The 121,896-nt window shown below is 32.9% G+C and overlaps 13 protein-coding genes and 1 pseudogene across 28 annotated transcripts; 5 read left to right on the top strand and 9 right to left on the bottom strand.

Annotated features, from left to right (window-relative positions):
* Positions 1–216: 216 nt before the first annotated feature.
* LOC114181296 (sodium transporter HKT1-like) lies at positions 217–2,606 on the bottom strand. Its single transcript, XM_028067715.1, has 3 exons — positions 1,417–2,606; positions 717–926; positions 217–628 (listed from the first exon to the last, which is right to left on the bottom strand). The coding sequence occupies exons 1-3, from the start codon at positions 2,538–2,540 to the stop codon at positions 430–432; spliced, it is 1,533 nt and encodes a 510-aa protein (XP_027923516.1). The 5' UTR covers positions 2,541–2,606; the 3' UTR covers positions 217–429.
* A 6,666-nt stretch (positions 2,607–9,272) lies between these two features.
* Positions 9,273–10,672, bottom strand: LOC114181346. Its single transcript, XM_028067771.1, has 2 exons — positions 10,399–10,672; positions 9,273–9,601 (listed from the first exon to the last, which is right to left on the bottom strand). Exons 1-2 carry the CDS (start codon positions 10,564–10,566, stop codon positions 9,554–9,556), a joined length of 216 nt encoding a protein of 71 aa, XP_027923572.1. The 5' UTR covers positions 10,567–10,672; the 3' UTR covers positions 9,273–9,553.
* A 526-nt stretch (positions 10,673–11,198) lies between these two features.
* LOC114182242 (methyl-CpG-binding domain-containing protein 2-like) lies at positions 11,199–14,684 on the top strand. 7 transcript variants are annotated; one of them, XM_028069060.1, is made up of 8 exons: positions 11,263–11,425; positions 11,642–11,727; positions 11,802–11,824; positions 11,934–12,103; positions 12,739–13,319; positions 13,487–13,540; positions 13,681–13,838; positions 14,145–14,684. In XM_028069060.1, exons 5-8 carry the CDS (start codon positions 12,748–12,750, stop codon positions 14,309–14,311), a joined length of 951 nt encoding a protein of 316 aa, XP_027924861.1. In that variant the 5' UTR covers positions 11,263–11,425; positions 11,642–11,727; positions 11,802–11,824; positions 11,934–12,103; positions 12,739–12,747; the 3' UTR covers positions 14,312–14,684. The 7 variants fall into 7 exon arrangements, with proteins under 7 accessions (XP_027924858.1, XP_027924859.1, XP_027924857.1 ...); XM_028069059.1 differs by having other exon boundaries at positions 11,802–12,103; XM_028069062.1 differs by lacking the exon at positions 11,263–11,425 and having other exon boundaries at positions 11,596–11,727.
* An 11,637-nt stretch (positions 14,685–26,321) lies between these two features.
* LOC114181650 (auxin response factor 19-like) lies at positions 26,322–32,384 on the top strand. The gene is made up of 14 exons (XM_028068157.1): positions 26,322–26,690; positions 26,808–26,917; positions 27,000–27,098; positions 27,171–27,227; positions 27,314–27,469; positions 27,546–27,630; positions 27,720–27,810; positions 27,946–28,110; positions 28,280–28,402; positions 28,721–28,796; positions 28,927–29,065; positions 29,282–31,140; positions 31,267–31,457; positions 31,669–32,384. Exons 1-14 carry the CDS (start codon positions 26,618–26,620, stop codon positions 31,802–31,804), a joined length of 3,360 nt encoding a protein of 1,119 aa, XP_027923958.1. The 5' UTR covers positions 26,322–26,617; the 3' UTR covers positions 31,805–32,384.
* A 1,304-nt stretch (positions 32,385–33,688) lies between these two features.
* LOC114182643 (FCS-Like Zinc finger 1-like) lies at positions 33,689–34,624 on the bottom strand. The gene is made up of 2 exons (XM_028069554.1): positions 34,258–34,624; positions 33,689–34,162 (listed from the first exon to the last, which is right to left on the bottom strand). Exons 1-2 carry the CDS (start codon positions 34,533–34,535, stop codon positions 34,042–34,044), a joined length of 399 nt encoding a protein of 132 aa, XP_027925355.1. The 5' UTR covers positions 34,536–34,624; the 3' UTR covers positions 33,689–34,041.
* Positions 34,625–35,224: 600 nt separating this feature from the next.
* LOC114181997 lies at positions 35,225–38,637 on the bottom strand (annotated as a pseudogene).
* A 1,554-nt stretch (positions 38,638–40,191) lies between these two features.
* Positions 40,192–43,012, bottom strand: LOC114182707 (pollen receptor-like kinase 1). The gene is made up of 3 exons (XM_028069637.1): positions 42,281–43,012; positions 41,544–42,161; positions 40,192–41,387 (listed from the first exon to the last, which is right to left on the bottom strand). The coding sequence occupies exons 1-3, from the start codon at positions 42,936–42,938 to the stop codon at positions 40,720–40,722; spliced, it is 1,944 nt and encodes a 647-aa protein (XP_027925438.1). The 5' UTR covers positions 42,939–43,012; the 3' UTR covers positions 40,192–40,719.
* A 1,878-nt stretch (positions 43,013–44,890) lies between these two features.
* On the top strand, positions 44,891–53,887 carry LOC114182173 (WD repeat-containing protein 36). Of its 2 annotated transcripts, none has more exons than XM_028068970.1 (18): positions 44,891–45,169; positions 45,312–45,339; positions 45,413–45,513; positions 45,778–45,981; positions 46,057–46,300; positions 46,904–47,079; positions 47,671–47,753; positions 48,178–48,250; positions 49,022–49,087; positions 49,867–49,909; positions 50,579–50,718; positions 50,966–51,178; positions 51,306–51,390; positions 51,550–51,844; positions 52,211–52,469; positions 52,778–52,997; positions 53,122–53,342; positions 53,446–53,887. In XM_028068970.1, the coding sequence occupies exons 1-18, from the start codon at positions 45,044–45,046 to the stop codon at positions 53,593–53,595; spliced, it is 2,727 nt and encodes a 908-aa protein (XP_027924771.1). In that variant the 5' UTR covers positions 44,891–45,043; the 3' UTR covers positions 53,596–53,887. The 2 variants fall into 2 exon arrangements, with proteins under 2 accessions (XP_027924771.1, XP_027924772.1); XM_028068971.1 differs by having other exon boundaries at positions 44,939–45,169; positions 45,421–45,513.
* Positions 53,888–54,648: 761 nt separating this feature from the next.
* On the bottom strand, positions 54,649–60,468 carry LOC114181303 (cycloartenol synthase-like). Its single transcript, XM_028067725.1, has 17 exons — positions 60,242–60,468; positions 59,983–60,174; positions 59,825–59,914; positions 59,535–59,729; positions 59,206–59,457; positions 58,827–59,015; positions 57,577–57,690; positions 57,329–57,451; positions 56,808–56,930; positions 56,521–56,619; positions 56,303–56,359; positions 56,184–56,230; positions 55,945–56,088; positions 55,597–55,774; positions 55,329–55,409; positions 55,144–55,227; positions 54,649–54,994 (listed from the first exon to the last, which is right to left on the bottom strand). Exons 1-17 carry the CDS (start codon positions 60,443–60,445, stop codon positions 54,875–54,877), a joined length of 2,292 nt encoding a protein of 763 aa, XP_027923526.1. The 5' UTR covers positions 60,446–60,468; the 3' UTR covers positions 54,649–54,874.
* A 3,038-nt stretch (positions 60,469–63,506) lies between these two features.
* On the top strand, positions 63,507–72,611 carry LOC114182005 (cycloartenol synthase-like). Of its 2 annotated transcripts, XM_028068742.1 has the most exons (19): positions 63,507–63,826; positions 63,939–64,144; positions 64,357–64,542; positions 64,740–64,829; positions 64,908–65,102; positions 65,178–65,262; positions 66,354–66,520; positions 67,172–67,360; positions 67,667–67,780; positions 68,023–68,145; positions 68,219–68,341; positions 68,416–68,514; positions 69,138–69,194; positions 69,741–69,787; positions 69,900–70,043; positions 70,224–70,401; positions 71,256–71,336; positions 72,041–72,124; positions 72,396–72,611. In XM_028068742.1, exons 2-19 carry the CDS (start codon positions 63,947–63,949, stop codon positions 72,507–72,509), a joined length of 2,274 nt encoding a protein of 757 aa, XP_027924543.1. In that variant the 5' UTR covers positions 63,507–63,826; positions 63,939–63,946; the 3' UTR covers positions 72,510–72,611. The 2 variants fall into 2 exon arrangements, with proteins under 2 accessions (XP_027924543.1, XP_027924544.1); XM_028068743.1 differs by lacking the exon at positions 63,507–63,826 and having other exon boundaries at positions 63,942–64,140.
* Positions 72,612–78,730: 6,119 nt separating this feature from the next.
* On the top strand, positions 78,731–83,947 carry LOC114180339 (TORTIFOLIA1-like protein 2). The gene is made up of 6 exons (XM_028066635.1): positions 78,731–79,722; positions 80,106–80,300; positions 80,382–80,484; positions 80,708–81,354; positions 81,656–82,357; positions 83,522–83,947. Exons 1-6 carry the CDS (start codon positions 79,099–79,101, stop codon positions 83,705–83,707), a joined length of 2,457 nt encoding a protein of 818 aa, XP_027922436.1. The 5' UTR covers positions 78,731–79,098; the 3' UTR covers positions 83,708–83,947.
* A 3,140-nt stretch (positions 83,948–87,087) lies between these two features.
* LOC114181519 (lupeol synthase-like) lies at positions 87,088–91,408 on the bottom strand. Its single transcript, XM_028067992.1, is given in 14 exon segments — positions 87,088–87,407; positions 87,488–87,571; positions 87,670–87,750; positions 87,831–88,152; positions 88,234–88,280; positions 88,358–88,513; positions 88,625–88,747; positions 88,833–88,952; positions 89,353–89,466; positions 89,541–89,729; positions 89,803–89,969; positions 90,054–90,317; positions 90,320–90,602; positions 91,183–91,408. Coding segments are annotated over 14 exon segments (2,256 nt in total). The 5' UTR covers positions 91,378–91,408; the 3' UTR covers positions 87,088–87,296.
* A 14,620-nt stretch (positions 91,409–106,028) lies between these two features.
* Positions 106,029–109,809, bottom strand: LOC114182160 (serine/threonine-protein kinase STY13-like). 4 transcript variants are annotated; one of them, XM_028068947.1, is made up of 3 exons: positions 109,598–109,809; positions 108,323–109,303; positions 106,029–106,658 (listed from the first exon to the last, which is right to left on the bottom strand). In XM_028068947.1, the coding sequence occupies exons 2-3, from the start codon at positions 109,234–109,236 to the stop codon at positions 106,319–106,321; spliced, it is 1,254 nt and encodes a 417-aa protein (XP_027924748.1). In that variant the 5' UTR covers positions 109,237–109,303; positions 109,598–109,809; the 3' UTR covers positions 106,029–106,318. The 4 variants fall into 4 exon arrangements, with proteins under 4 accessions (XP_027924748.1, XP_027924749.1, XP_027924751.1 ...); XM_028068948.1 differs by having other exon boundaries at positions 108,323–109,317; positions 109,598–109,799; XM_028068950.1 differs by having other exon boundaries at positions 109,402–109,787.
* A 1,094-nt stretch (positions 109,810–110,903) lies between these two features.
* Positions 110,904–119,998, bottom strand: LOC114182573 (chloroplast envelope membrane protein). Of its 5 annotated transcripts, none has more exons than XM_028069466.1 (8): positions 119,202–119,998; positions 118,743–118,828; positions 116,774–116,947; positions 116,252–116,366; positions 113,219–113,316; positions 111,911–112,046; positions 111,527–111,600; positions 110,904–111,153 (listed from the first exon to the last, which is right to left on the bottom strand). In XM_028069466.1, exons 1-7 carry the CDS (start codon positions 119,835–119,837, stop codon positions 111,532–111,534), a joined length of 1,314 nt encoding a protein of 437 aa, XP_027925267.1. In that variant the 5' UTR covers positions 119,838–119,998; the 3' UTR covers positions 110,904–111,153; positions 111,527–111,531. The 5 variants fall into 5 exon arrangements, with proteins under 5 accessions (XP_027925267.1, XP_027925263.1, XP_027925264.1 ...); XM_028069462.1 differs by having other exon boundaries at positions 111,047–111,358; XM_028069463.1 differs by lacking the exon at positions 110,904–111,153 and adding an exon at positions 111,160–111,397.
* Positions 119,999–121,896: the final 1,898 nt, after the last annotated feature.

Raw genomic sequence — 121,896 nt, 5'->3', positions numbered from 1 at the left:
TTGATCTCATTGATTGTTATATGAAGAGAAACACATATGATTTTTTTTGTCCTGGTGCAGTAGGCACGTTTTCTCTCTAATAATATTCTGTGTGCCTCAACTCATTTTCTCTCTACAACCCAAAATATTTCTACTCTTTTTTTTTATTTTTTTTATCTATTATTGTTAATAGAACGAAAAAAAAAGGTAGAATCTCCCTGTTAATTAAGATGAAGAAAAATTATAAAGGTCCATATGCATTTATAGTCGAAATTAAATATTGATGGTGGAAATGACATTTTGAGACCACATAACAATTTTTCATCTTCCAGTGTGCTTTGGGATGGAAGAAGTTGTAACTATATTTTAGTATAGCCATATACATGTAGTGTAGCTTCTTGCGAACAAACTTGGTTTTAATATGCTGTTAACATGCTTGCAGTGTAGTGGTTAAGAGAGGTGCCACGCTTTGCCACCTTTCATGTTGAATTTCTTGAGCCTCCCAAAGAACATGACCAAGATAAGGATGAACTTTCCTTTGTTACTCCATCTTCCAGAAAACCCTACCCATGAATCTCTGCACGTACCATCGTCTTTCAATCGCCTGGCGCAGCTGTATCCCGTTGAGAACCCTACGTTCCCATAAGCACTGCATACACATTTACTACTTCTCATTCATTTCTCACAAAATGATCGATTCAAAGTGAGATATTCCAGAAAGAGAGAAAATTTAAAACCTGATGACTTCGAGGGTGATGTTGAGCACGTTAAAGTTGAGTGGATCCTCTTTCAAGCTTCTGCTCTCAGTGATGCAAACCAGAATAACGAAAATGGCCAAATAAGAGACTTGAGAAAACACAACACACTCCACTGCGCTTTTTCGTTTTCTCTTACCATCATTTTTCTCCTCTCTTACAGGTAAAAATGAAGTGTACGGCGGAAGGTACCTGTTAGATCCATCGATATACAATTATATCAGAGACAAGTCTCCACCGAAAGTTTGGTTGAGGGCATCTTTATATCAGAAATTACATGTGGCTAGCAGTTAAAGGATGTGGCATAATTGGTGAGATTTTAGTCAAAGAAAGCATCGAATTTTTGGTGGCTTAATATTAAAAAAATAGCATTATCTCCTATATACTTATCCTGAGTAGAGTATTTAAACAATGAATTATTCGTCTGAATAATACTATTAAAAAATTCCTTACTCTTTAGACAAGGAATATAAATAGTTGACAGTAACATGCCTCTACGACTATTGATGTGAAATAATTTTTTCATTAAAACATGCCAAAAGACCCGTTTGTTACAGAAAAGAATCACTTTGTAAAGTAATTATTTCAAAGAAAAGTTTGGTTTGCCTGTATTTAGGTTTTGAAAAAATAATATTTTTCCTTGACGCGATGATCTTAATTAGTAGAGAGGTTAGTAACTTACATCATCACAATGAAGAGTACTAATATGGCTGAAGAGATGGAGGAGAGATCAAAAACAGATTCACCAGCGTGTCTGGCGTTTGAAACTTGAAACAACGACGCTACCACTTTCTCGTACAAATTCATACCCTCCATGATTGTGGAATTCCATTCCACCGACCAGAACATCACATACTGTATAACGTTCAAACCAAACACAGTACCAACCAGGAGGCAACAACGATAAACAGAAAGCAAATGTCTGTAGCCCAGGTTGTTGGGATTCTTCCGCAACTGTGAAAATTCCTCTTTTCCGGTAACTTTTTCCAAAACCATCAGCACAAGTGTGAGACACGGTGGATAAAGGGTGTTACCTAGAAACACATGTGGGAGAATAAGGAGGAGAAGCCCAGAATTGTTCTTGAAAACCATCATGTTCTCGTTGGTGGGGACAAAGCCACAACTGGCAAAAGTAGAAACGACGGTAAACAAAGAAAATGTTACAACGTTAATGCCTTTTTTTTGCAGTACTTGTTTTGCACTCGTTACCACAGTCATATACAAAGACACCAAACTAAAGCCAACAAACTGAACCACCACAAGGTAACCTAACACAACGTAAGTCAGATAACGAAGACAGTTATACTTAAGTCTAACGGATACAACATTATCAGACAGTGTCTGTGTCTGGTTTTGTGATTGTGAGTAAGGAACAGAAACTAGACCAAGCTCAATGTGAGTGGCATGGGTCGGGGACTCATCTGAGGGTGAAGAAGGATTGATGCTGAGTAATTTGTTGTGGATGAGTTTATTCCTAGCAAGTAGAAGATCGAGCACGGAAGTGAAAACTTCCCCGCCAAGAAACATGAGGAGGGTGAGGAGAATAAGTTGAGAATCGGAGAAAAGCTCCATTTCTAGGGCTACCATGCTAGAAGTTGTGGAAGCAGAAACTGAGGTGTAGAAGAGGTCCAAGTCATTAGGGTTAGAAGGGGTCCTTGGTTTTGAAACCTTGAGACCGAGAAAACCTACGACAGAAAGAACGAGGAAATAGAAAAGGTGAAAGAAGAAAGGGTGGAAATGGAAGGGTAGAAAACGAAGGGTGCGTGGGAAAAGAGTAGAAAGAAACAAGATCAGTTTGTTGTTCATGATTGTACTTTCTGAAAGTACAACAAAGTACGCTGAATATCTTAGTTTGGTGTGGATATTATCATCAACATGGAAGCCATTATATAGCAAGAGAATTGAGAGCATGTTAAGGTTGTGCAAATGAAGAAGAAAGAAGAACATGCTTAGTCATTCGATTACAATAATGTTTGAGACACGATCCAACGTCATATTCATACAAAAAGGAGTGGGTGGCGCCGGTACTTAGGTATAAAAAACAACACTGATTGCTCCTATTAAAATCGATGTTTATTGACTTCTCCCAATCATCACTCCCTAAAATACAACTTAGTTCATTGCCACAATTATATTATTTAACAACTGTTGAAATACACTGATTATTAGTATTATAATTCATATAGAATCCAGTATACCATTGGTTAGTAATTAATTTTGTGCACAAATTCTGCATTCATTCGAATGCAAATTTTATATTGATTATAGTAATAATAACTATAATATAATGTGCTCAAATATTGAAAGGTCCTTTTTTTCTTGGCCTTCACTGTTGTTGTGTGAGCCTCTCTTATATTATAATACTATAATAGGATGAGATGTTATAGTGGGAAGACAACGGTGGAGATTTGATTATACACATATTTCATTATACTATTCTTGAACTAAAGTACATACTTCTCCTTTGTGTCTCATATCTCTCTCCCATAATGAATATATCCATTCCTATCCTAAATATTAATTATATATTTTTTTTATATTAAATAAAAACTACAACAAAGAAAGTATGATATTGTCAAGAATTCAATACTAGAAGTATTCACACTTCATTTTCTTTAGTGACAAATTTTAAGGAAGAAAATGTAATTACATAAATATTAAAATAAAGCACTAATTACAATTGTATAGGTCTCAAATAAATATAGAAAAAGCTAAACAATTACACAATTGAAATTTCGTGAAAATTAATGTTTAGAGGTGAAATGCCTTCAAAATTTGAGAATATTGAATGACTTAGTTAGGGGAGAGAATAAAAAATTGTATAGAAAAAAAATAAGATTTTGTTCAAATTATGCAAACCTTTTATGTTATCTAATATATGATGATTGATACTCAAAATTGATAGTGATACATTCCCATATAATAAAAAATAAGTAATAGATAAAAATATTATAAAGAAGTGAAAAAAAATCAAATGTGTGTCCTAAATAAAATCACACAAAACAATATATATATATATATATATATATATATATATATATTTGAGATTGAGACAAAATAGAAAGTATCTAGGAAATTTATGTAAACTTGATATATATCAAATAAATGAATTAATTGAGAGAGAAAATTATAAAAAAAAAATTGTGTAGCAAAAACAAAGTTATTTAAAATGAAATAAAACATCAAAGAGAACAATAAAAATAGGTTATGTAAGTTAGGTAATAAACTAATGAATATGTTTTAATCATATAAGGCCAAGAGAAATAATGTACATAATCATCATTTAGTACCTAATTTTAAAAGTTAATATATTATTCACCCATATCCATGTCTCAAAAAAAAATATATCTTCTAAAAAAATCAGATCAGAATAGTACTTCTAATGCAAATTAATTTATCATTTTTCGTGGACCTCACATTTTCTCCCTTATCGAACACTCACCATGTGCACCTTCATTATCTTGCATTTGGTAGCGTTTCTTTGTATTCTCTCAGTGTTACAACCATGAACTTCCTATTCACGCCACAGAACATGTCTTCTCCACATCAATACCCCACATTCAAAAGATAACTTAAAATACTTTCTCGAAAAAATTCTTTAATTAAAAATTCGAACTACCGATTTCATTAATTTTTCTCAGGTTTAAATACTGTTTTGATTCCGTTTGTTTAGTTTAATTTGTTTTTCTTTTGCGGAGTTTGTTCTGTTTGGCCATTTTTTCTTTTGTGTGCTCAATTTAGTTCATATTTTGATAAATTGAGTTCATTTGACGTCTTTTAAATTAATAATGGCCAAATGTATATACTGATATTGTTTACATTAAAGAAACCATTTTAATTATGAATGTTTATGTTTTGAAATAAGTCCATATTTTAGTTAAATTAATGTCACCATTTCTAGTTCATCATAATCCTCGCCATTCACTCCTTCATCACTTTCATCCTCCATTTCATAACTCTTCACCATCTTTACCACTATCACCATCACTGTCACCACCATTATCATTACCGTCACCGCCACCACCACTAGACTATAAAACCACCCTAGAACCTTCAACCTTTTATTGTACAATTTTTATTAAAGTATTTTTCATGTATTATAATAAAATATAATTAAATATTATAAATATTATATACAACAAATCATTTTTATAGTTAATATAAATTTTTCCTTAAAGAGTTATCACATGATAATATTTTAAATAAATTTAAGTTTGCAACATTACAAAATGTTTCTATTTAATTATTTTCTTAAAAGATATCATACATGTATGATATTTTAAAGAAATTATAGTTCGATTTTTTATTAAGTGTTTTTCGTGTATTATAATAAAATATAATTAAATATTATAAATACTATATACAAGAAATTATTTTTATAGTTAATATAAAATTTTCCTTCAAGAATTGTTACATTATAATATTTTAAATAAAATTTAAGTTTGCAACATTACAAAATGTTTCTATTTAATTATTTTCTTCAATGTATGATATTTTAAAGGCATTATAGTGATAAAAAAAGGTGGTGGAAATTTATTACATATCTAAAACAAATGCATTTGTCTGGATATTACATATCTTAAACTTATCCAAACCTATTAAATTGATTATTGTAGTGAAATTAAAAAAAAAAAAACTGGATAAAACCATTTTAAAAAATAAATAATTAATTATACATAACATCTATAATATTTATTATATTTTATTATAGTTTTTTTATACATTTGTACATGTGTATACTATGCGATGAAAATTGAGATTTAAATCGTATAATTATAAGATCCTACCATTTCCATACCATTTCCATAGTATTTATAAATTAGATTTCATACATAATTGTAGTATAATAAAATCAGCAAAATCGTCGAACACAATCGTTTGAATATACTTTTCTATTAATTTTCTGTTGCACCGATTGTTCATGAATAAATGAATCTAACTTAAATTAAATATAAACTTAATCAACAATTAATATAATTAAAAATTTTCAATTGTTATATATATATATATATATATATATATATATATATATATTTCATCCAATTAAAAATTAATACAAAACTACAATACCACAAATTAGAAATAAATATAATTAAATTTTTATTTTTTTACCCATAAATTTTGGATATTTATTATGTCTTTATAATTTATTTTCAATTCTTTTCGTATTTCCCATACTTTATTATTTAAATATCTTAAAGGTTAAAACTGGATTAATTTATACTTCCACTCAAAATCTGTTTTATCGGTAAAACATTTGTTACTTATATATATATGTATACATACATACATATATATATATATATATATATATATATATATATATATATATATTTGTATAAATTTATATATATTGATATATTTTTGTTTGTTGATATATATGTATGAAAAGTAAAATCTAATGTTATTATCCTTGTGAACCATTCAAGATCCTAAGCATATTATATACGGATGTATACCTTATCAGTTCTTGTCATATATATATATATATATATATATATATATATATATATATATATATATATATATATATATATATATATATATATATAAAGTGTTTGATGATTATATTATTTAAAGTAACAAGTTTATATATTTATATTTTTCCTTAAATTTTTTATGAATGTGCACTTTTCATCATCGAATCAAAATTGTCCATTTGTAATTTTTGGTTTGTATTTACATACTTTTGTATTTTGTCTTCAAGTAAACTTATACTAACTCGTTCCTGTATAAATATCACACATGGATGGATTTGTTGAGATCATACAAAACTCCAAATATTAATACTTTTATTTTTTATTAACAAAAGAGAATTATATAAATAAATAAAGAAAGAAGCATATGGATCTCAACATATACAAAGTAAAACAGATAAAAACTACCAAAGATGATTATTGAATATAAATACTTAATAACTATCACTAACCCTTAAAAGATATATAATAAATATTACCATGTTAATATTATTAATTAAGAACCTCGTACCCAAGAAGAGTGTCGATGTTATCATAAATAATTATCATAAAGAAGGAGCTGGCGTAGTTATAGGAAATGAGTGGAACTGTTTAATTATATATAACTTAATTACAAATCCATGCGATAGAATCAGAGCAATAATTAGTCATTTACAAATCAAAAAGTCTTAATTCAACTTTACGTAATGCCTAATACGACTTTATTCATTAGTGATTTATAAAACTGTTTTTAAACCTGAATAATGTTCCTTGTTTAATCCAAGTAGTCATTCCTTTTCAATTATTAGGGGTTTCAATATTTTTTATTTCAAAATTATTGATGTACTATTATATTATAAATTTCAAGCCTCAAATATATCACTATTTGATGACAATATTGTTATTAAAAACATATCAAATAACTAATTATAAAATAATGTGAAATAGCTAAATTTGATTTTTACGAGAATTATAACTTGTAGCTTACATAAAATAAAATAAAAAAAACATCGTTGACAAAAAACAAACGAACAAATTATATTCCTACGTTTTATTAAATAAGTGTACTTTTAACAAAACATAACATTATTAAACATTTCTTATACATTAGTCTTAGAGGTTAAGATTTAGAACAAATAAAGTGACTTCATTCATTCGCTAACTGATAAAACATCTAACTCCTGGTTTAATTTATCAATAAGTGATAAAACATCTAACTCCTGGTTTAATTTATCAATAAGTAGGTTTCTTTGACACACTTAATTTTCCTAAACAATAATTTATTCATATGAGAATAGATGTCAATAAAACGGGTATGATACGAGTAATAATTCTCTCGTACCTTACTCGTTGGATAAATTTTACTAAAGAGTTCTACTAATAATTTTACTTAAACAATACTTTTTTATTTAACTGTTAAATTATAATTTTGTAACATAGTAATTTCTGTCAAATATTATTAAAATTAATCAAATAACAAAGTGATCAAAGTGTATATTTTACTATATACTCATAAGTATATTTTATGTTGATTTTGAAAATCATTTAACAATAACCAAAATTAAGTAGTCACTACAGTGACAAATTTATATATTAATATATAAACTAAAAGTTATTGATAACTAAAATAATTTTAAAAAATCATTATTGATCTTTAAATTGACAACTAAAATCGTTTATATTATGAATTGATTTTTAAATTAGTCACTAATAATAGTTATCAAAATTTTAGCTACCAAAGGATTTGATCGCTAAATTGGTCTCTAATCGGAAAATTGATCTTTAAATTGATATTTAAACACATTTTTATTAGTAAAATTGATTATTATTCAAGTTTTCTTGTAAGGTGTCTACATATGTATCAAATAATTTTATATTAAAATAATTATTTTACATTTAAAGATTTTCATGATCCAACATTAAATGGTATGACATTTGGCAAACATTACAATTGTGTAATTTGATATTTGCAAGTATGTAGGTGTATCACTATTGTACTTTCAAATATCATATAATTTACATCTGGTTAAAAGTGTTATCATTGGGATCTTCGCATTAAAAAAGGTTTGAAAGCAAAATACATCAAAATAAATAGATTATATAAACAGAATTATAATTTCATAGTAGGAGTACCTTAATCGATCAAAATCAAATAAAACAACTAAAATCAAGTTGGGTTAAGGTGGGGGAGTCAAGTGGATACAATTTTAGCACCAACAACGATTTAGAGTTGGGTCTCGTGCTAACCCAACCTAGTGGCATTTTTTTTTTATTATTGAAGGCTTTTAGTTAGATATTATTTTCCAAGTATGGAAAGCATAATTTCGAAGTTGTCCATACCTTGATTTCTGAACAAAGCCATAGTTCAAAGATTAAAATTGATTCAAGACTTTTGAAGTATCAATCGAAAGTCTAAACAGATATCAGAATTCAAATTGGAAGGTGTCAAAATTTACTGTCAAGAAAAGAAAATTCGAGACAACGGTTCAAGTTCTTTGGTGAACTGAAGTTAATATCAAGATCTTGGTGAACCTTGAAAGTTATTGAAAAGGTTATCTATCTATCCTGGAGGGAAACCTATATCAAAATGTTTTTTTATTAGCTTAAGCTAGTTCGGCTTCAATGAAATTTGCTTTCTTAAAACCTTACTTCTATGACAAATTACAGAAGGCATTAGTGTCTAACATTAGACTACACTTTTACCCAAAAAAATACCAAATGAGCGTTAAATTAGTCAATCAAATAAAAAAGCGTCAGAATACAACATTAGACTGCATTTACCTGAATCTCTACTTTCTTTCCCAACTTTGACAGCCGAAACAAAGATACTCATCACTAAAATTCATGTGCTTTCACAGTTTCACCAGGTGGTTTTTTTTGTTATTCTTTCAACTGACTTATCGAATTCTGTAGTTTCTGAAGAGAGGGGTTGGGTTACAGAATATTTAGTATATAAAAAAATTTGATTAGTAGACATTTCTATGCTATTATCAGAGTGTCAATTTTCATCAAGTCAAATAGAAGAACCATGGCTTGTTTATGCAGACAAAAAATATAGAATCCTTATTCCGGTCAGTTTATCTCACAAATTAACCACATACTCTTACACAAAGTCTAGTACTATCATATTATTTGATTACCGTCTCATTTGATCATGAATTTGAGGTATTTTCAGGATATTATACGAGTTAACAGCAGAACACAAATTTCAAATGAGTACAGCCTAACATGGAGAGGTTTGATAGGTTTACCGTACTTAAAGAGGCAAGCCTTTGCCAATTAAGAAGAAAACACATGTTTGTAGCCTCGTATCAAGGTCTAACTTTATAACCCCCAATTATTACAAAACCAACCTCCACACTCTCACATGAACTTCCTGTAAGGCCTACCATTATCTTCATCTTGCATATGCTGCAACAATAACAGTTCAAATTTACACTAAATTATATGGTCAAGCAAAGAATAGCATTTTTATGTACACCAAAAAAGCAGGTTAAAAAAAAGAGTGAAAAGAAAATTTAAGAATAGCACGCCATTCATGATCACACCACCTATAGTTGAAAGTACATTACAAATGAAAGATCGAACAGAGTCAGCCGGATGAAGCCATACCACAACTTCAACATAAAAAGAACATTTGATAACTCAAGTTAGGCAATATCTGTAAACAGTTTAGTTGCTACCCATGATCCATCTCGATTTTCTCGAGAATTTAAATAATGCATTGCAACCAATTAAATTAAGCACACAGAATTAGGATGCTTGATTTGTCTTTTCAAAAGTTTCTTAGTTTTCAAATGACACGAAATTAGGTTGGTTAGACACAAGTGAAAGACTGTGAGATAGAAGGAGAGGTTAAAAATCAGGCTCAATATTGTTTTTTGGTTAAAAAAATGAATAGAAACAGACATGAATACAATTTGGATGAAAAATTTGATATTTTACGAATAAAAATAGGATTAAGAGAGAAACCGACGGGGATGAGTGAGCGAAGGCGAAGATTCGAAAAGAAAGGGAAGATATTCCTAAAGCCCTAAAATGTGAAGAGGAAGTGAACAGATGAATTGAAAATTGGTAGGGACATTCTCTTCTGTGCACACACACACACATACATGGATAATGACGAAACCTAGCTAAATCGAATTCGAAATCGAAATTGAAATTGAAATGGAAAGAGCAGCATGTTAAATATGGATAAAGGGACTCACGAATTCACGGACAATGCCCTTGTAGACAAGGACGGGAATGGCGATGCCAAAGATGCCAACAAGGGCGAGGTTGCGGCGAGTCCAACGGAAATTGAATTCCAGATTCTCTCTGGCAGTGCCCCAATCCTCTATGAATTTGTTCTTGTTTGCTTCCATTCCTCCTCCCATCTTCTTCTCTTTTTCTTTCTCTCTCTCTCTCTCTCTTCTCTTCTTCCTTCTCAGATCCAATCCCTCTTTCTCTTCTTCCTCTTTCTTCTTCCCCTCTCCCTAACTTACCACTCTTTCTATCCATGGGCCTAGGCCCACTCCTTCATTATCTGATACTACATGCTCAAAATATCCACGCCATTTCTTCATACACCTCCATATATTTACTTCTGCACTTCCATAAGTGCAAAAAATTCTCACTTTATCTTTAGAAAAAAATATAATAAGATTATACAACTTGGAAATTCTTTTAGCCTTCCAATTATAAAATCTTGAAATTATTTTTAACTTTTGAGATAGTAGAATCTAGTAATTAAATTGTATAATGCGTAATCGTGTTTTTCGATTATGTAATTGACTACATCTTCTTATTGAAATAGATTTTAGATGGTATATTTTATAATATATTATAAAATTTTATAATATTTAGATTATACAATTCAAAAAAAATTAAATTCATGGATAATTTTTCCAAAATTGTAGGAAGAAGGGACGGTGAAGGTGCTTAAGATATAATGTGACTTTTAATGCTTATAGCATAACTATTCATTATATATATCTACGTAGAGTTAATTCAAACAAGTTTTAGTTATTATATATAATATAAAGAAAGTATAGGAGTTATGGAGGAAAATGAAATGGGAGAAGGAAGGAAGAAAATAAAATGGAAGCCATATATTAAGATTTTAAAGAAGAAAAAAAAAAGGAAGAGAGGGTGAGTTTGTTGATTCATTGTTTCTTTCTTGCTGTTTCATGAGATCAAACTAAACACCACACAAACAAGCTCTTCCTGCGCCTCTGTCTTTCTTCCTAATTTTGTGTATGTTTTTTCTTGTTCCTTCTCCTTAGCCTCTGGGATCATAGATGGATCATAGATTTCATGTGTGGATGAGAGAATGGTGGTGGAGGGATTCAAATCGGAAGCTTCTTCAATCAACACACCACAAAATGCTTCTTGTTTTTTTTTTTTTTTTTCTATTTTGTTTTATCATCCTTTCCTCATCTTTTGATTTAACTCTTTCACTTTCGTTTGCAGAACTTCCTGTGGAAACATCGTCATCTTCTTTCTTACGTCTCTCACTCTCAACCAACCACCCCAAGCGTCTCTGTTCTTCCATTCAGGTGCGCCTTTCAACATTTCCATTATCTTCTCTTTGATTCCAAATTCCACCTAACTCTGTTTTTTATTATTGCAGTTTCTTACCTTTCTTCAGTTCTTGTATGTGCAAAGAAATTACACACCTCCATTAGTATTTTTCCTGTTTTAATTGCATATTATGCGTCTTTCAACCTCCGGGATTTGATTGCATATTATTGGACACTCATAGGTCTCCATACCTGAGCAAATCTTGTCCTTATTCAAATCCCTCAGCACGCGAAGCTCCCTTATTTGTGTTTAGTTCCTTTTCTTACATACACAACCAAGTCAATTTTTGTTTTTTAGCTATTTGGGTTACATGGGATGATACAATAACCTCTGGTATCTTTCCAACGCTGAGTAAGTACTGGATTTAAAGGGTTAAACTTTAACCATACTAGATCTTATTAGTTGTGTTCTCTCATATCCATGTTATACCTGACTATTATGACCTTCATGAAGTTTACTATTAATTTCGTTAGATGCTTTCTTCCCTTACACTTTGAGTCATGTATGAAGCAAGTTAAAAATAAAAATGTTAATACCAAATCCTTTGCTGTTAATCATTGTTTCTGAGATTGAAAGGACGTTTTGCCCCTATGCTCAAATTATACCAGCATACTGAAAGGATTAAAATATACACTCCAAAAGAGAACTTGAATTTTGGCTTATCGAGAAATTCTAAAGACACATTCTCTCACACTTACACTATACATGTTGGCCTTTATTGGGCTAGCCTTTAAATTGTTTTTAAAATTTGCCTTCCTGTTGGCCTGGATGTTGTGCTAATGTAATGAAGGTATAAAATATGAAATACATAGCTCTTTAGGGGGATTAATGTAAAAGTCTCAGTAAATATGATAATGAGAAGTCCTTTCCAGTATGGGATATATTCAATAATGGTTTTCTGCATGATTAAGAATCTATTCCGTAAGAGCATTAAGGTTATTCTGTACTGTCATTTGCTTCACTAGTTATTTAAATATATCTTCCAGGAAAATCAGATGCATCGTGCTAAATTTTCTCTTACACCCAAGAGTGAAGTCAAGGACTTGACAGGTTCAAGTTTTCACAGTTACAAGCAAAGCAGTCCTCTGGATCCCATTGACGTTTCTTCATCTTCGGATGATGAAAAGGACCTCGCTAATGAAAATGTGTCTAATCAATTAGTCCTTTATGATCCTGTGACAAATGGAAACAATGCAATCGAACTTGCACCTGATCCTCTCCGGTGTGAACCTCCAATGCTATCGAGAAAACAACCTTCACATTCAGTTCCTAGAATTTTGCCTTCAGTTGGTGCTTTCACTGTTCAATGTGCATCCTGCTTTAAATGGAGGTTGATTCCAACAAAGGAAAAATATGAAGAAATCCGTGAACATATTCTTGAACAGCCTTTTGTTTGTCAAAAAGCTCGGGAATGGCGACCAGATGTATCTTGTGATGATCCAGAGGATATTTCTCAGGATGGCAGCAGGATTTGGGCTATCGATAAGCCAAATATTGCGCAGCCTCCGGCTGGATGGGAGCGACTGCTAAGGATCAGAGCTGAAGGAAGCTCCAAATTTGCAGATATGTATGCATCCGTTATGGACCCTTTTACTTTGACTTGTCATTGGAATAGAAACACCCTTGTGCAATGATGCAATACTGGTTCTTTCCATCTATTAAATAATTCTTTGGGTTAGGAAATATGATTTTATGCAAACTTTAACTTGTTATTGTAATATTTTAACATTTCAGATATTATGTGGCACCAACAGGCAAGAGATTACGCTCAATGATAGAGATCCAGAAGTATGTTCTTGCTGCATTTGTTTTACTGTCTTTGCAATGTTACCTTGAAAATTACTTTACCTTTTTCTGAATTATTATTAGTATTGACATTGGTTTCCAATCTTATAACTTTCCTTCTCATGGCGCCTCTGTATTTTTAGGTTCTTGACGGAACATCCTGAGTATACAAGAGATGGAGTTACGCTTTCACAGTTCTCATTTCAAATACCAAGGCCATTACAAGAAAACTATGTGAGGAAGCGTTCCGCTAGACTTACCTCTTCATATGAAGCCAGTGGACCTGTTGAACATGAGCAAGGTACGTACAATTTATAATAAATTACGTGTAGGAATTTAAATGTGAGGTGAGGTTTTAAACATGATGCACCAAAATTTGTATGGATAAAAAATTAAAGTAGAGAAGGCGCAATTTGTATTTCCATTTATGCACCAAAGTATTGTATTTATGATTTATATTGTATTCCAATGGATATGAAAGACGTGATCTTCTCTAACGGTTAGAATGCAGCAAAAAAAATGTCATTCTAGCAACCCTCTTCTGAATGAAACATGTGAATACTAAGGATTTTAATGCAATGTTATAATGGTTATATGTATGATGCAGTGACTCCTCTAGCATGGTTAGGCCCAGAAGACCATGGTGATTTGCATGCTGGAAGACTGAGGCTTCCTGTTCCTTTCATGGGATCCCATGATCTTGATTCTATCGGTATCAGCCCTCCTGCAAAGAGGCAAGCAACTCAGAACTCTTTTCATAAAGAGGACCTGTAGTTTGATGCTTGTCTTCTCGGTGTGGTGAAAACAGAAGGACCCTGATCAACTCTCTATATATCCTTTTCGATGGAGCATTCAAGGTTTAATATAAGTTTTCCAAATCATGTGGGATAACAGTCTACAGAAGGACCGTTGTCTCAGCGACTCAAGATCTTGGCCTTCATAGTAAAGTTGTATTTTGTATGTGAAATTTTCAGGTGTGGAAGGACTTTTATTTGTACAAAAAGAAAAATGGGTGCCTTCCCTTACAGAACATTTAAGCCTTGTTGAGTAACATTCTGATGTGAAAAATGGCGGGTTATTTGTTTGTAATAGTAAGTTAATGGTATTTGTTCGTCATTTGAGCTTCTTTTATAAATTTTTTATTCCACGCCTATTGTTTGATTGAGATCTTAAGCAACAAGGGAAAAGTGTTATCTTTTATAATGATGGTGCACTTGGTGTCGTGAAAAAGGATAGCATCAATAACGATGACAATAATAACATGGGGACATGATGATGATAATTTTGAGGACCAGTCATCATACGTACCTTAGGCGAACATGGGTTCTGTAGACTCTAGTGTGTCTTATGTTGGAAAAAGAAAGGTTATGAAGCTTAGAAATTTAAGTGCCTTGGCACATTTGATATTTGGATGCATTCAACGCCAAAACAAGCACTCGGAGTTGACGAGGGTATCAATATGTCAGCCATGTGTCAAACAACACCACACTTCTAGAACGCACCAATTAACAAATGACTAATTTTTGGCTTTTCATTATATAAGGTTGCTACGTATTAGGTATGGCTTTACATTATCATATGAATGTGTCAAATATGTTGTTTGGGGTAGGGACAATCTAGCAAGGATATTTCTCATGTGCCACAATGTTGTTCTGTTTTCCCTTGAACTTTAAGGATGCTATCCGACAGTTGCATCATGTAATGTAAACCAGAATTAGAATGAGAAATAGAATCAGATCTTGTTGGACACACCACCGAACCACTTATTCCAACATGAGTGCAGTTAGTCATCATATGTAAACTGCCCAACATGGCACAAAGGAAAGGCCATATTTATTTTATCTGATGTTCCTTCCACATTGAGATTATACAAATATTTGGCAGGATGTAATATTATTAAAAAAGAATCAGAATCATTTATCAGAAATTAAAGAGAATTGGTATTTCTGTTGGCAACAACTTTAATCTGTGAATAAATTGATTAAGCTATGTTGTTGTTGTGTTATTCATGTAATCAACAATATAATTTATAGAATCACATATTCTTGACTACTGCCGACAACAAACACAAATGGCTATAAAAGAAAGAATAAACGACACAAAAATTTTACATAGTTCAGTATAATGTGTATGTTTAAGTTCACAACTACACGAGTGTATTTCAAACTTTACATAGGGTCTCTTATATAGTAAAATAGATAACCACATCTCACACTTTCAAGCGATGTGGCACTAAATCAAACACCATGATACTAACCAGTCATAGAAAGTTGTATTTGAAAAATTGAGATGTGTAAAATATTGTGACAATAAATTTGATTAGGAAAGGTAGAAGTTATGGGTGTGCATGACATGGAAAATATTTAATTGGGCCAGTTTTGGAGCATGGCTTGTGGAGGAATGAAAGTGCAGCAAGGCCCAAAAAATGTTGATGAGAGTAGTTGGTTTACATTTAGTGGTCACGGATGGCAGATGCAATGATGAGGAACTCAGCATATTTTACATAGTAAACCTTATTTTGGGTCACTTTCGGAATCAATTATTGGGAAATTTGGAAGAGTCAAGTGTTTGGTTGGATATGATCAATCTCAACAAATTCCATTCTCACACTCTTAACACATACCATGTGCACTCTATTAAATGCCCTTTGGCTCTTATCTCCTCCCACTCGATACCTCATCATTTGCTTTTTCATAAACACTTTTTTTTTTCTTTCCCATTTTCTACATATAAAATAACCATTCTTAAGATGTTGTTATCATTTAATACGATGTTGATGTTTTTTTGTTGAAAACAAGATGAAGAAAATTGAACGATGGAAAAGTGAAGGTGAGAGTGATAAATTAGAGGAAAAAGAAAATTTGGAAAAGGATGGAACCTAAACCTACCTGTCAAACAAATGGGGTCGAATGGACCAAAAAGAATGTCCGGGGAGAATGAATCTCGTCGCCAAATGCAAATGCAAATGTAAATGCACATGTTCAAGCCTTAGTATTAAATACACTCCCACTTCAACCAAAGTACTAACTTCAACCCCAAACTACATCAACATCACACAAATTCAAATAATCACTTTAGATTTTAGTGTAAAAAGGAGAAAGTTGAGTAAAAAGACTCAAAAAGTTATTCTTTTTAAGATTTTCAGTTGAAATTAATGTTTAATATTTTGCGTGAGTTTGAAATACTCGTGTATATTCATAATCTTTGGAATCCTTGGTAGATTAAGTTAAGAATGATGTACAAATAATAATAATTAAAAAATAGTTAACACAGCTTATAGGAATAGAATAAGAAGAACGGCACATGGAACATAGAAGAGGAGATTTTGGTTCCACCGTGAAATCAGGAACGTATAATACACACTTTATTCTCCCTAAACTCTGGCACAGCCTCAATCAACTATTTCTTGGTTGTCTTTAACAAAATAATCAAATTAACTCGTTTTTATTAAAAGTTCCACGTCGATTAGAGATAAGACAATTTTATAATATATAAATGAGATGTAAAACTAACCTTATAAACTGATTTTATGAGGTTGAGTTAGACTTAAAACACACTTCTAATATGGTATCAAAGCTATTTTTAAAAAAAAAAATTAAAACCTATTCTAACAAACTTTTTTAAACATTATATTCTACCCACTATCGAACCACTAACCGTTAACATACCACTCACTAATTTCTAGTGCCACGAGATGAATATAGCTCGACAATCCATTTCTAACATTCTTAATTTTTAACTACAAATTTTTGAGTACCAATTATTGAAATCGATGAGATTAATGAATTTAGTTTTATGTTCGACATAAGTGAAGTTGTTTCCGAGTCTGACAATAGTCACCGACAGCTGTCAAGTCTTAACAACGTTATATATAGACATGCAAAGGCAAAATGTTTGAGAATCGTACAGACTCGTGAATCACGTTATCTATAAACAAACGTCACAACATCACAAATGAAAATGAACACGATTCATAGAACATATATAGGATAGAGTAGAGTGTTGACCTTGCTAAAATTAAAATTAATGTTTGAACATGGTTCGTTAAAGAATGAACAACGTTATATATGAATCTGGTTCTTGCTGGGTGGGACGCGAATGGAATCAAATGTCTCAATCTCATCTTGTTGCAGAAACAAAATAAAATGTCTGACTTTAATTACTTAGCTGTTCACATAGATAAAAGATTAGGTTAATTAACAAAGTATTCACATATCTAACCTTAACAAACATTATCCCCTTTTATAAAAAAATTAACCTAGGACACTTTAATTAACGTGTTTCGTTTAATAAAAAAATATATATTGCAAAGTTTGTTTAAAAATTTATAGCATTATAGAGCTAAGTGAGATCTTTCAGATATTTAAATGAGTGATCCAGTGAAAGGAAAAGTTTATTTAAAGAAGTGATCCTCAAGCTATTTATAGGTTGGAGAGTGCACAATTTGTGGGGAAATGTAACTCTATAATCATGGTGTTACATGTAGATTCTGAATGCTTTAAATAAATAATAACTACTAATATATACTAATTTTACAAATTATTTAAAAAATGCATAAAAATGATAATCTAGACTGGGATATTTGCCACTTAACTTCATCATTATTAGTATTTTATTACCTTCACTTCTTGGGGGCTAGTTATAGGAGTGCAACCACATGATTACGACAACACTGGAAACTTTATGCAAACTTGTTAATGGATTTTTATGTATTTTTTAGTCAGAAAAAAATGTAAAGCGTTCCATTTAGATAAAAGAAAAGGTGGGATAAGAGTGTAAGATCGCCTTTTATTATTAAAAATTTTTATATTATATGAGACTTTTCTTACAAATTTGTTAAAAGAATTTGCAACAAAATACTTTTTTCTGTCATTTTTTTTTAAATCTTAATTAATGGGTAATTTTTTCATGAGTAATTATTTTTTACAAAATTATAAAATTTACAAGTATTTCTTACCAGATTTGTTGCAAAAAGTATTTTATACAAAATATTTTGCAAAAAAAATCGTAATAATTTCTTGTAATTTTTTTTTCACAACAAAAATTGTAAATATTTCTTAAAAAAAAATCAAAACAAAATTAATTTTAGTGATATTTTTTATCCATCTAACTCGGATCTTATGTGATTTCAGTTTCTTAGAAAATTTGAAGACAATTTTCAAAATTACCATAACTCTTCTTTATTTCATTTACTTGAAATCTACATATTATTATTTAAATATTTAAAATATATGCAATTTTTATCTTCGCCTAAAGACAATGTCTAGACGAATTGTTAATTGAATTGTCTTTAGATTTAAGATTTTCAATATTTTTCAATTATTGACTTGAATAGTTGTCCTGTGTGTTACTTACAACAATAATTATAATTTTTGTCATGTGTGGTATGCAATAACAATTATGTATCAAACCATTATTATATGTAGTGTATGTAAGATGAAGATGAGATGACTTGTTCAAATTAATTTTTTCTATCCCAACAATCTAATAAATTATAGTCAAACTTTCACATTACAAAAGTATTATAATGATGTTATAAGGTTTTAATGATAATAAATGATATTTAGTTTTGATATGTTATTAATGATTTACTCCAAGTGCTCAGAAAACAAGTTTAGTTTCTTTTAAATCATTATACCTAAATTCCATGTATAACTTGAATATCACTTTTATAACAAGATAAATTTATGTTTAAATTTGTCACATCGTCTTTTGGAGTCGTCAATGATTGATTTGTTTGTCTCAAAAAAGTTTCTAAAATGATTTATAAGCCTTCATTTATTGTATACTAAATTTAGTATTATTAATTTCTCTGAACTATTTAAATAATTAACAAAGTAAAAGTTATAAAGAAATACAAGAAAATGAACATGAGTTAAATGAATCAAATGAAGGAAAAAAAATACGTCTACGAAATAAACCAACAAAGAAAAAGAAAGAAGAAAATAACTACATAATGAAAGCAAAAGATGACTACAACGTCACAGGAACATGAAAATACAATAGTAGCTCAAAGGAAAAACATGAAAAAATAATAATAGACTAAAAATGAAAAAACAATAGATATATGAGTATATATTATAGAAAATATAACAACGATATTGTAATGAAACACCAGGAAATAACATTTTTAACAGTAATTTTAAAGCAATCTTCCTCATACAATTAATTTAAACTTAAAAAATCTTACACCATAATAAAAAAATGTTAAAAGTATTTTCGAACAAGTATTCTTATCAAATATCCACTTTTTTTTCTGAATAAAGGAAAAAAATTTGTATGTATATATCATTTGACAACCTATTTATAAAAGTATTTTAATCATTAAAAAAATTAAATTCCGTATTTATAAATGAAAGAAAGAGATCGAAAGATAAAATAATGAATGTGTAAAAGTTATTGAATTTCAAAATAATAGTGTCCTAAAATAATTTAGACAGTGGGTTAATTAAAAAAAAAAGGGGGCAGAAAACCAAATGTGGCAATTCAAACAAAATTAGTTCTGTATGTTATGAGATGGAGGTTACGTAAACGTTCTGTAATAAATTTTAAGCTTCTATATGCATCTTTATGGGTAATCTATTTTATTTATTTTAAAACTAGTAGACAAAAAAAAAACACGTCTTCATATGTTTTTAAGAAAATATTAATAAAAGAAATGCGTAATGTATAAGTTTAATTATTTTCTATTTTTATTAAAAAAGTGTCAAATTAGTCTTCTATATTTTTTAATTTTAATCTGAATTTGATTTTTGAAAAAATGATATAATTTAATTATTTTTGTTAAAGTTTTTGAAACAAATTAATGATTTTTTAACAATATTAAAATTGTTAATAAGGATGATTTGTTTTGTTTGTGTAATTAATATAATCATAATGTCAATTTTGATAAAAAAAATTAATTTACTTCAATAAATTATTTAACAAAATTTTCAAATTGCATAAAATTATGACCAAATTGAAACTACAGATAACTAAAAGAATAACTTGACATATTTGAATGAAAAGAAAGAACAAAAGATTAATTAAACTTAATCTATAATATGTTTCATAGTTAAGACACGTGTAACTGTTTTGAATATTTACATTTTATTAATTTTAAAATATAATTAAAAATAAATTAAGAAATATAATTAAAAATAAATTAAGAATATGAAATATGTTGATTAAAAACAAAGAATCTACATTATTATAGTTATATTTTATCAATTAAGTCTTTTATTTATATTTTATTGTGTAATCTTATTTGATCTATTGTAAAATACCAATTACTATTAGCTTATGATTGTTTCTGCTTATTTACGGGAACAGAATAGAAGTGGACGTGAGTGTTGTATTGTATATGCTGATTTGAGCTGATTTACAAAGATAAATTTGAAGGAGTGGGGAAGAAAGTAATCTTCTCTGGAGTGAGAAGATTTGAGTGGTAAGTTAGGTCACACCCAGTGCAATTACCCTTTTATTTTTATATTTTTTGAGTTTTTCACTTTTAAACCTTTTTTTTTACCGTATTGAGTTTTTTCTTTTACCTTTTTTACTGTGTTGTCTAACCAAATTCCTAAAAACACAGTTGTCCTCCTATATGCATTGGCGGTGGTAGAGGTTGACTTTTAAATATTGAATGATTTATTTTAAACCGTTGAGAGGGGTTGGTGGTGGTCTACTTATGTTGAGAGGAGGTGTGATTTCTTATGGCCATTTCCAGAGAAATTGCTTTGCTTGGTTTGTTTGTTCCTTAAATCCATGTCAATTTTACTTTTCAAATCTGAGAGAAATAGATAGTTGATGAGCTTATTGTAATAATTATATTCTAATAAAATCCATAATATTTTCTAGCATGTTTATACTGTTAAAACATTTTTCTACATAACTATCTCTGTGGAGTGGACAACAATGACAACGATGAGACATTGATAGGTGAAGTTGATCGAGAGTTGATGGAGCAAGACATTCAACCATCCAACACACAAAATCGAAATGATGATTATAGGTTGGATCTAACCTTGTAAATCTTATTATAAATAATATATGATAAACCATGAAAACAATTAAAATGTTGTATTACGTACTTGAATAAATGAAAATGTTGTGGTCGATTCATTGACACATTAAGTTATTTGATTGTCATTAAACATATTCATATATCATTATGTATTCATTTTTTTTAATAGTTTACTTTCATTGTGTAGGTAAATCATGAATAGAGGAAGAAGTGAGTCGTTTGGTGGACTTAGAGAGTTTACTAAATGGACAACAAAAATGGACTTCAGGCTACTAACGACCATGGTTCTACTAACATTCACAGTTGACGAAGCCTATTTAGGCAATCGAGTTGATGGTAGCTGGACAACGCAAGCTTATAATAACATTGTAACCTCTCTTTGATAATTGCATTAGGCAAAATAAATAAAAATAATGTTAAAAATCAACAAAAGACCTTGAAGGATAGATGGTGTGAGGTTCATGACCTCTTTGCTGGACTAAGTGGGTTCTTATGGAGTGAATCAATCAGACTTTTTGGAACTGAAAATGAAGTGTGAGATGACTTGATTAAGGTGCACTATAAGCCTTTATTTGCAATTTACAATATTCAACAATATGCATTGTCTTATTTTCTTTGTGAAACTCTTTTTCTTTCTGCAAGCAAAACCCTCTACTGCTAAGTGGAAAATCTCGCCCATCAAACACAATGATTTGATGGAGGAATTATGGGTGTGATAGAGTCACCAGACATGGGGTGATCACAACATGCCAAGAAAGACGACGCCTCCAAACACATAACTACATTGTTGATCTTAATAGTGACATGGACTACATTTCAAAGGAGCTTGCATTTGAAGCTACACTAGACAACCCTCCTCAATCACCCCCACACGTTGACTCTTATAGTCCAACACCTAATTCATCCATTCTGTCTGCGGGAACATCCTCCTCCCGAGGCTCAAAACAGAAGGCCTTTATGATTGTTGTCGTTGAAACACAATTTTAAAATCTAAATACAAAACTGGATGTATTTGTTAGCACAATTGATAGAGGTAACACCATGTCAGAAAAATTATTCACATACGCAAAAAGACAAGTCATGAGAACTGAACGTTAAGTGGTTGCAATAAAAAGAATAGATGAACTACTGACAAAACAAGTGGATAATATGACAAAAATGTTGAATTTTCAATAATTTGTAATTGATATTTGACATATGTTAGTTGACTTGTAAATTAAAATGATCAAATACTTAATCAATATTACAACATCTTTTATATTAACCTTTTAAATGTCATATGATTGTTCGAGATATCTCAACAATGTCGTCTGAACAATGTCGTCTGAATAAGTTAATCAATATGATGTATTGATATTTTAGAACGAATAAACTAATATATTTAATATTTATTGTGCTGTTTAATACAAACTTTTGATAACTATTTTAAAAAATTATCGTTGTTATTTTTATCTTTTGAAAAGTGTACAATAGCAATAATACAATAATAATAATAAAAGTGAAATGCACGAAACTCCGCTCAACTCCGTTAAACCAGCCTTAATTTCGGCTGCTTTACGGTGCACGCTCACCGGCCCCCACCTTTTTATTTTTTAAGTTAATACTATTTTTTCATTTCACCTTTTCAAAAATTATTTGTGTTCTTGTTTATTTTGTAACTATACTTCTTAATGAAAATTGAATGGTAACTATAAATTTTAAATTCATCATATTAATTTTTAATAATTTTTATACACTATTTTTCTCCTTTTTTAAAAAGTAATATATATACCAACACATGATAATAAATGACCATAAATACGTTAAATTAAATATAGTAAACTAAAAAAAGTTATTATTAATAGAAAACAATCAAATACAACCAGTTAAGTATAATAGTAATATTATTATTATAATTAAATAACTTTAAGTACCATATGTTCTTATACTGTCCAATACCAATTGAGATTTATTTCTTTTGGTATTTTTTATTGAAACATACACGCAATTTAATAAAATTAGAATGTCCAAAACTCATGCTAACGAGGCATTTAGATAAAATAAACTTCCATTACTTGTCACATTTAATCAATCAATTTTATATTTAAATCAACACAAGTACGAGAGATCATTTCTAACCCTTCTTGTCTGAATTTGTATCAAAATAAAATACAAAGTCACACATCTCAAGAAAAAAGTAACTGTATCTTGATAATAAGTCTATTATCTTTTAGATAAAATGTTCACACATCATTTTCTTAATAATAACATAATCGAACTCGTGCAAAGTTAACAGGTTCATATTCTAATATTTTTCATCCATGACAGTGAAACAACATTATTATTTTTTTAAGGTTCTAAAATGGTTTTCAACAATTGTTTGGATATTACACCAACTTTGAATGAAAGAATTGTTTCTGTGAATTTTCTTTTTTTATTTAATTTAATTTATTTTTTAAATAAAGAATTTTCTTTTGACCAATTTATTGTGTATTTATTCATATATTTGTCTGCATTGTCTTCTCTGTGTTTTTGGAAGAAATGAAGAATTGGAATTGGGAGAAGAGACATTTGAAAGTGGATGGTCAAAGCATTGGGACCTACACCTCACCTGTGGAGGGAACATGGCCTTTGGAATTGGGACCCTCTCTTCTTTCCATGTTCCAACCCCACTCATCCTCATCAACAACCCACCACACATAACACACCTTCTCAAAATAATAATGAAAAAAAAAGAAAAACTCACTCAAATAACTGAAATTATTTTCCTCTAATACCTCTCATCACTCAAATGCTTATTTATGTCACTAAAAATTTAATTAACTAAAAATTTAAAGTTATGTTATTATTATTAACTAAAAGTAACTAATTTAAGTAGTTATATAGGTCTCAATGAGACAGTTGTTCGTTACTTAGATGTGGGATTGAAAAAGTAATTTAAAATAGAAATATTTACTTTTTTATGGTGGTGTTAATAAAGAGGAGGAAGAGATGAGAGAGAAGAAATATAAATAATAAATACAGAATAAGTAATAAATAAAGAAAGAAATAAATGAAGTGGGTGTACAGCAGGCATGTGCAGGTAAACTCATTTGCGATCACTCCAATAATAGAATGTCACATGATCTTCATTTTTCCTTCTTCACTCACCCACTTCATCTTTTTTCTTTAATTATAAAACAACAATTAATCAAATCCAAATTATGATTACTCTATTTGTAATCTTAATCATAATGTTAATTACTGTACACCAGGACCATTATTATTCACAACAACAAGAAGTTTCTCTATAATGTAATTATTATGTAATGTAACAACAAAAAAAGTGATTTTTAACTTTTAACTATGGGGTACTTGTAAGTTATTGCTTAAAAGAAGATATATTGTAGAGGAAGGCATTGACCTAATAAAGAAGACTTTAAATAGTGTGTATGGGATATTGGGTGGGCAGAAATTATTGTGATAAATTATTAATTATTAATGGCTACTTAATACGAAACTTTAAATAGACGGGATTGTGAGGCTCATAATTAATATCTATTTTTGAGATAAACACCCAGATTTTATATAGATAGTTGGAGTTTTAGAAGTACCAAAGAAGAAAATTTCATATTAATGATGTAACACATGTTGACCAAGGTTAATTTATTTTTTCAATGGTTACTAAAATGTTTAAAAACACATAAGACATAATGTGTTTTATTATATTTTTGTGTTTTAACGTAGGGTTAAATATATTTTTAATTATTAAATTTTTAATGAAAATTGTTATTAGTTTATTTTAGAAATTTTAAATTAATTTAGTCCCTTAACGTTATAAATGCGTAGATCTTGTCCTTTTAACCAAATTTTATTAAGTTTATTTGATGTTTTAAACGCGTTTCTTAACTAATATCATAGTCAACACGTGTCAAACTGTGTATATAAACTAAAATGTAGGGTTAAATATGTTTTTGGTCCTTCAAGTTTCAGTGAATTTTGGAATTAGTCATTCTTCAAAATTTTATACCAATTTAGTCATTCATTTTTAGAAATGTGTAGATTTAGTCCTTCTTACCAAATTTTGTTAAAGTTTATTTGACATTTTAAACGCATTTTATTATAATATTTGAGTTAACATTGAAGCAAAAATGTGTTAAACAGTGTAAATAATTCAAATACTATCATGAAATGCGCTTGAAACGTCAGATAAACTTAACAAAAATTGTTTAAAAAGACTAAATTCACATATTTTTAAAGATAAATGACTAAATTGGTTAAAAGTTTTGAAGAATGACTAATTCCAAATTTTACTAAAAACTTAAAAGAGCAAAAACATATTTAATCCTAAAATATATAATGAAATATATTTGAAATATCAAATAAATTTAATAAAATTTGATTAGAATGACTAAATTTATGTATTTACATAATTAAATAATTAAATTAATTCAAAATTTTCAAGAGAAACCAATTCTAATTTTTAAAAAAAATCATAGAACAGACAATATATTTAACTTTTTATTTCATTATTATAAAAGGACAACTATCTCATTCTTTTAATCAAAAACGGTTTAGTATGTTTTTATTGATAATAATTAGGCGAGTTAAAGATATTTGTATTTTTGTTAAATTATGATTTTTGTACTGTTGTTATTCTTTTAATGATGATATTAATGATGATATTAATGAGTTATTAATGGCATTAATGATAAGGTTAATTTGAGGAAATGAAAAAAGAAAAATAGTGAAAATAAATATGAAGGGTGGAGAGTGAGTTGTAATTATTAGTATGATGGTTGAGTAAGAAAAGAAAGGGAAGTCAACTGAAGTTAAGTGGAGGAAAGAGAAATAGAAAGAGAAAGACTAATGGGGTGTTCCATAGGTCAGCCATTTGGGATTGCAGAAAACAAAACACAAATAAAGAGAAAGCAAGGAAAAGAGTGTGCTTATGTTTCTGTCTGGGCATTGTAGGGAAACTTTGGGGGCAACCCAACCAAACTCACAATCTCTCTCTCACACACACTCATCGCTTTCGCAATCCAACATTCTTCTCTTCCATTCTCTTCCACCCATGAATTGCTATTGATACATACAAATTCATTCAACAAGGATTTCCGATGAAGACGCATCCACCACCGCAGCCCGACGGTGGCTCCGCCGCTCCCAATCCCAATCCCAATCCTTCCCAAGGTTTCTCTCTCTTACTCTCTCTCTGTCTATTTCTGCAACAAAACGAGACAAAACAGAACAACTCTGCTATCTGTTGTTACTTTGATTTCTTCCTGATAATGAAAAGTTTGGTTGCAGAGAAGAAGAGCATAAACCCGGAGCTGTGGCAAGCTTGTGCAGGGCCTTTGGTTAATCTTCCTCCCTCTGCCACACACGTCATCTACTTCCCTCAGGGTCACAGCGAACAGGTACACCTAACCCTATCCTTCTCTCTCTCTCTCTCTCTCTGTTTCTAGACCTTCGTTGTTCCTAATTCTTATCTTTCTTCAGGTTGCTGCATCTCTCAAGAAAGATGTCGACGCTCAAATTCCCAACTATCCCAATCTCCCTTCCAAGTTACTCTGTCTCCTTCACAGTCTCACTCTGCATGTATGTTCCTCTCTTTCTCTTTCCCTTTTTTTTTTCGCTTTCCCCCTCTCTCATTAATTTCTCCATTTTCAGGCTGATCCCGAAACAGATGAAGTATACGCTCAGATGACGCTTCAACCAGTCCCTTCTGTAATCATTTACTGCTCCCACTCGCTCACTCTTTGCATCTCCTCTTTTTTTTTTCACACTGTCCTAATCATCTCTTCGCATTGCAGTTCGATAAGGATGCTCTGTTGAGATCAGATCTTGCTCTCAAGTCCACCAAGCCACAACCCGACTTCTTCTGTAAACAGCTCACCGCAAGTGATACCAGCACTCACGGAGGTTTCTCAGTGCCCCGTCGTGCCGCCGAGAAGATTTTCCCTCATCTTGTACGTTTTCCAAACTCTCCATCTCAACTTCTTCACCACCCTTTCTTTCATCTCATTCCATTCCCATTTCCTGTAGGATTACTCTATGCAACCTCCTGCTCAAGAACTCGTCGCCAGGGATTTGCACGACAATGTTTGGACATTCCGCCACATATACCGTGGTATGCATGTCTCACAATCCACTCGCTTATCCACTCATTTATGTATTCATTTCTCACATAAATCTCATCTCATGATGCTCTTTCGCTAGGACAACCAAAACGGCACTTGCTTACCACTGGGTGGAGTCTATTTGTCAGCGGAAAGAGGCTTTTTGCCGGGGACTCTGTTTTGTTTATAAGGTCGGGGTTGTAAATTCACGCCTCTTCCACATTTCAATTTTTCTCTGCAAATATGTTGAAGCTTTTATACGCTTTTGAGCAATCAATTTATTATTTTCACTATGTCTCATCATTTTTAGTGTTTCTGTCTCGCAGAGATGAAAAGCAGCAGCTTCTTTTGGGTATCAGACGAGCTAACAGGCAACCCGCCAATATATCTTCGTCAGTACTATCCAGTGACAGTATGCACATTGGAATTCTTGCTGCAGCGGCTCATGCAGCCGCAAACAATAGTCCCTTCACCGTCTTTTATAATCCTAGGTCCTGCATTTTTCACATCCTTTGTTTTCGTTTCACTGTATTTATATCGATGCATAATTTCTTTGATTTTCACTTTCCTTACTTGTCTGTCCAATCAGATTTCGAAGTTTTTTGAGTCCCATAGTCTCAATTGTAAAGTTTTGAACTTCTGTGTTTCTTTTGCTTGCAGGGCTAGTCCCTCAGAATTTGTTATTCCTTTGGCCAAGTACTACAAGTCGGTGTACAGTCACCAACCGTCACTTGGCATGCGTTTTCGAATGATGTTTGAAACTGAAGACTCGGGAACGAGAAGGTACGTCATTTTAATCGAGTCCATGTATAGAAAGCGTTTACAGTAAATGTGTAAATAAATGATTAAATTGAAAGTAATATCTTCATGAAGTAAACATCGAAACGTGGGTGGTCAAATATCATGATTGAGAGATGTAATTAGTTTTGTCTTGAATTTAGTTTGTGCTTGAATCACTGTTTATTTATTTCTCAATCCAGATTAATTAGAATTGGCAACTTATGTAGCACTGAAGCAGGAGATACTCTGCTGAAAATGGATATTATACTTAGAAATGGTTGACAATAAAACGTTCAATTAATCAATTCAATGGTATTGCAGGTATATGGGTACAATTACAGGTATCAGTGATCTGGATCCTGTGCGATGGAAAAACTCTCAATGGAGAAATTTGCAGGTACCATTACCAACATCCTTTAACATTTCATGAATCTAATTTCACCCAGGAGATTTATGTTTTCGTATTGTCTTTCTTTTCTTTAATCTGTGTAAGTAATGGTTGTTTAGTTTTACATATCATTCATCAGGTTGGTTGGGATGAGTCAACTGCTGGAGAAAAGCGTAGCAGGGTCTCTATCTGGGAAATCGAACCAGTAACTGCTCCATTTTTCCTCTGCCCGCCTCCATTCTTTAGATCCAAGAGGCCAAGACAACCTGGAATGCCGGGTAAATAGTTATACTTTATACTTTTTAGATGCAAAATGATATGTATAGGTTCCTCTAAACCACATCGTCAAGATTCATATTGATTATTAATTCTTGAGCTTCTTTGTTTCCTGGGGGACCTTTCACATCAACAAATTTCTGAAGGGAGGAAAATTGAATTTGGTTTGATGATTGGAAATATATAGTTCATTCGGATACTTTTGTTTACTTTTGCAGATGATGACTTATCTGATTTTGATAACATTTTCAAGAGGACAATGCCTTGGCTTGGTGATGATATGTGCATGAAGGATGCCCAAGGTCTCCCTGGCCTGAGCTTAGCTCAGTGGATGAACGTGCAGCAAAATCCTACACTGGCTAGCTCGTTGCAGCCAAATTTTGCACCTTCCTTACCGGGATCTATTTTGCAAAATATTCCTGGGGCTGATATATCTCGGCAGCTGGGATTTTCCGCTCCGCAAATTTCTCAGTCAAACAATGTAGCCTTCAATACTCACAGACTACTTCAGACTGCTCAACAGCTGGATCAACTTCAGAAGCTACCATCTACATCTAGCACATTAGGAGCAGTCCTGCCACCACAGCAACAGTTGGGTGATATCACTCAACAATCAAGGCAGAACTTGGCAAATCAAACTATACCACAGAGTCAAGTTCAAGCCCAGCTCTTGCATCCCCAAAACATTGTCCAAACCAACAATATTCTTCAGCAGCAGCAACCATCCATTCAAAACCATCAAATGCATAGAAGCCTCTCTCAAAATCCATCACAGCAGCAGACGATTATAAGTCAGGGTCAACAACAAAATTTGATCCAGTCCCCTATCCCTGATCATGTTCAACAATTACAGATGTCTGACAATCAGATTCAGTTGCACTTGTTACAGAAGCTTCAACAACAAAAACAAACGCACTTGGTACAGCAAACAGTGTTGCAGCAGCCTACTCAGCTTACTCAAATCCAGGATCAGCAGAGACAGATTTTAGATAAAACACATAACTTGTCTAGAGCACTAACACCTGGTCAAGTTCTAGAAATTCCTCCTATGCTTCAAAATTCACTGCCTGAGGCTAATTCTATTTCTAATCAGATCACAAAGGCTAATTTCCAGAACAGTATTCAATTCCCTCAGCAGCCCAAGCTTCAACAGCAGCAACCTGGCTTGCTGTCTGAAGTGTCTGGCCACATGGGACTTCTTCCTACCCCTACTACAAATAACCAACTTTCTGCTGCTGGTAGTAGTATACTGAATGGAGCAACTGGGGCAGGGCAATCTGTAATTACTGATGATATTCCATCTTGCTCCACCTCACCTTCTGCAAATAACTGTGCCAGTGCACTTCCGCCATTGATAAATTCTCGACTGCAGAGAAACACAATAGTAGGGGATGACATGGCTCAGTCTGCTTCAACAATCTTGAGTTCAAGTGCGTTAGAAACTATGTCATCAAATGCAAACTTGTTGAAAGATTTACAATCGAAGTCTGATGTTAAACCTTCTCTGAATATTTCGAAAAGTCAAAATCAAGGGCATTTTGGCCTTCAGTCATACTTGAATGGTAGTGCTGTCCATACTGATTGTTTGGACACATCATCTTCTACAACATCAGTTTGCCTTTCTCAGAGTGACGCACATATGCATCAGAATAATAATCCATTAGCTTACAATCCACATTCTATGTTGTTCAGAGACAATAGTCAAGATGGGGAAGTTCAGGCAGATGCTAGGGGCAATATTCCATATGCCAACAACATTGATAGCCAAATGGGAATGCCACTGAATCCAGATTCCCTTTTAACCAAGGGCACATTGGGGTTGGGGAAGGATTTGTCTAATAACTTCTCTTCAGAAGCCCTACTTGGTAATTATGAAAATAACAGAGATGCTCAGCAGGAACTTTCATCTTCAATGGTTTCGCAGTCATTTGGAGTCCCTGATATGGCCTTCAATTCAATTGATTCCACAATAGATGATAGTAGCTTTTTGAACAGGGGTACATGGGCTCCACCACCAGCACCGCCTCCACCACCTCTGCCACCAGCACAGTTTCAGCGGATGAGGACATATACCAAGGTTTATTTTTTGTTTTTATGGTTATTTTAATAATACAGTTTCAGCAGATGAGGATATATATCTTGACGATATGCGTGTATGCTTTTCAGTTATTCTAAATTACCTTTTTTCTTTTGGCCCTTTCAGGTATATAAACGTGGAGCTGTGGGAAGGTCCATAGACATAACTAGGTATTCAGGTTATGAAGAGCTTAAACAGGATCTAGCTCGCAGATTTGGAATAGAGGGACAGCTGGAGGATCGGCAAAGGATAGGTTGGAAACTTGTCTATGTAGATCACGAGAGTGATGTTCTACTGGTGGGAGATGACCCTTGGGAGTAAGTCCAACTGTTTCCCTTTTCTCATTGGTTTGTCTTTTTGCATGTGCATAGTCCTGCTGGCTGGCAAGCCATAATGTTCCGTAGCTTTCGTTGACCTTGGTAGCCGAAAGAATTGGATCAATATGTTTAAATTTAGACAAAATCGTAAAACCTTGAATTTTTGTGATGGCAAGATTTGGTATCTTATTGTTTGTGATGGGTATTTCAGGGAGTTTGTGAACTGTGTCCGCTGTATTAAAATACTTTCTCCTCAAGAAGTGCAACAGATGAGCTTGGATGGAGATTTTGGCAATGGCGGCCTTCCAAATCAAGCGTGTAGCAGCTCTGACGGTGGGAATACCTAAACGAGAGTCCAATAATACACTAACAATTCTTGCATAGTGGTAACTTAGATTATTTCTGGAGATACATTATGATCCTACATAGGTCTTCGAAGCGATCTTTGCAGTTTGAAGCAGAAGTTCCGGCTCTGTTCTGGACGTGCAAAATGCCGCTAGTGCTACAAATTCAATTAAGTTATTAAGGGCATAGAAAGATGCGTTGTTGTAATACTAAAAAAATTATTATTGTTGGCAAATTCTCTGTACTGTAGAAAGAAAGGTTTGATATTACGCAATGCTTTTGAATGTACAAAGTTGAAGGTTTATTGGCCCTCTAGGAGGAATTGCTTTGTAAACGCTAGGCAGCTAGATTTTGAGGAAGCTCTCATGATCTTCCATCCTTGCAGGCACTTTAGTTCTCTGCCAAGAGGGACTGTGAAGTAGAGAAACTTCAAATGTTGTAAGGTCAAGTGAATACTGTTGCTTTGTTTGATTGAAGCGTAAGGACTAAAAATGGTGGAGAGTATTTCGACTGTAAAGTAGTTCAATCAATGACAATTGTTTAGGTTTTATTTTTAACTGAATAAATGGTGAATTTTGTTTATCTGAAAATTGTATAATGTGTTTGACCCTAGTGTCCCTTGGTTTGTCTGAGGGGAGCAGAGGAATTTGGCATTTGCAAATCGCAGTGCAGCTTTTGCAGTTTAGAGACAGAGACATGACATACACATGGCGGTGGGGCTCTCGGTGCAACCTGTGAAGGTGACAAAATCTGGGTCATTCCCCAAAGGGGTGATGACATCAATCTTTTCACTTATCATCATCAAATTGATTTCCCTTATTTTCTCTATTTTTCACTTTTTATTATCATCGCAAATAATAAGTAACACATATGTATTCAAATTTTAACTTTAATATAAAAATATTTTTATAAAAAATAATTAATTTAATCTAAAATAACTAGTATTGTTATACTTTAAAAAGTTGTCTAAATACATCTTGTGTTGTTAACACCATTGTCCCTTTATGTTGGGGATACATTAAGAATTATAATTACAAAAAATATACTAATGGTTTAAATTTATTTTGAATTTTATTTCCAAGATAAATGATGACGAATTTCGCGATTTTGAATGCGTCTAACGTAATCTTGTATTATCATATCAAATTCTGAAATCATTTCGATTAATCATAAGAAATTATCATTACTACTTTGATAAATATTTTCATTTGAATGTCGAAAGGCCAAATTCTTTTCATTTTACTATTACATATATTGGAACAAAAACTTGCATCCAACGTTCTTTTCTTTCATTTTTTTCCCAAACTTTTATCAGTTGTTTGATTTTTGTCCCCACATTTCATTCCAAATATTCATGGAACTACTTTCAAGCAATAAGTTTATGGAAAATTATCTTTCGACAAACTTTTTTTAACAAACTTTTGACAAAGTTTCTATAAATAGAATTAAATAGATTAATTTTTTTATTTTTTAATTAAAATAAATTAATAATTGTAATACTTTTTTTACTTAAAAAGGTAATTTGTCAAAAATTTGTCAAATTTTTTTGTTAAACTATCATCTTCCTAAGTTTATGCCTTTTTCTTTTGTTAAATTTTCTCATTTCAACTAACTCATTAGACCTCAATCATTAGTAGTGGAAATTTGAACCTTATTTATTTGAGCAGTTACTACTTTCCTTTTGTCAACGTTTAACTACTTTCTTATTATGACAAAACGTATAACAAATCTAGTTTTTATATTATTAAAAATGTAAAGTGTTTAATTTCTGCGTACTTTGTAAAAAATTACATTACTAAAATTATAATTAATACAGATTTTAAATTTATTGTAACAATAATCGTCAAACTTGTGGTTGAAAGTATAAAAGTGATATGGTATTATTCACTTGTTAAAAAAACCCAATAAATACAGCCGTTGAAATGAAATAGAAAAAATCTAATGAAATTGAAAGACATATTTGGTGAGTTTGGCATACAGTGTGGATGAAGAAGATAAATCCAAAAAATATGGAAGAGAATGCAGAGTTGAAAAAGACAGGTGCATCACTGGGGAATATACTTGTAATGTTTATAATATTCCATCGATTTTCGTGGCAGGGTGAGGGACTGTCAAGCTTAGCTTGAAAGACATTTATTGAGGTTGATGGTGCTGATTCTTAATTTCATCTTTGAATCACACAGACACAGTAATAGCAGTTTGCATCTGATTCATTATAATGTTGTGTAAGTTTGTTGGTTCATGCTGCAAGAATAGGCACAGACACAGTAGATGAGGTGGATCTGAGGGCATTATTGTGATGTTCGTAGTTTCTAATGTGATCCTCACGACATTGTGCACTGCAAAACGCTTTCTCGCCTCTGCATTAAGACATTTAATTATTAGTATCTTATCCACTGTTACAAACAAAAACAAAAGTCTAATTAATAAAGAAAGTAAAGGGTATTATTAGAACCTGTAAATGAAGATGTCGACCCCATGAAGATGTTTGTGGCAAAGGTTGCAGGAGTTGAGAAAATAAGGAGTTCCAGTGTTGAGAGGGGAAGCATGGAAAAGGCCATAGCTTCTGCTTCCTCGAAAGTTTGCAGCAGCTTTAGCAGAGGAAACAACATCAGTGGAGTTGTTGATGTTGCTCACACTCATGGCTGCCACTATTCCAAGCCCAACAACCCCTCTCTCTAAAACCATTCTATTCCTGTTCCTTTTGCTGGAATTAGAATTACACTTCTCCATTCTTCTCTCTTTCTTCTGGAGTCTCTCAAAAAGAAACAGCAAAGTGGTGAGAGTGCAGGAATCAATAGCTTCACAAAAATCTAACTCACATGCACGCATTGCCACAATTTGGGAATCGGAATATTAATGTTATATTATTGTTTTATGCATAAATTTGTAATTTTCCTATTTTTCTTTTGAATTATAAAACTTTTTTGTGAAATTGAACAGATGGTACGTGTCTTTATCCCAGCTCTACGTATTTCAAAAAAATATCAAACCTATCCCCTGAAACATGCTAATCAATCCATTAAGACACGATATTTCTAAAAAAAAAACTTGTGTTTTTCACGCCACCTCAAGACAATCTATTTTCCGATAAATACACAAAAACAAAATATAATGATAATACTACTTATTTAATCTTTTTCATTTACACTAATAAATCAAATTTAGCCTCGTCTATAGAGAAGAAAAAGTAATTGGCAATTTTAACTGGATTTGTCGTTAAATGTTGAAGAGGGCAGTTAATCGAGTAGAATCTCTTTAGCAAGTGAGATAGGTTCCTAACTTTATTTAATTGTATTTTACAACTAAGTATAATTTTTGTAACCTAGATTAGAGTACTATAGCGTTTGCATGTAAAGCGAAGAACCGAATCGAGAGAGAGTTTTCTGGGAGAGTTGCACAATACTTAGCCTTGTATTTATTTGGTTGAGTAAAACAATATGAAGCGGCAACATAAGTATAAACAAAGACAAGGTATATTGATGTCCGCTGAATTGTGCTTGTTCTGTACATCAACTTGTGGCGTGGAAGAGAATGAAGGATTGCAACATTTTCTCCGAGGATTTTCTCCGAGTGCTGTCAGTGATCCTGATATGAAACAGGACTTTGAATGTTGTGAACGATGCTCCTGCTGCCTCATATCGTTATATCATTTCATGGGTTCAGGACTCCCAAAAAGTTGTGGGGATGATGATGAGCTTGAGCCTGAATGATTTTCCCTATACATTACTCTACACTTCGATTACAATCTCCCCTGTGATGATGAGCTTGAACGGCTTTCATATCCAGAGAACCCAGAAACATCACTCGTGTCCTACAATGCAAAACATATTCATTCAGTATATTTGATGATGTGGTTTGAAAGAAAGGAAAAGAAAAAATAAGTGGAGGCACCGACAGATGTGTTACTGTTTCTTGGAATATACCCTCCGCCGCAGCCGCCACCACCTCCAGTTCGAAGTCCAAACATCATCATAGGCGACATGCTTTCTTCAGCAAATGCCCTGAGCTTATTGAGCTCAGGCAAGACAACTTTTCCAAGATCAGGCCTGTCTTTTCTCCTCATTTCGGCACATCCAAGGGAAAGCTTTGCGAAATGCAGGGCATGTTCAACTGGCCAGTCCTCAACGGCTGGGTCAAGCATCTCAGCAAAAGTCCCGTTCTCGATTGATCTCGTAACATGATGAGTCAAACCCATCGGAGGCCTCGCCGTCACCAATTGCAGAAGCATGATCCCCAGAGAGTATATGTCAGATTTGATTCCCAGCATGCCCGTTTGCTGGTACTCCGGGTCGATGTAGCAGAAGGTTCCGGCAGTGGAAGTCATGCGATACTGGGTCACACTGTCAGCAACCGAAGGAGGCACCAGCCTGGCCAACCCCACGTCACTGATCTTGCTCACGTAGTTCCGGTCAAGGAGAATGTTGCCGGGTTTTAGGTCACGGTGCACCAGTGGCTCTGGTTTTGTCTGGTGGAGGAAAAGCAGACCTGTTGCTATCTCTGACGCAATTTGGAACCTTAGCTGCCATGGAAGAGGTGGACGTGAACTTCCTCTCCTAAACAAGCAATCATCCAAGCTTCCATTCGCCATGTACTCATACACAAGACAACCATACTCTGGACATGCCCCCAGCAACAGAACCATGTTTGGATGCCTTATGCGACTCAACACTTCTACCTGCATAAAGCAAACCAAGTTATTATTCAAAACTTGTTCATGTGTCACCTGAACATTTGATATCAAGCAATCCTTTTTTTTTTTATTTGTGTTGAAGTGCAAGAAATCATACTTCCTGTTGAAACTGCTCTCGCCCTTGAGCTGCATCTGGCTTCAAGACCTTGATTGCAACCTGGGTGCAATCCAGTTCGCTTCTGTAGACTGGACCATAACCTCCTTCGCCGATCTTAAGAGAGTCCGAAAACATATTTGTTGCCTCTTCAATTTCCTCAATGGAGTACCTTCTGTACATGGCAGGGCCGTGTCCAACAAAGCTTTCACTCGGTTTCCTCCTCTCTACGTGGGTCATTCTCTTCTGTGCTTCCAGTGCGGCGATTTTCTCAAGGGCTTCTGCTCTGATCCTTTCCTGCTCCATCTCCATCAGTTGTATGGATGAGGCATCACCTGTATGCGAATCTTCCGATTTCTTCTGTTCTTCCGCTTTCCAACGTTGAAGCTCCATTGCCCTCTGCTTTGCACTCATAGCTTCTTTGCAGGCCGAGCTGTACATATCCATCGTCTGCTTCAGTTCCATCTTCAGCCTCCTCATCTCGAATTCAACATCATCCTGTAATTACAGAAAACAAAAACATCAAATTTCAATTTGCTTTCTTACACATACGTGCATGCATGTAATCTTGATTGCTATGTACGTACCGTGCAATCTGATAACCTTGATTGCGAGGAGAAGGAGTAGTCATCAATGCTGTTGGCTCCTTGCGAGGACAATGAAGAAGCGAAGCTTCTGGCGTCAGAATCTGACACACCCGAAAGCCTTCCACTCGCACTGTCCAAATCGTCGTACATTGTGGGGAATATTCGATCAATGCTTGGCCTTCCGCTGCTCACAAATGATATGTCAGAATCTGGAAGTTTTGAAGACTCGTATGATTTGCCAGCCCTTACGAATGGTGATCTGCAGGACCATATATACCATAAACGGTGAAATGTTATTTCCACAAACAACTTACATACAAACAACAAATATTTGATATGCGCTAGTATTAGCGTTTAATCTCGATCGTAACTTACATCATGATATCATCATCGTCCAACACCAGGCGTGTCCCACTCCCATGTGAAGCTGCAATTAAGTAATTCAAATGAATTATTTGTGTATATATACATATATACAGAGAAAAATGAATTGACACATACGTCGTGGTGGGTAGTTGCGGGTTTGATGAGAATCCAAAAATCCTTCAGGATTTCGCATCAGTGGCTGGTGCCGTGGCTGTGGCTGTAGCATTGGCTGTACCTGTTGTGGCTGCAATTGGTTACGTGCTGCGACAGGTTTAGGAGTCAATGGAGCAGTAGCAGATCTCACGCTCGAGATTTTTCCTTTGGAAATTATATAAACTGTGCAGAATGGTGGCGCCCCCTTCGACACCGCGCTTGGAACATCCGTTGTTCTAAATCTCCTGTCATGAATATTAATTTCAATCGGATCTGTTAGCAACGAAAACATTAAGAAGATGATGATTGATGAAAACAAAAATTCCTTTACCTAACAAGACCACCCCTTGATGGCGCCCCAAGCACCAGAAACTCGATGGAATTCACGGTGATGTTTTCCAACAATGCCTTAGATACATCCATGTCCTCCAACAACACTTCTCTGCATTGTATCTGTCGGAAACAAACACAAGTCGACAATTTTAGTATTTGTTGATGAAAAAATTCTGAGATATCACAAGTTTTCACGAGAACTAACACTTTTTCTATTGCAGAAAACTCGAAACGATTCGAAGAGTTCCTTGGATTCGTTGTCGCCCACGGCTTCATTGGCAGGATTCGCTGCACTCATGATTAACATGATCTTATTTAGAACGTCAAACATTAACATTATTTAGAAATGTTTGGTTTGAATGAGATATATGGAACCTGAACATGATTTTTGTCTGACATGGATGAGCAAGAGAGATTGGTCCTTGGGAAGAAGGTTGTCGACTGCCCACTTGGCAGCATGTTGGCTGGTCTTGTTATTCTCAATGGCCACAGCCACCACACGTCCTGCACCCAGCTTCTTCTCTGTGTTCATCCTCGACATCTTTGATTTTTCCGAGAATGATTTGTTCGAGGATTTTGAGAAGAAATTATTGAGTGAGGAGCATTGTGGTTTGATGGCATAAATACAAGAATTGAGAATTGTGCTGTCAGTGGGAAATGCTGTTGCAGATTTTGTTTGCAATTTGTTCATAGTTTCCAAAATTAGAAGTGTTTGTAGGATCTTTAGCGCAGCAAGCCTTCATTTTTGGGAATGTACAGTTGGTTGCAGTTATCTTCTCTCACACTTTATGTCAAATTCCAGACAAAAATGTGCTCTACATCAACTTCTTTCTACACAAATATAGATAAAATATATTAATAAATTTTATCTTAAGTTTGTTATAAGATGATATTTAGTTATGATTTATTAAAAACCTAAGTATAGCTGTTTGGTTTATACATAGTAGTTATGGTGGTGTCTATTTGTCTATTTTTGACGACAGTGAAAATAAAACTTTAGGAAATCTTGCATAGACATTCATTTAGTATACACATTCGGTCATAATTATTTTTATTATTTAACCGAAAGTTTAATTCAAGATAAAGTTTAGTTTTTTATTCCTCTCAAGTTTTTCATCATTCCATTATCATGTCTCAGCCTTTTCTTTTTCTTCACTATTTAACTGAAAAAGTAATTCAAAATAAAGTTTCAGTTATAAATACGTATTTAACATCAAGACTTATATCGGTAAAAAAAATTCAGTTTTCTCAAAGATATAAATGAAGAGTTAATTTAAATAATATATAAATAAGTTTTAGATTATTTTACGATTAATTTTATATATGTTTTCTTCTAAAATTATAAAGCATTTTCTGATTTATTATTTAAAAGAAAATTTAATCTTAAATTAACCGAATCATTTTATTCTTTTTTCTTTAATTTTATTTCAAAGTGCATGCTGCACAACATAAAAAATTGGCACTTAAATACGAATATGTTAGTTAGTAGCTATTTTTTGTATTATTCATTACATTTACTCTTCGAAAATCAAATTAAGAAGAAAAATTAGGAATAAAATGATTTAGTTAATTTAAGATTAATTTTTCTATTAAATAAAAAAATAATCAGTGTTTTCTAATTGTAGAGTATTTTATATTTTTAAATTTAATAGACAACAATTTTTTTTTTCAAATTTATCAATCACTCAAAACATAATTAATCCTATTTGTTATACATCATTTTTAAATAGTTATTTATAACTTAAACTTTTATATAATTATTTTCATTTATAACCGAAACTTTTATTTTGAGTTAAGTTTTCATTTAAATATAAAGAAATGGCTATTGTGATGTGAAGGGAAGAAAAATTGAACTTTTATTTTGAATTAAGTTTTCAATTAAATAATAATAATTTCAAAACACGCATGTGAGCAAGTGGTGAGTGGTTTAAATTTTATTTGAATTAATTATTAAATTGTGATTAATTATGTATGAGAGTATAAAGTCTTGTTGTGTGTGTGATGCAAAAAATTACTGTTGAACAGACAAGTATATAATGAGATGAAAGACAGGTAAGTCTCAAACCCAATAAAAAACCACAACATAACTTTGTTTCCCATTTCTAGTTCAAATGCCTAATTACAAAACCATTAATATCTTGACTAATATAATTAATTACATGAAAACTTGATCTGGGAAGCATTCTCAATCCAGGAGATTGCAAAATCTACACCTTTTCCAACTGTTGCAAGAAGTGTGCCATCACAGACCTCCACAACTTCCAAATATTCATGATCAATCTCATGAACAAAGTTAAGGGTGTCTATACATTCTTATAGCTATATATACATTTATATTCTGTGTTCTTTTGTTGATCAACTCAAAGGGTCCTTAATTCAGTTATCATCATCTGAGAACTTCTGAATGAATAATCATCCATTTGAGTTATACAATAACATTTATACCGACCTCATGACAATGACAATACATTTCTTGTGCACAAGAATGCTGAGTCTATTCTATTTTCCTTCCTAAGTTAATGTACATGCTCTCTTCTAGAAAAGAATGAGAAGATAATACGAACCAAGCATCAAATTAGAAGCTTCAAGGTATAAGTTGGAATAAATGAAACTACTGAAGAAATGAGTTGAATCAACTTCAAAATCTATCTCATCACATGACTTGCCATGGATGCATTCCATTCCCTTCATTCAACCATCTATGGAGAAACTAACTTCACCTGACTGAGTCTGCTTGACTTGAACTTCACTAGCATTAGAAGAAGAAGAACGGGAATTGTGATCCTCGTTATCAGTTTCCTTTACTTGATGAATTCTATCTACAACTTCTTTTAAGTCCCATCTCTTGTCAACATCCCCTTCACAACAAGCCAATGCAATCTTCAAAAGCTTTATCATCTCTCCCTCACTGTTTTTTGTTACCTCCATATCCTTATCAAACACCTCACTATACTCTTCCCTCACAACCGAATGGACCCAGTTTGCCATACTCAACTCGCTTCCTGTACCTTGTAGAAAGTTAGCAGGAAGATTTCCCGTTAGAATCTCCAAGATGATTATCCCAAGACTCCACACATCAGTCTTCTTTGTAATGCGACCATGCTGCAAATACTCTGGGGATTTGTAGATCACCATTATTTCAGGAGCAAGGTCTTGGTTTATCACTGGTACCAACCCATAGTCCATCAGAAGGGGCTCCAAAGATTCATTCAGAAGCACGTTGGAGGACTTCAGATGTCCATGCGCCGCAATTAAACTTGGCATATCCGTGTAAAGATATTGAAGTCCTTCTGCTATGCCTTTCACTATCTTCAACCTACTCTCCCAATCCAGGCTTTGCTGCCCTAGAGCTTGGTATCCTGAAACAAATAACCATGTCTTGCATCAACATGTGCAGAAAAAAATTGTTGGAACGGAGTGAAGATATGATACAACAAATCACACCAGACAATAACACAGACACACACAAAATGTATTATAGAAAAACACCACACACACACACACATATTGTATACCGTGGAGGCGAATAGCCAAGCTGCCATTGTGAACATAGTTAGTAACGAAGAGTTTCTCCTCCTTTCTGTAGTAGTAGGCAACGAGAGGAAGCAGATTAGGATGGTTTAAGCGTCCAAGCCGTCGCATGTGCTCCTGAAACTCTTCCCTTCCCACATTGTTCATTTGCTTGAATCTCTTGACCACCATCACTGGTCCATCTAACAAAGAAGCCTTGTAGGAAGAGCTGTAACAACCACTACCCAGTATCTGAGCTGAGGCTCTCAGTAGTTCATGCAAATCAAACTGCTCTTGGTTATCCCTCACAAACGATAACATCAGGTTGTCTCTTTTGCTGACGCGGCTCGAGGCGCGGGACCTGTGACTTCCTTCCTCTGATGGTTCCCTGCTTCGTGCTTTCTTGTGGATCATTGATGGTGGATTTTCCTCAGGCACACCTGGATCTGGATCTGGATCCGGGTCTGGCACCTGCTCTCTTCTCCGACGAAGGACTAGCAATACTACTGCTCCAATAACAAGCAGAGCTACAACAACAAGAACCACAGTCACAATAATACTCAAAGGTGATTGCTTTTTGGAGTGGCATGATTCTAATGGTGCTCCACATAGCCCTTCATTACCTGCATGCCCATTTCGAACAAATATGTATTTAGGAAGGGCTTAAAAACCTACATGCAATGATGATGATGATGATGGTTTTTGCTTAATGTTCAAATATGTTTCCAAATGAAATGCGTACCAGAGAAAGCTGAAGCTGGCATGTCACGGAGGCCTTCTGGGATTTCTCCCTCTAATTTGTTATCAGATACAGTAAAAGATTTCAATGGACGTAGGAAATTGGGAATGGAGCCGGAGAATTGGTTTCCGTCGAGCTTCAACTCCATAAGCCTGCGCATGGATGTGAGGGAAGTTGGAATATGACCGGTGAAGCGGTTGTTGGACAAATGGATTTTCTTTAACCATTTCATGTCCTGAAAAGCCTGAGCAGGAACCTCCCCAAAGAACTTGTTATTGGAAAGAAAAAGGGCCTTCAAACCCTGCATGCCGTTGATGTAAGGCCATTCAGTGTTAAAATCATTGTTCTTGAGGCTTAAGGTTCGGAGATAGGGTAGTTTGACGAGGGTTTGAACGTCAACGACCCCTTTGAGTCTCATGTTCTCGAGCGTCAACCCCCAGACGTGTCCCTTATAACACTGAACGTAAGGCCAGTTGTTTTGTTTGGGAGAACATGGAGGGACGGATTCATTCCAGGAAGACAATACATCTTTGTTTTCGATAGAGTCTTTGAATCCGAGGAGCAATTCTTTGTCGGAAACAGCTACGATGAGGAGAATATGCGATAAAAATGAAGATGAAAGGAGAAATGTGAATGGAGTCAAAGAAGTAGGGAGTGCCATAGTGAAGGGGCTGGGTTGGCACACGCACGGGGAATGGTGCGCCGTGCACGCCCTCCAGAGAGGCCTATTCTGTTTCAAACGGGCGAGGAAGACAAGAGTTCCAGATGATCGAGGTTGCAAAACTTCCATTCAAACATGGAAAAACGCTAGGAGAGAGAAACATACCACACCCAATAATAGCACTTCTCTTTCAAGCTCAGGTTCTTCTTTCTTTTCTTTTTCTCATAAAATAATAATAATAATAATAATAATAAAATAATAATCTTATTCACCCTTCTCCTAATAATATTAATAAAAATAATTTTTTTCACAGTGATTATTAGGATAATAACGATAATAATCTTTTTGTCGATATAATACTAATAATCATCGTCAAGGTACAAGGTTGACCAAGTCCTTCTTTGTTGCTTGGATTTCAAAGTCTACGTGTATCTTCTTGTCTTCCTTCATTCAGATATACACGCCTGGCCTTTCAATTATGGATATAGAATATATGATACGTTTAAATAAAAAGTTATAAGTTCAAATATTAAATTAGTAACAATTATCAATTTAACAATATGCATAATGTTAAAGTTTTATCATAGATTTCATCTATAATTAAATTACTTCTAAAAAATTTACAGCAAAAATGTAAAAATCATTTGGAAAATAAATGTTAAATCTTTCTTTTTGACGTCATCTATTGTATAATTTGTTGCATATTTAGGGAGTATCACAATACCAGATTGTTTCTGGCATCGGTTATACATGATGAATATAGACGCGTAAGATTTCATCTTCATTATTCATTTTTTAATCATATTCATATTAAAAAAACAATAATTTTAAGAGCTATATCCATATTGATTAATTTAAATTCTGTCGTATTCTTGTTCATATATTTTAGAAAATTATATTATTAGGAAGGATGCGGAAATAATTTTATGAATGTAAGTTTGATTCTTAAATTTGTTTTCAGAATAATTTTTGTTTAATCTTACAATAACAAACTAAGGGAATGTTAACACGCCATTTTCCACCTTTCTTCTCTTTGATTGATTAGAGTCTTAATTTTATTTTTCCTTCCATCACAAGATGGAAGATGTTATTGAGTGATTTTCTATAATATTTTTATTCTACGGTCAAGGATTTTTTATACAATTATAGCATTATCTTCAGAACAAAAAGTTATTTAACAATCTAGGTGAAATGTAAATAAAAGTTAAATATAAATACTCCAAATATATAGCTTAATCCAACATTCTTTACATGCAAATTTATGTAAGTAAATTTGAAAAATTAGTACTTTTCCTTTAAAATATATTTAGAAATGATATAGCAGAAGTTAACACTTTAATTTTTTTTACTGTGTATGTGTGTTGGTCGTTGTATTATATTCTTATAATTTTCTATAAATAAACAAATATTATTTTTATTTTATAGGATTTTATTTATTATATAAAGTTATATAATTAAATATATTATTAATTGTATAATGTCGTAAATTTGTCTTATGATAAAAAAATAATTACATAAAATAAAGAATTCAAAACATTTATAATTTTATTTTATTTAAAAATACGAGTCTTTTTTTAATTCTATAACAATTTTCTTTCTTCCCATTGTTGCGGTAGTCTATTTTCTGTTTTTTTATTATATTCTATTTTTTTGTTTGTTTTATTTTTTAGTTTAGGTCCTTATTATGTATTTTGCATAATAACTTAAAATATTATGAGACCAAGTACACATTTAAAGTAATTAAGTGTAAAAGTGATTGTATGCAAAATAATTATAGTAAAATCAGAAGCTTTAAGAGGCATAATTCGGGTAACCTTATAATGAAATAAAATAAATACCAGATTCAAATATAATCACACTTATATCCCATTGACTAATTTTTGCCAGAGTCAAATTTATATTTTATTTTTTATTTTCAATTAATTTAACAAGGCGTAAAACTGTGCGTGTTGGCCTTCACTTCAATCAGTCAATAACCTAAAACCCTAACGCCAAAACCCTCCCCTGTTCGTAGAAGAAGCAAGGGCCGTGAGAGTTGTGTCGGATTCAGGTCATTCATCCTCGTCAAACCATTCGATAGAAGAAGAAGAAGAGAAAGTACAAGAATGGGTATATTTGAACCTTACAGGGCAATTGGATGCATCACAACCAGCGTCCCGTTCTCTGTTCAGAGACTCGGTACTGAAACTTTCGTTACTGTCAGCGTTGGAAAGGCTTTTCAGATTTTTAACGTAATTCCTCAACCACACCCTTCTTTTATTCTTTCTCTGTTTTTGTTTCCTATTTCCTATTCAGATTCAAATGTGATATTGATATTTTCTTCCTTTTACTTTTAATCAACTTCACCTTGGACGTAATATTTTCTCTCTGCAGTGTGCAAAGCTCACTCTAGTTCTAGTTGGTAAGTCTCCAGTTTTTTTCTTGTTCATCTTCATAATTTTGGGGTATCTTCAAAATTTTCATTTTCCGTGAAGGTCCTCAGCTGCCGAAGAAGATTAGTGCGCTTGCATCTTATCGCGAATACACTTTTGCTGCGTATGGAAAAAACATTGCAGTGTTCAAGCGTGCACACCAGGTTCTACATAAAGTCCTATTTGGACGAGCTTCTCCATAAATGTCTTCCAATTAAAAAAGAAGAAAAATTGAAATGAAATTTTTTATGGGCTAATTTGTAGAAGTTTTCTCCCATACAACTTTAATTTTTTTTTTCTTTTTTTCAACCTGTGTGTTATTTTTTCTCTATTAGAATGACTTATGGACAACCACAAAAACACTATGCAGTTCCTTTTTTTATTCTTATGGAGCTTTTGAGGAGTTTTAACATTGGATGCTTTTCCAGGTTGCAACTTGGAGCAGCCATAATGCTAAAGTTAAGTTGCTCCTGTTGTTTGGAGAACATATTGTCAGTGTGGATGTTTGTGGCAACATGTTCTTGTGGGCATTTAAGGGAGTTGAAGATAACCTTGCTCCGTTTGCGCACATTATGCTGCACGAGAAATTTAACCCCAGTTGTATAATGCATCCAGATACTTACCTGAATAAGGTAATCATCCTTTTCCCTTTGGAAGATTTGTAGAAAATTATATTGGTCCCTTTGTGATTATTAGCATGTAAGCAGGTTCTTATTGGAAGTGAGCAAGGTTCGATGCAGCTTTGGAACATTAGCACAAAGAAAAAGATTTTTGAGTTTAATGGATGGAATTCACCCATATCCTGTTGTGTTTCATCCCCTGCCTTGGACGTTGTTGCTATTGGCTGTTCAGATGGAAGGATTCATGTTCACAACATTCGTTATGATGAAGAGTTGGTTTCATTTACACATTCTACACGTGGTTCGGTGACTGCCTTATCTTTCAGCACTGGTATGGACGGGAAGGTGTTGTTAATGCATTGCACTTGCTGTACTGCTTTTATTGTAGATATCATGCTACTCCTCAAATAATCTGTTTGGTTTCCATATGTCCTGAGCAACATATAATTTCACCATGTCCTTTTCATTTTTTTATATATTAATAACTTCACTCATTTCTATTGACTCATAATGAAGTCATCAAGTAATTTTTGTTACTACTTGATAACTTTTTTTGGTTGTAAATTTGAACGAAACACCTATTTATTTTATAATATAACTGATAATACATTTATTTTTGAAGCCTCGTAGTAAAATTAATTGACAATCTACCATTCATTGTCTTAGAATGCGTTTGATCCCCCTTAAGTTGAATACCTAGCTTGAAGTTCTAAAAAAGGTGTTGTTGTATTATTCAACTTAATTATTTGGCTTATGAAATATTTTCAATGAGTGTCAGTACGTGTTACACTTCTCTGCCAGGGAAACACTAATCTATTGTCTTCTTCCAATCAAAATATATTGGATTGAATAATGTCAATCTAAAATCTTTTCTATATTGTTTTTATGTTTGTAATTATTATTTTTAACAATTTATTTATTTTACTTGTTTCAGATGGGCAACCTCTTCTAGCTTCTGGAGGTTCATCTGGTGTTATAAGCATATGGAATCTGGAAAAGAAAAGACTCCAGTCAGTTATAAGAGAGGCTCATGATAGTGTGATCACCTCGCTACATTTTTTTGCCAATGAACCAGTGCTAATGAGTTCATCAGCAGACAACTCTATTAAAGTAAGAATTATTCTTCAGATGCACCTATGCATACATGGATTAAATTTTTTACCTTATATTTGGGAGGATATTATTTTTGAATGTAACTTTAGATGCTGGTCTGTTGATTCTGTTCAAAATTTATTAGTATAGAAAAAGAAACAAAGTTGTTTGTGTATTTGTAAGATATTTGAGACATAGCAAGTAAACTTGGATATCTGCGACTTGACATTATTTTCCTCAATGATAATAGTTTTTGTTTTCATAGAGAACTGTAAATTTATAGTGATTATAATCACCTAAGCTATATTATTATATTTTTACTGATTGACCATTGTTGTTGGCTTTCAGTGTGATGAATTTAGACTGGACTTTATTCAGGCCTTTGTGCTTTACTTGTTATTATCATGATTGAAGCTTGTGCTCATATCATTGGCCATTTTGTTTCATATTTTATTTGATGGAACAAAGAGTTTTTGTGTGATTTTTTGGTCTATTTAGCAAAGCCTGATGACAGTTTTTCAATTTTCATCTTGGTTTCTACTATTAATTAATTATACATTCCCATTCTTCCTGATGATGTACGAAAATGTCTGACTTTTATCTCCTCAGATGTGGATATTTGATACAAGTGATGGTGATCCTCGCCTTCTGCGCTTCCGAAGTGGGCATAGTGCACCTCCTCTTTGCATAAAGTAATAATTTTTCTTCAAGTGTTAATCTATATAGGAAATGTTTAACTTTGTTGCATTCATAGAAAGTAATGATTAGACATTTAGTTTTTGAAGGAATTGATTATTAATTATGCTCTGGAACAGTATTGCTTACTTGATCTCTCTATGATGTTCATCATAGGGATTTTTATATGGACAGCTATTTTTCTGAGAGAATAGTTACTTTCTATTGATAGTTTTTTCGAGATTTTTTTTTTATTTCTTTTCTATGACAGGTTATTTTATTATTTCTAAAATGAGGATTCATTATGATGTTAATCATATGGATTACATTAAGCTATTCTTCATTTTTTAGATATTGTGAACTTACTACATAATGATTGTGATTTTTCACGTTAAATTTGGAATGTGTCCTTGTTACTTACACCTGCTAATTATATGGCAGGTTTTATGCCAACGGAAGACATATTCTTTCAGCCGGTCAGGATCGTGCCTTTCGCCTGTTCTCTGTAGTTCAGGTTTGTTATAATTTTCATTTATGGGAAAATATTGTTTTGTTCTAATTATGACTTCTCCCTCCCTGAATATTAGTTGCTATTTGTTTTTGAAAAAAAGTTTTCTTTCATTACTATTACTGTTGTTAAAGGCATTGCCACTGTGGACAGGTGATTTCCAAAACATTTACTAGAGCTGTAAAAGTGGGTCACAAACTTGTGGGTCATTTTGGTCCACCATGTTTTTAGGTCAGGTCATAATATAGAGATTCCTTCAAAGAAAAGGACACACTTTTTTATCACTCCTCTTGTATCCTCGAGGAGTTTGTTGTTTGTAGGATTCAGTTATTTTCGTTTGGTTCATGGGTGAGTGAGAGTTGGGCTGCACTGCTGCTCTTAGGAAGAGCTGGTGAGTGAGAGAGGGCTGTTCATAGTAAAAAGTGAGGGGGTTTATCTTTTTGGTTAGATAGGTGGGCTGCCCGTGGCAATATCCAATTCGACAGCTCTACTAATAATATGCATTAAAATAATAGTATTCCCTCTAGTTTCTCCTTGTATGATTTTCTAGTTATGTGGAAGCCAGTGGCACTCTGCATTCAGATATTATTAAATGTATACTTGTATTTTAATTCTCCAGCTTTTAACTTTCCTAAGCTGTTTTCATATGCATTTATTTTCCCTGCCATTGTAATGACCATACTTCATGGCTAATTTTTTTTTTGCCTCTTTACTGTGCATTATCTAGTTCAATTCCTCATATTTACAACATTGATGTATTTATTAAAATTTTGACAGGATCAACAAAGCAGGGAGCTTTCTCAAAGACATGTTTCTAAACGTGCTAAGAAACTGAAATTGAAGGTATGAGACTTGGGGTTCTTATCCTGGCTTTTCTTGCTTAACTGTGTATAAGTACTTTTGGGACTGATTACGAATGATTTTATTGGGGGAACTCTGGTTGCTTAGATCTTGTTGTGGGTTATGTTACATGTTTTGCTTTCCTTTGTTTTCCGTGAGTTTCAGATTTCCTATTTGTACACTGCCCTCTAGTTAAAATACGTCTAAGCTTTCTACCTGCCTACTCTAATTTTTAACAAGCTTGTCAGAGAAGAGTAAAAGTTGGAATTTTTAAATGTTTCAGACCTGAGATTCATATGCACATGATTTTGACAACTTGTTTATGTTGAGTGCAGTAAATCATGGTTCCTGTATGCCATGTTGAAACTTGAATGTCGGCAAAATTGAGATTGTAATTACATTTATTCTATACTACCTACTTATTAGATCGTTGATGTTTTATACCAATTAACCATGTTAATGTATATAGGTGATAATGCCTCAGTTGAGCTTAAGGTAAATGTCAACATGGGTAGGTAGAGGGGATTAAGAAGTGTATGGTACTGTGATTCTTCTATTTGTTTTTTTTCGTTTTGTTTGTAAACAATTCGTATGGAAGTAGCAGCAGTTGGTAACCCATTTTTGTTCAATTTAATGATTATGGTGCATTTAATTATGTTTGTGTTGTATTTACTGAATAATTCTTCTTGTGTGAACACTTAATTTGCAACTTGTGTTTTACACACTTTAATTCAAATTGTCTACTTATCCTCTTATATTTTGTGTGTATATCTGTTGCTCAGGAGGAAGAAATAAAATTGAAGCCTGTGATTGCATTTGATTGTGGTAAGTTCTTTCTGGCACGTTTTCATTCAGGTGTAATTTTCCTGAAGGCCAAACGTATAAATGGAACTTCATCTATTGATTTCTCGTTTATATGAATTGATTCTTTTCATTTACTAAAAGTGTTGCTAAACTGATAAAATGATTGAGGGTTATATGGCCATAGGCTTACAAAGAAGTTTGTGGTAATGATAATTTGTGTGGTCTTCTGGTCAATTTAATTAAGATTTATTAATTGTCACAATTTGGAATTCAAACTGTTTGTTTACTTTTTCCTTTGAATAAAAGAATAAAAACATTGAGACAGAGATTAGAAAGTTACTCTGAATTTGGAGGATAGAGGATCATCCATAAGAAAAACAGGTTACAAATAAAATAACAATGAGAAAGAGAAAGCATTGACGGAATGGAATAAGGTGTGTATTTTCGCATGTCTCTGTTAAGAAAAACCGCATAAAAGGTCTTGTGTTGTACACCAAATGGGCCCCTATCGTCAAATATAGTCGCTAATTTATTGTTGAGTGAAAGAAAAGTCCCTAAAATATTGTGATTAAATTGACACGTATACAGATGTAGCTTATTTATTATTGCAGCTCCAGATTTCTTTATTCGATGAATTTGTTATTTAATCTACTTTCAGAAGTATCACATCTTTTCTTTTGAAAACTTCAGCTGAAATTAGAGAACGTGACTGGTGCAATGTGATTACTTGTCATATGGATACTGCCAAGGCATATGTTTGGAGACTTCAAAACTTTGTTCTTGGTGAGCACATATTGAATCCATGTCCTGAAAATCCAACACCTGTAAAGGTTAGAAATCCCATTTTATTCAATATTTTCTGTTTCTCGGAAACCTTTGCTTTCAAAGAAGATATATGCAAATTATTATGCTTATTTTTTTTTACCTACTTGTTGCTTTGAATTCGTTTTTCTAGTAACAAAGTGTGTGGAGTAATAATGTTACAAAGTGTGTGGCGTTCTCTTAGGGTGTCAATATTTAAAAGTCTGTTGACAAATGGGTTGGTTCTAGCTGACTACTGCTTTCATATGGTAACAGGCTTGTGCTATCAGTGCTTGTGGCAATTTTGCCATTCTAGGGACAGCAGGTGGTTGGATTGAAAGGTTTAACCTTCAATCTGGAATTCGCAGGGGTTCTTACATTGACATTTCAGAATCAAGAAGCTGTGCTCATGATAGTGAAGTAGTTGGAGTTGCTTGTGACTCAACAAATACTCTCATGATTAGTGCAGGATACAAAGGAGATATAAAGGTCTGTATTTGCTGTTTGAAGATACTCTAATTTCCACTTGTTAAAGTTAATAGAAAGAAATCATAATCACTTTGGTTAGCAGAGCTACATTGTACAGGAAGTTCTCATATAATATATATAATTGCAGGTTTGGGATTTCAAAGAACGTGATCTTAAATCCAGATGGGAGATTGGCTGTTCAGTTGTTAAGATTGTGTATCATCGTTATAACGGTAAATAGAATATTTTATATTACTTTTCGTATTCCATTTTCCATATTTGTTTTTTTGTAATTCTTATGTCTGGTTAAAAAATAAAATGTAAAATGTATGGGAAAAGAAATTCCTACTGTATGGGTCATGAAGTGATTATAGGGTTTTATTGATTTTTAGGTCTCCTGGCTACAGTAGCAGATGATTTAACAATTAGATTGTTTGATGTGGTGGCTCTTAGACTTGTGCGTAAATTCGAAGGTCACACGGATCGAATAACAGATTTGTGCTTCAGTGAGGACGGGAAGTGGCTTCTGTCATCTAGTATGGATGGAAGTCTTAGAATTTGGGATGTAATCTTAGCAAGACAGTTAGATGCAATACATGTTGATATACCTATCACGGCGTTATCTCTGTCCTCAAACATGGATATATTAGCAACTACCCATGTTGATCAAAATGGGGTATACTTGTGGTGAGTTTCCAGATTCATTTTCTTGGTTAATGGAACACAATTCTGGGGGAAACATTTTCTACTTTTCCAAATGTTTATTGCATCTTATTGATATTCTTTTCTGGGCCTGGATTTCTAATTAAATTATAGGACGAGAATACTGATTTTCTCTTAAGTGAATATCATTTTCTAGAATTGCTAGAGATGTATGATTATCTGAAGTAACATTCTCCGTATAAGACATACTATCATATTTATATGGAATAACAGAAAGACTGATTTTATGTTTCTGAAAGGTGCAAATAATACTGAATGTGAAAATTGTTACTTTTTCGAGTTAATGACTTTGAATAAGAAACCGGTTTTGATAGTGAGAAATTTTGTCAGGGTAAACCAGTCAATGTTCTCTAGTACTTCAAACATAGATTCGTATGCAAGTGGAAGAGAGGTTGTGAGTGTCAAATTGCCATCTATTTCTTCTGTAGAACGTTCTCAAGATGAGCATTCTGAAGAGCCGGTGAATGCACCCCAACCTAAAGATGACCTGGATTTCCCAACTCAAGATAAGCAAATACCTGAGTTGGTTACACTTTCATTGCTGCCTAAGAGCCAGTGGCAGAACTTGATCAACTTAGACATTATAAAGGTCTTCATTTCTCAATAGTATTACTTCTCATGATAAAATTTTCTGTATTTTTGTTTTCTATTTTTACTTTTAATTACAAAAAATGTCATTATTTTCCAGAGTTTGTATATGAATTATGGAAAATAATTTAAAAATATGTAACAAATGGACAAAATGGTGACATTTTTGTAATTAGATGTAAAGAAATGGAAACAACTTCTCCAAATCAAATATTCCCTTTTCCTTGAATTTCATTTATATTTTCTGCCATGGTAATGAATGACATGTATTTTATCTTGCTTGTTGAATTACAAACAACTAAACTCCAGGTTCGCAATAAGCCTATTGAGCCTCCAAAAAAACCTGAAAAAGCTCCATTCTTCTTGCCTTCTGTTCCATCCCTCTCTGGGGAAATATTGTTCGAGTCGGAAAAGTTGTCATTGAAGGAGAACGATGAAACAGAGGTTAGGAAACAAATGAAGACATTATCAGATATGCCACAATCACGTTTTCATTATCTTCTTCAATGCTCAAAAGAGACAGACAACTGTAAGGCCTCAGCTATTTTATTTTTATGTGCATGATGCGTAGATTGTGGTTGATTAATTATAATTTACTTTCTCGGAAAATGCTTAATGCAAGCATCTCTAAAATTTAACATTCCACATTGTAGATGCAGCGTTCACTGATTATATTAAAGGATTATCTCCATCAACTCTGGATATGGAGCTTCGAATGTTTCAGATCATTGATGATGATGATGATGATCAGCAAGAAGCAGAGAAGAGATCTGAGTTGGTATCTATTGAATGGCTTCTGGATTATTTTATTCATGAACTTTCCTGCAGAAATAATTTCGAGTTTCTACAGGCTGTCATCAGGCTATTTTTAAAGGTTAGGGACTTCACTCATTGTCGGCCAGTTAGTGTTTACTGATTTCAAATGATTGTGATTTTATTGGTTGCTGCCTGTTTACAATATTTCTTCATCTTGTCAGATTCATGGTGAGACAATTCGGCAGCAGTCATGCTTACAAGAAAAGGCAAGGAAACTTCTTGATATTCAATGCATGGTATGGCAAAGGGTAGATAAATTATTTCAAAGTTCGAGATGTGTGGTCGGCTTTCTTAGTAATTCTCAAATTTAGGTGACAATTTTAACTTGCAATGCCAACCCTCTAGAGTGATATTTAAGGCACTGTGCGTGGACATGCATTTGAGCCTTCTTTTTAGTTGGATTTATAGAGAAGTGAGAGCACCAAATTTGTTAAAGCTGGTGGATGAGGTTTCTTATCATCGTTGTCAAGTTTGACGGTGATCATAGCAAGAAATTCTTGTAACGGGATAAACTAATATCGTACATCATACTATACAATTTTTGTAACATGCAATTTTGTATCAGCCGAATTAAAATTTAAATGTTCCGTTAATGCTCTTTAATATAGTTTTTTCAGCAAATTATGCTTTATGCTTTCTCTTTTGCCTTCTCTATTTTAGCAAATCATACTAATGAGGACAGCCGTTGGACTTTATCAACATTTCTTATATTTTAAATGTGTAAAAACTAAAATAGATGAGACTTGAAAGAGTTCAAGAGAATATATTTATGGTTTCGATTGACAAATTTTCGTGCATGAATGAGGAGTTGTTATTACTTTTTTCAAGTATATAATGATGTAATTAGATGCTTGATCAATTTTTTACTATTAATAATTGAAATCAGTTCATGGTACTTCGTTACTATATTAAAAAAAAGTGTTAGAAACATTTATATCATTATAGAATGAATGTTGTTATTACTTTTTTCAAGTATATAATGATGTAATTAGATGCTTGATCAATTTTTTACTATTAATAATTGAAATTAGTTCATGGTACTTCGTTACTATATTAAAAAAAAGTGTTAGAAACATTTATATCATTATAGAATGAATGTTGTTATTAAGAAAATTTTGTTTACATATTTTGTGAATATTATTTTAAAATATTCTAGAAAGAATACTTTAAAGCAAGGAATTTTATTTTATACAAGAAACTTTTACTTTCTAGGATTTCGAAATTCTTTCTATACATCCTTGAGTCTTATTCTTATAACACTTCATTTAAAGTTTTTTTTTTCTTTCTATCTCTCTCCTTAGCTGTGTTTCAAGAAAAGGAAAATGTGTATCAAATGAGAAAATGACATGCCAAGAACATGAAACTTATCCAATGATTGTGTTACTCTTGATCCTTTGCTGGGACAAAGCAATTTACATTTTCCATCCGTGGTTTATTTCACAGAAGTTTTCCAATAACTACACACGTTGGTTTGCCAACAAACAAGGTAGATAAGTATGCGAATGTAATTATTGGAATGATATAGAGAAGCATAAAATAAAGATCCCAGGACGTAATTTACATGATTATTATGTTCTTGCTCTCCACCCTTTACTTGTTAGGACAACACAATATGCGACTTCGATATTCTCCAAGGGCCCATATTGGGAATATGTTTCTATACGCAGAGTAACTGATAGTACAATTCTTATTGAACACTCCCATGATTTCCTACATAACATCATATGTATTTCAGAAATATACATATTAGATGAAAAAATATTCTCAAAATAAATGTAATGATGAGTTTTGTATGAAAGCTATACAAGATTAGCAGAAATTTGCATTCATAATTTTATATTACTGTGATTGTGAGTTACCTGTTGGGGAAACTCCCCATTTTCCATTTGTGAATTGATCAAAACCTTGGCTGCACGATGCAATGGGATTGGATCTCTTTGACCCTACCATAGAATAAACACTAACTTTATAGAAGTCTGTTCTCTCATTTCACCTATGATTGATTCTATAAAAGAATATGTTCTGCACATTGAACTTGGTATACCTGTCCTGCTTCAATGAGTGCCAACATAGCCCATGCAGTGTTCACGACATGAGACTTGTTTCCTTCTAGATTCATGTAAACCTGTTTTACTTCTACTTTTAATTAGTGTACTTGTCTTTGACAAAAAATTATAATATGCAAAATCAAAGAAGAGTATCTATATTGAGAAAAGCATATGATTACCAGAAACAATTCTTTTCGAGTTTGAAATAAGATCATGTTAGACATGGTTACGAATACAATGACGCTGAGAATGTATACAAGTTACCTTTTGTTGACATGCAATATAGCTTTCTCCCCACCCACCGGAAAGTTGCTGATTTGAAAGCAAAAAATCACATGCTCTTCTAATGCTGTGGTCATCTTGGTACCTTTTCCCTGCAGCTATGAGTCCCTTTATTCCAAACCATGTTCCATAGGTATAACAGATTCCCCATGACCCGTACCTAGTTAATTAATTACAAATATTTTGAAATTTGCAAGGGAAAGAATATCTAAGTTCATTCTCTACGCTTTGTTCATAAAGCATTTAGCATCATCATTACATTTCAAATATCATGAGTTTATTCCTTATGACATTTCAATAGAAATGAGTTTGAGGAGAAACAAAGCAAACCATGAACCATCAGCTAATTGTATGCTTTCGATGTAGCTTGCTGCCTTAGCAATGCAAGTTTCTATTTCCTTCCTTCTATACGTTGGATATCGTCTTCTGAATAATGCAAGACCTTGAATTATTGATGATGTGCATTCTACACACCTATAACAAAATTATGAACTCCTAAATTTGACACAATTCTAAAAAAATATATTCTAACTCTGTATAAATTATAAGAAACCACATGTTAAACATACTGATAATCTATCATGATATCTTCAAATGTTTCTGCTGGATTCATTTTCTGTCACAAAAATCAATCGTATTAGAAGATTGAAAATATAGCTGTTCATTTATGAGAAAGTAATAGTTTTACCTCCAACCATGCATAAGATCTCGTGAGCTCATATGATGCAAATCCTCCATTTTTGTTCTGTTATATTATGAGTAAGAAAATTCATTAACCAATGACGCTGAAGTTTTTAAATTGACATAACAAATTGTGGTTGTAGTTGCGACCGTGGTCACTTTCAGCTATACATTGATGATACCTTAAATTATGTTTTAGCAACATCTAAACTTTTTGATATGTACCTGTAGGGATAATGTTAAATTAACAGCTTCGTATAGTTGTTCTATTTCCACTGCTTTTCCCACTGTCTCAAATGGCAAATCTGATAACAGAATGGCTGTCTGAGAAAAGGCATGTACAAACAAGTTAAACAAACGACTTAAGAAACTAATAGCTTGATGAAATGTAACTGAAAAGTTCTACCATCATCTGATTAATTCTATGTTTTTGTCCGTTAATTTAAGTAGCACTAATATTTAAGAATTGCAATTTTATTGAAATTAATGGCAAATTCATTCATCATCATCACCTTCAGGCCTTCTGCAGTGCAGTCTGTGGAAGGCCAACCATTGTCTGCAGTTGAAAAAGGCCAACCACCTTTAGAAATGTGGCGATACCAATAACTTGGATTACCAGAGCTGTTTGCTGTAATCTACACACCCAAGTTCAATGTAATTAATTATTAGATTAAATATGTTTTTAATCTTAATATGTAAGCTTGAAAGGAAAATTAAAATTCGTTTTCGTCTCAAACTGTGTTATAATGTGGTCCTCAATCTTTCAAAATGAATAGATACAATTTTTCTAATTCAATTCCATGAAATAATTTTGTTTCAGGTTGGTGGTGTTTGAACTGTTTACACATTCGAGTTCAAATATCAGTCTAGAACAATATTTATTTTTAAAATTTGAAAATCAAACTATATCAAAGATCAGAAGAAAAAAAAATTTTAATTTTACATTTAAATTTAGACATTAAAAAGATATTTGACCCTTAATGATCAATATATATTTCACACCTTACAACAACATTTAATCAATGTGCTATACCTGTGAGCACTTTATGAAATTATTTGCTCTCTTAAGCATTGAACCATATTCATCCTCAAGATTGGTAGCTAAGATTGCTTGAACAGACAAAACAACATCCCAAAATTGAGAACCATTATATCCCTGACATTCATGAACTACCTTCATTAGAATTTGCTGATCAATGTATTTAATCACAAACAAAAGTTTAAGTTAATTTAAATGCATTTGTCAATTTCTGCAGAAATAATATATAAGCGGTGTAGAACCTGCATTTTCATTCCATCCTCAGCCACCCAGAGATAGTCTTTGATTCTTGAAATGTGACACTGAAATGCTTGAGAATTGGGATTCTCCACCCAACAGCAAACCATGTTTAATACCTGTTTCATTAGGCCAGCTTGTTTGGTTGTCTTTATTCAAATTACTAAGAAAATTAACATAATGCTATCTATATGTTGTCCGGATACGGATACGACATGTATACAGACACAGAGATATGACTAAATTGAAAAAATATAGGACATAAAACATGACCTTTATATACATATTAGTTTAAAATGGTCAATTAATATATTATCAACTAATATAAAAGTAAATTTAATTTATCTATCTAATATTCGGAAAGTAAAAAATAGTGATCGTATAAAATTTAGTCTTTATTTTAATCATCAAAATCATGTTGAAAACAAAAGATTATTTTTCAAATCAGACAAAGTTTGTCTTATAAATATCGTGTGGGTATTCTATTTGTGTAAACTCGACACGCCATTTATAAGACGTGGGAGCATCAAAGTTATCTAGTTTACATCTTTGAAATATTAATATCAATGGTTTAATATAATTGTGTCCCCTAATCTGGTTGGTGTGCTATCTTTTCTTCCTTTTATTTTTGGTAAAAGGATTGCACGCAATAGAATGAGACACTTTTGGAAAGAGTTAGTTATAAATAGTCAAAAGATGATAAGTGGAAGATCTATTATGTAATAATAATAATAATAATAATAATAATAATAATAATAATAAAGAAATCCATTAGGTAACTATAAAAGAAAGTAAGACAAAGTAAGTGTCAGTTTTCTTTTAAAGAAAATCACTTCACGTGTTTATCTCTTTAGATAAGAGTGATAAAATAGACTGAAAAAAGTGGAGTGTTTTAATCCATCAATCAGTCATGCCCCTTTGTTTTACCAATATAATAAAATAAATAAATTATAAAAAAAATTATGTTTAAAGTTCTTATATATTCTTTTAAAATTTAATGTTTATAAAAAAAAGTATGTTGGCTATTTTTTATTAGTTCAGCTTAGTCTATTTATGGTGAATTGATGGCAGCTAAAATGGGTCACTATATGACTTACTTTATCATACTTATCTTTATAAGAGCATTAGGTGGTGCACATAAAATACTTTATATTGTATTATTAAGTATGACTTGAATTTTAATTTATTTTTTATAAAATTAATAGTGAATGATAAATAGGATGATATAAGAGGTAAGACGTTATCACATCATTACCTTATTAATGGGTCCAATACAAACGTAGTTTGTGTTTTCATCTTCATAGTGTATATGTTGCATTACACAATCGAGTGCTTTCTGCCTTAGCTTGGAGTAGGGCCATCGCATGAGAAGAGGTTCTCCTACATTGTCAAGAAAACTCCATAAAATATTCTGGATCATTGGACATCTATGGTACATATCTTCCTGCCATAATTACAACAAAACATATATATCATAATTATCTTATATCTTACTCAGAGTTATTGTCGTTAACATTATTGTCTTTGTTGATTAAACACTATGCTATTGATATGGATGCATAATATTTAGGTTTGTGTTTAATCTCTGATTCATTGAGATGAAGTATATATGCATTAATGAGAAGACAATATACCTTGGCACATAAAGTCTTAGCCTGATCCCAGTGAAGTATGTGATATGGAAGGGTGTAGAGCTCTTTTCTGAGGGATAAAATAGTTGCGTTGATCGGACCCACGAATCTTCTTCCATACAAGTAAGACATTGGTAGATACACCAATCGAGAGTGACACCACATCCTTCCTGGGTGGAAAGGAACACAGTAGGGAAGCACCCAAATCTCCGGTGGAATTGCCTTCATGCCGCTCCATTCGTATACGCCAAGCACCTACACCAACATTCTTATCACTTAAATTTAAATTTATGAACAAAAATAAAAAGAGTTAACTATGAATGGAGAGTTACAGAGAGCCAGAGTTTTCCCCATGAAGGAATGTGAGTGACTCCACCACGATGAAGAATCCAGGCCCTTGCTTTCTGCATGCTGCCATCTCCACCATCCACCTCTTCTCCAAGCAATCTCAAGCTCACATAGTTCAGAGCTGTACAAAACATTGTGCTGTGGCCTTCTATATGCAACCCCCACCCTCCATCTTCGTTCTGTATAAACCATAACAACTCATCCATCTTAACTCATCATATAATATATATATATTAACATTCATCATTCATATATATATATAATTCATCTATGCCTGGTGATTCAACAGATACCGCCGCATCTCGCTCTGATGCTCCCTCTGCAACACTGCATTAAGGGTCCCAGTCACCCACAATCCGATTACCTACACCAATGAATCCAGGTTAAGGAACAAAAAAATATAATGTTGCATGAAAAGAGAATGCCACCCACCAATCCAGGTAAAAGAAACAAAGGACCGCCATAGTCAGCTGGCCAGAAACCATCCTCAGCTTGCAGGGTTGAGAGACTTCTCAGGGCTGTTTTCAGTGTGCTTCCCACGACTTCCTCGTTTATATCCTCCTCCCTTTCAATCTCTTTCTTCCTCCTTGCTTCCTTCCTCTTTATGCCCTTTTCCCTTTCAAACTGTCAAACACATACGTCAATCTTCCATGCAGATTAAACACAGAAACCCAACTAGCTATGTATGCACCTGGAGTCTCATTAAGAGATCAGAACTGTGTTTATATTTGAAACGGTTCTTGTTAAATTCTTGGCGAACTTGTTCCACTGCAGCTCGCTCTTCTTTGCTTCCAAGATTTGGATCGAACTCCCAGAATTGTCTTCCCATATGGTTGTTCACGCTTCTTACCCTCTCCTCTTCCTCATTCTTCTCTGAAACCTTCAGCTTCCACATCTTAACTTACTCCCTTCTTCTCTCTCCCTCCCCTCTCTCCATGTATATGTATATATACGAAAAAGGAGAATGGTTTTTTCACTACTGAATTTTGACAACTTTTTCTCATAATCTTACATGTTATTTTTTAAGTGGATTTTTATTTTTTTTCTCATTCTCAATATTAAAAATCACTTAGAAAATAACACATTATTTTTATGAAAAAATTGTCAAAATTTAGTAATAAAAATATGATCGCAGAAAGTTTCACGTCCGTCTTTTTACTTTGGAAAATGATTTTTTGACTACTAAATTTTAACAACTTTCTCTTACAATCTTAACTATCATCTTCTAAGTGGTTTTTTATTTTTTCTTTTTTTCATACTTAATATTCAAAAATCACTTAAAAAATGACACATCATACTGTAAGAAAAAGTTGTCAAAATTTAGCCGTATAATTCTTCTTTTACTTTGTGCTGTTCTCTTCTCTTTTTAATCATCTCGATCCTTTTAATTAATAAATTAATTCATGCCTGAGGACAATAATTCTAATCTCTCTCTATATATATATATATATATAATAGTAATAAGAAATAATATCAACAACGTTCAAAACAAAGGGAAAAACAAAACTGTCTACTGAATCACCTCTTTCTCTCCCTCTACTACTTATTTTTTTGTACAGGGTCTCTATTATGTGCAGTCATCGTGAACAGCCCAATAATTTCAATTTTCGCGTGATGAAAAATATATTAATTCATGTACGGGACATATCAACGGGAATTTCATCGTAAGAGTGTCGACAAATCGATCTTAATTTATTTAGATTAAATTACAAAGTCATATCACTTTATCAAGGATTTATTAATTTTTTAATCTCAATCATTAACGTATAAATAATCATATGCATCTTACACAGACAAACAGCATCACCTTGTATATTATATTCTGTACACACAAGTTTATCTGATCAAATAACTGTATGCACTTAGAATCTTCTTCTCTAATCTCTTTACCCACAGGAGAACCCAAAGCTTACTCCCTACAAATTTGTATGTACAAATTCTTTCAAATTAATTTATCCGAACAAGTTCTTAAAAAAATATAAATGAAAAAAGCTAAATAATATTATAAAAAGACTAATAAAATCGTAAGATTTGTATTGAAAGTGGTGTATATATATCTAATACAAGTATCACTCCTTTATTCTAAGAAAAATTCAGCAGAAAATTGTTCAACTTGCACAAACCCATGTATTTCAAATATTTTATGTTGAAATCGGTGTCTATGTGAGCAAATTGTGAGAGACCGACCGAAACCAAAAAACACAAAAAATAAAATTGAACACATGTCGGATTTTGATGGATACGGATAAAAATGGATAAAGAAAACGGTTCTAATGGCTATATATTGTCGGGTTTGGGTATAGATTTTTTTCAAAAGATACATGATGACTGTTTTACAATAATCATTTTCTAACAAGTGTACTGGTATGTAATAGTATCAACATGGATTTAACAAGTATATTGGCAAGTAAAAATAAATAATAGTAATTAGATAGATTCAGTGGAATAGGGGCTATGAATTGATTTCATCTCATTTTCTTCTATTACACCATTACCATTTTGTTTACTTACTATGCACATCATTCAATGTCTTGGGAGTACTATTTCTATGTAGATTTAGGTTCATCCATGAATCACTAGAACCTAAGGACTTCAAATCTAGTGTGATTCCTCAATTCCTGGTACAATGAATCCTTGCTTTAATGTGCAAGACTCGTTGAATGAATCCTTGCCATGTGCATGACATCTCCTCTGGCTACTTAAATAAGCATCAATATAGGTTGATGATTTGATTGGATCATAGTTTGAGACCAATTTCTCAACTGAATCCAAACCAGTTAAATAGATGAGGATCAAGTTATCATTAAGCATAAATCAAACCAGAAACAATTGAATGAAAGCAAAGATAAATACCCAAGAAGTCAGAATTAATTACATCAAACATGGACACGAGGGAGTTTAGCTACTCATAGAATATTACAATGCAATTACAACAACATCTACACATAAAATGTACACTAAGAGCATCTCCTTCATGCCTCACAGACCCTATTCTATCATATTGCTACATTTTGGATCCTCCACTCAATGTTTCAAATGAGGGTCTTTATTTATAGAAATTTTTGAGCGGTGCTCAACCCAACTTTTGGTAGTCAGCCATGCACCGTCTTAAGTGCTGAGCACATTCTTGTGACTCAGTCATCCATTGTCTTAAGTGCTGAGCACATTCTCTTGTGACTCATCCATGCACCACCTGAAGTGTTGAACACATATCTCGTGGTTTAGCCATGCATTGCCTTAAGTGTTGACCATCATTTTGTTGTGGCTCAACTCTAAAAGTCATATCATGGATCCTTCCTTAACCGTCTTACTGGAGCTCGACCGTAAATTTTTTGGTTCAGTTACATCGTTTTTAATTCTTCGAGAAATTACTGCAAAATTATAATAAAATCATCAATTTTTTTATTTTTCTTCTTTTTAGTACCTGATTATGTAATTAGAAGCTAAAATAGGTATTTACTTATAAAATATATCAACTAAATCATGATAAATATCAAGTTTATTTGAGAATTTTACGTATTCTAGATACTTGTCAGAACCTGACTTGACCATTAGATATCTTATACTATTATGTTAAAACTAAAAATCCTCTGACAATAATTTTAGATTTATGGAACAATTTATTTAAAAAAATTCTTAATTTCTCAACATTGCTTGTTTATTTTGTTTCTTTCAATTTATTTTTTTCTTTTGTATAAAATACTACAACTAACGCATGACTGCAATTTTAATTATTGTATTAGTAGAGAAATAACCCTTATGCACAATTGTAAAAATTAACACACTACAACTAATGGATGAGATTGAAATTGATTTTTTATTCTATAAGAATATTTTAATAAAAAATTTACTTTTAGATATGAAATGGAAAGTGTTCAACACTTTCAAGCACGAAAATGGTCATCTACTCGTGTATAAGTTAAAGTGTTAGGAAGCTTAAAAATAATGAAATAAAGTTGCAAAAGCCACGCACGGAACTTGTTGGCCCAGACAGACAGACAGACATACATACATCAACTGTACATCCATCCAGTGGTAGTTGTTTTGTTGGTGCTTTGGTAGCTCCGCCCCGCCCCGGTGGCAGTAGATGTTCGTTATAAATTAAAAGATTTGAACGTTTCCACTGCGCGTTCCGTAATGCATTGCTGGCAGATGCTATATTTTTGTAGTGGAAGCAAATACTAAGTCAATAACCATTGCACTGCACTGCATTACATTTCTCCTTCCCCATTTCGATTAGATTTGATTGATCTATCGATCTTCCCAGCAAACACAGGTTCATGCTGTTCGAATTTTGTCACTCCACTCTCTGCACAATCGCTTAATTAGTGTCATTTGTTTTTCTATTCAGTTGCAATTGCAATGCACTCGTTTGTTCCCCTTTTCAGAAACGACAATGTGGAAGCTCAAGTTTGCGGAGGGAGGGAGTCCATGGCTTCGCTCGTTCAACAATCACGTCGGAAGACAGGTGTGGGAGTTCGATCCTAAGCTCGGATCACCTCAAGATCTCCTCGAGATTGAGAAAGCTCGCCAGAATTTCCATGAAAATCGCTTTACAACCAAACACAGCTCTGATCTACTTATGCGCTTGCAAGTCTCTCTTCTCCCTCGCTCAATTCTCTCTCACATTACTTCTTTACCTATAACTCGTTGCTTCCCTTCAAACAAACAAACAAATCAATGGATTTTATATCATATCATCTTTTACTCATTTACTAGCTGTCAAACTTGTTTCGTTTCTCGTATAAAAAAATTTCACCATTTACGTACTATACAATCGTCTTTCTTCCATATAAAACAACGCAGTTTGCAAGAGAGAACCCAATCCACGAAGTCTTACCCAAAGTCGAAGTTAAAGATATTCAGGATCTGACTGAAGACGTTGTGACACAAACATTAAGAAGGGCTGTAACTTTCTATTCAACTCTCCAGTGTCATGACGGACACTGGCCGGGAGATTATGGAGGTCCTATGTTTCTGATGCCTGGCTTGGTAAGTTATGTGTTCAACACTTCCTCTTATTTGTCAAACTTGTTATTCTGTGCTGTATTACCAATATTCTGGAAAACACTTAGCCATTTCCTACAGCATTTGCTGTTTTCATTTGGTTTGGTATTTAGATTTTTTTTTTTCTTTCATTACCGTTGATAACCATGAGATCCCTATACTCTGGGTATACAATTAAACAGGTAATTACTCTGTCAATCACTGGGGCACTCAATGCAGTTTTAACTGAAGAGCATAAAAAGGAAATATGTCGTTACCTATATAACCATCAAGTAAGGACTTCACAGCATTTTGCCCCTTGATCTATGATCTTCTCCCAGTAGTTCCCCTAATTTTAAATGTAACTGCAGAATAAGGATGGTGGGTGGGGTTTGCATATTGAAGGTCCAAGCACCATGTTTGGCTCTGTCTTGAGTTATGTTACTCTGAGATTGCTTGGTGAGGGGCCCAATGATGGAGAAGGGGAGATGGAGAAGGCACGTGACTGGATTCTAGTGCATGGTGGTGCTACCCATATTACGTCATGGGGGAAGATGTGGCTTTCAGTTAAGATGTTAACCTTATTATGATGATAGATTTGATATCGTGGTGTATTTATGTCTAATTTTGTTGTGGGATAGGTACTTGGAGTGTACGAATGGTCTGGAAATAATCCCCTGCCCCCTGAGATATGGCTCATTCCGTACATTCTGCCATTTCATCCAGGTTGTTGCTCTTTATTCCATTTTTATATGTTGTAATTTGTTCAGAGAAGACATATTAGGTAAATCTACGAAAAGGAAATGATGTGATTAAAATATTTCGGGGGTAGGAACAACCAGCCGGTTAACTGGTTAACAATGTTAATATGAGTTGCTTTTAAAATTAGCAATGCTTTTGTCAATAATCCCTATAAATGTTTAAGTGTGTTCTGATCAATTAGACTAACCTTTGTCTCTTTGTTCAAAATCTTCCCCGTTACCGCCCTCTCCCCCCTCCCCCAAAATCCCCCACACCACCTAATGTCAAGTTGAGAGGAATGAATATTTTATAGAATAATAATGGCTGTGGAATCCTGTCAAATTAATTGAGAAGCCTGAGTTTGTTGATCTAGAAATAAGTTAGTATGGGTTGAACAAGTTTCCTCAAATATGTATAGAAAATTTGTTTTCCGATGTTTATACTTCAAATTTGTTTTGTTGCTCAGTGTGTCAGAGACCTTTTGTGGTCTACTTCTGCTGTATGAATTTATGTTTTGGAAGAAAAGAGAAAGCTATTGCACAAATAAGAATATTTGTGATATAGAGCCTACATACTATGCTTGAAACTTGATATAAAACAGTTCGTATGCATTCACCATAAAGCTTAAGTTTATGGAATTGTTGATTCATGGCATGGCATTACGTCCTCTATATCAAGTAGTCTGAAGTCCGCTCCTTGCCATCTTCGATCTTATAAAAAATGGAACTTTGGCACAAGGTAGGTGGGGTTGTGCATTATCCATGCTTTCAAGTCCAAAGCACTCTTGCATGAGGGCATTTATTAGAGATGTAATATAAAATCATTTATATGCTTGCCCTTCTCATCAAAGCTTAAGTTGGTTCTTGACATATTGTATCCAGATTGTTAAAAGAAGGAAGGAACCTGTTCATGATTTCATGTGGTATATGATGTTCCTGAGAAAAACTTGATATTCCTGAATATTTTGTTAAGTGCTTTCATTATGAAATTGGTTGTCTTCTGTCATCTTGAACATAGTTTGATGTTCCACTCATTCTTTTGTAAGCTTGGAAATAAATAATTTTTTTGTCTTACAGGAAGGATGTGGTGTCACTGCCGGATGGTCTATTTACCAATGTCCTACTTATATGGAAAGAGGTTTGTTGGCCCAATCACACCAACAATATTATCTTTGAGAAAAGAGCTTTATACTGTACCATATCATGATATTGACTGGGATCGAGCTCGCAATCTGTGTGCAAAGGTTAGTGAAGCCGCTAAACTGGGTCTATGAATATATTATATAATTGTTTCACTAGCATTTTTAATTTGAGACCCACAATAGAATATCCTTGATCTACTCATACTAATCATTTCATTGAAAGTAGCATTCGGACATTACCCCTCTCTCTTTGGCTTCTTTTTCTGGTGAAACCATATGTCGGGTTTCCTGGTCATTTGATGCCGGAACTTGCGTGAGCATTACTCTTATGTCATCACCACCACCAAATCTTGTCACAACAATGGCCATCATGATGTTACTATTACTACATCCTACTTCTTTTGTCACTTCATAACCAACTTGTTGCTATGAATTTTATTTTATCACAATGCCAACGATATCCTTATGACAAACTTTACTCCCTCTGTAACGCCTTGGTATAGGCTATCATTTATAGTGTCAATAATGATTTTTATATCTTTGGGGATGAACCATTTGGTCTTGAAAGTTGGGCAATGCACAAACCAACACTTCCATGTGCTAAATGGGTTAGCAATAATTGAACTCTTGATCTCTTGGTTATGGGTGAAGTTACAAATATAATTTTGGGATTTTATCTCTCAAACTTCCAGCTACCAATTTATTAGTGCTGCAGATAAGAATTACAGATGGATTATCTTTGCTCTTGTGCAGGAAGACTTGTACTATCCTCACCCACTCGTGCAGGATATTCTTTGGGGATCTTTACACAATTTCCTCGAGCCAATTCTGATGCATTGGCCTGGCAAAAAGCTAAGGGAGAAGGCTCTTACTTCAACAATGGAGCATATACATTATGAAGATGAGAATACACGATACATATGCATAGGTCCTGTAAATAAGGTAATTGTTTAAAGTAGTCAGGCAACTAGGACCTCCTTTCAAATTGTTGATCGTTCTTTAAATTTCCAGCTTTTGAGTAGAAGCATGAGAATACTGACATTCTGCTAAACTATTGGTTGGTAATTTTCCTATGCTGGGCTGACTGTTTATGTCTTTTACCTCAATTTTTTTTCATTTATATTTTTTATGGATGCCTGAGCTGGCCTTCCATTCTCCACTTATATGGATTAATTTATATTTCCATCGAAAGCAGTAAATACTTAGGAATACTAACTTATTTTATCATTCTTAATGATTATTATTCAGGTGTTAAATATGCTTTGCTGCTGGGTGGAAGATCCAAATTCTGAGGCCTTCAAATTGCATCTTCCAAGAGTTTATGATTATCTATGGATTGCTGAAGATGGAATGAAAATGCAGGTGAATATATAAATCAACTTATTTTCACCTTGTCAAAGTGATTAAGTAATTTTTTTTATTCTATTGGACATATTCACAGATGATTGGGAATAATATAGAGATACTATACTATAATGGTGTCTCCTTATAATGTAATATGTGGACTAATATTACTGCACAAATGAGCTTTTCTTAATGTCCGATGTTAGAGTTTATTAAAAAAGAGTTACAAATTTAACTTTTAACCATTTTTTTTGTTGCAGGGCTACAATGGAAGTCAACTATGGGATACTGCTTTTGCTGTCCAAGCTATTATATCAACTAACCTCATTGAAGAATTTGGTCCAACTATAAGAAAAGCTCATACCTATATTAAGAACTCCCAGGTGTTCTTTTGCATTTATCATTATAAATCACATTGATTTCCCCTTGTTAATAACAAATTTTCTCGTTTGAAAGGTTTTAGAAGACTGCCCAGGTGATCTTAATAAATGGTATCGTCACATTTCAAAAGGTGCTTGGCCTTTTTCAACCGCAGATCATGGATGGCCAATTTCTGATTGCACAGCTGAAGGACTGAAAGTAATTATTGATAAAAACAAGTTAGTCTTTCTTATTTGATTCTTCTCTCTTGATTCATGTTTTTTCTTTTTCAGGCTGTTCTATCATTATCCAAAATTGCACCAGAAGTAGTTGGTGAACCATTGGAGGTGAAGCGATTATATGATTCAGTAAATGTCATTCTCTCACTACAGGTAGCTAGACTTATCATGATTTGAACCAGATAATCTGAATTGTTTGAGAAAATATACCATGTATATCATTTTATGCTATTACTTGTATACCATAATACAGTGGTGTGTTTACATATGTACTTTCTCATTCATTTCAACTGGCCTAAACGTATAGCGAGATGCTATTAGCCTTCAGTTTGGGAATGAACTAAACTTAGTTTCCATTGCTTTGATGAGAGCTTTCACTATCATTTACGTAGCTGCTCACCATTTTGACTAATAATTTGGATGCAATTTATGTGTGTATATTTGCCTTTGTAAGCTGTATCATCTATTCATGTTTTGAGTCCAGTGAATTGATTCTTTTAGCTTGGTAATTTGGTCAATTTTATTACTTGAGTTATGATCTATATAAGAATATAGTAGAAGAGACAAAAGTGGATTTATTTTTATATATATTTTATGTGTTTGTTTTCAGTTTTTAATTATCCACACACATTATTTTAGCTTCGTGATTTGGGCAATTTTAATATTACTATATATACAAGAACGTAGAAGAGGTGAAAATGAGTTAATTTTTTACATATATTTACTGTGTTTATTTCCTATTTTTAAATTCAAAAGCATTTTCCCTATCTTTGCAGAATGAAGATGGTGGTTTTGCAACATACGAGCTTAAACGATCTTATAATTGGTTGGAGGTACTCCACTTTTATCATTTAGCCTATTCTCATTAGATTTTAGTATATGTTCTTTGAAATGTGAAATGTGTGATGGCAGGTTATGGATATTGATCTTCCTACAAGAATAACAATATCCATATTTCTTGTTTTAAAGCTTCTAATTTAAAGGCAGTGTTCCTTGAGTTCCCTTTATATGTTATGAAATATGTTACCTTGTAATAAATTCCAATAATAATATATCTTCTTTTAATTTCACTAAAGGTTTATCTGTATTCTCCTTTCTATACAAATGAATTATGATTGAACATTGGAAATAAGCAGCTAGATTATTTTAAAATCATATAACAAGTTGAAAAGCACAATTTTGGATTGATGCTATGAAAGAAATTACGAGTTGAATAATAGTTTATGAACAATCCTTTTTCTGGTTTCATTGGATTTACCCTTAGGTTTCATAATTATGGCTCAATAACTGATCCTGAGAATTTGGGCAGTTAATTTTTGGATTAATTTTTATATATAAGCTCAAAATGTTGATATTGATAATGCTCTCTCTGTTGTCAGTTAATCAATCCGGCTGAAACATTTGGTGACATCGTTATTGATTATCCGTAAGCTATCAAATGTTTGTTAAATATCAGTTTTTGTATTTATCTTTTATTCCTCTTACTCCACTATTTTAATTTTTTATTTTAACTTGATGGTTCCTTATGTGCTCTATAGTTATGTGGAATGTACATCAGCAGCAATTCAAGCTTTGGCATCATTTAGGAAATTATATCCTGGACATCGCCGAGAAGAAATACAATGTTGTATAGAGAAAGCTACTGCCTTCATTGAAAAGATACAAGCTTCAGATGGTTCATGGTATGCTTCTCCCATTTGGGAATTTTCTACTGATATTGTGTATAATGGTGAAGTGTGTTTTTTGGGTATTCATACATCTCATATTTGGTCTACGTTTTTTTTTCCTGTCTGCTTCTGTTTCTGCATGGATTTGAACTTTCTTTGTTAAGTAGATCTCTAATCACTCAAACTGCTAAACAGGTATGGTTCTTGGGGAGTTTGCTTCACTTATGGTGCTTGGTTTGGGGTAAAAGGATTGATTGCTGCTGGAAAGAGTTTCAGTAATTGCCCAAGCATCCGGAAAGCTTGTGAATTTCTGCTGTCCAAGCAGCTGCCTTCCGGTGGCTGGGGAGAGAGCTATCTGTCCTGTCAAAACAAGGTCAACTTTGTTATTTCTAACGTCAATATCAGTTTTTTTTTTACTGCACAATCTATGGCAAGCACCAACTAGTCAATGTTTGTATGACCAGTGTCTTGTGCTTAAAGGATTTTATAGGATATGATCAAATATTAGAATATTATTCATGATACTTAGTTTATAGTTTAATTCCCTAAAATGCGATGATGACACTTGTAGGGCCATAATTTAGTTGTTGGCATAACTTTAGACTGTATAAATGTACCCTTCTTATCTGAGTCAATGAACGAAGAATATTGCCGACCAAAAAAATCGAATGAAGAATATCAATGTTTATGCTTTATCTTCTTTATGGCTTTAATGGTAGAATTTTAGGGTATTTTCCATAGAAAGTTATCTGCTATTGATCATGGTAGAATGAATTCCATAACAGCGGGTATCGAATTTCAGTACCCAACTGACAGCCCGTAGTTTACTAACTCATTTCCTATGTCCCAATTAAGTCGACTGGATTTTATTCGGGATGTCCATGTCAACTAAGCTGGCAAGGTAGCATCAAATGCGTTCTGGGGAGTTAACTATACAATGAAATTAATAGCATTAGTGGATTAAAAATTTCACAACTTGTTTTAAACACCGAGGGAAATGCAGTATTATCTCAATTTCTGTGTAAAACATAAATTTCATATCTGTCCTGTCCCTAGAGAAGTGGATGTAGTAGTTAGTTGTAAAATAATATCAAGAAGATGAAATGATGAACATAACTATTACAGGTGGTTGTGGAAATGTAATTTGCATCAACACCGAGCTGGATTGCTTTCAGCAATTTAATTGATGAGATTTCTTGATTAATCTTTCTAACAATTTGTCTTCAGGTGTATTCAAATCTGGAAGGCAACAGGTGTCATGTGGTAAACACTGGGTGGGCTATGTTGGCTCTCATGGATGCTGGACAGGTATGAAGCAAAGTTTACCACTTTTGTAATGCAGCCATTGTATTTCATTAGTTTGTTGCACAGCACCCATTTTTCGGCGTAGGACAATTAATCATTGGTTTTAGAAAGAACGATTCTGATTTTAAGTTAAGCAGTTTAGAGTACAAGGGTGATGCTGGGAGCAACGGTAAGGTTGCTGCCCTGTTCTGTTTTAATCTTGGAAATAGCTTCTCTGCTGGCGAGGGTTAGGCTGCTTACATCTACTCTCCCCAGTCCTAATTAGTTGGAAGTCTCTTGTACTCAGCCACCCTTTAAGCTCAGATATAGATATGCCCGTGGCTGAATAAATTTATAATATAACAATATAATTAATCGTACTAATATCGTCATAAAATATTATATATCATGTTAATATGCTGTTTAGTTTTTCTATCTTCATTTCCTTTCCGTGATGTGTGATAACAGCTTGATTGGAGCTTAAAGATAATGTATGAAAATGATCAGCTATCTTCCTCTACCTTTAATTGGTAGTTGATGTGCTTATAATTATGTCCATGCCAAATGTGATGAAAGTTTGACATTTTCCCAAATAATTGGATACTTTGTCGATGGATTCTGCTTTACATCCTTATATCTGACCCTTCCTTATCGTGCCGGAGAAATACAAAATAATGATGTCGAGATTGTACTTATGTTGTTCCACTGCCTTGTTAATAATGTAACAGGCCAAGAGAGATCCGATTCCACTGCACCGGGCAGCTGCATACTTGATAAATTCCCAAATGGAGAGCGGTGACTTTCCCCAACAGGTATGAAGCCATACTTTGTTTTTATTTACTACTTACATTGTGTATTGCTTACAAAAAGTGTTTAAATGTGTAAAGTAATTGGAGTGGGAAAGTAAGCATATGCATCTATTCCTGATTTAAAGTTATTTAAAATTATAGTGATTTTAATTGAAATCAATAGTAGATGATGCATCTTTCTTCGTTTGTTTATTATTCACTTTAAGGAAAAGACTGCATAGTTGACTTCGTCAGCAGTTTAAATAATTTTGACCTTACTTTATCATCACTTCAGGAAATAATGGGAGTCTTCAACAAGAACTGCATGATCTCATACTCTGCTTACAGAAACATATTCCCCATCTGGGCGTTGGGAGAATATCGATCCCATGTATTGCAAGCTCGTTAATATCGACTTAGTTAGGTGTCGTCCCAATTATTTCGACTTGTAGACATTAAAAGAAAAAATTATTATTATTATTATTATTATTTCGACCTATTTTTCTTTTTATTTCCATGCCTCTCTTAAAATGCTTGTGACTAACAAGTTTAGTTGTCAGCTAAAAAGAAAGCAGAGCAAACTGGTGGAGAATGCCTGTAAGTTTTTTCTATCACTCACTCTTAAACGTCTCTCTTGCTTTCCCTGCGACAGAGGAATTACATACATACATAAATAGAGATATAAATGTTTGTCACTGCAATAAATACATACATACATAAATCGAGATCAATGTCAACCTAAATAATTGTATTTGACATCAACCAACCAATGGAAAACAGATTAATCTCGACAGAGAAAATCTTGTAAGGGTGTATGGTGTATTTGGTTCACTGGAGAATTGATTACTCAAGAATTGATTAATCAATTTTCCAACGCAGAAGTAAGAATTAGTTGTTTCTCATTGAATCTTGAATTTTTATTCTTTAATTGATTCTGGAAAACAAACATGTATTCATTTATTCATTTTGCGTTAGAAAATCAATTCTAATTAATTCTATTTCAATTTGACTCAGAACCAAACATGCACTAAATATCAATTTAAAAAACCAACAAACCTCAAAGACAATCAATTTTAGCATTTTTTTAATTTTTAACAATTACTTGATATTTAATGTTTCTTTTTTATTTGGTGGTAATTCAAATTGAAATACTTTAACCAAGTAAAAATTCATATGTATCTTCATTCTCAAACTTAATTAATTTTCGATTTTTGTATCATTCTCATCTTCATTGGATAATAGCTATAATTACACTCGTGCTTCTACCTACACCTTTACTTTTTTTGAATATTAATTAAATAATTTTTTCTAAAAAATTAAAAAGCACACTAAAAAAACATAATATTATCAAAATTTCATATATAAAAGTTCTAGGGATTTATACAAAATGACACTTCAACGGAGAGAGTGAAATATGATGTGAAATTGAAATTGTGAGAATTAAATATTATAATGTAAAAGAATAAATAAAAAATAAAAATATTAAAAAAAATAATAATCAAATGCGTGTCTTTTAACTATTTGATTTAATGAAAGGTATAATTAGTCGCAACGTACCCAGTTTCGTCCCAATGTGTCTAAATGGTACTCGCTTTTAACTTTGTATCTATTTAGTACCCAAATTAGTTAATTTGCATCAATGTGGTCCATCCCGTTAACTTTTCATAAACGTCGTTAACAAATCTGTGATTTGGCATTGCAGAACGGATATGTGTCAATGAAAATAATTGTACAGTGGCAATTTGTGGATAACGTGTCATGCCCTGTTGAATTGATTGTCCCAATTCAAAAAGCCCTAATTTCCCATTCCCATCTTCATCTTCTTCTTCATTTTTTCCCCGGGAAGCTGATTTGTTGCAGGGGTAAGGTGGCGCGTGAAGTGGGAAATTTCGCATGGTTTTAATCATTCGTGGTCGTCTTGTTCGTGTGGGTCACATAATCACAGCGTTTCTTCTCCTGGTTCTGTATCTGGGTCAGTGGGTGGAATACCACATCTCCTTCACATTGACATAACCCATCTCCTTCACATTGACATAACCCATCTCCTTCAGAATACCCAAAACACCATTAAATTAAACCACGCAAAACATTCAACCACTAACCCTAAACCCCACCATCCCAACAACAAATAATGCAATCAACGACAAAAACAAATGGTTTGTGCACCTACAATCCCAAATAGCTGCCAATTTGATGTTAATTACACCTTCAATTTTGTCCACAACGCATGAAATGACCCAAATTTCGTAAACCCTAACTCCAGAAAACCCCTATTCTATTCTATTCCCAATTCATTTTCTTTTCAATTTCCTCTTACGCTGCACTGTTCCACATCACACACTACTCTCGTGCCACGTCATAACATTTTTTCTCAGTTAATTGGTCAACTCAGTTAGACGTTATCTTATTGGCTTAATTACTCGGATCATACCCGGTTAGACTCGAAAATTTCAAAATGGTACCCGCTTTGAACTTTGTCTCAATTTGGTACCCAGTTTCGTTTATTGCATCAATGTAGTACATATTATTTGACGTCGTTAAGCTGGTTAACGTCTGATTTATTACTGTGTGTAAAATAAAAAAAATTGACTGACGTGGCAAGAGTGGAGTGTGTGATGTGTCTTAGCGGGAGGATTAGTTTGTGTAGATCAGAATTAGGTTATGATTTGGGGATTTCTGGAAGAGAGAAGTCCGTTCGTCCGCGACGCGAAGAGTGAGGTGCGTCACTGTCCAATTGAGGATTTTGTTGAGAACGACGTCCATTTGAGCTCGGGTGAAAGGTGCGCCACTATCAAATTTTTCATTCTGTGTGTTGATTGAAGTTTGTCGAGGTTGTAGGGTTTTTTTGATTAATGGTTTCTATTTTTGAATATTGCGATGATTCGATGGTGGGGTTTAGTGTTTTCAGTTGTTTAATGTTTTGTGTGTTTGAATATTGTGCGTTTTTGGTGTTATGTGGTTAATGGATGATTTGTATATTACTTTTAGTTGATAGTGTGGTCCCGTGTTTTTTTGAGCTTGTGGTCCCCCATTGTAATTGGTTTGTCGGTGTGGTAGTGGTATGAAATGTAATATTGGCTTTATTGGGTGGGTTTTTTGAAAATTTTCAGGGTTGTATATATATAGCTTTGTGTGTTGACATGGATGATGAACATTTCAAAGTGGTATTTCACCATGGGGGAAGGTTTGAGAGGAATGGGTCACTGCAATACGTAGGAGACTTAAGTATTTTAGCATGTGACCCAGACACTTGGAGTTACTTTGAGATATTGGGTATTTTGAAGGAAATGGGTTATGCAAATGTAAAGGAGATGTGGTATTCAGTTGGGGGAGGATTTGTTTTGGAAGGGAGGTTAGAATTATTGTCTGATGACCGAGGGGCATGTCATATGGTGAATATAGTAACTCTCAATGGTCAAGTTCATTTGTATGTTGTGCATAGAGTGGACGAACCTCAAGTAGTTAATATGTTAGAATATCATCCTATTGAGGTTGGGGCTGACGTTAATGTGCAGAATGGAAGTGAGGTACATGTTGATGTGGAGGTGAATGATGGTCCAGCTGAGGAAGTGGTGGGGGTGAGTGAGGGTCCTGCTGGAGAAGATGTGAGGGTGAGTGAGGGTACTGCTGAGGTTGATGTGGGTGTGAATGAGGGTCAAGTTGAGGTTGATGTGGAGGGGGTTGAGGGTCCAAATGTGTGGGAAATGAATACCAACATAGAAGTCATGCCACCAGCTAAACGAATCTTACCAGGGAGACCAAAAAAGAAATGCAGACTTGAGTCTTGGGAATTAAGAAAAGATGACATGCGAGTCAGACAAGGTGGGACACAAAAGAGGTGTGCTATATGCAGACAGCTTGGCCATAAAAGAAATAGTTGCCCCTAAGCACCTGAACCAGATGAGTCTGCAACTCAGGAACAAACACAACCACATAATGACTCTGCAACAGAGGCACCAGAGGCACCAACACAGCCACCAGCAGAGGCACCAGCAGAGGCACCAACAAAGGCACCAACAGAGGCACCAACACAGCCACTAACACAAGCACCACCAGAGGCACTCACACAAGCACCACCACAGCCACTCACACAAGCACCAGCAGAGGCACCAACACAACCACTAAATGAGACAAATCCACAACCAACAAATCATCAAGTTCAGCAGACACCTCCACGCAGACAACCTGCAAAAACTTTGGGGAGGAAAAAATTGCCATTCAGGAGAGGAGTTGCTTGGAAACCATGAAGTTTGTTGGGATGATGTATTTTGATGTGCACTTTGACATGGTTTTTTTTGTTTGAACTGGAATGTGTATTTTGGGATGATGTATTTTGGGATGATGTATTATCACTGGAACTTCTTTATTTTCTAATGGAATGTGTATTTATCAAATTCTGTACTACTACAATCAGTGTTCATATGTTGTGTTTATTGCCAAATACCCTTTCTTAAGTTCGAATAAATAATAGACAGAAGAATGAAGATAACAACTGAAACTTCTCATTCATTTAAACTTCCACTAAATTACAATCATTGTACAAAAAACAACCCACAAATTACAATGATTCCTCTTAACACTAAATCACTTCAACGAATTTTAAACAACGCAAATACAAGGATGATGTTAACGAACCCCAAAAAAAAAATCATCCCAATTAAAAAGTTAACCCATTTCTCATAATCTATTACGGCTTTCTCCAGATCAGTAATCTTTTTGCTTTGTCTTCCAATAGTTGCATCCCTTTCATCCACATTTTCTTCATTGCACCATTTAAAGTAATTGCATCCTTTGAAACCCTCATTTGCACTTCGCTGTTCAAAAATACCAATCAACAAATGTCCTTAACATCTACCTCTACTCTAAGAACTAAACTAAGCAGAATCATAGCTCAAATCTTATAGTTAGGGCAACCCCAGAATTGTTTTCCCCCATTCTTTATTGTTCTTGCCACCCTCAACACTGCAATCTCCCCACAATAACAAGTTGGAGATCCATCTGATGACGCACACCACCCAGGAAGACGAGAGACGTTGTGGTTTTCTGACCCACATGAACAAGAAGAACAACCCTGGCTTCGTGCGCGAGACATTTTGTTCGACGAATTGAATGCTCTACGATGAAGAAAAAGATGAAAATGGAGATTGGGGCCAAACCATTGTTAGGTCAAACATTCAATCACACAACTTATTTAAATAAATCCACTGTACACGTTAACAGCTTAAATGCCACTGTACAATTACAAATTGTGACACGTATCAGTTATACTATGCCACGTCACCTGACTCTTAACGACGTTTGTGATAATTTAACGGGAGGTACTACATTGATGCAATAAACGAAACTGGGTACCAAATTGAGACAAAGTTCAAAGCGGGTACCATTTTGAAATTTTCGAGTCTAACCGGGTATGATCCGAGTAATTAAGCCTATCTTATTTAACGGAGTTAACGAAAAGGGACCACATAGATGCAAATTAATTAATTTGGGTACTAAGTAGATGCAAAGTTAAAAGCGGATACCATTTAGACACATTGAGACGAAACTGGGTACGTTACGACTAATTATACTTTAATGAAATTAATATTTGTATTATAGATACAATACATTGAACAAGACCACACAAATAAAGCAATGTGTAATCAATATTGTAATAAAATAGAAAAAATTTAATTGAACTTTGTGAATACTAAACAAGTACAATAGCAATTTAGAAAGAGAATGAGCAATTATGTGGTGAAAGAAATAAATAATGATTTTAAATGAAACAAAACTAAGAGTAACATAGAACAAAGAAGTTAAGTTTTTTCCGTTACTAATAAGGTGAGTGTTTAAGACTTTAAAATAAGAACAAGTATAAGAGTATAAGTTTCGAAACAAATAAAAGAATAAATTTGAAGATGAAGACGAGGACAAGAACAAGAACGGGATAAATATACACAAACATATATCATTCACATACTCAATTTTAAAAATTGGATCTTATAATAATCAAATAAAATTTTCGTCCAAATCAAATGGGTCTAATAATAGTAATATAAGTTCAAATTATTTTATTATACCGATCAAATAAACTAATTTTTTTATCAATCCAAACAACTACCGTTTTCATTCTCTTTCTCTTCTTTTCACTGGGTAGTGAACATACCTTCATTCGTTTATGGGTGGTGAACATTTAAAAGATGTGGGGTTGTGTTTAACAGTGAGCATGATGACGAAGGAAGAAAGGTGGGTCCATAAAGGAAAACAAAAAGACGTTAATGGAGAGAGAAGCAAAGCAATGTGCAATGTTTTGGAGAGAGGTTTTTAGGGTTATGAGTAAGAGATGATGAAGTTGAGATTTATGAGGAACAGAATTAACAAATGTGTACGTGGGTTACAAATGGATTCAAATTCACACTTTTCACTACGCGCCCATATTCTTATTTTATCTAAAAAGTCACTTTTGTAAAGATAAAATAGGTGAAAAAAGCAATTGCCTAGATGTGGAAGTGTAGGAAGAGGCTAGGGTTAATATTTTTAAACAAAGATAAAGGTTTTCTTCTTTCACTTATATAAAGGAAGATGCGGATAGAAAGCATGGGTGCAAGAAGAAAATGGCACGCCGTCATTAGCAAAACCCAAATTGGTTTCTTATGGGCCGGAAAGAAAAGGGTCCTTAAGAGGAAATTCGAATTGATGGGCAGGGCGCGAAATTTGAAGTGATGAATTAGTAATTGGAATGGATAAATAGAATAAAGAGAATTGAGAGTACAGTACTGAACAAAAATTGAATTTCTTCCTCTATACCACTCTTTCTCTCTCATAACTGATCGTAAAATAGAAAACCAACAGAAGTGAGCATGAGCGTGCCTTGTTCTTCTTCTCGTTCTCTGTTTGCGTGCGGGGGACATATTTTGCCAAACCCGAGGTGAATTTGGAGATTCGCTCCGATTTGAAATTTGAATAATATCTGAAGTATCCTTATGGAATGGTGATCTGAAGCGAAGGAGAGGAAGATGAAGAAGGGACAGGGTGGCGGCGGTGGCGGTGGTTTGGAGCTGAAACAGAGGATAGTATGTGCGCTGAACAAGGTGGGAGATCGCGACACGCAGCAAATAGGAATGGAGGAGCTAGATCGTGTGGCGCAGGGTTTGAGGCCTGAAGGGATATGGTCGTTCCTGTCGTGCATTCTGGAGACGGAGTGGGAGCAAAAGGCTTCCATAAGAAAGGAGTGCGTGAGGCTGATGGGAACCTTGGTCACTCACCACGACACTCTCCTCCTTCCGCACCTTCCCAAGATGGTCGCCAGCATCGTTAAGCGCCTTAGGGATCCCGACTCCGTCGTCCGAGACGTCTGCGTCAACACCGTTGCCCTTCTCGCCTCCAAGTTGGGCCACGCCCTCTCTCACAAGGACAAGGTCTTTCTCTTGCTCGTCAAGCCCATTTTCGAGGCTCTCGGCGAACAGAATAGGCATGTTCAGTCAGCCTCTGCTCTCTGCCTCGCCAGAATCATTCACAACACCCACCATCCTCCTCTGTCGCTCCTGCACAAGATGCTTCTCAGGACTCTCAAGTTGCTTAAAAACCCTCATTTCATGGCTAAACCTGCACTGCTTGACCTCACCAAGACCCTTATCCAGGTTTCCTTTCCTTCTACCTTCATTCATTCATTCATTCATTCATATACACGATAATGGGGCATTCAAGATTTGCATTAACTTAACTTTCTGTACGAGTGAAACTCTAGTTCTAATAACAAAGCACTACCAAAAGCTCTTGAAGCAACTACAGAGCTCACCATCCCCACTAGGATATTTCAGCCTAACGAGTCATCTCAGTTTTTACTCTAGGTTTGAAGTTACCGTAATGACTCATATTCAGGCTGTTAACCATAACCATCCTATCATCAATAAGAGACCACGACTACCTAGCTGTGGTCTGGTACCAAATGAACACCTAATTGTATCTAAATTTTTATCTCACAAGATTGCATGAAAAATTACATGTTTCTTTCATTTTTCAGGCTGGGGGTGCTCCAACGCAAAATATTCTCTCCGCTGCAATTGGCAGTATCCAAGACGCCCTAAAGCACAGTGACTGGACAACTCGCAAAGCAGCTTCTGTGGCACTGGCGGAAATCGCTCTGGGCGGTGCTTCTTTTCTGGGATGTTTTAGAGCTTCATGTGTTCAGTCCCTTGAGTCGTGTCGATTTGACAAGGTGTTTCTCGATTTTGTTTTTACATTCATCTTCTTGTGACTCAATTTATCACATTCTTATTCATCCTTGGTTGTGTTATAGGTAAAACCAGTTAGAGATGTTGTTTTGCAAGCGCTTAAGTATTGGACAAGTCTTCCGGCTCCCGATACTCCTGACCCATCTGAAACTGGATCCTCGTTAAAAGGTTTACCTATGTTGTCTCTTTCGTGAACAACAATAATTGATATTTAATGTCTGAAAAATGGACACCTGTCTACATCTTCGCACCCAGTAACTTTGCTCACCTTGGCATGATCATTATCTATGTTTTGAATTTGTGATGCGCCCTTCTGATAGTGATCCTTCTATTCATCGACATGCTTTCATTGCTTCTTGTTTATGTTTTGTTCTGCTCATGCTTTTCACAGAAAACATATACAGAGGCGACTCTTCTGATCTTAGCAGTACGACCGAATCCAGACAGAAAGATGTTGGGCTCCAAAAGGTTAATATGAAATCAACTATGGGAAGGATTCCTTTGTCTGTTAAAAAAACATGCCAAAATTATACCAGGAACACTCAGCATAAACCTGATGATTGGCATATTGAAGTAGCAGTCCCCAGACCCCACCCTGTGGTGGAATTCCAGAATGAAGAATCCGAGAGTTGTTCTGTCTCTAAGCCATTGGAAACAATGAGTGCCGATGTTTCAAGCATGCAAGATGTTGGTTATGAATATGTGCCTATGGACGACAACCAAGAGTGTTCTTCTGTTTCTAATCTTGCCACTGATAACTTTGAGACCAAGTTTTTAACTGCTCATGACTGCTTTATAAATAGTGGAGTACAGAAGCCAATTGCAAGAAGCCAACGGTATGGTGAAGAAATATGTTCTAATGAACAAGTGTACTCCGTAAAGATGCAGCACCCTAGTAGTTCTGATTCTACAATCACAGAGCCATGTCGCCAAACTACACATGAATGCTGTATGCAAATGGCAAATGAAATGACTTGTATTCAGAATCAACTATCAGATATTGAAATCAAACAAGCTAACATGATACACCAATTACAGGTATTATACATACGTATATTGACAGCACGGGATTCTAAATTCTTCAGTCTGTTGTTGCTAGTCATTTTCCTTTATCCTATGGTTTCTTGAGCTTAGGTTTCGTTGTTTTTTAGACAGTGTGAAACTGGTGAAGTACCTAGATTAGTTTTGCATGTTTCTATCAGTCGTGTGTGAATTATGAGACTTCTGGCACACACACATAGGCATACTATTCTTATACTGGACTTTTAGTATTTTTTTGTCATGCATCACACAGTATATGGAACATATTTTATTTAGCATACTGTCAAATCTTTTTCAGATGTTTTCAACTGGCATAATGGATGCCCTTTCTACAATCCAGTCAAGAATGACAGGCTTAGAGAATGCCTTTGATAGATTAAGTCGAGAATCTCTTAAAGGAGGAAGGCATTCTTATTCTGAAACCTCCAAATTAGGGAAGCATAATGAAATTGTTGCCTCTCCCAGGTTCTCCATCTGCACTCCAAGGCCCTCTGTAGAAATTAATAATAAGCAATCAGGCTCTGTGTCAGTTAAAAATTCTGAAAGTTGGGAGAAAAAGACATTTTCAAGAAGCCAACCCGGGATTCATTCTGGAGATAGTTCAGATATCTGGAAAAGTTACAAGGTCAAGGCTGGCAGAAAAGGTACAGAGAAGGATGTTTTGAACAGCTCAGTGAAGGATGCAACAAGAATAGGTTTGGTAAAAAATGATGGTATCATTTCTGCTTCTAGAACAACCAATGCCAGAAATGGCTGGTCTGAGAGTAACACAAACTGCTGGAAGCATGTAAAACGTCTTGTATGCGAAGGGGATCTAAACAGTGCATATATGGAAGCTTTGTGTTTCAATGATGAGTTTATTCTCGTTGAGCTTTTGAATACTACTGGTCCAGTTGTAGAAAGTTTATCAGTGAAGACAATCAATGCTCTTCTTAGCACTTTAGCATCACATCTTTTGGAAGGAAAATTGTTTAGTATGATAATCCCTTGGCTGCAACAGGCAAGTTCACTTACCCTTATCATTTTTTATTCCGTCTTCCTTTCGTTAAGTGGCTTCCTTGGAATAAATATGTGTAGCCTTAAAATCTGTGCAGATCTCAATGTTCTTTTGATGGCTATTAATGCTTTTTATGTCATGTGAAAAAATGTTGATGGGAACTGATAATAAGTGTCATGATCCGAAATGTATTATTATTATATATATATATATATATATATATATATATATATATATATATATATATATATATCTATATATATATATAACAACTGGTAGTTATCGGTAGCATTTAAGAGCAATAGTGTGTTATTAAGATCATGTGAGAGCAGGTTATGTGATATGGAATAACTTGTTCTGAATTAATTGTTCTGTATTACTTCTGCTGTAGAATTAGAAACTGCCTTGCTCAAACTATGCATAGCTGAAATATGAGCCAGCCTTTCCTACTTGATAAAGTTAATTGATCAACAGCTGTCTTGATTGTCTGTCTGGAGACAAATTATTGGTGTCTATTGCTTATAGCTTGTATCAGTTTTTCTTTGCCTTGATGCTTAGGCTATGCTCTATATTATCTTTGCTAGATCTTTTATTGGTCTGTATACATGTCCCAACCACCCTAGGTGAGCTTTGATTCCTCTTAAGTGAGGGTGCATCAACTATTGATTTAAAGTATGATTGGTAAAGGTACTTCAATCAGCTACATTTCCTCACTTCTTGGGGAAGCAAAACCCTCTTTGCCCTATCCTAACTTTTATTGCAATGCATTTATTTTTGTTTTATCTTGTCGTATATTTAATCTCCCAATATCTTACATTTGTCTTTGCTGCATTGAGTTTATTCTCTTGATAGTGTTTTACAGTCCAATATGAATTGCTGCAAAACGTTGTTGTAAAACTCGAACTAGAGAATCAATTACCGATGCCCACGTGAAGCTTGTATCACTATCAAATCAACTGGTTTTCGGGCTTTTCTTCAGTCTGGGTTTTACAGCTTCACTTTGCAATAGTAGAAGTAAATTATATTAAATACCACGTCAATGGATTCTCACTTTCCTGTAACAAGCTTCTAAGTTGGCCACTTCTGTCTTTGAATTTATATTCCGTTTACTACTCTGCTACCAAGTAACTTTGGGAAATCTGATCCTTTATGGTAATCTTATTTTAGATTGTTGAAATGAGTACTATCCATGGACCAAATTGCATTGCTATCTCTATTGAAGCCAAGGAACATCTTTTATCGGCAATTCAGGAGGCCGTGAACCTGCACATTTTCAATCATTCAGAAAGAAGGCGTGCTGCTGAATTAGCAATGAAATTACATCATATATGGGGTAAGACAGCTGAAGATTGATATTTGTCAAAGTAGCCATTTTCTGTTGGGGCTCGGATCTCGTCCCAGGTTGAACTCACCCAGTTCTTGTTGTATGCACTTCGTTAGGGCGTTGGATTTTACGAATAATCTGCTGCTATTTCTGGAATTATTGATTTGTGGAGTGTTTTCTTTTTTCCGATTGGTAGCTGTGTACTTTGATAGGAAAAAAAAGTATTGTATCTTTGAGAATGATATAACAATTATATGTTTGTTTTTTGAGTGCTTATTTTTAAATTTTTTACATTATTTAATCATACCGAAATCACTAAACTCTAAAGCTAGATATTATCAAGTGCCTCGGCTCATTTCTGGAGCAACTCTAGATTAAAAAAAGAAGAAATCAAGGAAAAAGAGTCAAGATAACACTTCCTACTTACCTATTTGAATAACTCCAATTTATAAGGAGAAACAAAGGAAACGTTTTGGCGGTTAAACATTTTTCCTGATTTTTCAAAAATCGATGTAATTTAATTTTTTTCTTAAATCTTTTTAAACAAGTTAAGGATTTTTTTTCATCAAAATAAAATTTGTTAATAAAGATGATTTATTTTATTGGTATAATTAACATAACTTTAGTGTTAATTTTGATAAAAAAAGTTCTTACTTTAGAAAATTTAACTAAAAAAATAAAATTGCATTAATTTTTTAAAATTGAGATCAAATTCAAACTAAAAAACAAATTAAAGGATCAATTTAATAATTTTGGATGAAAACAGTAAAAACAGATGTTTATTTTAATTCTATTGATTTTTTATGTACTAATATAGATTATAATATACTTATTGAACAAATTAAAAATATATGTTTAATTGTGATAAACAATATTTATAAGAATGAAATCAAGTTATTTATATGTTTTATGGATTTATAACAATATTATAGTAAATTAAGTATATTTGAACAACTACCATGGTAAAATTATATTTATGATAATAAGTTAAAAATACAAATAACTATATATAAAATTATTAAAGTAATATTTAACATGATATAAATAAATAATAAATAAAAATATTAGAAAGAAGTTAAAGTAGTCAAATATTTATCTTAAAAACAAATTTGAATAAATCTTAAGAGTATGATAGCTTATAAATTTGAAAGAACTTTCAAATATTAAATTAGTAGAATCGATAATAAACAATGAAACGGTCTTATTTAAATAAAACTTTTCCAAATAAAAAATAATATTATGGATAAATAAAATATAAAGAAGATATTTTTTTATATTACTTAATAAATAAAAAAATTTCAAAATAAAATATTTGAAATTGAGAATTAAGTAATCTTATATAAAATAAATAAACAATAAATAAAAATATTTAAAAAAAAAGTAAAAAATAAACAAATGTGAAATCTAAAAGTTATTTGATTTATTAAAATTAATAACACATCATTTAAAAATAATTATATAAAATTAAAATATGAAATCGAAGTTGTGATAAGAAAGAGAGTATCTTAAAAATGTGAATGAATATGAAATAATATAAACAATTGCGACGGTAGAAAAAAGTGTGTAGAGAAAAAAAAATACGAAAGAATAAAAATATTTATATATATATATATAATATTAAATATGAATAATATCTTATTTTTACTTTCTTAAACAAAATAATGAACAAAATTTGTTAGATTAAAAACAGTTTTTGTTCTTGTCGATTACCTATACGATCCTCTGCCCAAGGTGTAAAATCCAAGAAAATGGTACCTTAGAAATGATAGTGGTTTAAAAATAGTGAGGCTTGATTATTTTAATATTAAAAAAGTTTTAGTATAAATAGAATTGTTATAAACGAGTTTCATTATTTTAAAACACATTATCTCTCTAGAAACAACTTTTCTAGAGTTCTCTGACTTCTCTCTAAAAGTTATGTTTTTCTGGTCGTCTGATTGAAGAACTGAGACCGTAGGATTGATCCTCTTAGTGAGCTCTTCTTCAATTTGGATCGATCAGTTTCTCAGTTTGTGTAAGTTAAGTTTCCGCTGTCTTTTTGGTGTTTTCTTTCTGTTTTCTGTTGCATGTAAGCCTTCTTCTGCTTGCATGTGCCATTTTATGTATCAATATGAGTCTCTGTTGATCAGTGATCATAATGATATGTCTTGATCATTCTTGTGATGTTTCTATGTGTAGATAGAGCATCCTGTGGAGTTAGAGACGTTTAACGTTTATAGAATTGTTTAAGCAGTTTATAGAATTGTTTAAGCAGGATATCAAGTAAGGGAAGCTAATGTCTATTATGTCTCACAAACCTGTTAAGAATGTTATTATATGATTATTGTGTAATTGATTGATGTATTTGATATGTGAATTGAGTTGTGATGTTTAAAAACGATAAATGCTTAGGTTTTATATGTTATTTGAGAATAATTGTATGCTATGGGTGCAATTGATGTGAATATTTTGATAGAATTAATGTTTGATACTCGAATGGTCTTTGGTGGAGGTTTTGGAGTTGGATGGATTGGTTGAATATGTATAATTTTGCTTAAATCAGTTTCTGTAAAATTATGCAGAATTGCTTACTCGCTGGGCGAGCCTACTCGCTAGGCGAATAGGTTGATCTGCAGAATTATGCAGAACACTGATCTGTCGAATTATGCAGATTCGCATACTCGCTGGGTGAGTGCTACTCGCTGGGCTAGCATGGGCCAGTGGCTGGGCTAGTGCTACTCGCTGGGCTAATTTCCAAGTCAGGAACTTCCAGACCTGGACCAGTGGCTGGCGAGTGGTACTAGCTGGACGAGAATGGGCCACTGGCTGGACGAGTGCTATTAGCTGGGCGAGTGAGTCAGAACCTGAAATTTGTATTTTTGAGTTAAATTGGGTGGTACTTTAGTTATCATAGAAGCTTTGTAATTATTATGAATGATGAGTATATGATATGAGATTGTTTATATGAGACTGAGTTGAGATTGGTTAATGCTAACCCAAGGAGGATTAGCAGTGATTGTGGTAGTGTATGCATTGAGGTAGGGATTGAGGTGGGAGCAGTGGTGGATGCTGTTTCAGAGGCACCTCTGGAGGTTGAGGAGGCATCTCTTAGGTCGGAAAGAGGTCTCAATGAGAAGCTGGTGTAAGTGGTTAGCTTGTGTTTAGGGTTAGAAATGTTTGGTATGTATAATTGATATATTTATATAGTCTGATCATTTGTAAGACTGTATTAATATACTTTATACATTTGTTTATTTGTTTTGAATACTAAGGTGAAATATCCTATTTTATTAGTTTTAAGCTGCTAAAATTGGAATGTTACACAATGTATTTGGACTTCACGTAATTAATCAAAGTTCTAGAGTTATCTTGATCTATGGTGCTAATCAGGCTGAAAGAGATGAACGCATTTGTTTACTAAGAAGGAAATTAACTTGAAATTAAGTATTGTTTATGCTTAGTGTTACAGACAGGTTCTCCTTGAAAGACTAATTGAATATTACAATCACACGCTGAACGATTTATTTTATATTGTGCTGGCAAGCACAGAATCCTTTGAAATGTAAATTATATTACACATGTACGTAGGAAGGAGTTGATTGATGCGTAGTGGAGAAGCAAAGCAATTACCAAGTTGAGTTAAGCATGCAATAATTGGCGACGATACTCTCCCAAAGCCCATATGGGAAAGATGTTTCGATAAGATGAGTAGTTCAGTGTACAGTTCCTCATGAATACTCCCGTGATCTCCTGCCATCAGATAACAACCTTATTAAAAAAAGTTTACTTTTAAAAGAGATTAAAGGATAAAAAAATATGAAATCAGTTACCTGCTGTGGGAAATCTCCATCTTCCATTTGTGAATTGATAAGTAACTTTATTCCACGGTGTATGGGTGTGGGATCTATCTCAGCCTTTTTTTTTTCAGAAAAAAAAAATTCAGAATTAGCAAAATTCGGAACTCTTTTAGTCATTGTTTGGAATATGAATCTTATAGAACTTTATTACTAACCTGTCCTGCATGCATAAGGGACAACAGGGCCCACGAAGTTTGAACTAAGTTTGCACGGTTGCCTTCTAGGTTTGTATAAACCTAACGACAAGTGTTTATATAATAATTGTTAATAATGAATGATACTCAGAATTAGTTTAGTTAATTTGTATAAACCTAACCTTGTTTTGGCTGGACAAATAACTCTCTCCCCATCCACCATTAGGAAGCTGCTTTGACAACAAAAACTGACAAGCCTTGCGTAGGGAAGGGCTGTTATGGTACTTCTTTCCATAGGCTCTTAGTCCCTCCACAGCGAACCAGGTACCATATGTATAGCAAATACCCCAACAACCGTACCACGATCCATCACCATTTTGCTTCCTTTCAATGAAATCGATTGCTTTCCAAATACTGCTATCTATTTCCCTTCTTCTGTGTTTTGGGTATAACTTTCTGAAGACACAAAGGGCCTGCACTGCTGATCCAGTGCATTCCACATACCTGTCCAACATAGTAAGTTAGTGAGTGCAAGCATCATCAGCTTTGTTTGTGAATTCATGGTCACATATTGTAAAATCTTACTCCGTCTCAATCAGTGTGTCTTCAAAGAATTCAGTTGGGTTGAATTTCTGCAGCACACTTAGCATATAAGATGCAAGTGGTGACTTAGTCAAAGGCAAAACCCGGCATTACTGTATTTTCTTACCTCTAACCAACGATATGCTCTTTGAGGTTCCCAAGCAGGGAAACCACCATTACTGCTCTGTAGAGAAAGGATGACATTAACAGCATCACAAAATCGCTGTGTTTCCATTTGGTCCCCTACTAGATCAGTTGGCATTTCTGACAGAAGGAGTGCAGCCTATGCATGTGCATAAATATAGTATAAGAAATTATTCATGTTCATGTTTATGTTTATGTTTATGTATATGTCTATGTCTATGTCTATGATGATTTTTATGAACACTCTTGCCTTGAGTCCTTCTGCGGTGCAGTCTGAGACTTGCCAACCTTGATCATGCATTGAGAATGTCCAGCTTCCTTTGGATATGTGTCTGTACATTGCTTTGAAGTCACCAGAAGGGTTTTCACTCACCTTTTAATACATAATAATTAACATCCACCTCACATATTAATTATTGCAAAGTATGTTATATATATATGAGAGACGAAGTTACTACTTGTGAAGCCTTGACGAAGTCGTGTGCTTTACGAAGTGTAGGCCCGTACTCCTCACTCACATCACAACTAAGTATTGCTTGAATAGCAAATGCAGCATCCCACATTTGGCTCCCAAAACTCTGCACTCGTAAATTCAATTACATTTTTTCAACTTCTTCAATAACACTTTACAACCAATCAATACAACTTTAGATTCAACCATTTACAATATATTCACTTGTTATATTTTAGAAATGCATTACTTTATTGGCTAATAAAAAATAACAATTTTATGGCAAATTTTGTAGTTTTACTTAAAATAGGGTCACAATTTTATGAAAATGGAAATGGATGTTTAAAGGCAACTTATTAGTTATAATAAAAGAGTACATTGATGATTTATGGAAATAACAGTAATAACAGTTGTAAAATAACTTAAACTTATTTTTCCTAATTTGAATGTTTTCCTTCTAAAATTAGAAAGAGGAGAGATATATATTAATTTTGTTTCTTTTTTTGGTAAGGTATTAATTGTGGTACCTGGATTTTCAAGCCGTCTTCTGCGAGCCAGAAGTAATCGGGGATTCGGGCTAAATGAAGTTTGTATGCCTCTGAGTTAGGGTCCTCAACCCAACGCGCAAGCAAGCATAAAACCTGTAATTAATTTCCATTAAGGAAGCTAATTAGCAATGAATTTATGAATTAATTGTAATAATTAATTTACGTACCTTCTCTACACTTCCAATGCAAAGGTATCTACTGTTCTCATCCTCGTAACGTACATGGTTAATTGCTATTTCTAATGCCTTCTGTCTGAGCATAGAGAAGGGCCAGCAATTCAGAAAACGCTCTCCCACGTGATGAAGAAATCCCCATAACATGTCTTGGATCACAGGATGTGGATAGTAAAGATCCTCCTAATATCATACTAATTGCTTAGTACGTTTAAATATAAATGATACTTAATTTTAAATGTAAATATAAATCGACCTTAGCAACAGTGTTGCGGGCTTTGTTCCAGTTGATTGCTTCATAAGGCTCAGTATACATTTCTTGTCTGAGTGATCTGATTAAGGCGGTGATGGGACCCACGAACCTCTTACCATATAAGTATGACATGGGCATGTAAACCAATCGACAGTAGCAAAGCATTTTCCCTGCATGTTTATGTATATTAGTTCAAACAGAAAGAAACCCTAAACCTAAACCATGCATGGCTCTCTGAGATGAGACTAATTAACCTGGATGAATGGGAACGGCTTTGGGTAGAAGCCAAAACTCCGGTGGAAGAGGATTACATCCACACCATTCATAGACACCAAGTACCGTGACCCAGAACTTTCCCCACGAGGGAATAGCCACTAAACCACCATGCTCCAGGATCCACTTTCTTCCTCTGTACATTGCCTCATCTTCAACACCTTCACCAAGTATCCTCAACGCAATGTAGCTCAGTGCTGATCCGAACATTGTACTATCACCCTCTATATGAAATCCCCAACCCCATCTTCGTTCTGATGATTATACAAATATCTCACTATTTCCTTCTTGTGTTCAGCTCCTAAAACAGCATCAAGAGATCCTGTGATGTATAATGCCATCACCAATGGTTGAAGGAAAAACAAAGGCCCAGCTGATTCTGCAGGCCAGTGCCCATCACTTCCTTGAATGGATGAATAGAAACTGATGCCTCTTCTTATTGTACTTATCAACGCTTCCATCGTAACATTTTCTCTATCTCTTACTTTCACTGCCGCTGGAATCACCCCACATCCATTCTCTTTTCTCAGCTGCATACCACCCAACAATTTTTAATCAATAATTATAAATCTACTTATTAAAACGTATATAAGAAAATTCATGGGTTATTTATTATTTGGTTGTAGTGTAACTTTTAATTAAAAAAAAAATGTTTTAGTGCCTTGAGAGAGGGGTTTGTATTTGTACTTGTGGGAGATTCGTCTTCTGTGGCGGTGTTGGTAGTTGGAAAGAAAAAGGGAAATGATAACCTAAGTTAACGCTCATAGTATTTATTCCTTCCCAGGAATCTTCCTCCCGTATGTCACTCCATCACATACAACCACACCCACCCCTTCTTCTTTTCCATCATTTCATTCAACATAATCTATTATTCGGAATATATATATTATTAAGTATATCATTAATAATAATAATAATAATAATAATAAATATTTTTAAGTTTTTTATCGTGGATACAATATTTTTTAATAGGATAAATCATTAGAGTACAATTTATTTTTTAATATTATTTAAAAGCTACAGATTATGTGAAATGATTTTATTTAATTTTGAAAATTTAAAATTATTTATTAAATTTAGTGTAACAGTGTATGATGAATAATAAAGTACCTGCATCCTGAGGAAGAGATCTGAGCTTTGTTTGATGGAATGTCTGTTTAGTGTGAATTGGTGTCTTAGCCTTTCTATCTCATTGCGTTCTTCAACCGTTCCTGCGTTTGGATCAAACACCCAATGTTGACGACCCACGAAATTATTGGCGGATTTCAGCCCCTTCCCTCCTTCTCCTATCTTCAACTTCCACATCTTACCAATTCTTTTCCTTTTTCAACCAAACTCACACCCAACGCATGCACTTATATATCATTTTACTCACACACAACACTTAACAAATTTCTTTTATTTTTATTTTAGATAACCTTAAGTCATATTTGACAAAAGGAACTCAGAAAATACACTGAAAATGTATCGTTGTCGATGCCGATAAAGTAATTAATTATGATAAGAACATGTGGAAGTTTCAAGTTGTACTAATTTATTAACTCACTATACTGTTGTTCACAATATAACATGCCTTTTAATAATTGACATGAAGCAACTGTCCAACTATATTCGTACCCTCAATTTCAAACTTTTTTATTATTACAAATTGTACAAACCAAAACGAAAATAATTACAATAATATTATGATTCTCATTTTTTTTATATTTTATTTTTTTGATGTGGTTTAATATAGACTACCATTATTTTATACTAAATCACGTCTTGAAACAAAGGATAAAAGCAAAAAATACAAATCAAAGTATAATTTTCTCTTTTTTTATACAACTAATGTAAAGAAATAAAACTAGAATAAAGGGGTAAAAAATAGGTGATAAAAACATCAACGACAAAAATAAATATTTCACTATATATTACTTTTTTAATACAACAAAAAAATTACAGTCTTAGTATATACAAATTTTAATTCTGTGAATTTTGTTTAGACACCGTTAATGATTGAGATAGGTGAATAAATGTTTGATATTTAATAATTGTCATGTGTTTATTAAAGTGAAATTGACCTTAATATAAAATCAATTCTTGAAGGAACCACCACTAACGAGTAAAGTAAATTGTATATTAATATTAATTTTCATTTTAATAAATATATGTAACAGTTACTAAAGATTAAACATGTGTTGGATTATTTTAATTATTAACAAATTTCAAACAACATTAACGAAATTAACAATTTTGTATTGATAAAACTATATATTTTTTTCATATTACATTAAAAATGAAATATATCAATATTTGTTGTACTAAATCAACTATTTATCCTAAAAGTGATACTAAATGAAATATAATACTAATAATTTCTTCCTAACTTAAGGTGATAATGATTAACAACTCATTTCGACCTTCGCTCATGTTCTCAACCTTCGATTCGAATCAACTCGTTTTGAACTTTGATCCATATTGACTTAGCTCAATTTTCAGTCTAGATCAACTCGGCTAAACCTTCAGCCAAAGCCGACTTGATGATCCTTCAGCTTGAGCCGACTCGACTTGGTAGAGTGAAAAAAGTAAAACTTCAATTATATTTTTTAAGATATTTGAATTTTGTTTTTATTTTATTCATTAAAATACCATAGAAATCTTTAGTCAGGCTCAAATGACAGCTTGGGTGTGGATGAAGCACAAAATCCCAGCTGCCTTGTTCTCCTATAGTGATTGGTGCTTATCCCCACATACATGTCTAAAATCTCTATGATACAGTAATGTTGTGTGTTTCAGTGTGATAGGTAAGCAAATGCAGGTTCCTCAAGTGAAGAGAAGAAAGTGTCATAATGCAAGGCTTAACTATAGCGATGTTGTAGGATCCAGTTTGCAACACATCAGACATGGCTGAGATCTGTAGCTATGGAACTGCACAGTAGTAGTGCTAGAGGGGGCTGACTGCTGCTATATCAGAGACAACAACTTCATATCTGCAATAGAGGGGGCCGTATGTCAATAGTTTCATAGATGTTGCAGAGCCTTATGTGTAGTGTCATGGTGATATACTAAGGCTACATCTTTGTTCTTGTTAGGTTTTGGTTGATGGCTCTCTCTTGCTAATCTATACATCAACACTTACAGATTTTGTTTTTTGTATAAGGGTTAGAGCACCCCTTAAGTGCTCTACTTAATTAAATTTTATTCTTTGCTGATAAAAAAAAACCATACAAAATTTTAAAATTTTAATTTTTTTTGAATTACTTTATCTTTGATGTAAAAAAAATTAAATTCTTCTAATAAATAAATTATCTTTCTAAATTAGTTCGTGGAAACATAACAAAGAAAATATTGCAAATTTAAAGCTGGAAAAGGTTACAAGAGACGTTTTTTCATACATACAAAATGCAATGACAGTTTTAATAACTTTGATCCAAAAGTACGTTTTATCAACATCATAGACTATTGGGATAACTTGTGCCCCCAACAAAAGAAGACAACAAAACAGTTGAATTTAAGTTCTTAGAAAATAGATCAATTAAGTTTATACAAGTGAAAAGATATAGTTGGGATACTTATTTACATAAAAGAAAATAAGAACCATTAATAAGATCACCGAATTATTAAAAAAAATATAAAAAAATATATTATTGAGATTAAAACGTTTAAAAAAATGGAAGTAAAACCATTATGTGAAAATGGAAGTAAAACCATTATGTGAACATTAAATAAATATGTAAATTATTTTAATAAAAAATATTTTTTAAAATATTTAACAATATATTAATAATAATAATAATATGTTTTTGGTCCCTTAACTTTTAGTGAATTTTGGAATTAGTCCATTTCAAAACTTTGAACCAATTTAGTCATTCATCTTTTGAAATACGTGGATTTAGTCCTTTAAATCAAATTTTGTTAAGTTTATTTGACATTTCAAGCACATTTCACAATAGTATTTGACTCAACATTAAAGCAAAAATGCGTCAAACAGTATAAACAACTCAAATACAATTCTAAAATGCGTACGAAACATCAAATAAACCTAATAAAATTTGATTAAAAAGACTAAATCCATGTATTCCGAAAGATGAAGACTAAATTGGTCAAAAATTTCAAAATAGACTAATTTCAAAATTCACTTAAAGTTAAGGGAGGTTGAGATTAAAACGTTTAAAAAAATGGAAGTAAAACCATTATGTTCATTAAATAAATATGTAAATTATTTTAATAAAAAGTAATTTTTTAAATATTTAACAATATATTAATAATAATAATAATAATATTATTATTGCAATTGCACTAATCTCTATCTGCCGATAATATTAACATAATTGAAGTAACGACAATAATAATCATGATCATTATGAATGAAGTGATAATTACAAATGTAGTTATTAATCGATGTAAAAATTTGTTGTTATTCTAGATGATATTAATGTAAATATAATAAGCGGATATATTATAGATGATATATTCAAAGATTATTTTTATTAAGCGGATATTTTTAAATTTTATTAATTAAAGGGTTTTTTAAATTGAAATTTTTGGAAATAGTTTTGTTTAAAAAAATAGTTAAATAAAACAACAATTATTAATAACAAAAAAGTAATTAATAAAAATTTATTTATAAATTAAAAATTATTTGTATCCAAAATAGACTCTATTATAAATAAAAAATATAATTGATTTATAAATTAGACTTTTAAATCGATCTTTAGCTAAATAGCAACTAATTTGATATTTCTAAAAAACAAATATAATATTGATGTAAATAAATTTGATATTTTTAAAAATCAAATTTAAATGAGTTACTTCAATATATAAATTTTAATTGTTTTTTACAAAATAACTTCATTTTCAATTATGTATCTAAATTAAAAAATAGAAATATATGAAATGAAATCTTAGATAATTTTTTCATTATTAATGTTTCTTTCATTAATAATTTTACTTTGACAAGTTAAATTTAAACAAATATATATAAATAAAATTTAGGGTTAAGTATGTTTTTGATATCTTAACTTGTAGTGAAAATCGAAATTAGTTACTATTCGAAATTTTAGACTAATTTAGTTCTTCATATTTAGAAATGCATTGATTTTTTCCTTTTAATAAAATTTTATAAAATTTATTTGACGTTTCAAACACACTTCTCAGGTAACATTGAAGCGAAAATGTATCAATGGTCTAAACACTCAAATATTATTATGAAACACGTTTGAAATTTGAAATAAATTTAACAAAATTGGATAAAAATGACTAAATTCACATATTTATAAAGTTGTGAGACTAAATTGGATCAAAATTTGAAAGATAGACTAATTCTAATTTTTACTAAAAATGAGAAATTAAATATTCTTATTTCTAAATATTATTTTAGTATATGTCACATATTATATTCATATATTCGTAAATACGGTTTTTTTTTCCTTCCCCACGTATAATTATGTGTTAATAATCTTATCAATTTCTGAGATCGTGAATGAGTTAAAATTTCTAAAACTATCATTTCGCTTTTAAATAATATTAGTACCTAGCATTTATAGGTGATGATGTTGAGGAGTTGAATGTGGAGAGAGAAGCTGTGATACGAACATGAGGCAACAACAAAATACGGACTCCATTATGATGGAAGAAGCTTCATAGTCAGTTTTAAGAGGACACCAACCTTCCTTCCTTCCAATCAACTCATTTCTAACAGAATAATTACTTAATGTTAAATTAAAATAATAATAAGAATACAAGATAAAAACTGTGAAAAAAGGATCATATTGCTCCATGGGACGTTTGGTGGGAGAAAACCTTTTGTTTATCATATCTGAAGTTGATTTTTTTATATATATATATATATATATATTTAGCTTACATTTAAAAGTATAACGAGAAAGTATATTTCTTTTCTGATAATTATTGTTTTTATAAATTTACATAAAAATATTTTCATAGGATGTCAGAATCTAACTTTCTTAAGATAAAATAATTTTTTTACCAAAAAAATCCTATTATTTGTATTCACTAGTAACCAATCAAAGGTAAAAGTTTTCCCTTGACTTCATTAGAAGAATAATAAAAACCTAAATAAGTTTCTAAAATCAAAACCTTATATCAATATCTCCTTTTACAACAACCCACAAAAAGAGAAATAAAAAAGATACTCCCTAGCACATTGAACCATATTTTAAAATAGTATACTTTTGGAAATAGTAAAAATTGATCTTTAGAATATGTTGAATTAAATAAGTAAAATTAGTTGAATTAAATTGGGAGTATTGATTTCACAATTTGCAAATATTTTGTTCTAGAATACTTGAGTGTTTTAAGTTATTCCACTAATGATACCGAGTCAGTAACGTTTATTACAAGAGTACAAAACAATATAACTTAAGTGCCAATTTGATCATTTAAATAATAATTGTAAGTGTGATTTAGTGAAATGGAAACAAAAATAATTTTGCATGAAAGAAAAAAAATATCACTCTTGGTTTCCCCTTTTCTCTGGTTCTGTACAGTGATTTTGCGTGTGACCGCTGATATTTTGCTAGCAAACAAAATAAACAGAAAAAAAAAAAAAACTAATTATCAATTTGGGTGCAGGTTTGACCAAAAGTTCCATATTTAAATAGTGTTGGTGCAGATGCACTGCATGCATGCTTATTTTTCTTTCAACTGGAACAACTTTCTTTCCCATTAATAAGCTGTTGAGTAGAAGACAGTGAAGCAAATATAAAATTAGTGCTTTCCTTGAAAAGTGTTATCTAGTTTTATTATTATTATTATTACTATTATTATTTAAAATAATTACACAAATAAAATTACTGCCTTCATTAAAAAATGTTATATAGTTTCTTTATTCAAATGACACATTTTTAATAAAAATAAAATTTAAATATATTATTGGTTCCTATTTTCAAAATCACTTTGATTTTATTTTTTTGAAAAAGATTTTAATTTTTGTAAATTGTGGTTAATTTGGTATTTTTCTAGACACCGTTTAATTTGATAACGAGGGTGAGCAGTAACAGTTACCTGCCATTTCATGATTGTTTATTTTTTTTTTAATTTTAAAAAGATTGTCAACGTATCAAGTCAATATTGTGGCACATGGTAGTGGTAGTGCCACGTGTCAAGCCAGTGTTATTGTCATGTGTCAAGTTAGTATCGTTGTCTTTTGTCTTGTGACTTATATTCAATTCAATCCCAATTTCCATTAATTTAATTCAATTTAGTCCTAATTTTCATTATTTTTGTTCAATTCAATCTCAATTTTGTTTTTCTCCAAATTGACCAAATTTAATCTTTGTATAAATGTTATACTGAAATTTTATTTTTATTAAAGTTAAAATTTACATTAAATATTTTTTCATTATTTTTAAACCAACCATAATTATATTATTGGAAAGAAATTATTAGATTTATGTTTAATATTTTCTACACGTAGAAAATAGGTTTAGAGTTTGTTTAAGAAAATTGAAGAATTTTCTTTCTAATTTTAAAAATAATGAAAAATTTTCCTTCTAATTTTAAAAAGAATGAAGAAATTTCCTTCTAACTTTAAAAATGATTAAGAATTTTCCTTATCATTTAAAAATAATGAAAAATTTTCCTTTTAATTTTAAAAATAATGAAGAATTTTCTTCTAATTTTAAACTAACCTTAACCCTTTTTTTACATGTAGCAAAAAATCAAACATAAATATAATAATTTCCTTCCAAAAGTATAGTTAGGTTTGATATAAAAATAAAGAAAGAAATATTTAATATAAATTTTAATAAAAATAAAAATAAAAAAATTCAATATAACATTTATATAAAAAATAAATTTGGTCAATTTAGAGAGGGACAAAACTAAGACTGAATTGAACATACAAAATTAACAAAAATTGGGAGTGAATTGAATATAAGTCACGAGACACTAACACGTGACAATGATATTGACTTGACACGTGATAATGACATTGCTTAACACGTAACACTAACATTTCTTGACACGTGACACTAACACTATCACGTGTCACAATGCTGATTTGACACATGGACAACTTTTTTTAAAATAAAAAAATATAAAAAAAGTAAAAAAAATCACAAAATGACACGTGACATATATTGTTCACCTTCGATTAACAATTTAAACCGTATTTAGAAAAATGACCTAATTAACCACAATTTATAAAAAATAGTACCTTTTTTAACATCTAAAAAAGTGAGATCAAAGTGAACAAAATTTACGAAAATTGAGAAGAATGATTTATTTAAGCAAAAAACCAACATCTGACTATTCAAATAGCACTTAACTTATATATAAGAAAATTTTATCTCGTTGTTATGTTTATAATCTTCATATGTTTTATTCCATGCATTTTTCTTATTCTTTTATCTTTCTTTGATGCATTTAAGCCAAACTATGTTAAGAGAATAGCCTAAAAATCAGTTAACTATAAAAAATCAAGAACAAAAGTTAATTAGAATGTTAGAAAACATTTAAAACAGTTATAAAAATTATTCTATCGTTAAAAACTTGAAATTATTTAATAAATCTTGTTAGGATTTTTTTTATTCCATTTTGTAACATAGAGAAACCTAGATTGATATTTCGGAAAAACATATTAATTATATTTTAACATTTACTATTCTTCATGTAAAAATTAAAGTTGAAGGCCTAGGAATTCAAAATTATAAAACACAAATTGGAAGAAAATGAAAAATAAGAATAAAAAAAAATCAAAATTGATCGATTCACATTTGATTACCAAACAATCCTCTTATCATTTTTCTAAAGATTCAGACAAAAAGTCTAAATAATTAATAGAAATATTCATCTTGAACTTAAAAGAGTCATGTAGAGACATTACCCTTCCCATATATGTTAAACTTCTAAAATGACTCGAAAAAAAATAAAAATTGAATTTATATTCTAATGAAAATTATGATCGGCTAGGATTGGTTTACTCTATATCAGAATTTTTATGATGAACTTTGATCTTTAAATAGATAAACAAATATTAGAAAAAAGTTATAAAAAGAAAAGGAAATATTTTTTTAGAGACGGTAGTGTGTGTGAAATGTTTAGCTTGAATAATTGATTTTTCTATTTATTAATTTGACATTTTAATAGCAAAATATGCAAGCTTCACTTTAAAAGACCACTTCTATTCTTAATTATTTTCCAGTCCTTAAATAAATCACAATTTGACCAATTATATATTACTTATCATCTCTTTAAAATATTATTCTTAACAATTAAGTAGATAAATCTTAAACGTGTTGTTCGTGTAAAAAAATAAAATAAATCTAGCATAATACTAAAATTTTCATGCCAATTTAAGTGTAGGTAATATTGTAACTTTACCACCATTACCTCAAATTAAATCTATCATTTTATGAAAGGAATATTACTATGTGTATACTACTGAAAATTTCACAGTAAAACTAACCTTAAATTAATATTCGAAAATGAAAAAGTTAACTCAAAATTAATAAAGCAAAAATAGATTAATTTCTAGGCTTAAAATAAATTTTGAAGTTATATTCAACACCAATATGAAGAAGTTTCAAAGTGGTCACAATGACGATAATTAATTCAAAACTCCATTTAAAAAAGAGAGGAAATCTTACTAAATTAAAAAGGAAACTAGCTAACATGTGACATTGCAAGATCTTGAAAAGGCGTCAGAAAAAGGGAACTAATTATGGTAAACGTGGAGATATTAAATGTCAAACTAACTAATGAATCTATACGGAACATTGCTTATTGCATGTCATGTACATAATAGTTATAAGAAATTGAAAGCTTCTTGAGATAGCTTATGCAAACAAGGGAAATTGAGATTCACTTGAGTTAAGCTTTGGAGGAGATATTCATGAATGTATGTGTATGTGTGGGAGAGAGTTATTAAGAACCAAGAGCTTTAAAAAAATTGAAGTTTATATGAAATTTTTTAGGATTTTTCAATAGGAGTTCTTGTTGTTTGAAAGAAGCAACTTTTATGTAAGAATAATATATAACATATTTATTGGAAAAAATAATACAAAATTTGTTTTTTAATTGGAATTTTTTATTTGCTCAATTCAATTGATAAGATAATAAAATTTCATATGTAAGTTATTGGAGACAAGTGAGATACTTAACAAATTGATTAATAATGATTTAATTAATTCAACTCAATTTGGAAAGTAGATGAATGATGAATGTACGATAATGATGAAAAATTCAATTGTAAATGAACTAGAGAATTAATATTTTTCTTTAATTTTTTTTTAATTTTTTTATTATTGTCTTGTGTAAGGCTCACTTTATTTCTGTCATAATGTTTAAGGCCTACCCTAATCAGTTGGGCCTGAGACTGGCCCGTAGGGTGCACAAAGCCCCTAAACTAGCCTAACACTCATTTTCTATCACTTTTCAGAAAAAACTCTTCTCCTTCCTATCTTACAACTGCAACAACTCTCTGCTAGGATTTGGCCTCTAGTTCTCTTCAAGTTAGCTCAATCTCATCTCTACTCCACGTAACCTCGTTTTCTTCTATTCCACTATTTTTCCAGCTCACTAATCTGGTCTTAGAGCTACTGTGCTCAACTGTTTGGGTGTACAAGTCTTTTGCCAGCCTTTTTCCAGGTAAGGGAAGCCATGATTTTTACTGTTTTCAAGTTCTTATGCCTGTTTGGTTGATTTTATGTGCTGGGTGCTTGATATATGTTGTTGGTTGCGTGAAAATATGTTGCTTGTACTACTATGCTGATTTGAATCTGGTTCTGCACGAGAGAGAGAAGTGAGTTCTGTTGAACTTGCCCAAGCGAGCGGGTTGGTCGCTCAAAACGAAAGCTCTCGCTTAAGCGAGAGCTCTCGCCTGAGCGAGAACAACAACAACTCACCCCCTTCTCTATTTCGAGGGATCGTCTAAGCGAAGGCCACTCGCCTGAGTGAGAGAAGCCTCGCCTGAGCGAGTTGGGTTAGCTTGAGAAAGACCTCGACGTGCCCACTGTTCACAATCTTGCCCAGGCGAGATTGAGTAGCTTGAGCGAGGGATTCCTCTCGTCTGAGCGAGAGCTCCTTAGCCTAATCGAGATTGACAGTGGTGATTTGATAAGTGTGTGTTTCAAATGATTGGTTGGTTGGTTACTTTATAAAGTTATGTATGATGCCTTGTATGTATCCTATATGACACAATGGGACTGGAATTGATGAGTTTGGTATGAGCTTGGTATGAAATATGATTGGATGTTTGGTTATATTTATTGGCATGAGATTGGTATGCATGAGAACTCTATGGTTGGTTGGTGAAACATGGATAAGGTATGGGTAGGACGTAATTCCATGACCCTCTTGGTGAGAGTTCACGGTGGTGCCTCATCTAATGGACACAATTTCATGAACCTCGTGATGAGAGTTCATGGTGGTACCTCATCTAATGGACGTAACTTCATGAACCTCGTGGTGAGAGTTCATAGTGGTGCCTCATCTAATGGACGTAATTCCATGAACCTTGCGGTAAAAGTTCATGGTGGTGCCTCACCTAATGGACGTAATCCCATGAACCTCTTGGTGAGAGTTTGGTGGTGCCTCTTATAAGGACGTAATTCCATGACCCTCTTAGGAGAGCTCATGGTGGTGCCTCAGGTAATGGACGTAATTCCACGAACTTCTTAGTAAGGTTTCTTGGTGGTGCCTTAGTATATAATTAAGTAAGGATTCAAATAAGGATTGCATCTTGAAGCTCTAAAAAGTCAGTTAGTTTCACGTAGAGCGTCCTGACTCAAGTGGTGAGAGTAGCAGGAGGCCCTAGTCTTTGGCAAGATAATGACCTTAGATGTTTGAAGGCTAACCTTGTACCTGGTAGGGTGAAACCCATTGGCAATGGCTCTGTAGAGCAGTAGAGACCACCACAAGTGCAAGCATCCAGTGAATTTGACTTATTATATGTATTCGGATAATTGAGTCTTAGAGTCTTACATTGTCTGCTATCACATGTTTGGTTGGATTATGTATTCTTGGCTGTTAAACTGTATGCTCAAATGTATGATAAAATCTTTTTACGCTAGCTTACCCTTTCTATTTTTGTTGTGTGTTTGTGTGTGTTTTCTCCTTTATCGATGATTCATCAATTTATTGATGTGAGCAGATGTGGGAACCCCTAGTGGTCACCAGGGTGATGAAAATTCTACAGTATAGACAAACTTGGGTTGGATCTCTTTCCTTCAAGTAACCTTTATAGGCACTATGACCTATGTAATATCTTGCTCTAGAGAAGTAAGCTTTTGATCAACTGTCAAACTTTTTCTTTCGATTTTGTTATTGACATCGTGGAGTGCCTTTGTCTTCTTTTCTAACACATTTGGGATAAATCTAATGGTTTAAACATGTGTACCTTTTGGTACTGTTCTTTTATATTATATCTTTTGTAATTGTGTAATGTTTCGTTTATAGATTTATTTTCTATTAAATGGGACATTACATCTTGAACAACAACAAACTCCCTATATTTTTCCTTTTAATTTTATGTTTTTTTGCTTTATTGAAATTATAATTGAATTCGTTGAAAAATAATTCGAAATGATTAACTTTATCTATAATTGAATTCAGTTGACTTGTTATGCATTAGACAATCCACTGTTTTAATTTGATTGAATACAACAACGAGCAATGAGTTGTAATTTTAACTTAGTTATAAACACAAAATCTAACATTATTGGATTTGCATATTGTTATCTCATAGGAAGAGTAGTAAAAGCTTCTCATTTCTCATTATGAACTATACAACAATTTTCATTAAAAAGAATTAGGTATAATTATTGATTTGGTACTTCAATTTTTTAAGTTTGTTCAATTTAGTCCTTGAATTTTTGAAAGATTCAATTTGATACCCTTATTCTTTTAAATTGATCAATTTAGTACCTCCCATTATACTCTAGTTCACGTCGTTTGTATAGTGGTGAACTGTCATTGTGCAACAAATTAAATAATTAATCTTAATACCATACTGAATACATATGATCAAGGAAACATCAAAAGAGAGACTAAAATGATGTTAACTACATCCAACAAACAAACCAACACAATTAACAACTTCACTCACGTTTCTATTGTATAGTGACAGCTTACCAGTGTACAAACGATGTTAATTGAAATATAACGGGAGATACTAAATTGAACCACTTTAAAAAATAATGGTATCAAATTGCATCTTCCAAAAATTCGAAGACCAAATTGAACCAACTCAAAAAATTGAGGGGCCAAATCAATAATTATACCAAAAAAATTAACAATAAATATGTGTATAATGAAGTGAAAAATTTCATAGTAAATGTATTTATGCGTATATAATTTTAAATTTTTACGTTAAAAGTTATTTATTTATAACATTACTAAAGTATTGATTTGATGCAGGAGTCATATAAAAATGTTATGATTGAAATATACGAGAAAACATATCAAAGCATTCTATAATTGATTTTCATGCTTGTATAAACATTAGGTGAAAATAAGAATTAAAAAATTTACAACATTGGTCACAATTTATCACTATTTTACATGCATTCTTTATCTTTAATGGTTAAAATTTCTACTTCCAAAAATATGAATTCCACACCTTTGATAAAAGAAATCATTGCATTAACTACAAACAAATATTTAATATTCAAGAACATATACAAACACAATTGGAAACCCAAACTGCCATGCCAATAAAAATTCGGACACAAAGGAAGGCATAAGCATACATGCAAACATTTATTGAACAATATGATAAATGTGACTTTAAAAAAAAGTTATGTGTTCTAGAATTAGGATGAAAATGTTGTTTTGTGGGTACATCAAACTTTGTGTCCATTGATGTGATACTTTTTTTGGTTGATAAACTATTTAGGTATGCTTTTTTGTTTGAAGAGCTTTTATTATGTTGGAATGACTATTTTTTTTTATATTAAAAATTAAACAATTTTAGTTTTTATTTATATATTTTATTTAAATTTATTTATTTTATTTGGTGTAAATCATGATGCAAAAGTGTGTAGGTAGTGAACATCTAAAAAAACAAATCGGATAGTAAATTTGTCACAAAATAGCGAGAATTATTGAGATATTTATTATGAAATACAAGTAATAACTTGAGAGAGATTAAAGAGAATAATTACGACAATTTCGAGAGGTTACGAAAGGTTTAGCGTGAGACATGTTGTGAGAAAATAGTTAGGGACATGTATGAGATTAGTCAAGGATTAGCTGGAATACTTATGAGGGAGTAGTTTTATGTTAGTGAGGCAATATTGAGGTATTAGAGCGAAATTAAAAATGACAAGTTAGGAGGGATAATTAAAGGAATAAATACAAAATAAGCAATTGATTAACCTGATACTAACAAGAAATTGGTGCAACCAATAAGCAATTAAAAAAAATTTAATTAGTGGGATGGTACCCACTTTTATTTGGATATATCAGTTTGGTATCCGTTTTTAAAAATTTGTCAATTGAGTCTTAACTTTTTAAAATATGTCTCAATTAGATGCTTTTCAGACAAAAAATATTAATGTCGTTAACCGTATTGATATTTAAAATGACTTACAAAATTAAGTATCGATATTTATATTAAAATTTAGTGATAAAAGTCATGAATAAAATTAACGACATTAATAATTTTTTTCTAAAAAGGACTTAATTGAGATACTTTCAAAGGTTGAGATTCAATTGACACTTTTTTTACAAGCAGGTATCAAACTGACACATCTGAACGAAAGTAAATACCATCCGACTAATTAAACCTAAAAAAAACTTTCTCACGGATTTCGAATTTAAAGTTTGAGAGTGAGAGATTAACTATGAAGTGATAAAAAGACTTTCTACTACTAATAACAGAATTGATCTTATGTTTATGAGAAGATAATTTTGTTTTTACCTTTAAATATTTTATTAGGCATTCACGCATTGGCTAAGAGCTGTTGGTAGGATGTATTTAAGACTTCTTTTCTTTTACTTACTTTCTATATCATGAATATGAAGTATTAAAAAAATATTTTTCTGAATATTCAGAAACCAAATGTATTTAAGAAAGAACATGTTGGATTATAAAGAAAGTATTCTAAAATATAATATCCTTTACAATACTCTCTTCTCACATTCCAAAATGTATTTTTATGAAACACAATTTTATATCTTAATATTTCGAAAAGTACTTTTTGAAATATAAAAAATAGAAAGAATTTTTTTGAAAATATTTTTCAAAATGTTATAAAAACAAATATTTTTCAAAAATCACATTCCAAAATGTAAAAAAAAAAATGTTTTGAAAATTACTTTTTAGAATTTTTTTTATTTTAAATTTTAAAATGTACTCTTCCCAAAACATATTTTTGTTTTTTGAACACTAAGAAAATATTTTCTAAAACATGAAAATTGAAAATAATATTTTAAAAAACACTTTCTATAAAGTCTAGAAAACAAATACATGTTTCAAAAGGACATTTTTGTTGAATACTTCTCCTTTTTCTTTTTTGACAAATACTTGTTAAGACACTTAACAAAAATTATTCACCAATAAGTATCATTTCAATAGCTTACAACAAACAATTGAGAGGAGGTATTTTTAACTGATGCTTTGCAAGATAAAATACAAACAAATAACAGAATGAACTGAAAATTTTACACACCAAACCAAGGCGTCCTAGTTGTTCAGAAAAGTAGACAAAATATATCTTTTAAAATAAAAGAAAAAAGGGAAGTCTTTATAATAAGAAGGGAGTGTAAAAAAGAAGCAAAAATCAACCGAAGAGGAAAGAAATAGGAATAATATTACTTAAGCGCAATATTCACTGCCCACATTATTAAAATCCTGAAATACGGTTGTATAAAAAATCATGGGTATGAAAGCCAGGAAATGAAATTTTGTTGGACCCGCATACTTTAATCTTAAATCATTATTATTAATGATCTTCTAAACAAACAAAAGAAATATCCTAAATCCCTTGGCCCTATATCTCTTCCCAGTAAATCAACCACAACAAACAAAGCTTCCATCTATTATCTCATTCCATTTTTGCTTTCACAGCTATACATAACTGTAATGCATGCAAGTATTACATACACAATCCTCTTATAACTAAAAACAGACAGTAAATAGGAACCAAACAATCGACAGGTCTCCAGTTAATACTTTTTCTTCTTAAGTTAAGCACACATACACAGCTATTAAATAGTCCACCTTTAACTACCTGAGTACCACGTTCCCTTCGTATTGTATTATCAGTCTTTGCTCTCCGACTCATTGATTTTTCCAGCATCAGTCAGTAGTCATCGGTTGTGTCATGCAACACCTAAATCGGGCTTTCCGAACAGTTGTCAAGATCTCAGTCTCTGCGTTCTCAAGCATTCCTACAATTTCAGTAAACGGTGGCCTAATATCAGGGTTGGGATCCCAGCATCTTGTCATGATCTCGCGGAGAACAGGTAAGCAGTCATTGGGTATGATAGGGCGAACGTTTTTGGTGACAACTGCAAATGCTGCCTGTACCGCTGTCATGTTCTGAAATGGAAGCATTCCAGTGATGAGTTCCCATAAAACAATCCCAAAGCTATATACATCCACTTTTTGTGTGTAAGGCCTATGCTGGATCATCTCCCTGCAGCAGATCATAAAATAAGAGATTTAAGTACATGTCAACATATGTATTTTTAATTAAAAACGATATAAAACAGTGAAATAAATTATACATCAGCACTTCAAAACAGTAGGTTTATATTAGCCACAGGTATAAATATGGCAATCAACTGGATTTTAATGGCTAGTAGAAACACAAGAAACCAGGTTGACTCAGTTATTCTCCATGTAGCTATCAAGTACTGCCTAGTTTTGACAAGAAATAACAGCTAAAAGGTCATTCATTAAATAGAAGATACAATTGGAATGAAAGAATAAATACAAAGAAGTTAAAAATGTGATTGGATTATACCTTCAAAATACACTCTTTATTATTCTTGTAAGTGTAAGTTGTATTTATTTTTTCACATTTATATGATTATCACTATTTATTAAGCTGAATGCAAAACACAATTTGCAGATGTCTGTCCTGACATTTATTCTCAAGGTGCTTAAATGAGCAGGCTCAATCTTTCTTCAGCTCATTGCTGCTTGGTCGTTCCTTTCCGTCCAGCAGATTCTAAATCCTTTTTAGGTGGCACCTTTCCAAATATCTCAAAAATCCCCAAGTCTCTGGTTTCAAACCATCAAGGAAAAAGACTAAGGAATGCCACAAAATCATTTCAGTAAAGGAGTCATTGTGTATTTATTGAACTTCATGGTAGTCCAAATTGCCTTAACCTATCTCCTTCTATACAATGGCTTTATATCTTGTCATTCATTTAGTGTACACACATCTATCAAAACTTTCGAAATTTTGCTACTCTCACTTTTTTCTTGCATTATATCTCTTTAACATTCTCTACATTCTCTACTGTACATAGTTGTATAATAAAATTTGCCTTTGAACTTGGTACAGACTTTGCTGTCACAAATAACCTATGATATCCTTTCCATTTTGACCATTTATTTTGTATCTTATGGTCCAACTGCTAATAAAAGAAATTATTTTTACAAAAATCAATATTACAAAATAATGGAAAAAATAATTAAATTGCTAGCAGTGGTGTCTTCACAAGGAAGAGGTCATGAAAACTGAGGAGGAAAAGGTTACATTCATACAATTTGCATGTTACCTATCCCCTCCTGGGATCTTGCTTTTGATAACCTTGTCCATTTATGACTGTGTGTAAAGAAAATATCCACTTAATCCAAAAAGTTTTGGAAACCTATTCTACCTAATAACTTCTTATAGAATACGAGTTTAACTGTAGAAACTTGTGATAAAAATGATCTAGCATCCAAAACTTTAGATAAATTAAATACCATATGTAGTAATTATAGTTGACAAGTTATATATTATAAAATGTGTGCTATACATCAAAAGACAGTTGATTGGTGAAGAATGAACAAGTTATATATATATATATATATGAAATTCAGTAAATTTGGTTTACTTAATGACCACTTACAATCCAACCATGGGATTGATGAACTTCAATGTCCATAAAGACGTTATTAAATGGAATGAATGTAACAAGACTAGATCCCGAATTAAAGGGGTCTCCACCCAAATCTCTCTGTTAGAACCATTTAAATTTTTCATTAATAACCTTTTTCTTTATTAAGATAGAATTTCAGATACATAAAACCATAATGTACATTAACATAATTATCAAAAGAAGAGAGGAAAATAAAGAATCTTACGGAGCCATCCAACGGTATGTTCCCGTCTCAGGTGTCATTCCTTCCGTTAGTACCTCAATCCGAGCAACTCCAAAATCAGCAATTTTAATTGATTTGTCACTAAAAATCAAAAGATTATCAGATTTCAAGTCCCTGTGGATCAACCCAAGGCCATGAACATATGCCATCCCACGTGCAACATCCAAAGCTTGTTTAACAGCCAATTTAAGGGGCACTGATCGGTTTTGTCGCTTCATTAAAAATTGCCGAACTGAACCGCCTTTTGCATATTCTGTAACAATACACCATACCATTGGCTTATGGCATGCACCAATAAAACGAACTATGTTAGGATGATTTAGTGTAGCCAGCATCATCACCTCCTGCTGAAACTGCTGTTCCATCAACTGAGCCTTTGCCGAATCATTTTCAGGCCTCTCTAAGATTTTAATGGCAACATCTTCATTATTGTAAGTACCTCTGTAGAGTTTCCCGAAAGCTCCTTGAGCAAAAGCCTCACCCATACTAAGATTCCTCAAATCAATTGTCCACTCATCAAAATTGTCAAGCCCTTCAGTTGGGGAACTACTGTCCATTAGTGCTTGAGCCAAAGCATCATCACTCAAAGCATGTGTAACTCTTCCTCGATGATTGACACTGTGTGCAATGGAGTAATTATCATTGGCGCGTCTCCGCAACCCTTGGTGGTTCAATATACGAGTATGGGAATCATTGGAGCCAACACTGCTATTATCAATGGACATTGCAACAGATCCTCCACCGTTACTTGTTTGCAAGCTCCCAATGCTGTCGATTAACATATCCGTGCCCTCCTCAAGCTTATGATAAAAGCCCTTAGAGAAATCATAGTAGTCGTCGTTCTGTTTGTTGAGGTCTATTATTCCCGGGAATTTCGCACCACCACCTTCCAGCATCTTTCTCAGTAAAGAAAAGTTTAAGTCTTGTTATTTCCTCAGCATCAGAAATTGTAAATTGAGCCACCTGAAAAAACAACTCTGAAAAACATACCCACAAAAACTTACAACATTTGAATTTATAATCTTCAAATACAACAAAGGTAACTCCATCTTTGAATTTACCTATAATCAATGAACAATTGTGCATGCTCACACGCACATACAAAGTGAGGCTCAGAGATTCCAACCAGACAGAAGAAACACAAAGTGATATAGTTAACTTAAGCAAAAGAAAACTAACACTGCATCTAAATCAAGAGAGCGAAAATCCAGTAGAACCCTAAATTTGGACAGCTAAACAAGAGCTGGCGAGTCATACCTGGATGGAGAGTATGAGTTTCTATGCGACAGCGGAAGAGAAGATGAAATAGGGTAAAGCCAAGGATAGATAACAAATTGAGAAGTAGATTGAGGTCGAGACAGAAGAAGAAACCGAAGAAGAACACCAAGGAAACTGATGTTTTTTCTTTTCAGTTTTTTTTTTTTTTTAAAACATTCTAAAGTACACTCTTCCTCATTTTACAACCATCTCCCGTGGCAAAAATAAAAATTCTTAGATTCAATCCTACTAAAGTAATATATAGTTTTATTTAAATAATTTATGTTTTTTTTTTATTTGGAAAGTAATTTCAATTTAGTCTTTTATAATTTAAATTGTATTACATTCAAAATTTGAGTTTTGCTTTGTTTTATAATAAAAGTAATTTTTTTAGTTCATAAAATAAATAAATTTTACCTTTAATTAATACATGGATTTTATTGTGATTAATTGTTTATTTAAAAAATAATATTTAATAAACAAAAGCTCTAATACAGTGAGTTGAAATCTCTACCCTATCTCACTTCTATGTATAATACACAACATTCATTCTCCTTCTTACATATCTTGCATCTTTGTTTTATTATAATATTTAAGAAATTATAGTGAGCTTTTTATTATTGACTAAAATAATTCTACTAGGAGTTAAAATGTTGTATGTAATGTGTATAAGTTTGCACTATATTTGTACTTATTTAATTTTTTTGTGCATGATAAGCATGGATTGGGATATAAGTTTAGTTGGAAAAGAGTAGTTCGTCAAATTTATAAACAATATAAAAATGTATTGTGGTATATATATATATATATATATATATATATATATATATAAAAGTAATAAAACATAATAAATTATTTCTTTAAACCATTATTTTGTAATAACACTATCATATAACATAAGTTTAAATTTTTATACAAGTCATGTTTAAAAATAAAAAATATATGCATAAATACTAATAATTTTAATATAAAATACTAGCAGCAAACTTAAGCTGACTTGTTAAACCTTAAAATACTTTTTAAACATCTAAAACCTTATATTTTTAATAAAAAAGACTTTTTCAAACCTTAAATTGGATATATACTAATTTGGACCTATGTAAACCAAATCATAAGTACAGAGTCTGACATATTTCAATCCCTAATTTCGGAGTAACCAACATATAAAATTATTCTTCATACCTACTCATAATGTGTGTGATTTAAACATTAAATCAAATTAAAAAAATAATATTATGCAAAAAGAATAGAAATATAAATAAAAAATCAATAAATTATCATTTAATGATAATGAAATCAACCTCTACGCTTCATATTGTTCTAGTTTTAAAAATGACTTGTATTTCAATCTGACCATTAGCCAAGTTGATTCTTTATTCCTGTCATTCCATATACAAATACATTTCATATGGAATTTCTTATCTATTAATCACTCAGATGGGTCATTCGTTAACCCAAAAGAAATTATCACTTTCATCCATTAGAAGATGAATAAATTTTTGGTGCTTATGAGAATCGTCCCCACTCTCAAAGCATCCTAATGTACGGTAGGCAACCTGATCAGAAAAATACATATTTCATCACGTTTTCAACTTTCAAACACCAATTTACTTTTAAAGATCCATCTCAAACAAACCAATGATCTAACAAAATAAGAGTCTAATTTCAAAATCAAAATGATATTTATGGCTTGTATTTATTTGTTGGCGGATTTAAGGATGATTTTTCTGACCGCAATGAAACTCCTCCAGCTGCTGTAGTCTACCATATAATTGAAAGAAAGTCAGCATAGACTTCTTTCTTTTAAAAAAACACAACACATTCAAACAAAAGTAAGGCCGTATTGAAGCAGTAGCTGAACTTGCAATATAAAAAAATGCATAAAAGAAATACGAGGCTAGGGTGAAAAACTGAAGAAAACCAACTTACCCAGACTAGTGTCGTTTCATTTCCTGAAATATATTTGTCACCCTTGGAGACAAACGCGGGAGGAATTTGAATAGCTGTATACAAAAATAAAGGTGTTACGCATTAACAACTACAAATTGAAACAGGTAAAACTTCAATAGCTGTTCACAAAATAGAAATTTTCAGTTTTCTAGTAATATTATGGTTCAAAAATAAGAATCGATAAAGGTTATTGTTCACAGGATTACAATTTACTAGAGATTGCATAAAAGATTTCATATTAAAGTTGAAAGGTAAAGCCCAAAGAATATCCTTACATTTCTAATTCTAACAAAAACAAGTACATAAAATGGAAATGTACATGATATCAGTAGTATTTAGCAGTCACTAAAGAGAGGAACGTACCCAAAGTTTTACGCATGCATCCATGACAACTGGGACCAGGCAGATAAAAATAGTTATAGTTGACTGATCAACTTCAAGCCCATAGTGCTCAACAATTATCTCTAGCAAAGTTTGCCAACCAGATTCAGAATGATACCTGCAGGCATCCCAGTATCCAACAAAAGCAGTCAACAATAACATGCTTAACAACCAAAGCCCCCCCTACGGCAAAGAAAAAAAATACAACAAAACACATTTTCAAAACCATTCCTTGGAGCTTAAATTTTCCTTCCAAAATGATCCTTATAACTAATCACTAATTATAGAAAAAGGAATGTCATGCAGTCTAAGTACATCTTTTGCATTACAAGGGTGTTTGAGATGTATAAAGCAAGCATACTTCAATCCATCAACAACTAATATAGCTTCATACCTTCTATACTTTGGCAGCTGACAGAGAAGATGGAGACACCAAATATAAAATGAATTAGATATTATACTGAAGCAGTGCAGATTTGTTTAAGAGGTTCGGAATACACCTATGATATTACAACCTGGCTAAAGCTAGAAAGGCAAAAGAAGTGAAAAAATGCGAACTAAAAATACGTGAGGGTGAGTGGGTTAGAAAAAAAACTATTTCACTCTTAACAGCCCACAGATAAGAATTAGACATGTGTGATTCCCTTGGGCTAAATAGTACATACTTGTCTAATACTACATGGCAGTCAATATCCTGGAGTTTTGTTTGCTCGTGAAAGACCGGGTAGTGGCAATGTTCCAGTGGTGTTGTCACACTACAGAACAACTGGTGCAGGGAACACGAAGGTCATCGTACGAACTTAAGCCACCGAAGTGAACAAGAGCATGTAAAAGGGCATGGTATTCTTCTCCAGTAGAGGAAGAGGCAACAGTTATATGTTTCTTTTTTAATTCCAGCTGATAGTATCCCAAAAAAGAAGTAATAACCACTGATTGAAAGCCTTGGGTTTGGGAAATCCCCCCAATCAGTACCACTAAACCCAGAATTTCAAGTGTCGAGGTGTGAGGGACTAGACTTCCTTTGCCAGGATTGCCTCTTAAATATGTAGGAATTATTTGGAATGATTTGTAAATCAAAATCAAAATCAAAATTGGTATCTAAATGTGTCTCTAAATCTATATATTTATATGTACATCCAAAATAAAAAATCCATATCTGTATCTAAAGGTATCATACTTCTTTTGAATGCACTGATACATGGTGCATGTAATATGATGAGCAAATTAATAATTCATTAGAAACCAAGTTTCACTAAATGGAGGGAAATTACGAGATGCAGAGGAAATTACCCTAAGAATATATCTGTGATCAGTATAATTAGAAAAGCCTTCCCGGTATCTGAAATATTATTGATAATTTTATAACCTGTAAATTTGAGCAACGCTACCTGCACAACAGGGGCAAAGAATTTTTTTTAAGGATAGTTAATATGTATATTTCAGAGTGAAACACCAAAATATTAGAAATGTCAACAATCAAAGTTTAAAAAGAATATATATTAAAAATGCAAATGCCTAAGCATAGCCCATATAAACTGCTATGCTAAAGAAGCCTTCCAGAAGATATGAGGGCTATATGATCAAACCATATGCACCAAATACTAGCACTTTACTAAAATTAGGTCCAAGGAACTATGACATAACCAAATTCACAAAAAAAATACTGAATAATGTATTCCATAAAAAAACAACAGCAAAAACAATGTGAGAATGGATTAGCAACCAATTCTGAACAATCATTACACATAACACATAATAGAAGAGCATCACATGGCCTATAAGCCTATTATATGTCATTAGCATTTATTGATAAATGAACAAAAGTCCAAATTAATGACTTGATCGCAGAGGAAGGTTTGAATTTCAAAAAGAGTTGATTAGGATGGAAATAAACTCTTCCTACTTTTATCCCCACGCCTAATTATAACCGTTGTCTTTCCCCCTAGATATTTGGCTATACTTTTTTGTACAAATTGTGGTTTTATATGACAAACGTGGTCCCTAGTTTCTAGTATACGTTAGTTCCAGTTGGACAAATTAATGGTTGGTGGCTAAATAAGTGGTGATCAAGGAGAAAATGAATGACTATCCTTGGCCCTAAGTTCATTCTTGCAGTAAATAGAGTAATAGTGTATATCTTTATGTAATAAGAGAGATTAGGGTAATTAGGATCCTTGCATTTGTGGCCGTGTTTGAGTGTCATTCTATAAATAATACTCTGATGTAAGTTAGACACAAATTCTCTCCTATGGTTTCTCATATTCTTCTATCTCAACATGGAATCTAGAGACCAGTGAGAAAACCCTAATTTCTGCTTATCCAATGCACTCATGTCCATCCATAAATAATTTTTGGAAACCATGATCTTTTCTTTTTCCAATGTGTCCTTCACCACTGTCAACCACTACTATTTTTGGGTGAACAAGTTTTCAATGGACCCCAACTATTTTTGTTTGCCTCAAGCTAATCTATTCATGTCTTAAGTTTGAGGCTCCAAATGACACAGGACGGACCTCCCAAGTGCCCAACACCACTATGCATGGTGGTACCTCCAACCACTTCTCCGATTGACACTTCAATCAGCAACGTTGTCCCTACACGTACTTCCATATTTTGGCCTTGCTTTGCCTTTTTTAAGCTTCCATTAAGCCACCTACTGCTTTGTACAACCACATTTGTCTGTACTACTGTTGTCAGTATTAAGTTTTGAGATCATAAACTCAACAAATAAGAATTTTAACTCCGGGACTAATCTTATTGAACCAAAACACTCTTAAGGACTTTTTGTTTTCAAACTAGGAATCTTTTGATTTTCAATGCAAATAGGTGTAATTTCAATTTCAACTATCAAATGAGTCCTTGAGTTATAATGAAGAATTTTAATAAACGTTAATTAATAAATAAGTGTGAAACAATAAAATTTACGAATGATTATATTCGGTAGTAACATAACCAAACACAAACATGCATCAAAAGAAAAAAAGAAAGAGTCACATATTAGAAATTATTATACTCCGTAGTGACATAACCAAACGCAAACATGCATTGAAAGCAAAACAAAAAGAGTCAGATAAGAAAAGGAGTTACTGAAAGGAGGAGTCATATAAAGCATAATGAAGATAAAGAAGTATATTCTTCTATAGAACCGTAGGGCCATGAATGCGACAAAATTTGGTAAACAGGAAGTGTGTAAAGGTTCATGACAAGCTAAAATAATAGAAATATTTTCCTATTTATTGTACACTTAAACTAAAGACACCTATTGTACATATTGAAACGTGTCTTCAGAGATCTCCCCTTTATTATGATTCTGCCACTTGTCCTGTGCCTTGTTTAGCTTTAAACTGCTTCTTATAGCAACAGACTGTCAACTTTTCATTTTTATTTGGCATTTGAAAACTTTTTTCCAATACCTATTGGAGCCTTTTAACATCATTTTTATCAAAAACTATTTTTTCAAATTTCTAGAATCACTCTTCTATTATATGTCTTTTTAAATTGAAAACTTTGTTTTAGTTAGACAACATACTCTCCTATGATGTCGAACAATAATCCTTCAAAGGACTCCAATGTACCCCCTAAAAATGCCTTCTTGAGTCAATTGAAAGGATGCCGTTTTAAATTTGTAAATGATAAACCTCTTAACAAATTGTTTAGGTTTAAACTGCTTCTTATAATAGCAACAAACTGTCAACTTTTCGTTTTTATTTTTCATTTGAAAACTTTTTTCAATACCTATTGAAGCCTTTTAACATCATTTTTATCAAAAACTATTTTTTTCGAATTTCTAGAATCATTCTTCTGTTATATGTCATTTTTTTTATCGAAAACTCTGTTGTCATTACACAACATAGTCTCTCCTATGATGTCAACCAATAATTGAAACAATAATCAAATGACTCCAATATGACCCCTAAAACTGCCTTCTTGAGTCAATTGAAGTAGGCCTTTTTAAACTTGTGAATGACATACCTCTTCACAAACAAATTGTGTCAACTCTGTTGACCAGTTGACAAGTTTCTTAGAGGCTCTCATGTTGACCACATTTGAAACATGGTTGACTCATATGACATATGTTCTAATTTGAGAGGCATGTTAGATAGCATCTATAACAACAAATTGGGGTTGGAGTTATGATAATTTTAGGTATTTAATTTATTCTAATGTATTTATGATTGACCCTGTTGTACCTTAATATGTGATTATAAATAAGACTTTTGCGTGAACATACAAACTCATAACATTCAGTTTATGACAGAGAACAAGTCTAATAAAACAATTAATGCATCAAAACATTTAACAGAAAGAAAATGGTGAACTTACTTTACTCTTATTGAAGTATAAAAGAATAAATAAAGAGATCCCGTAAACTGTATCTGACCATATGTTGGCAAATGCTCTGCGATTTTCCAGTCTCCGCTCTTCCCTCAACTCTAATCTGTTGGTGCAACAAATAAAATGGCAAAAAGGGGAAAGAGTATAGAACAATCAAAGGTCATCTTTAAATAATTACTCTTACTAAATCTAAATACCATGACAACTAATCAACAAGTCCAGGACTATCTTGATTGTCCTTTTGCTCAAAGCCTTCACCAGTTCATAAGTTCTTTATGAACAGAATTCAGGTAAAGAATGATGCAAATATTTTTTAAGATTCGTGAGAGATATGTTAAACAACAGGCAGTTACAGAACAGACTCTAGCATGATTGCTTTTGTGGGCTTTGTTACTAAATTCAATATTCTTATAATACTCATATTCTGAATACAACTATAGTTATCAACACAAGAAAAAGGATGAACATCATTCAAGACAATAAGGCAAAAGAAGGAGGGATTGATCTTACGCTTTATGTCTTAATTCCCACCAAACCTCTTCATCAGATAGAGGTGGAGATTTACCAATCTCAACCTCAAGCTCAAACCGTCCCCTCTCAGTTTTTAGTTCCTCAACTATTTCAAGTTTTTGATATCTTCTTACGTCAAGCATTTGTGCTGCAAGTGGTACAGTCTTCACATATCTATGGATAGCAAAAGGTTGCTTGAATGGTTATGCGAACATTGTCAATTCAAGAAGGTAAAAGTAACATACAACCACACAAGTAAAGGATGAATAATCTGAAAAATTTTACTCAATTACAAAGAAAGCAGAAGAAAATGATAAAATCTAGTTGTCTGTCTAAAATAAAACAGAGTAATTTACAATGACACCCCTTGAGATTTTCTCAAATTACTCTTACATATCCTGTTTGTTCCACTTTTACATTGGCCTCCCTCATCAGATGTAAGTGTAATAGTTTTCAAACTTAAGGGGGGTGTATGTAAAATGTGAAAGGGCTGACAATGTATCGTTTTAAAACTAAGGGGTGATTTGTGTAGGATTTTTAAAAAGTTGGGGTATCGGTGTAATTCAAACAAGCCTTAAAGGGCGCCAATGCGATTTATTCTTAAAAAAACATGAGCAACATATAAAATCAACAAAACCACCATATAACCAATACTGGGCACTAAATAAAAATATCATAATGCTTTTCCTTATCCACTTTTATCTTAATTACTGTCAGTCAACTCCTGAAATTTTTAGCAGTGAGATAAATGCTCATTAATGATTTCATATATCTGACATTCCCTACGATCCATACAAGCGTCATTAAACAAGAAATGTGGACAATCCATGGGTCCTCTAATATCTGTCCTAAATGTTAACTATGAAGAATCAGACCATCTACCATTTGACCAGAGACTTTGATATAATGTGAAGGACTAAGAACCTTCCCAGTAGGGACCCACAAATGGTTTTGTATCTCTAAAATTGATAGCAAAGCCTCTCTGAAACAGTGGCTGTGAGTTTGATCCTTGACCCCCTTCTTCATAATTAAGTTCAACTTTAGCACAAGGGAAAGTGGATTCGTGCATAGATTTCAAGCCCAAAAGGTCTCTCTGCTAGTCAAAATGGTTTTCCTTTCAATAGCACAATGTTTTAAAAGAAGGAATTGTATTATGGCAAACCACTATCTTCTGAAGATCTTTATTATTTGGGACCGGATTATGAGATTAGCTTATAGAAACAGGTAAGAAACTGTATTATTATTATCAAAATGAAAATAGGAAACTTGAGCAGAAGTGCTCTACAATGCTTCGGATGGGTACCAGAGTCACAGACTCCTCCAGAGAGATCCCTCTCCTTAGCTAATTCTCATATTCCCCTCCTTTTCTCCTCCTTCCACTCTCCCCCACTGTATACAGCTATGCCCATGCAAAGGAGAGTCCCCTCCAACGTCCTCTCTCTCCTCTAACTAATTTTCATTCCCTGGTCCCACTTTCTTTCTTCTAGAATATACCTTCCATATTTTGGGCCTAACCTGACTTATGTCTCTAAGTTTCTCCTCCTGCTGTACCAGCCCACTATCCAGGGTCCTATCATTAGCCATATCTATTATATTGACCTCTTCTTTTCTCAAACTGTATTTATGGGTTCCTACTTGGTAGCAGAACCAGTGACACATGATATTCCTTTGCACACTGAGTTTCCTCAGCATGGCCTTGGGCAACCTATTACATCTCAGATTAATCTCACTACTCCACTACTCAGTCTCATTCTATGTACTAAAATATTGGCCTTGCCCACTTGAGTTCTATATGACGGGCAACTCATTCCTAAAACATTGCCTTGTCCTCCAAACACGTCATACTTCTACAGAACAGCATGCAGAGAGAATTACAGTCACAGGTACATCTGTTTGTGCACAACTCTTGAAGCATTTAGAAAAGCAAGATAATATACAGCCTATTCAGAAGAAAAATATGGACACATACCTGTCTAAAAATGGCATAAGTATGTAGTCATGAACCAGAAAATCCATTGCCCAAGGTACAATAATCAACAATGCCAAAAATTTTGCCTGTAATAATAATTTTGGTACATGGAATTGAATTACTAATAGAGAATATATTAAGCGAACACCAGAAAATCATTTATTTGGTATGACAATATTAGGATGCTGTATAATGTCTGAAAAGGAGAATTGAAAATTTGAAATTAATGAGTTAAATGCTTCCAAAAATAATGAGTTGAATATAAAGAACAAACACACAATGTATCAGTTCAAATCATGTCATTCCAACTTCAGTTGCAGCTGCTGGGCTTAAATCCGTGCTTTCCCCCACCCTTCTTAGACAAGGCTAAGCTATTAACTAAGTGAGGGTTTTGGTTGAGAAGAAAAATGAGATCACGTAAATGAAAAGCATTTCGTGAACATAAGGAAATGCACTAACCGAATTTGACGAGGCATACTGGAAAACACGATCCTCATAAAGCATGTCCTCATCTTCCCCTCCAAAAATCAAATACCTAGCGGACTCTACCAGACCCTTGTCGGCGGGAAGATCACCGGAATCATCTCGCACATTATCCCTATAATCCTTCATACCCTGCTCCCAATCCGAAGAGGAAGTGTTACCCTCCCGATTAATCCCGTCCCCATCCAAAAGCCAGTCTTCCCATTTCCTATACTCTTGGTTCTTCCTATCTTCTTGAGCTTCTCTTAACTCTACAATTGCTTCAGCTCTCTGCTTCCAGGCCTCAAACTTCTCGCCCTCAGATAACTCTCGTGTGCTCTCAGCCTCGCCCGCAGCCACGGCCTCAGCCTCAGTTTCCACCATATCATCGTCCCTCAGACCAAGCCAATTCCCATCATCTTCGAAAAAGAATTTCTGCCACCAACTGCTCTTCCTTGAATGCCCACTGTGCTTTTCCGCTTTTGAAATGAATCCATTAAGCCGCCTCGTTTTGCTGCCCAACTGAATCACAAAGTTGGATGAACCATGCGAGACGAAAGAGTTCAAAAGCAATTTCTGATTAAACAAGATTAAGCTGTCGCATAAAACAGTTGAAGAGCTCATGAAGAACATGAATATATGCCCACATTTTTCAGTTTCCCGAGTGAATGCACAACATTCTGGTTGGTAATGTTCTGCTTTGGCACAAACTCAGCAGCCAAGCCAACCTCTCCAATTCATATTATCCTCATCTACTCTATTCTATATTCTCATAGTCACGCCTTTTTGCCTTTCTTTATCTATTTGTTTATTATTTATCTAATTATACGACCGTACAAAAAGAGCTTACCCCCAGCACAGTCTTGGGCATGGCTATTGTTCCGCCACGTTTTATCCCATCTCTCGCTTCACTTCTCCATTTAACCATTTTACATGTAAAACATCATTTTCAGAACCAAAAATATCGTATTATAAGAAATTAAAAAAAAAATAATTATCCTAGTTATTCATTTCTTTTATAATTATTAATAATTACTAAATGATATTAATTACGGATGAAAATTTGCCAAATGTAATATCCCATTTAAATAATAACTTTAATTTAAATGAAATGTCACACAGTAAATAAATGTAGAGACAAGTCCTGGAGTATAAAGGTAACTCCTTACAATATCCAAAATGCTAGGAGAAACTAAGGCACATCGTATGCCAGATACAACCAAGAATCCAATGACTTAACGAAAGTTAATAGAATACTAAAGAGCAAAGCATACATACGTCATAGCCCAAGAAAAGCCCAAATAAAACATGAAGTCCAACCCAGGTAGACTATGCAGCGGAATCATCTCTTCCCTGTTGACCTCGAGTGCCTCTCGCATCTGCTCACATCAATGAATTGATGATCATCTCCCAAAAGGAGAAGGACCACATATAAGACAACCAAACAAGCAAACAGTTAAGCTAGAGTATAAACAGTTTATCAAGCAGTCACATGCTATTACACAATCCAAAACAGTATTCATCAACCAATCATGTTATGACTTCTCAAGCAATACACTAACTCAGACTCGACTCATCCAGATTACATATAATCAGGTCGGATTCAGCGGATGCTTGCACTTGTAGTAGATACCTCTGCTCACCCCCGAGCTATGTGTTACAAGTGTTACAATGAATCAATTCCCTCACACAAGGTTAGCCCTAAGTGAGACTAACTGACTCCTTAGAGTGTCAGGATGCAACCTTACCTTGAATCCTTACCAGACCATATAGATGGGACAACACCATGGACTCCCACTAACAGGGGCCATGGAATTACGTCCCGACCACTGAAGCACCACCAGGAAGTCTCACCTAGAGACTCGTGGATTTACATACTGACAACATACCAATCACATTCCAAACAAACAAATAATATTGATCATGCATTTAACACCTCACGCCATCCTTTGTAACTCATCCTCATTCATATTCCATGTTGATTTCATACCATCACATTCTTCCGAATTCGGGGATATATAACTTCACCTCATACCAATACCATGCCATCAATGTAATATTATTGTTCATACCGAATTTATGACCACATATGTAACCAACCATTTCATTGAAATCGCATGCCAAGATTTATCCCAAACCCATCATCCACAATCCATGAATCACATCACTCATGCATGATCATTTATCACATGCTTTTAATATAACAATTAGATTCAAGCCAATAATAACCATTCAAGATAAGAGAAACAACCAAACTACAGCGATCTCGCGATAAAAATTGCTCTCACTACAGAGCTCTGATTCAAGATCGAACCGGTCAAAGTCAAAATCTATGTGTTAAGGATCAGCTATTAAAATATCAGCTCGATCAACGGTTAACGAAGTAGTAACTTTCATTTTATGAAAAGTGTGCAGTGTTGTCAACAACACAAATTCAGTGACCTTGCGATAAAAACTGCTCTCACTACAGAGCTCCGATTAAATATCCGACCGGTCAAAGTCAAGAATTATGTGTTAAGGATCAGCTATTAAAATATCAGCTCGATCCAACGGTTAATGAGTCGGAAAAGTCAATTTTACTAAAACTGCGCATATCAGAAAAATACACAGTCGTCCAGCGAGCCAAGGAACTCGCCCAGCGACTGTGCGACACATCAGAATACGAGAAAAGACGTCAAACATCACAGTTTCA

Source organism: Vigna unguiculata, chromosome 4, assembly GCF_004118075.2.
Source record: "Vigna unguiculata cultivar IT97K-499-35 chromosome 4, ASM411807v1, whole genome shotgun sequence".
Classification (NCBI taxonomy): Eukaryota; Viridiplantae; Streptophyta; class Magnoliopsida; order Fabales; family Fabaceae; genus Vigna; species Vigna unguiculata.
This window is presented reverse-complemented; position numbering and strand designations above follow the sequence as displayed.

What these genes read in the sequence shown, in the direction of transcription:
- LOC114182643 (XM_028069554.1), bottom strand. Translation starts at nt 34,535, where the DNA reads ATGGAGAAGTGTAATTCTAATTCCAGCAAAAGGAACAGGAATAGAATG. An exon ending in GTCGACATCTTCATTTACAG is followed by an intron (nt 34,163 to 34,257) that starts GTTCTAATAATA and finishes GTCTTAATGCAG; the next exon opens with AGGCGAGAAAGCGTTTTGCA.
- LOC114181303 (XM_028067725.1), bottom strand. Translation starts at nt 60,445, where the DNA reads ATGTGGAAGCTGAAGGTTTCAGAGAAGAATGAGGAAGAGGAGAGGGTA. An exon ending in TGTTTCTTTTACCTGGATTG is followed by an intron (nt 59,915 to 59,982) that starts GTGGGTGGCATT and finishes TCATTGGTGTAG; the next exon opens with GTAATCGGATTGTGGGTGAC. An exon ending in GGTATCTGTTGAATCACCAG is followed by an intron (nt 59,730 to 59,824) that starts GCATAGATGAAT and finishes TGGTTTATACAG; the next exon opens with AACGAAGATGGAGGGTGGGG.
- LOC114180339 (XM_028066635.1), top strand. Translation starts at nt 79,099, where the DNA reads ATGAAGAAGGGACAGGGTGGCGGCGGTGGCGGTGGTTTGGAGCTGAAA. An exon ending in ACATGATACACCAATTACAG is followed by an intron (nt 81,355 to 81,655) that starts GTATTATACATA and finishes AATCTTTTTCAG; the next exon opens with ATGTTTTCAACTGGCATAAT. An exon ending in TAATCCCTTGGCTGCAACAG is followed by an intron (nt 82,358 to 83,521) that starts GCAAGTTCACTT and finishes ATCTTATTTTAG; the next exon opens with ATTGTTGAAATGAGTACTAT.
- LOC114181346 (XM_028067771.1), bottom strand. Translation starts at nt 10,566, where the DNA reads ATGGGAGGAGGAATGGAAGCAAACAAGAACAAATTCATAGAGGATTGG. An exon ending in AGGGCATTGTCCGTGAATTC is followed by an intron (nt 9,602 to 10,398) that starts GTGAGTCCCTTT and finishes TTATTGTTGCAG; the next exon opens with CATATGCAAGATGAAGATAA.
- LOC114181296 (XM_028067715.1), bottom strand. Translation starts at nt 2,540, where the DNA reads ATGAACAACAAACTGATCTTGTTTCTTTCTACTCTTTTCCCACGCACC. An exon ending in GTACTCTTCATTGTGATGAT is followed by an intron (nt 927 to 1,416) that starts GTAAGTTACTAA and finishes TGGATCTAACAG; the next exon opens with GTACCTTCCGCCGTACACTT. An exon ending in ATCACCCTCGAAGTCATCAG is followed by an intron (nt 629 to 716) that starts GTTTTAAATTTT and finishes ATGTGTATGCAG; the next exon opens with TGCTTATGGGAACGTAGGGT.
- LOC114182005 (XM_028068742.1), top strand. Translation starts at nt 63,947, where the DNA reads ATGTGGAAGCTCAAGTTTGCGGAGGGAGGGAGTCCATGGCTTCGCTCG. An exon ending in ATCTACTTATGCGCTTGCAA is followed by an intron (nt 64,145 to 64,356) that starts GTCTCTCTTCTC and finishes AAAACAACGCAG; the next exon opens with TTTGCAAGAGAGAACCCAAT. An exon ending in ATCTGTCCTGTCAAAACAAG is followed by an intron (nt 70,402 to 71,255) that starts GTCAACTTTGTT and finishes ATTTGTCTTCAG; the next exon opens with GTGTATTCAAATCTGGAAGG.
- LOC114181650 (XM_028068157.1), top strand. Translation starts at nt 26,618, where the DNA reads ATGAAGACGCATCCACCACCGCAGCCCGACGGTGGCTCCGCCGCTCCC. An exon ending in GAAGACTCGGGAACGAGAAG is followed by an intron (nt 28,403 to 28,720) that starts GTACGTCATTTT and finishes ATGGTATTGCAG; the next exon opens with GTATATGGGTACAATTACAG. An exon ending in CTCAATGGAGAAATTTGCAG is followed by an intron (nt 28,797 to 28,926) that starts GTACCATTACCA and finishes ATCATTCATCAG; the next exon opens with GTTGGTTGGGATGAGTCAAC.
- LOC114182707 (XM_028069637.1), bottom strand. Translation starts at nt 42,938, where the DNA reads ATGGCACTCCCTACTTCTTTGACTCCATTCACATTTCTCCTTTCATCT. An exon ending in GCCAGCTTCAGCTTTCTCTG is followed by an intron (nt 42,162 to 42,280) that starts GTACGCATTTCA and finishes ATGGGCATGCAG; the next exon opens with GTAATGAAGGGCTATGTGGA. An exon ending in CTTGGCTATTCGCCTCCACG is followed by an intron (nt 41,388 to 41,543) that starts GTATACAATATG and finishes TATTTGTTTCAG; the next exon opens with GATACCAAGCTCTAGGGCAG.
- LOC114182242 (XM_028069057.1), top strand. Translation starts at nt 11,470, where the DNA reads ATGGATCATAGATTTCATGTGTGGATGAGAGAATGGTGGTGGAGGGAT. An exon ending in GTCTCTGTTCTTCCATTCAG is followed by an intron (nt 11,728 to 12,738) that starts GTGCGCCTTTCA and finishes TATATCTTCCAG; the next exon opens with GAAAATCAGATGCATCGTGC. An exon ending in ACCTGTTGAACATGAGCAAG is followed by an intron (nt 13,839 to 14,144) that starts GTACGTACAATT and finishes TGTATGATGCAG; the next exon opens with TGACTCCTCTAGCATGGTTA.
- LOC114182160 (XM_028068947.1), bottom strand. Translation starts at nt 109,236, where the DNA reads ATGCTGGAAGGTGGTGGTGCGAAATTCCCGGGAATAATAGACCTCAAC. An exon ending in ACATACCGTTGGATGGCTCC is followed by an intron (nt 106,659 to 108,322) that starts GTAAGATTCTTT and finishes GATCTGCTGCAG; the next exon opens with GGAGATGATCCAGCATAGGC.
- LOC114182173 (XM_028068970.1), top strand. Translation starts at nt 45,044, where the DNA reads ATGGGTATATTTGAACCTTACAGGGCAATTGGATGCATCACAACCAGC. An exon ending in TGTTCAAGCGTGCACACCAG is followed by an intron (nt 45,514 to 45,777) that starts GTTCTACATAAA and finishes ATGCTTTTCCAG; the next exon opens with GTTGCAACTTGGAGCAGCCA. An exon ending in TGTGATTGCATTTGATTGTG is followed by an intron (nt 49,910 to 50,578) that starts GTAAGTTCTTTC and finishes TGAAAACTTCAG; the next exon opens with CTGAAATTAGAGAACGTGAC.
- LOC114182573 (XM_028069466.1), bottom strand. Translation starts at nt 119,837, where the DNA reads ATGTTCTTCATGAGCTCTTCAACTGTTTTATGCGACAGCTTAATCTTG. An exon ending in CTTATGCCATTTTTAGACAG is followed by an intron (nt 116,948 to 118,742) that starts GTATGTGTCCAT and finishes TGCTATCCATAG; the next exon opens with ATATGTGAAGACTGTACCAC. An exon ending in TGGGAATTAAGACATAAAGC is followed by an intron (nt 116,367 to 116,773) that starts GTAAGATCAATC and finishes TTGCACCAACAG; the next exon opens with ATTAGAGTTGAGGGAAGAGC.